Source organism: Pistacia vera, unplaced genomic scaffold (assembly GCF_008641045.1).
Source record: "Pistacia vera cultivar Batoury unplaced genomic scaffold, PisVer_v2 Contig666, whole genome shotgun sequence".
Taxonomy (NCBI): domain Eukaryota; kingdom Viridiplantae; phylum Streptophyta; class Magnoliopsida; order Sapindales; family Anacardiaceae; genus Pistacia; species Pistacia vera.
Genome location: NW_022196519.1, coordinates 634,775 through 778,953, shown reverse-complemented (window position 1 = coordinate 778,953; position 144,179 = coordinate 634,775). Strand labels below are relative to the sequence as shown.

Here is a 144,179-nt window from a genome sequence, read left to right as displayed (position 1 = left end):
AGAATACATTTGATTTCTTAAAATGAAACTACTTAAAAACGACATCAGTTCTGACAAATACTAGTGTAGTCCTTTACGTTTTCCCACTCTCATTGAGTTGTTCTACGTGCAGAGGACACATTGGAAAATTATTCCTATCAAGAAGAAAACAGAAGGGAACATGGTTTCATGCCTCCAGTTAAACCGACTAACTTTTCTGCTTTCAATAATTTTGGCAAAATCTAAGCATGCATGAGGAGACGAAGACTTGATGGATGAAGAAATAAAATAGTATAATAAGTTTACTTTTCAGCAGTCAATAATATTGGAAAAGTCTAAACATCCAAGATGAGGAGACAGAGACAAAAACACTTGACTTGAGTTGACCCACAAAGTACTGTGTTTACACTCTTACTCCAAATTTTCTATTCCAAAAAGTATGTTAATAGTCCATACAATGAAGATACCTCACCCAATAAGACCTCACCCAATAAAGCCTTGATGAATAGGAGGATTACCCATTCTTATAAATCAGAAGGCTTGAGCGTGTCTAATCAGTGTAGGACTCCATCACTCTCCCTCATGGTCAAGCTCATATGTTAGGTTATACATATTGATGGAGGCAGTTACTCGCTCTAACTTCTCACCCGCTAGTCAAACACGTAGCTCAATTAGACCTAATTTTGATATCATGATAGACTTTGAGGTGGATTTAACTCCTCACCTAATAAGGTCTTGTTGAATGAGTAGATTAACCTCTCTTATAAACCAGTAGGCTTGAGCATGCCTAGTCGGTGTGGGACTCCAACAAAGTGATATACTAATATCACTAAGGTCGACACATTGCATATTTAAACTAAAATTTTGAATATTTGAAGTAATAGAACAATTCTTTTATACATCCATTATACATACAACTGTGAAATGAAAGTGCAAATCATACATCCCTCATTGAGGGTTCGACGTGCATATGATGCATTGGAAAACTATTCTTAGCAAGAAGAAAACTTAACGTAAGGAACTTGGTTTCATGCCCTTCAATCAAACTGCCTTTAACTTTTCAGCATTTAACAATATTGGAGCATCCACGAGGAGATGAAGACTTGATGGAAACAGAATATAAAATCAATAATGGTAGAGATGCAAAGAAATTTATAAAAAAAAAAAAAAAAGTTTTTGTACAAAGTGACATGTAAAAAATGGTCAAAATTGATGGTAAAACTAATAGAGTAATGCTACAGTTATTAAAATGTGTGCACCGAATCTGTGCACCGATGACATGGTAAAATCTTGACCGTCGATTTATTATCAATTAATATTATTCAACGATCAAGATTTTATCACGTCATTTGATTTATAGATTTAATGCGCAAACTTCAGTGGCTCTATCATTTTCCAAACTAATATGAAAGTGCTTGGAAAAGACACGTATGCTTTTTCAAAGGCTTGCTTTAAACATAGCACATGTGTGCTTTCTTAAAGGCAACATAAAATTAGTGTGATGTGATTTTTGACCCTGACATCCTGTAGACGGACCCATTAATTGGAGAATGCTCCGTAAAACAAAAAGTTTAGGTGGACAAATATGTCCTCTAAAATTAAACATATTATTTTTCCTGAACCTTTATTAAGTTGTTACAAATTCATTAGGTAGAATCACTCTTTCGAATAGTCCGTGATTACCAATTGTTATATATCCATGGAATACAACTCACCTTTAAAATCGATATTGTAACATGATATTTCTTTTTCCCACTCAATGACTAAAGAAAATAAAACAATTACCGGAGAAAGCAAGTGCATTCATTATCATCATGTCACTAAAGCAAACATTTAACAAGACATGTTAACAAACTTATCACTTGGACATTTCAATAATCTTATCTTTGATTACATTTGGTTCTGTATTAGCCAGCTATAACGCCCCACTCGAGGTATGTAGCTAATGTTTCTTATTTTACTCTTATTTGAATTGGAAATATTGTTAATATGGTTTGGTAGGCCCATGGTTGAATGGATGTATTGGTTTGGTTGAGTGGTTGCCCTGAAATTGTTGAGACTTGATGGAATTTTGAAATCCAGTCTTCACCGCGGCGATGAGATGCTACACCACGGTGTAGATTCTGCCAAGTTTCGCCAGGGCGACAGAAAGTTCTTCGCCGCGGCGACGGGCCAGTTGAAAAGTTTTATAAATTTTCTAGAAAATTCTTCCTTTGGGGCATAATGACCAATCTACCCCTAATTAGCAGGAAAAGTGGGGAGTGAAATGCAAAGAAATTGCATAGAGAATAGTTTAAATGGGGGTGCTTTTGTAAAGAGGTAAAAGGGCAAAAGTGGAATTCTTAAGAAAGAGAAGGGTAAAATGGGAAAGAATGGAGAAAATATGTGATAATAAGGGTTTAACTTTAGAAATCCATCCATTCATCTTCTTCCGCTGCCTCTTTCATTCACTTTTTTCCTCTCAATTTCTCTTTCAAGCTTTCAAGGATTTTGAAGGGTTTTTGGTTAGATCTTGGTAGAGAATTGATCTAAGTCATCCTAAGGTAAGATTTCTCACTCTAGATGTGAATTTTACCTATAAAGGGTGATGAGGTCTTAATGTGTAATTGTTTTTAAAGTGTAGAGAAAAGTCTTCTACCAAAGGAAAAGAGAGGTGTTAGTGGACTCATATCATCACAAGGTAAGTAAATCCTAACCCAAGTTGAGATTTGAGAATTCTCTTGAGTAGAGATTTAGTAGAAAGTATGTATGCATGTTATAGGTATGTTATTGAGAATTGAGTAGAGATATATGCCTACTTGTTGAGAAATTAAATGGAGATGAGTATTCATGTTGAGTTGTTGGATACTTTTCTTTTATAAGAAGTGTTGGTGTGCGATGAGTTGAGATGAAGTTAGATGAGATTGAGTATATATTTTGGGAGTGTTCTTCTATGATAGGGATTATGCCTATGGAAGGGAGTTTATTCCCATTTTTGGATGGTTAAAAAGAGAAATAGAGTTGTAGTTAGAGAAGAGTTTTTATATGCACATGAGTTGTTTGATGAAATGCCTAAAAGAAGCATGAGAATGAATTATGAACCTTATTTATTGCAACATTGCATATTGGCATTTCCTAAGTGCATTAATGAGCATGAACCATCCGTATACATTAATTGTGCATTGAGAAATAACTTGAGAAGGAGTTGAGGAAGAGTAGAGAACGAGTAAAGAATTACTTTAAGAGTTAAGCTACATTATGATGTGTAGCTAGAGAAAGAGTAGAGATCTTGTGCACAAGCTACTCGAAAAGCTAAAGAAGAGAATAGAGTAAGTTATGTGATGGGGAACCCGTGAGTGATAAGTAGAGTCACAAGAGTGGGTGCTTTGTGATCCCCAGCAGTGCCTCCGATAAGATGAGGCCGTGACCGTCACGTAGAGTGGAACTTAAGACTCCAGCCGTACCCTCGGTAAGAAAAGGTCGTGACATTCAAGAGATAGAGAGGAAGAATGTACACTCACATGGCCAAGGGTTCCGAATCCATGCATGACCAAATCCGATTGGTAGAGAAATGAATAGAAGTCACGTAGAGTGGTAGCGCCCAGCCGTGCCTCCGGTTAGATGAGGTCGTGACATTTCAATGAGTAAGAATGAGAAACAAAGAAATAGAAAGAACAGCAAGAGAAAAAAGAGTGAAGTCACGAAGAGCGGGTTGAATTCCTGGCCATGCCTCTGGTAAGATGAGGCCATGACATACACCAAAGGGTGTCTAACAAAGAGTATCAAAAACAGAAACAGAAAGAGAACAGAAATGAGAAAAGAATAGTGTAAGGAAAGAATTAAGAGAAAGTGTTACGGGGATAGACAAGTAGAGGATTTACTTACCGAGCATTAGTTGTGCTCACCCTGTTGTTTTTCTATGCTTTTGTAGGTTCTAGGTGAGATCACAGTCGGATGGACGTCAGCGGACGAGGAAGAGTAGTTGCACTGTCCAACACACTTTTGAGAACTTTTGTAAATGATACTGACTCTATGTAAAGAATATGTATATTAAATGCAAGAAAAATTTTTGGGCCCAACTATTTTTGTTAATTTATTGTATTTTTATTGTATGTGTTTTTATGAATATAGTAGTATAAAACAGTTATTACACCAGCTTGCTTCCTATCACAAAGTGATTTTTATTAAAAACAAGGACTTCAACATTTCAGGCCTATTTGTTACACTTTTTAAAAAATATTATTCTGAAAAATTGTTTTAAGTTGAGTTGAGTTAAATCAAATCGAATTGAATTTGAATTTGAAAATGTGTTTTGTAAAATATCTGAAAATTATATTGGAGTTGGACAAAATGCTAAATAGTTGTTTGGTACAAGGAACAAGTTGTTTAGCTACTGGTTTTGTAGCGTGTTTGCTTCTCAGTTCTTCTGAGAAGTAATTGTTTTCTTTCTTCTCTTTTCCCCTTTTTCCCTTTTCCCTTTTTTATTTTATTTTAAATTTGGGTGTTTTGTAGAGTAATCACAATTTCAGGGGATTTATAAAAGTAAGCTACCCCAATAAAATTTTGAAATATATAACCCCAATTGTAATCGAAGGACCAAAATACCCTAAACACTTTCATCCTTAGTTCAGAGAAAGAAAAATTGTATAATACACCTTATAGCTTATAGTAAAAAAAAAAAAAATATATATATAAATATATATATCTATTATATATATATATATATATTATATATATATATATATATTTCATTTTAACCTTTTTCCTGTTTTGTTTAACTTAATAAAATAAATGTAATAAATCCTTCAAATCCCAGTATAAGTGATTATTTCTTAAGTATAAAAAGTTTTTTTTTTCAAAAAAGAATTGACTTTTATTGGGTTATAAATTGGAGAACTACTAATATAATGTCATTCAACTATAAACCTTTACATTTGAAAGAAAGAAGGAAACAAGGGTTCTTTCACAAGCCTTACATTCCATATATACTACACATTTTATTTAGATAATTGTAGACGGTAAAAATCTATGGTTACGAAACAGACTGATCCTGTGAGGTTGAGGCCACTAACGATCTGTTCAACCTGCACACACAAAGAGAACAAGTGTGAAGCTCACGAGAAACATCGGTGTGGTGTATGCCATAGGCACTTCGACGCTCAAGTCAGTAAGACTAAAGAAAGCTATTTAGTGAGGGCTATAGGGAGGAAGGGTTATCAGAGTCTGATCAGAGATTAGAGCTACGACGAAGGTGCTGTTTTTTAGGAACAAGAACTTTAGGAGCTAATAGGTGGTATTGAATAATGGATGCTTTATGAGAGGCAAGACTTCTCTTTATATAGTGCTCACATGATCTTCTAGTAGGACTTTGAGTCCATAATGGTGTTCCAATAAATAGAAAAGTCCTGATTTACTTGCCTTTGAAAGAGTGAGAGTCCTAATTCACATAAGATACAGGATCTTGGGTGAATTAGGATAAAGATCAAATAGGAAGTTGATGTCTTAGGGTTTAAGTAGGACTCTGTCCTTAGTAGATAACATGGGCCAGGGGGCCTAGCCCTAAGTGGGCTAATGAAGAGGCCCAATCTGGATGACCCAATTTGGCAGAAGCTGGGTTGGTATCATGGGTCTAGCCCGTGACATAGATCCTGGCGTCAGCCCAACCATAATTAGGTTGTGACCCTAAACCATAAAATAGGTGCTTTGTGGTTCAGCCTGACAAGGTTCAAAATGATTTTTTTCCCATACAATAATATTTTCGTGTCAGGTGTAGTGATTTGGTGAGACTATCTCATTCAAGGGATGATATGATGAGACCACCTCATATAAGATTGTTTTTCTCGTGACAAGGAGTCGTGTGGTAACCATCTTCTGCAATTTCATCTTCAAAACTTTCTCAAAGTCACAGCCTAAAAATTCTCTTGCGTTTGTTCTTCAAATGTAACTATTTCTTACTCACTTCCTTATTCTTCAAAAGAGTACAAAGAAATGCCTTAATTTAGTATCAAAATACAGTTTTGATCAAGCAGTTATATCATTGGCATGCTTCATTACTAGGCACTCCACTTAGAAATCATACAAACAAGTTCCTAACCAAAGATCATTACTTGCTCTTTGGACAACTTTAAAGCTCGTTAGCAAGCATATACTTTCTGCTCATCTTCAAAACTTTCTCAAAGTCACGAAACGATAGTGCTAACATGTGGCTCAGCTCCATTTTCAATCTAACTCCTTGGAAACTTTAAGGAATTACCAAGTATCTAAAACTTATGCAGAATGGGTTGTTTGTTCAATTTTTAGTGCTAATGAGTCACGAAAAACTTAATTAAAACATACATCAAAGCAAGTAAAGAACATGCTCATTTTTACATGGTTCGGCATCAAGCCTATATCCATGGGACCACGTCCAGAGGAAGCAAATTCACTATGAAATACTTATGAGTTCAAATACAAAGCAAGATAACCAAAGTTGTAAAATACTCCCTGTTTTCTACACAACAACTCTATCTCCTTTGGTTGAACTTCAAGTCTTCACAGCAAGCTTCACAAACATAGCAACATCATGTTGAAGAAGAGCTCCAGTCATGATTCAACAATGAAGATAGGACAACAAGTTACACACAAGCTCTCGTCATAATGGAAACAGCACCCAAAGATGTCACACACGGATAAGTGAAAAGGGTAATTCTAAGCCTACCAATGCATAATAAGAAATCTTAACCAAAAGAAGATCCTCCAAAAACATTTAGAGAAGGAAACAAACGTAATCAGGTTTCTTACAGAAACGCCAGAAATGAGAGAATATAAAGAGATCAATGCGTGAAGGCTTGGGGGACAAAAAAGTTAAATATTAACTTTTGTGTTTTTCTTTTTGCACAAGAAAGTTTGGGACCATAGACAAAAACAATATTCCTTTTCTTATACATCAAATAAACAGTGGACAAGTGTAAAAGAATAAAACAGAATATCAACAAGGAATAATATTATCAAAAAGGGAAAACAAGTGCGTGAAGTATGATTTGAGGAAAAATATCTGTCATATGCATTGTGAACACACACATACTAAAGTGCTCATACTTGTGAAGGTGTTCACCTTTAAAAGTGTGTGCACAATGGTAAAAGATCAAAAATAGCGCAAGATTCAAAGACAAGATCATAAGATGACAAAAACACTAGCAAACTCTTTGACAAGTGCAAAACGTGGTCTTATTCTCTGTTCCAAATTGTAACTAAAATACTGAGGGAACTTAACCAATGCCAACTTTGAATAACCCATGGTAAAAAAGAACTCCCATTTTAGTATCACGCTCCCCGTCAAGCTGCAAGTATATATAGTTGGAAATGTTGAAACCATGGTCCTGATATCTTCCACACTAAACCCCCTTTGATGGAAAAATTTGGTCACAGGCTGAGATGGTCCTCAATACTATGACCAAGACTCACTGGAGATCTGTGGAGAACAATGGCAACATTAACCCCCAATGAATGTGAGTTGTGAAGGGAAAATGAATCAAACCCAATTTTTCTTGGCTCAAGTTAAGGATAAACTAGTAATGTCATTAACTACTGGTTCCGTAGCTCTCTGCTTATCAGTTTTTCTTAGAAATAATTGTTTTCTATTTTGTTTTTATATTTATTATTATATATAATCATAATTATTATCTTAATTTTTAAAATGTGAAAAATTTAGTCATAAAATCACTTAATTTAATTTAATTTTCCTTAATACAAAAGATAATGATAAAAATAGCTAGAATACGCTAGACTATCAAGTCTAACATGCTTTAATTAAACTGTTAAACCATAAAGCTAAACGTTGGACTAACGAGTTTTGTATAATCTAGTATAGTCTAACTTTATATATCATTAAAGATATAGTTGGTAAATTGCTGGATTTTATGACTAAATTTGTCTTTTAAATAAATTAGTACATTTAAAAAAAAAAATGTGATTATTGAGTTTTATATATATATTAGTCTTGGGTATTTTCAAGAATTAACACATTTACAAAGGACATTATAAAAATAACCCACCTCAGAAAAAATAAAAAAATTGAAGTATCTAATCCCGATTTTAATGGATGGACAAAATGCACTTTCTTAATACTACTTTCACGTGCAAGTAAGAGTGTTTGGTAATATTCAATAGTCACTTATAAATATATTGTCGATTATATCAATCACACAAAATCATTTTTGTTTTAGAAATATATTCATCAAAATGTGTCATGTTGATTAGATTTGTTAAAAAAAATAATAATAATAAACTAAAATGAGTTTTTTTCTTTTTTTAAATATACATATAACTGTGAAATGAAAGTGCACATCATACATCCCTCATTGAGGGTTCTACGTGCATACGATGCATTGGAAAATTATTCCTAGCAAAAAAAAAAAAAAAACTTAACGTAAGGAACTTGGTTTCGTGCCCTTCAATCAAACTATCTTTAACTTTTCAACATTCAACAATATTGGAAAAGTCTTAAGCATCCACAAGGACCACTTACATATATCTTAGAAAAAGATAAAATCCTAACATCAAATAAAGACACAACATGTGTTCATAAAATCTGGTTGGGCAAATGTCATCACACAGATACTTAGTGTCATGACACCATAAAAACATATAATGATTGTGCATTAACAAAGTAATGTTACGACATCAAAAATCAGTGTCAATCACATTAAATTCATAATTTGACAACAATACTTATACGTTCAAAGAAAATGGTTTGTAAAAAAGCTTCACTGCCCTTTATACCAACATCATTAACCTTTCCAAAGCCACCCAAAACGCCATCAACCGATGCCCCCACGCCTTTTTCTCAGAACCCACAACACAAAACTTTCAATTACTGATTTTGACAAACTGATACAACAAGAAAGAAAAAATTTAAAATGAACAGTCAAATTAAATTGAAAGAAAAAATGAAAATGACTTACTTCCCAATATGAAACGCCTTCGCGGTATCACAGAGTCTTCTTGTGGGGCTCGCTTTCTTCGCCAATTTGTTCTCTCCACATTTCTTCTGCGTTCTTGAACTGTTTGCCATCTGAATCTAAACCACTTAACTCCACCACCACGCTCTTCTCTCTCCCTTTCACTCTCACTCTCTTGCCGAATATCAACAATAAGACTATGAATCGCCACCAAACTCACCCCTTCCAAACATAACAATCGCAACAAAACCCTCCACCTCCATCCTCTGAACCACCATCAACCCCTCGCCTTCCAACTTAACAACCGCAACAAGCCCCCTCACCTCCATTACCCGCAATTAAAACTCCCTACCTCCATCAAAGTCGCAATCAAAACTCTTCGCATCCACCATCTTCGCTAAAATCTTTAAATTATCAACCCACAATAAAAAAAAAAAAAAAAAAAATAGAAACCCACGAAATAAAATAACAAAAATCAAATCAACCTTGGTTTGTTCCATGGCTAGCAAACGGAGAAAGAACAAAAAACATGCCATGGTCGGCAAGCTCGTGGCATGGTGATACCACCTGGAGGCGACCTTTCTCGAGGGGAATGAGGATGTAGGTAGGGGGGCGGTGGGGGATTGATAGGGGTTCCGCAAGCATGCAAAATCATGCAAGTAATATAGTTTGAGTAAACGAATGTCGAACCCTAGAGAATTACTAGTTACCAAGTACCAAAATAAACTATCCTATTACTATATGATTAACCAAAATTTTACAAGATGAAATAATTAAAACTAACAATTCTAAAACTAAAAACTAACGAAAACAAATCACAAATCAAACAAAAAAGTTGGTTGCAAAACAATATGGGTAAACCTAGGGCATAGCTTTCACACCAATTTACTTCATGTATTGACAATTAATGCTAACAATGTTAAGTTTTTCCTATAGGCCAAATTCCCTAGAATTTCAATAACTTTCTCTCGAACAATTACTGGATTAACTTTTTATTACTAACCCAAGATATCTCTAAATTGGATTTTAAGTCTTAAGAGATCATTAAACACTATAAAGTTTACTAAAGCCTCACAGATCGCAGTAACCTATCTCTAACGTTCGTTAAATCTATGGTTTTATTACATTAGACTAACTAGATTTCATCTCTCGATCTCAACTAATTCATTAAATCAATCAAATCTCAGGCTTAAAAGAATTGAAGCATTAAGAACCATAATAAAACTTAGAAAAGATATGCTTAACAAATATTAACAAAATTCCATCAATACATATTCATAAATTGGGCCACATCTTAGCCCTAAAAACTTTATTTAGTTCATAATTGAATGAAAAGAAACAACCATTTTAAAAAGAATAAACATGAGATAAAGAAAAGAGTAAAAAAAACCTCCTCTAACTGATAATCCAAAACTCCAAGAATGGATACTTTGATCTTCCCAATAGAGGCTCCTCTTCTTTCTCCAGTTTCTCTCACCTTCCCCTCCCCTCCAAAACTAACTAAAGACGTTTATTTATAGTTCTAAGGTCTATGGGTCAGATAGGAAAAAGTTTAATACAACTAAAACAAGTGAAATTCGGACTAGGCTTTACACAGCCCATACGGGCCTGCTCTCCATCGCTATAGCGACAGAAATGGTCACTACAACAATCGTTCTTCTCATCCAAAGAGTCTGAAAGCTTCAGAATTTGACAAAGTCATCAACACAAAAATTTTATCTCTCTGAATAAGCTTTCCAACACCACAAGAATCATTCAATTCTGATTTCTACAGCTCAAGTTATAATCAAAATATTGAAGCATGTTCATCTTAAAGAATTTCCAGGTTTTAAGCCTCATCTTCAAAGCATCATAACTTCCTCAATTTAACTCCAATTCTTGCACCATTTGTTCCTACTCGTCACAAATTTCATCAACATCATCCTTCTTCATTCACATATCATTTATAACCTAAAAATACTCAATATACACCCGTGATCCCATAAAAGGTATTTATGAAATAATGAACTCAAATTTTGCAATTGAAACTAATTTTTGTACAAATAATCTAATTGAATCACTAACTAAACACATATTTTCAAGCTCTTATCAAGGATTGGGGTTGTGAAGGGTGGATGTGGTGGCTGAGTGGGGGAAGGAGAGAATGAGAACGACCGGGAAATGAGGGAGAGAACAGTAGAGGAAGGAGAGAAAAAATGTTTTGAAGTGGAGGGAGAGCGAAAGAGAGGTCGTGACGGAGAGAGAGAGAGAGATTGCCCTTCCCAACGGTCATTGTCAATGATTGGGGAACAATGAGAGAGAAGAAGAAGTGTTTTGGAGTGGAGGGCGAGAGAGAGAGAGAGAGATCGCCCTTCCTGGCGGTGGAAGAACAATGGGAGAGACGAAGAAATGTTTTGGAGTGGAGTGAGAGTGATGGGAGAGAAAAAAATGTAGGTTAAGAAAATGCCAGGATTGAAGAAGAAGGTATTTGGAGTGGAGAGAGCGATGGGGGAGAAGAAGAATAGGATTGATTTCAAGTTGAATCGGATTGGAAAATTAGAAAGCAGGTCCAAGGCTATTTTCATTTTCAGGCAAAAAATTTTATTTGAGTGGGATTTGATTTTCATATTGGATTCCCTCTGTAGCAAAAAAAACACTAATTCTACTTTTTAATCCAAATAGGATAGCAGAATAATGAATCAAAATAGTGTAACAAACAGGAACTTAGTATTCAAAGACTCAGTTGTATCTCATTTGATAAAATATTCATAACTTGTGCTGTTTAAATACAGTGATGCTCCAAGTTTTAATGTAAGATACCAAGTCTACATTCTCATTATCTCAAAACATGCATGTTTTGTGATATAAAATATCAAAATTGCAATGTTGAATGTAATATCTTTAACGAGAGGGTTATAATATAAAATGTCACAGTTGTAATTCAATAAAAGCTTAAATTCAAATATAGCAAAGTTTCATAACCAACAAACAATCACTTGTTGAGCAACCAGAGAACCATTTTGTCTGATAAATGTTCAAAATATAAAACTTACCTTCAAAAAAGAACAAGTACTAAGCCATTACATCTAAGATTTATATTGAAGTAGAAAAACAATTTGCAACAAAAAAAATTTGCATAAGGAAGAGAGGCTCATCTAAACAACAATGATTGAATTCACTTCCATGCATCCTTGGAATACTAACTTGCAAGAAAGAGAAATGCAGAAGAGAAAACTTCGATAAAGACAAGGATTATAGAGAAACAATTGATGAAAAGAACTTACCACACTGTGGACAACACTCGAAGATACCTCCAACAAACTTGTTAAAGTCAAGTCTGAAAATTGTAACATTGGGATGCTCCATTGAAATGAGCACTCCACTGAGAAGGCATACAATCCAGTTCCTCACCAACAACCATATTACTTGCTAACAGTTTGACTTGAAACCTTGTCAACAAGGATGTTCTTCCTGTTCATCTTCAAAACTTTCTGAAAGACACAGTGTGATCGTACTAACATGCAGTCCAGCCCGATTTTGACTCCTAATTGCTCTACAAGTGCAAAACGTGGTTTGATTCTCTGTTCCAAACTGTAACTAAAACAATGAGGAAACTTAACCAGCTCAGATTTTGAATAACCCATGGTAAAAAAGAACTCCCATTTCGGTATCAAGCTCTCCATCAAGCGGAGACCATATAAATTAAGAAATCTCAACACCATTAAGTCACTTCATCCACACTAACTCCCCTTTCATACAAAAATTTTGTCACAGGCTTGAGATGGCCCACAAGACTGCAATAAAGAATCACTGTAAATTTGTGGACAATGATGGCAACATTAACCCCAATCGTTTGAAGTACTGGACTGTCGGTCGGAGATTGTCTTCCATACTGTAACATACAATTCTTGGGAACCGGGTTAAGACCTTACCTATGCTATCACTTGATAAACCCAACTCATGAAGGAAATTAACAACTACCTGAACCTTCTGCCTACTGTGACTGAGGAATCGTGGGATGCGGAATATAACTTTTGCCCGTTGTTTCTTGTCCACACCGATATCTTCTAAGTATAACATGATGGGTATTATTTTAACAGATATACTATGTCCGCATAAATGAGGCCTTTGGACAAGAATTTTAGGAATCTCTAATTTAGCTACCCCAAGATCAAGAAGAAACTCTACTAGAAGTTTGATTTTCCTCTCTGAGCTGTAGTTGTCAAAACTAGGATATTTGCGTGCAGCTAACCTGATCTGCTCAAGATCCATGCCAAGCTCTAAGAGGTAGCTAAGTTGAGAGCATAAATCTGCTGTTGGACTTGGGGCGCTTACATGAGAGACTACTTCTGGCTTCTTGGAGTCAAGGTTGGAATGGAATCGACAAATTGGCAAAGTTGGCTTTTCTTCGATAGGTTTGGTAGGAAAGTTTTTCACTAAATCTACCATAAAGTTTCCATGCTCTTCAAGTAGTGATTGAAGATAAGGATTAATGGTGTCCCTAATTTGAAGAGTTGTGAGTTCTCTTCCTGCAATAAAACGTAAAACTGATTAGCATGGGAACAAAGACACTAAGATAAAAGTACCAAAAAAGAAAAACTACATGTTGCAACGGTACCTACAAGATACCAACATTTATGAGCAGAATGAAGTCTTGAGATAAGGTGGTTGATGAAATGATCTGATTTCTTGACAGTTCGTGCAGCAACTGCCTTGCTCAGACCTTGTTGCATCATGAACAAGGTTAACACAGACTTGGCTTCTTTTTTTTCAACCACTAATAGCGATGGGCGTTCTACTGATGAATTGAATGGTTCATTTGCATGAGAATCAGCCGTTCTTACATCAAAACACCATCATGTTAATACGACAAAGAGGAAAGAAACATGTTAATATTCGTAATTTACCTTTTGTAAGAAGGTTGAAATACTACTAGAAAAAATGATTCCTTGGCAAGAGAAAACTTCCTCAGGAGAAGCAAGTCGAGTCCTGTAAAAGAACAAAATAAAATCATCAATGCTCTATCCCTCATAGATACAGAACAAAAAATAAAGTCTATACAAGAAAAAAAGTATACGGGATTCCGATATTCTGTTTGACTAATCTTCTAAATGAAACTCAAAATTGTGATTAGAAGAAATCACAAATTCACCACACACTCACAACATATAACAAAGTAAATGTATTTTCTTCCTTACTTTCCACTTCAAATCTCCTAAAATTTAACAATACGCCTTCAAGCAATAGTATGAAAATAAAAATTAATGCTTTTTCGAAGCAAAAAATAATAATAATAATTAATTGAAAAAAAATAACCTATTGATGTAGAAAACTCCTCTAAAGAGAGATGAAAGGTCAGAAGAGCAGCTTCCAGAAAGGATCTTCATTGCCATCTTCAAGAACCCAAACTGAAACCTAAACAAAAACCTAGTTTCAGCTTCAAAATTAAAACTTGTAAACCAAAAACACATAAAGAACTGATTTTGATCAAAGTAATATCCATGAAAACAAAATAAAAAACAAACCCACATAGATGAAAGTGAGGTGTAAAAGAAAAATGAATCAAACCCAATTTTTCTTGGCTCAAACAAAACTCCAAGCTGTGCATACAAAATTATAAGTAAAACAACAAAAAATGAGAAGAAGATAAAAATGCAAATCTTACCTACACAGGAACAAGTTGATTAGCTACTAGGTTCTGTAGTTCCTCTGCTTCTCAGTTCCTCAAAGTAACGCTTTTTCTCCTTTTTTTTTTTTTTTTAATTTTAAATTTTGTGTGTATTGAAGAAATTTAGTGGTAAGATAATCCAGTTAACCGAACCAGATTGCGTAAACCAAAAACCGAATCGATTATTTAATTTTGGCAAAAAATTAAACCGAAACCAATTTACTGTATAAACCGAATTTAAACCAAACTCGGTTATCCAAATTAAATAATTGATTCGGTTAACCGGTTTTCAAACCGAATTTGTAATTCAACCCTAAATTCTACATTTTTTACATTAAAACCGGTTAACCAAATGCAGAAATTTATTTATTTATTTATTTATTTTTGGGTATTGTTGTTGTATTATTTGTGTGAAAAACACATTAAATAGTGGTATTTTCAAATGTTGAATGATATAAAATAAAAACATAAAGTATTTCATTATACATTAGTCATTTAATGAAAACATTGGCATAAAAAGTGAAAAGTTTTCAAATTAAAAAGGTCTTCTTCAACCATCTTAATTCATGCATGACTTCAAAATTCAAATCTCCAAAGTCCAAACTTCTTCAATTCAGGGCATCATGGTAAAGTAACAATCTGCATTAAGGCTGCATCCAAACTTCTTCAATTCAGCGCAATAATGTAACAATTTCCACAACACAACAAAATGTAACAATTTTTTCAACTCAAGAACTACATCAAAACTTTATTTTCATAACACAATCAAATGTAACAATTCTTTCAACTCAATTTAACTTGACATTAAGGCTAAGGTTCGAATCTTGAGAATTCCCTTTAATAAAATTATTAAAAAAAAAAAAAACATCTGTTAACCATTCAATTAATAACAAAAAAAAAAAAAAAAAAAACCTGTTAACCATTCAACTAATAACACCGAATTTCCCAGCAAGGAAACACAAAGCTAATAACTTGACATTAAGGCTATTTATGGAACATTTTATACTTGTAATATTTACAAGTCATATTTCACTACAAATTTGGCAATAATATGACAAAGATGACGTTAAAAAACCATTTTATCCATATTTCAGGTTTTTAATAATATTTGGAAAAATGAAAGCAAATATGTGAACAACTTAATGGATCAAATAATTTAGGAGAAGCAAATCTGATAACTTTATGCAAATTTGATCAGTCTACGAACCTTAAAAGTCCAATAATCTCCATGAAGGGTTTTAGCACTATTGCTTGTTCTAACGCGTGATGAGTTCAGTGAGGGACACATCATTCACAGATAAAGGCATGGTTTTGCTTGAAGATTGAATAGACTCTATACTCATTCTTGGCATACACTGCTGTGTTGCGCTATGAAAAAAGAATCCTGGTCGTTTCGGTAATGGTAGCGTGACAGAGAAACTGTTAAGCATGAGTACTACCGTTGTTATCATAGGTCTATCTGTTGGATCTTCTTGAATGCACAATAATCCGCTGGATCCTGGACTTATGTATCTTTGGATTTATGTCCTCGTCCAACAGGACATTACTAGTTTTGAGATCACGATGTATAATTTTAAGTCTAGAATCTTCATGAAGATACATAAGTCCTCGAGCAATCCCTCCTATTATTTTGCATTGCGTTGGCCAACCCAATTGTCCTTGTTTTTCAGGATCTGTATATGCATATATCCATCAAAATAATATACAAATTAAATTTTGAGGTGAGAAATTAAATTACTTATTTATGATGTTCAAAAAGAAGAATCAAACAAAAAATGATGTAGTCCAGGCTTTTGTTGGGCACAAATTCATAGACAAGTATTTTCTCCCTTTCTTCTGCACAAAATCCTAATAACCTCACTAAATTTCTGTGTTGAAGCTTGGCAACCAATGCAACTTCATTCCTAAATTCTTCTACACCATGACATGAGCTTCTTGATAGCCTCTTAATAGCTACTTCCTGTCCGTTATGAAGTGTACCCTGAAGATATATAGTAAGATCATAATCATTACGAATCGATATAGTTAGTTGAATCTCTTAGGATAAAACCTCCCTCATTCTAGTTTAAAGAAAAATAAAAAGGGATTTATCCATCCCTCCAAAGCCTCCAGGCCTGGACGAACATCGTTGGTTATTCTCATAATAAATGCAGCTCCCATTGTATGCAAGATATATAAAATTAAAATTGAATTGAAGCTTACATAGCTCAACAGGTACTCCCCATAATCTGATTGATAGAAACTACTGCTCTTTTTGCCACTTGATTTCAAGTACTAAAACTGAAACTGTACACACGTTAACGAATATGTCCTGTAGTGCGTACTCTGGAGACATATAACCACTAGAATCTAGTACTATTATTGATAAACTAATATCCAAACAGTTCATAAGAATAATAGGAAGGTTTGGTTGATATTACTTATGTACCAACAATTTGCTTGTATTTACGACTTTGATCCGCCCACAAATTCTTGCCATGCAAAATCTGCAAGCTGTGATACGAGGCCCACTGGGACTCCCTATTGGTTAGTCTGATATTCATGTTGCTTCTTTTATTCTATCTTGTTCAATTTTTTTACTATTCTAAATACTATTTCACTAGTTTTATTTAGTATAGTTTCTAGTTGTGGATTTTGTATCTATACAGATATAAATGTTTAATATGGTTGTTTGTTTTCTTCCATTTAGTTTGAAGATAAACCAAAACTTATGTTGCAACATACAATGAGTGATGTTGCTTATTCTATTTTAGATTTTGTATGAAACAAAAAGAGTCCTAAAGCTTTTAAGAAATTGAATGGAAGATCTGAATCGGCGGTGGACTGGCTCAAACTGGAATCATTACCCACCGAAACAAAAATAGTCCAAAACAAACATGAAAGCTTGAATTAGAAGATGCATTACCTTGCTGAATCGACTGTGGACTAAGACTATTGGTCATGGAGTAGCTGAGGATTGAATATCTAAATCGGTAGTGGACTAGGTCAGTTGTGGTCGTTGTCTCTGGTTATCTCTGTTCGTGGTTCAACTTTAGCAAAACTGGAGCTCCCGTTATTGCCGGGTGGTTGTGGTGGTCACTAGAGGTTGTCGTCGTTCGCTATCGCCAATGAGAGTGGTTAACGGTGATGAGAAGACAGATGATGGGTTTGGACTTTGGAGTTTGGTGGTGGGTGGCGTTGGCGATGGAGTCTAGAAGAGTGGAAGTGGAGGTGGAGATTTTGCAAAAAGTTTGATAAAATTTAAAAAAAAACATTTTCTTTATATACTTAGGGTTAGGGTAAAAACCGGTTTTAAAAATCAGTTTTGGTTAACCGGTTTGGGAAAACTCTTAAACCGAAAACCGAACCGGTTTTTCGGTTTTCCAATTTTCACAAACCGAAAATTGAACTGGTTTGTAAAAAAAGGGATTTCCGATCTGGTTTCAATTCGGATCGGTTTTCCGATAATTTCTCCCACCCCTATAAAGAATAGCCACATTTTCGAGGGATATTATAAAATAACCCACCTCAAAAAGGTTTTGCAGTATCTAACCCTAATTTTGGTGGATCAACAAAAATACCCTTTCTCAACGTTATCTTCATCGGCAAGAACGCTCGACAATGTTTGATGATATGTCGTCGACTATGTCGATCACAACAAAATTAAATATATTTTAAATATATATTTATCAAAATGTGTTGGTTAATTAGATACATAAAATACATTGAGAGGAGTTTTAAAAACAAATAAAATAAAATGTTTTTTTTTTAATTATTATTAAAGATACATCCTTTCCATGTCCTAGAGAAAAGAAAAAATGCATGACACACTTAATTATATAAATTTTGAGTATGACTTGTTTTTAAAAAAAAAAAAAAAAAAAAAAAAAAAAAAAAAAAAAAAAACCTGATGGTTACAATTGAGGGCACATCTATTTAGTTATAAAGAGTCGAATCTTATAATCTAAAATCTCAAATTCATTCGCCAACAATGTGAAGTATGACAATGTTGGTATGATTCCAAAGTTGTAAATTTTGGAATGGAAAAATTGTTTTGAGTGGATCAAACTCAAAGCAATACAAGATACGAATTATAACTTAAGACTTACTAATTAAAATCTCTAACCCATCAATGGCAATCTTCAATTCATATATAGCTCCAAAGTATATAAAACATAGACATTACTCAATCAAGTATGATGTTTTCAGCTTTGATGTTTTATGCAATCAATTAATATTAAACGTACCTTCGAAAGTATTAAATATCCATATTTTAGGTTTTTAATAATATTTGGAAAAATGAAAGCGAATATGTGAACAGCTTAATGGATCAAATAATTTAGGAGAAGCAAATCTGATAACTTTATGCAAATTTGATCAATCTACAAACCTTAAAAGTCCAATAAACTCCATGAAGGGTTTTAATACTATTGCTTGTTCTAACGCGGGATGAGTTCAGTGATGGACACATCATTCACAGATAAAGGCATGGTTTTGCTTGAAGATTGAATAGACTCTATGCTCATTCTTGGCATACACTGCTGTGTTGCGCTATGAAAAAAGAATCCTGGTCGTTTCGGTAACGGTAGCGTGACAGAGAAACTGTTAAGCATGAGTACTACCGTTGTTATCATAGGTCTATCCGCTGGATCTTCCTGAATGCACAATAATCCAATATGGATTAATCTTACCACCTCGTTTTGTGGAAAAGAATTGCCCTCCAGGCCTGTGACGAACATCGTGGTTAATTTCTATAATAAATGCAGCTCCATTGTATGCAAGATATATAAAATTAAAATTGAATTGAAGCTTACATAGCTCAACAGGTACTCCCATAATCTGATTGATAGAAACTACTGCTCTTTTGCCACTTAGATCTCAAGTACTAAAACTCCGAAACTGTACACATAGACTTAACCGAATATTGCCTTGTAGTGCGTACTTGGAGACATATAACCACTAGAATCTAGTCATATTAGTATTGTAAACTAATATCCAAACAGTTCATAAGAATAATAGGAAGGGTTTTGATACTTACTATGTACCAACAATTCTGCTTGTATTTACTTGACTTTGATCCGCCCCACAAATTCTTGCCATGCCAAAATCTGCTATCTTGGATTTATGTCCTGTCCAAGGACATTACTAGTTTTGAGATCACGATGTATAATTTTAAGTCTAGAATCTTCATGAAGATACATAAGTCCTCGAGCAATCTCCTATTATTTGCATTGCGTTGGCCAACCCAATTGTCCTTGTTTTTCAGGATCGTATAGCATATTCCATCAAATAATATACAAATTAAATTTGAGGTGAGACATTAAATTACTATATGATGTTCCAAATGAAGAACAAACAAAAAATGATGTAGTCCAGGCTTTTGTTGGGCACAAATTCATAGACAAGTATTTTTCCCCTTTCTTCTGCACAAAATCCTAATACCTCACTAAATTTCTGTGTTGAAGCTGGCAACCAATGCAACTTCATTCCTAAATTCTTCTACACCCTGACATGAGTTCTGAAGCCTCTTAATAGCTACTTCTGTCCGTTATGGTGTAACCTGAAGATATATAGTAAGATCATAATCATTACGAATCGATATAGTTAGTTGAATCTCTTAGGATAAAACCTCCCTCATTCTAGTTTAAAGAAAATAAAAAGGGATTTTTTTTTTATACCTATACCACTGCCAAATCCACCTTTACCAATCTTGTTTCCTCAGAGAAATTGTTTGGGGCAATCAATAGTATGCAAGTCAATTGTAAAGACTCCACAACTGAAATTTCATCTCGAGCTGGAGTACATTGTATTTATTTAGTTTTAGTTGGAATAAGATAAAACAAAATTGCTTTTCAGTTTTGTTGTTATATATTACCATTCTTCTTTACAATGTTGGACTTTTCTTCTTTAACTTAGGAGACAATAACATGAAAGGATAAAATTATTATGAACACTACAACAAATAAACATATAGCTACGACAATTAGCTACATAATGGAAAACTGTAGCAAATACATATTTACAGCTACAAAAGTCAATATATAGCTAATTGAAATATTTTAGTGATAAGATTTCTCCTCGAAGCAATATTCATCTTTTGCTTTAACTTATTAAAATTGCAGCAATAACTAGTCATTTAGCTATAATCATTAGCTACGGTAAAACATTATAGCTAATTAATGGATTTAGCTATAAACATTTCATTTACATGGATATATAGATCATTATTAGCTACGGTTTAACTCTATAGCATATTTGTGCATAGCTATAAAATATTGAAATTTGTAGCTAATTAATATATTTTAGCTATAAACTTTTTAGTACATGACATATAGTACATTATTAGCTACGAGTTTAACTATATAGCTATTTTTGTGCATAGCTATAAAATATTGAAATTTGTAGCTAATTAATGTTCTAGCTATACAAATTTTATTTTCATGGTAGTACAATATTTTAGTATCCTTATTAGCTACTAGTTTAAATATATAGTTAGTATGTGTGTATTAGCTATAAATGATTTTAATTTGGAGCTAAAAAGAATGTGAAAATTAATTGCTATAATCCTTTTAGTATGCAGCTATAGATATTCTAATTATCCTTTGAGTAATTATACTTTTTTTACACATGAATTAAATAGTTAGAGTCAAACATAGGTAATCACACCCTAAGGTCAATAGTAAATTGAAACCTTCAACCAATAGCTAACTTAAAAGATTCTTCCCAACTTATCAAACTTAGTTTCAATACAATTTAAATATCTCAAGCAAAATATTAGACTTTCTTATAATATACCCTTCTGTAAAAGAACCTTCTGGTCGACTTTTATTATGAATATAACGCTTCAATTTTGCTAAGAACCTGTACAAATGTTTCTTCAACTACTTAATAACTTATTATAACCACACATGATTAAAAAAAAAAAAAATAGATATATGAACTAATGAAAACAAATATTGCTATCCGTTTGGGCGTCTGATGCTTAGCCCACTCCATGTACTCACTCGCTACATGTTCCAAGTCACAATCATAAGTTGGAGATCAATTTGCAAGTTCAGTCTATGAACAAGAAATAAAAGAATCCTTAACGAGCTTAGCAATGGTAGGTTTAAGTGGCTCTTCTCCTTGTGATTTTAAATTGTTCTCAGGTATCAATTGCAATTGATTCATACCACTCATGATTTAATTACAATATAAGTTTGCTTATAAAAAATTGAACTTAGGGAATCACATGAGACTATGGATAGCTTGTGTAACCACCGCACTATGTAAATTTATTCAAATTATTTTTCAAATATGTAGATTTAATTTTTCATCACAATTTATGTAATTTATCTTTTAAATGTGAATAATTAATATATAATTATATACCTTACTAATATAAGATTAATTATAGATAATTTGTTTAATCTTACTTATGGTGGATCTTATATTATTTAATTAGCTTAAGCCCATGGACCTTATTATTATTCAATTAGGTCAAGTCCATTTTTGCTTTCAATTAAAATCATATTTATACTCAAATAGAGAAAGACTATATTTTTCCCAAACTATAAAAGTGGCGGTAGAGATGGGCGTTTACCCGCCTGCCCGAGTAGGTATAATTTTTTTAATATTAAAGTAATTGATTACATGTTTACTTTGGTTGAAAGATTATATTGACATAGAAATCGTCTATTAAAATCACCATTCATATTGCTTTGAATATTTGATCAAATTTTTTACTAAATGGTGTCTCTACTCAAAAATGACAAATCTCTTATGAATTATGATTGGTCGTATTTTTTGTTTAACTGTTACAATAATCTTTCTTTTCAAAAAAGAAAAAAAAATTATTGATATGACTTTATATAGATAATAAAAAATATAAAGATGACATTGACATAAAATGTATATAAAATCAGCAAATAATATATGAATAAAAGCATATCAATTTATATATATATATATATGATAATATATATATATATATATATATTATATATATATATTATTTGCCTCTAACCATTAATTCCTTTTAGGTTTTATTTAGAAATTTATTATATAAATTTTTTAAAAAAAAAAAAAGATATTAATAAATCTGAATTGTAACAAACTGGCCCGAAAATGTTGAAAATATTAGCTTTGCCTATAAAACCATTATACCCACAAATTGCGCACACCAATTCCAAAATCCAAATCCAAACAGCCAAATGCCCAACTTGAAACCTAAATTCCTGATTTCTGTCTGTGTCGCAGCCTGCTGAATTGCCCCTCTTTGCTACTCGACTCCGCACTCCTGGGGAAATTAACGATCTCCAGACTCCGGCCATATTTATCTCGTTTCCCAACGTGACTCTGTGATATACCCTCTTTCTCCTGTAATTGTATATTTCAGTAGAAGCCTGTAGCCGTGTGTTTGTGTTTGTTTCTGCGTGATGTGTCTGTAGTTTTACTTGTTATGAGATTTGTGTTTATGTATTGTGTCTGTAATTAATAGAACCCAATTTCTTATTAGATTAATTGTAGTTGGGAATTTTAACCATAAATCCCAAGCTCCAATTTCACACATTTTTAAAGCAAGTAGTTCTCTTAAAATGAGCTTTTAGTTGTTTATGGATGCAAAAAAACATATGTATAAAATTGTCCCAACCGTGAAAAGTCAAACAAGGTTTAGGTTGAGGTAGTGCGAGTGCGAGTCGTTGAGAAAAGGTTGATGCATATGATATCTGTGATGAAGCATTGGAAAAATATATTGCAACAAATATGTCAACTCTTTTAAGTCTCTTTCATTACTTTAATTTAATAAACACAGCCCATATCCAGAACATGAAAACTGTTTGCATCTTTTCTCTTCATAACACTGGAATCAATTGCATCTAAATTTTGTCGCAAAGTACAGGATCAATTGCCTTGTTATGGATGCATTTATATAATGTTTCTGTTTTGTTGCTTTCGTATAATAATATTCAGTAACTAATCTAATATAAATTCACATGGGTTAAAATAATATTATCACATGATTTAAGTGGAGCTTGTATTTGGATTTTGGTCCCACTCAAAAATCTTATCATGCATATTCAATTACTAATATAGTTCAGTTTGAAGTGTATATATTATGTTGAACTATGTTTAATTTAATTTTAAAGCAAAACAAGTTTCCGTGGCCATGATTTTTGCCTCTCTCTTTTAAAATTCATCAATGACGAGTTTGATTAGTTTGACTTGAATTTTATTATAAAAATGTTTTAATTCACGCCATGGAAGTCATTGATATAAACTAAAAAGAAACCTGTCAAAAATGAATAAGAGGCCTTGTTGTTTCTAATTTCCCGTATCTTTCCTGTTTTTTTTTTTTTTTTTCCTTATTTTAAAAAAGATTCAGTTTATATATACTTCTCGGTTGAAGTTGGATTGAAATCTCACAAAAGAAAGAAAGGAATGCAAGCTGAATCTAGTATAGAAGACATTATGGAATAGCTTTTTGTATTTCTTTAACTATTTTTGATTTTTATTATGCACACACATCCAAGCTAATTTAAATTTTTTGTAGTCACGTTTGATTGATTAAAAAAAAAAGTAGGAAACAAATCTTAGTAATGATGATGAAATATTTGAAGAGGTCCTTGGTCCGGAGAAAAATGGCTATTTGGTGCTTATGGTCCAAGAAAAAGTATTACTGAATGTTTGGAAATAGACCAACTAAGCATAACTTATGAAACAAGTACAAACAAACTAGGAAGGAAGCAAATGAAAGGGTGAGGAGGCAAAGAAGAAGCAAATGAGAAATTAGAAAAAGTGAAAGGCAAATGGAGGAGATGATGGGAAGAGAAGTTCAGTGATGTGCTTACAACTCAAGGTCAACAATCTTCAACAAAAACCAAATCCCTTGGATGAAATTGTAAGTTATTTGAAAACTGCTATATACTATGAAAACTATATTTCTTTTACATAATCATAAAGTGATATGCAATGATTACATTGATCTATATGATTAATCTTTTTTTTTTTTTTTCAAATTTGATATTGCAGGTTGGTGAAAATTCTTAAATGGTCACAAAGGTTGCTATGAATTGAAACATTCATATTTGTAAAAAAAGTTGATAACATGTTTAATACTAGGATGAAAATTTTGTGAGTAGACAATTATTGGTTGAAAATCACTTTATTAATGTTTTATTTTTTATATAGTATTTTTCTCGACGTTATTATCTATTTAATATAAAAAATATTATAAATTTGTAATATTATAAATTTGTAATATAACAATATTTGTTACAATTATTTAATCGAAGCAATAAATTATAAATTTTTGATATAAATTATTTGTTCCATAGCAAATATATTATATTTAGTACAAATCAAGTATTCATAACAAGTAATTCAATAGTTAGCTATTAACACACTATGTCCATAGCAATATCTTTCATATATAGATATGATTTTTATATGTCCATAGCAAAAATTTAAATTTAGCTACAATCTCTGTATATGTGACAATGATCTTTATTTAGTTACGAATTTAAGTTCACGTAGCCAAAATATTTTTTGTAGCAAGAATTTTCAAGTTTCAGTTATAAATTTATTTATGTACTAAAATGCAAACATAGCTATACTAAACTATTCATACTATAAGGCAAAGCTTTGGTACAAGCTTATTGTTTTGTGGCAAAAACATCCAGTTTTTAGTTACATATTAATCTCATTCATACAAAAAATAAACTGTTAGCTATGTAAGCAAAAGTTACATGGCTAACTTTTAGCTGCGCCACTTATAGTTACGATAAGCTATAAAACATTACATTTGAGCTAAACCATTTAGCTACGCAAATTCATATTTTAGCTATAATGAACATCATGGCTAGAAATGCATAATGTTGTGTAGAAGCAAGTATTGTAGGAACTGTAATTGTAATAATTTCTTTGAGGAGATCTTCCCATGTCCTGCATTTACATAAAAGAATTTGTTCAATTAACATTGCATGTATGCTATTTATTTGCACTTTTGTGAGATGGTAGTATAAATTATCTATTTCATTCCGAAAGTATTAAAAACACACTGCCATTAGTATATGTTAGGGTTCCATCCAATTTTAAATTCAAAAGTCTATTTACCCCTCTCTTCACTACCAACTTATAAAATATTTTTTTTATTCCTCGTTATTTTATAAATAAGTTAAAAATCATTAAATGTAGAATGATTTCCGATAATTTTTTGTTCATTTGAAAATTTTATTCAATTGCTTTGGAGAAAAAAAACTTATTACCAAATACTGTATCTGACTTTATCTTAATATTACCTTATGATCAATTATAAATTTCCAAACTTTGTTTATCTCATACATAAATTTCAAAACATTTGACTTCAAAAATATTGTTTATATAAACATTTATCTTACATATTTTATTAAATAAATGTATCTTAAAAAAAATTATTTTTATTTTTTTAATTTGAACTCTTTTTATATATATAAATGATTTTAGATTTATTACTAAAACTGTAACCTTGAAAAGTAAACATTGTAGTTCAGGTTGAATTTTGGTGGAGGGATATAAAAGTAAAATTGTAAGTTCAAGGTTGAATTTTGTGGAGTTGGATATTAGAGAGAAGGATTTAAATAAATTTTAAGTTGGTACTTTTGAATTTAAAATTAGTTAGAACCTTAATATATCACGAACAACATGTTTGTTTTTAGTACATTCTAAAGGAAACGGATAGGTTTAATAGTAAACAATTTCCAGAGGGTGTAAGCTAAATTATGACCCTTCTACGAACAAATTCAATATATATATATATATAAAAGTGGGTATAAGATGTTAAACTCGATCGTAAACATATGAATCCAATAGTATCTAAAAGCTTGCAAATCAAATGCTTACCTGTTGATGAGGTTGTTGGTGGTGGTGGAGAAGGACCTGGTTGAGACGCCTCATGATAAAACGGGTACGTTTCAAACCTGATATAGCAACTAGGAGTATAAAGTACACCTCCTTGTTTCCCATTGCAGCATTGAGGAATATCTGCAACACGATCTCTCAAACATATGCTGCACTCATATGAATGAATGTTAGGAGTGCATTGCACCAGCCCATACAGCTTTCTAGATTCTTCCAAATTCTCATATCCAGTAGCAAAACGGGTGCTAGAAGACACAGCCTTAATTGCCAAACTGTTCATCAAATTAGACAAAGTCATATTAAACTGTCTTGGATTCGTAGCATTTCCACTGTAGTACCTACATCTTTGAGGATCCTCTTCCATCTGACTGAAAATTTCCCTGTCTGAGTACCTTAACATACAATCATCATACCAAATAATTGCTTCTTTCGGATTCGGACAACCGGTTAAAATTTGTTCACTAGTGGCCTTTACACATTTTTGGCATGACTGAGGAGGGACATCTCCTCTACAAAGAAAGAGGCCATAGGCTTTATTGGCCTCCAGGCCGAGCTGGTATTGTAATATCCATTGCTGAGGGAAGCATTTGAGATTAGAGAAGAGAGAGTTTCATTGAGGTTTGTTGAAAAGGCACTATTTGGAGTGAAAAAAGAGTTGTGTTTCCGCACCAGCGGGTGCCTACGAAGTTTTCTGGGCTGTGATACTGGAGAAATAATAGCATACAATGGCTGAAAGAATGAATTTTAGCCAGAGAGAACTAGCCATGATGCTTATTAGTTCCGATTGTGCATGAACAACAACCCCATGAAGGTGTTATAAACAATTTAATCTAACTGCCGCAAGAGGAAGACAATATGACTTGACATCCATGTTGAGTAAAGTTTACTCACAAACTACCGTGTGTACAGTTCTATCCCAAATTTTCTATTCTGAGGTGGAAAGTATATCATCTATACAATAACGACATATAAATATCAGTGATGTAGAATAAGTGACACATGTGTAGTGTGCAATGACTTGACACACTCTCATTGATGGTTCTACGTGCATAGGACACATTGGAAAATTATTCTATCGAGAAGAAAACAGAAAATAACATGGTTTCATGCCCGCCAGTTAACCGACAACTTTTCAGCTCATAATATTGGCAAATATAAGCATGCTGAGGAGACGAAGACTGATGGATGAAGAAAAATAGTATAATAAGTTTACTTTTCAGCAGTCAATAACATTGGCAAAGTCTAATCATCCATGATCAGGAGACAAGACAAAAACACTTGACTTGAGTTGACCCACAAAGTACTGTGTTTACACCTTACTCCAAATTTTCTATTCCAAAAAGTATTGTAATAGTCCATACAATGAAGATACCTCACCCAATAAGACCTCACCCAATATGGCAGAAGGGTTACTCTCTCTTATAAACAAAAGGTTTAAGCGTGTCTAAGGGTGTAGGAATTCAAATTCCCTCCCAGTCAAGCCCATATGTTAGGTATACTTGTGATGGAGATGTTGTTGGCTCTAACTCCTCATCCGTTGGTCAAGCACTAACTCAATTAGACCTTGCTCCAATATCATGATAGAATTTGAGGGAGTTTAACTCCTCACCTAATAAAGTCTTGTTGAATGGAGGATTACCTCATCTTATAAACCAGTAGGCTTGAGAGTGTCTAGTTGATGCGGACTCCAACAGAGTGATATACTAATATCACCAAGGCGACCACATTGCATATTTAGACTAAAATTTTGAATATTGAAGTAATAGAACAATTCTTTTACACATCCAATATACATACAACTGTGAAATGAAAGTGCTAATCATACATCGCATTGAGGGTTCGGCGTGTATACGATGCATTGGAAAATTATCTAGCACGAAGAAAACTTAATGTAGGGAACTTGGTTTCATGCCCTCAATCAAACTACCTTAACTTTTCAGCATTCAACAATATTGGAAAAGTCTAAGCATCCACGAGGGAGACGAAGACTTGATGGGAACAGAATATAAAATCAATAATGTTAGAGATGTAAAGAAAGAGTAATGCTACAGTACCGAATGAGGTGACAAAATCTTGACCGTGATTATTTTTAATTAATATTAATCGACGGTCAAGATTTTATCATATTATTCGGTGTAAAATTTAATGTATAACCTTTGATGACTATATACTTTCCGATAAATAATTTACAAAAAGTTTTTATACAAGTGACGTGGCAAGAGATATCAAAGTTGATGGTAAAGCTAATGTGAAAGTGCTTGGAAAAGATATGCTTTTTCAAAGGCTGCTTTAAACATAGCACATGTATGCCCTTTTAAAGGCAACATAAAATTAGTGTGATGTGATTTTTTGCCCTGACATCCTGTTGACCAAGACCAAGACCAACATATACCTGGGCAAGGGACCGGTCCCTTGCGGGCCCAAGCTTGGGCCCGTTTGGGACTGGTCCCTTGGGACTGGTCCCAAATGGGACCAGTCTCTTTGGTCCCAGGCCCATGAGAAAAAATCAGGACCCGGACCAGGCCTTAGGCTGGTCGGGACTGGTCCCATGGGCCCAGGTCGTCCTAGGACCATCCCATGGGGTTTGAAAAATTTATTTTCCCCCTCGATTTTTTATATTTTGGGGGCGAAACAAAATTTTATAGGGGGTTTTTAGTATTTTTAGGAGTTGATTAGTAAGTTTCTAAAAATTAATTAATTTTAAAAATAATAAATTAACAGTTAATTTAATTTTTACCATAAATATAATATTACATTTCACACATTCACGCTTCACAAATAAACAATTAAATAATTTTTTTTATTAATTATTCATCTTCAATTTCATCGTCACAACTAGTTACATTATTCAAATCTGTATTCTAAAGAGTTCGAGTAGTTCGGGATCTTCAGGGTGTGTTGTAGTCTTCTTTCTGCATGAGTCCAATCCGTAAACACGTTATCACTTCATCATCTATCGGTTAAAGAACATTTCTGTCTTAACAATCCGACCACTCGTTGAAAATGTTGACTCGGATGCAATTGTAGAAACCGGCACAGATAAATGTCACGTGCATTTGGGATATAATGGGAATTGCTTTCTTGTTGGTTCCACCATTGAAGAATATCCATGTCAAGTTGCTCCTATCGTCATAAAGGTCAAGTCCATCTGTAGGTAGCGAGTCATCTCATTTGGTCTATGTATGTACGAGTGGAGCTAGAGCTGGGCTTCCGCCATGTCCCACATACGCCCACTGCTCGATCCTTGAGGGGGGCTACATCAAGGTCCTGATCGCCTCTCCTAGACGTTTCCACTTCCATTCCACTTATCTTCCAGTATATGTTCTATATAAAGAAAAAAGCCTATCCATTGTGTTTAAGTCAGTCAATAAGACGGATAATCATGTCCTAAATAATGGCCTAACTAGTAATTACACCATTAACTACGGATAATTAAACCTAGGATCTAGAAAAAGGCCTAATTCATATAAGAATGGAATATCTAACAATATCTCTTATATTTTTCTTCCATACTTGAAACAATTTCACTAAAAATGTATCATGTCTATATTGATCAAAAGTTTTAGCAATTTGAACTAAAATATCTAACACTAAATTAGTGTTGGATAATAAATACCACTTAATGTATTAGTAGCATCATAAAAATTTTAAGAAATGAATAAAACAGTTCACAAACCGCCCAATCATCATAGTGACAACTTCCTCTGGATAGTTCTTCGGTTGAGAAATCTGTAATTTATTTCGCATTGCAAAGTTTTTCCAACATCAAGTAGGTAGAGTTCCAACGGATAGACATGTTGTAATAACTTCAAAGGTCGAACCGGTGGGTCCTCTTGCTTACAATATGACGTACTCCTGCCATCTTTTTGCTACCGCCGATGATAAATCTGATAGCTCACGCACCTCTCAATCTTTAAATGTATAGTATCTAAACCTGCTTTAACTATCAAATTGAGATGTGACAAGCACATCTCTGGTGATAAAATTGCCTTACCAAGCGGATCCAATTTCTTTTCAAATAAAGTATTGTGCGGTGTTAGCAACTGCATTATCAAGCGTTAGCGCTACAACTATCAGTTAATAAATATTCTTGCAAAACTTCAAGAATCGTAAAATAAATAGGTTTCAGCACTATGTTTTATAAGGTTTTAAAACCTATCAATTTTTGTTCTAAACCCCAATTGATCTAGAAAGTACTGTAACAGTTAAAAAATCGGTTTTTGATCTACAAGCCCTATGTCTGATGTAAGTGCAATAGATATATCCTAAAATTTTGAAATTCATTTTTAAGTTATTATTTTATTTTAGTTATAAAGTTTTAGTATATCTCTTCTCGTAGTTACTAACAGGGGTATTGTGGACAAAATGCAGTTTTAACCATATTAACAAAAAAAGGATTTTCAGATAACAAATGGGAGAGTCCGTAGCAACTAATATCTTGCTATTTCCTCTCGTGCAACTGTGTATTGTATTGCCATGTTGAGAGAGTTGAGGATGTGGATTAAAATTAAGTTGATTGAATTGTCTATGATCGCTTGAAGATGCATTTATTTGGGGAGCTTCTTCTTACGTGTCGTCGCATCGTCAAAGTCCCCTTCTCAACCCCAATAATGGTTCCACATAATTACATATCCCACACGATTTTCCCCCTCCCCATTTGTCTTTGGCCGTTTGATTTGGTGAAGTATCGCAGACATCGGACACGAACTCTTTGACGGTCGGGGGGGTTGGGTATGTCGGCCCGTTGACTGCAGTCCACATGTGTTTGGCTACACCTCGTCCCGGCCGAATGTGGTTGTGGAATTACAGCTACATCCTCTGGAGGAAATGGTGAAATGGATTGAAGGCTCAATTCTTCGGTGGATGGAACGTAAAACTCATTTGAGGAGACATTATAAATTTATGATAAAATAATAATAATTAAAATGAAAGAAAAAATAATAATATGAAATTATGATGATATTGAAAATAGAAAAAAAAATTGATAATATAATAATATTAAATATAAATTGATGAGAATTGTTAGAGTTTGGAGTAGAGGTTGAGAGAATGAAAGAATGAGAGATTGATTGGTGTGGAAAAAATTAAACGTTTTAGGGTTATTTATAGTGTAGTTGTGGGGGGAAAATGAAAAAAAAAAAAAACTTATATTAATAAAGTAACCGTTGGTGTCAGTTACCATTGGTAGCCAATGGTTAATTTTTTTTTTTTTTTAATAAATTTTGTAAAATTTTATTTTAGTCCAATTTATACTTATTTTAGGGGTTTAACGTAATTTTACAAAGGACAAATTGATAAAAGTAAAAAAAGTTTGGGCCCAGGCCCGGGCCTTGGAGGAGGGCCCGGGCCTTGGAGAGGGCCCGGCCCTCCCCTTAGGCCTGGTCCTGTTTTGGGACTAGGCCTCTTGGGACCGGTCCTCCTAAGACCGGTTTTTGGAGCTGGGCTTTTGGGTCCGGTCCCAAATGCCCAGCTCTAAGACCAACCCATAATTGGAGAATGCTCCGTGAAAAGAAAGTTTAGGTGGACAAATATGTCCTCAAAATTAAACATATTATTTTTTGAACCTTTGTTAACTTGTTACAAATTCATTGGGTAGAATCACCCTTTCGAATGGTCTGTGCAGATACCAATTGTTATTATCCAGGAATACAACTCACCTTAAATAAATATTGTACATCATTTTCTTTTTCCCACTTAATGACTAAAGAAAATAAAACAATTACTGGAGAAAGCAAGCGCATTCATTATCATCATGTCACTAAAATAAACATTTAACAAGACATGTCAACAAACTTATCACTTGGGTATTTCAGTGATCTTATCTTTGATTACACTTGGTTCAGTATTAGCCAGCTTGCTTCCTGTCACAAAGTGATTTTTGTTAAAACAAGGACTTTAACATTTAGGCCTATTTGTTACTTTTTTTTTAAATGTTATTTTGAAAAAGTGTTTTGAGTTGAATTTGATTGAATCAAATCGAATTAAATTTGAAAATGTGTTTGATATGATATTGAAAATTATATTAAATTTGTTAAAATTAATAATATTAACAAATTGAAATGAGTTTTTTCTTTTTTTTTTAATAATACAACAACTGTGAAATTAAAGTGCACATCATACATCCCTCATTGAGGGGTCGACGTGCATCCGATACATTGGAAAATTATTCCTAGCAAGAGAAAAACTTAAGGTAAGGAGTTGGTTTCATGCCCTTCATCAAACTGCCTCTAACTTCTAGCATTCAACAATATTGGAAAAGTCTAAGCATCCACAAGGAGACGAAGACTTGATGGAGGCAGAATGTAAAATCAATAATGATAAAGGTACAAATAAATTACGAAGAATTTTTATACAGTGGCAAGATATGATCAAATTTGATGATAAAACTAATGAAATGCTTTGGAAAAGACAAGGCTTGCTTTAAACATAGCACATGTATGCTTTTTAAAGGCAACATAAAATTAGTGTGATGTGATTTTGACCCTGACATCCCGTAGACCAACCCATTAATGGAGAATGCTCTGTAAAGCAGAAAGTTTAGGTGGACAAATATGTCCTCTAAAATTAACATATTATTTTTTCCTGAACCTTTGTGAAGTTGTTAAAAATTTATGGGTAGAATCACTCTTTCGAATAGTACGTGATCAGATACCAATGTTATAAATCCGGGAATACAACTCACCTTTAAAATCGACATTGTAAAATCATATTTCTTTTTCCCACTTAATGACTAAAGAAAATAAAACAACTACAGGAGAAAGCAAGTACTATTATCATTGTTGATACAGAAATCTATACCAACCAGCAAGATTCGATCGACTTTATCAAAATGAAAACTAATATATGCGTGATTAAAAACAATCAGCAATGTATGTAAAAGAATGAATAACTAAAGACAATGAGAGTTTTAAAGGGTTCGGTGAGGTAACTCTGAAACCTACCTCTACTGTTTTTGTATTTACTGTGAAAGCTTCAATATAGTTCCTATGTGAAATTCATAGCCCCTTCTCATCATTTGAGGGAGTTTATATGCAAGATTGTACAAAGAAAAGAGTGAATTAAGGAGATTACAATTTATCAGAATCGCAATTCCAATATTTTCGCGATTGGGCGCTGTGATTGCGGGTGATCTAGTCATTCCCCTAATATTTGAGATCTGAAATAATTAGAGGTTGATTAAATGATTCCTTGGACTGTCCTTGACTAGTGTGTTGGGTCAAGCTTCGGCTCAACTAGCTTGTGCTGGGTCGATCAATCATTGTTGTTGAGCTCATTCTAGGTTGAGCTATATCCTCGTGTTGGTCCGAGCTTGGAGAAAACCACATACAACATCTGCTCTAGTGTTCGATGCTCATTCGGCTCGAAGACTATTGCTCAATTTGACGCCAAGCTCAGCTTTAGTAGTGATATTTGAGTGCATGTCCGAACGGGCTATGGTCGACCTTAGCTTGGCCGACGTACCTCACACTTGGATCTTTACTCCCCTGATACTTGTCAAAATTCAGAATATGAAGTCAAGTTATAAAGGTAATTTCAGTGGGTCATGTCGTACTAAATGCGACAGCCTTTATCAGTTACGTTTCGTAGCCCGTGGGCGACAACAACTATTCACCGCCGAAGTCGAGGCAACGTGCGGCGATGGTTATCATTACTACAATCTGACGGTTTGTCGCCCCTGTGGATGGTCGACACGTGACCACGTCCAGGGCCGAGATTGCTCGATAAATGAAGGGTGAGAATGTTTTTAGTCGACGGCAACGATTAAACCCCACCCTTCATCTCCCATGCAAACCACTATAAAAGGTGTCGAAAAACCTCAAAATAGTCACTCCGAAAGTTATTCTGACCTCTTGTGCTCTCCGTTGTTGCTCTTGCGTCATCACGGTGGTCTTTCTCATGAGTTCTCAGTACTTCCCCATTCCAGTGAGGCTTCCTCCTTTATTCTCCTTTGTTTTTCTGATTTTTTACGTCCAAGGTTGGCCACTGTAGTGGCCATATGGATGTTTTAAGCTTTTAGTAGGTTTTTGGGTGCATCTCTGGCGGTCTCAGGTAGTTGTAATTTTCGCTGTATCGTGCGAGTATCTGGGTGCCTGAAATAGAAGCAAGTGTGAAATAGTGTAATACCCAAGATGTCAAAGGTATATTCCTAACTAAAACAGTCCTTTAGGTGTTAATTTTAGTTAAAAAGCATAAAATTTAACTAAGGGCAAAATAGTCGATTCATTTGGAACGGTATGAATCAATTATCCATAGAAAGACATTAGGGGGAAATGGTCATTTTGCCTATGGATAAGCATTGAAAAGTCAAGGATGAGTAGGCTTCATTGCTTAATGGCATTAATTAAGTAATATTGTCTAGTGTGAAATGACCAAAATGCCCTATAAGAATAAGGACTTATGAGTTATACAATTAAAATAATGGGCCAATGCATAATTTTGGAAAATAAATGAAATATTTTCCTATAAATGAGATGAAATTCGTTCAAGCCAAGGAAGAGAGCATTTCTTCAACTTTTCTCCATTTCTCTCCAAATCTTCCATGAAACAAGCTTTCTTTCTCTAAGTTTTAAAGGGTTTTAATTTTTTTTCAAGGACAGTAAGATAGGAGCCTGGATCTTCAATTTGAAGTGTTTAAGGTATGATTAAAAACTTTAGTTTTGATGTGATTTGAAGATTTGAAGTAGATGTTGAGGTAAATGTTTATTAGTAGGATTACGGTGTAAAAGAAGACAAAGGCAAAGAATTTGTTGGGGAATTCTTTAAAAAGGTAAGAAGAACCTCCCATAAAGTTAGGGTTTATGCTAGGGTTTGTAGATTTTTATGAAACCTTAAATTAAGGCTTTAAGGCATAGAATTAGTTGATGGCAAGTGTAGTTGAACTCATTTATTCTACTTATTGCCTTGAATTCATTATATATGAAGTTATTGCTATTTATGTTTTATGAGTTGTTATGTTTGATTGAATAAAATGAAGTGTGGATGCTGATTGTGGCAAAACTTGTAGTATTAGAGGCCACATGGTGTTGAATGGTTGCTGTTAGAAGTGTTAAGGTGTTGTTTGCATTAGCTTACAGTGTTATAACAATAATGGATGATTATGGGAATGAGATTTTATACTTCCTTTAAGATGTTACAGACTATTAAGGGGAGGTTTATTTGATCCATAAGTTGACCTATTGGTTAATTGTCAATAGGAATTGATGTGGCATAGTTAATATGAAAATTCGGATGTAGTAAGCTTAGGGGTTTTGTTAAACCTGCTTCAGTATTTCGTCCATAACTTGAGTTATAAAAATCTAAATGAGATGATTCTTGAAGCATTAGAAAGCTAAGACACAGACTATGACTTTTATGTTTATGCCAAGAGCCAATTCATTTTAGAAATGGATGGAAAATGGCCTGAAGTATAAACTGGTTATTAAAGTTTAAGATTTAACATGATCAATGTTTATGATTATTAATTGATTATTAATGTATTATTGTAATTATGCCATGTACTAAGGTTTACCCATTAGTTAGATGATCTTTGAAAGATATACATGGTCATGATGTCAATGCATGATTAATGTTATGAAATGGCATGAAGATGCAATGTAATACATGTTTTAAGATGATGTATGTGAGCAAGAGGTAATGTAAATGGATTGATAATCCATAGATGAATTAAAAGTATTAAGCTCACCAAAATATGTATTTACATGCCATAAGATGTTAGAGATGCATATAGACATGATGGAAAATGCGTAAGCATATCCTCGTATAGCTGTTGAGGAAAGATGAATACATGCTTTAGATGTTAAATAACGCGTAAGCATGCCTCTCGATGATATAAGCTCTAGATGAATTTGAGGGTAGATGATATGAAGTGCTTAAGACACTAAGAAAAGTCAAATCGGCTACACGTTAAATGCTTCATATGCATTTAGTTGCACTACATGAGTTATGATGTTATTTACATCGTGAGATGATTTATACTCAAGTTAGATGATATTTAGCTATTATATCATGACATGTAATGTGCGTGTACTATCTTTACATACTTAATTGTATGTGTATGCATTGATGTTTTTATAGCCATGGGATAAAATGATGAAAGACATATGAAATAGAAAAGAAAAAAAAATAAAATAAAAGGGGAAATATCCCTAGATGTAAAAGATAAGTGATGTGTTAACAAATATGTTTAAATAAAAGTCAAATAGCACATTTAAAATGAAACGGATCATTCCTTACTGAGTGATTAGCGCTCACCCTTTTATTTTTTATTACTTTGCAGGTAGACCAAAAGCGAAGGATGCTAGAGACAGCAGGGCTACACGTGAGGGGAGATGATTTATTGTCATCTCGATGTTTTTATCTTGATATAAATAATGTAAATGATAAATATTTGTGAAACACCTTTTGGAATCTTCCACCCTATAAATATGTTTCGATTGTGAATTGTACTGATAAATTCTTAAAGTTTTGAAATTATATGTTTGGATCCTGCATGACATTTTATATGCATGTTTCGGATATTATTATTATTATCCTTACACAGGTTTGTTTTCTAAATATAACTCGTTCCCCAAACATGTGTCCTTGAGATTCTCATTGAGGGATATTCAGAGGATACCTGATTGGAGGGGGGTTTTACAAATAGTCGTCGATTTTTTGAGCTCTATCACATGTTTGCTTCTTTTTTCAGGAACCTAGAGTCGAGCTTCAACCATGTCGTCGTCTAGCAGTCATACAATAGATCGAATGTTTGATTCAATGGTAGGCTCGGCAGCCTTTGGGGATATGTCCCCCGAGGTCTCTAAAGAATTCGTCGCTAGAAGCTTGGACCCCGATGCTGCGGGCTTGTCCGATCATGCTTCGATTCAACTAGCCCAATCTCTATTGTCTCTAGTCCATAGGCTACAAAGAGAACCACAATCCTCGACTACCCTCGGGGACCACGAATGCATAAGGGCAGTCTACGCACCGTAACTTAACTTGATGGTTCCGGTGGAATATTCTCGAAAATACCCCCCACTAGATGGGTAGCTACCTCCGAGACTCTCCTTAGGTGCGAGGTATCCATTCCTCCGCATTACTTCATCAAAAACGTACTGAGGCGATTCGACATTGTTCCTCTTCAACTAACGACCAACTCTTACGTGATCATTATCGCGATGTACATCGCGTACATGATCGCATCACTGAATTAGGCGAGCCATCCGTCAAAGAGCTCGTCCACTTGCACAGGCTCAAAAATGGGCAAGACCAGACGTACTACCTCTCTAAAGCGAGGAGAGTACGTTTTAACGGACTGATCAATGTTTTGAAAAAAGTTTCACATGGGATTCCCAGTTCTTTTGCTACGAAGCCTGGTAGATTGGTGTCTTTGCTGCGGAAGCGAGTAAGGCTTGGGCTTCCTGTGTATGTGTGAGGATTATTGTCGAGCTGTACATTCTAACTGATTATCCTGTTTTTTTTTTTTTCCTTCCATCTGTGAGCTTATAGATGCTGCAGTGTTTTAGCGATTTTTTGAACAATCAACACAACGTCAATGAGCTTCTTACACTTCCCCACTTGAAAGCGTACAGCTTCTATCGGGACGAGGCCAATTTCTTAGCTCTTTTGGAGAAAGGTAAGTTGTTGCTTGCTCATGCTTACTTTCCCATGCAAAGTAGATTGCTAATTTTGTTGCCTTTTTTCCTTGTAGATACGTGGGCCGAAAAGCCGAAGAAGAAAAAAGCAGTTAATCCTTAATTCCTATTTGGATTGGATTATAATCCTTATTTGAATTGGATTGTAATCCTTGATATAAGGGAATATAATATCTTAAAGATATTCTCCTAAATATTCTCCTAATTAAATAAATATTCCTAATATTTAATTCCTATATAAATACATATTCTAATAAAATAAACATTACTATTTATTTAATCCATATATATTTATATATATTTATCATATTTAATATATGGGTTTTAATATCTATTAAATTAAATTAAATATATATTCTCCATATTAATTAAAATTAATATGATTCCAATTTTACTAAAAATTATCCCAATAAATTGGATAATGGCGTCAGCCCCTTAGCAAAATTACCAAATTGCCCTTTTTGCCTATAATGACAAAAATGCCCCTGGACTCCCAAATTACCGAATACCCTTTTCGGCCCAAGGACAAGATTGTCTTCTATTTTCGTTTCTCACTTAACTACCTTCTATGTTGTGACCCAAAGGCTCTTCACTTTGCCGGTAGTGTCTCACTAACTAATTAAGCATCAAGCAATTAGTGTTTTCGTACACCAATCAAGATTGGCCTTTAGCAAGGCATCATGATTCCCCGGTAAGCAAATAATTAACGATTTAGGCTTACCTTGTCTTTGGTATAATTACTATGCAATTCGATCTGTTTCATCATCTTTTATCTTATCAAGGTTTGAGGTACAGAATTAATGTCTACCTCAAAAGCCGCCTTGACATGTTCTATATTTGGTTCTTGAATCTGACTACTATTGAATTCAAGCACCAACTCGATTCCACCAGGGCCACAGATTTGAGGTCGTAGTTCTTTAACCAAATATTTTACTGAGACAAGATCTCTTGTAACCAGAAGTGATGAATCCTTTGTTGATCCACCATAACCATAATGTACTTATTGATGCAACCAATCATCATCGTTCTGATAATTCTAAAAAGAGACGACATTAGCCTAGTGTCAAATCACATCGACATTTACACATAGTGCTCTAATGAGGCCCACACAGCTGCCACAAAGGCTCCTTCGGGGATGAAGCAGCCGGCTGAAACTGTCGACTCGAAGCGTGCTAGTGGCGAGCTTGGGGGAGGCCCAAGCGCGAAGAAGCCCGCGACTGCCACTAAGGTAGTTGGCAAGAAAAGCATTACAAAGCCCCGAAAGGGGCGAGCAAAGAAGGCATCCGAACCATGCAAGCTGAGCAACAAATTGGTTCGAGCAAAGAGGTCGCCACGCAAGCTAGTGCCTTCAAAAGAAAACGGCCAAAGGCTTGGCCAAGAAGAAAACCACTCCTACCGGCAAGGTAGGTGCTCCCGGGGCGAGCAAACTTGGCTCATCCCAACTAAAGAATAAGGAAACAGATGAAGCAGTCCCAGCCATGGTCGATGGGCTGATCAACCAACTTCCTGACCATATTGGCTTTGGGGCCGCAATGGCTAGTGATTGTGTTACCCAACATGAAAGATCAGCATGCATGCATGAAGAGTGGTGGAAATGGAGAAGAAAGCATAAAAAAAATTGGATTCAAAAAAACCGGTTTTCAAACAAAGCTTGGAAAAGAGATTATACCTACTCCTTTGCTTTGGATTGATGAAGATCAGCCTCAAAGTAATGAGACCTCCACACTTTAACACCACCGTGAGAGGTTTAGAGAGTGGTCGTGGCTTTTAGAGAGAGTTTTTGGTTTTGCTTTGAGTGAACAATGTGTGTTATGAACAAAAATGCAACCTTTTGCATTTATATATACTTGGGCAATTTTGCAATTATTTATTTTTCACTTCCAAGCCCAATAAAATCTTATTTTATAAAGGGACCCCACGAATTTAATATGCTACCCTTTGAATAATCAATATTATTCAAGGGCCCATGTAAACTAAACTAGTTTACATTAACAACCCAAAAATTTACCCCTTTTTACCCTTTAACTATTAAAAGGTTATTTTTGTTCATCTCATTAATCTTAACACTTTAAGATATAATAATTAAATATAATTAATTATTGCTTGACCATTTTAACCCTTAAAATGTCACAAATTATTTTCTATGTAACTATTACTATAGAAATCCCGTTATTACCCTCGGAAGGTGCTAGCCCTCTTCGGATAATCATTTCTCTCTCTCATCCTTCTCTAACTTCTCAAGGCTATTGGTGTGACCATGTAGGTCCACCGTGGATTAGCCGTGAGCCGGTTCTGGATGAATCCGGAAACCTGTCCGGAGGCCCAACGACTATGGTAAACATCTAGCAATGTGCCATAGTCCCTAAACCACGATGAAGAAATACTTCATCGAACCCATTTCAGATCATACGTACCATGCAGGTAAAGTCCCTCCATTGAGATATCCTAATCGAGTATGGATTCATGGAACGTCAAAATCCTAAACTCGATCTTCTACCGAATTGTCGATCAATATGTCCGGAACTTGTCATCACAAACTTACTTTTGTATGACTAATAATAGACTCTGGCCAGAGATTCAGTTTTCCGACATTTATCGATGTTCGTCTAGGAACTCGAATCCGGATGGAGTCAGCGGTACTCCCGATCCTATATTTTCGAGTCAATGGATCCCCTCTTGACCATCGTTCGTTTCCGCATATGAACAACGCATGACCAAATAGGCTTTATTGTACGAAACATGATTAGTCTCGTACTTATACACCGTATGAACCATACGCATCCATATCGGATCCGACTACAATGTCTCAGGTCAAAGGACTACATCGTGCACTGATATAACCAAACGATAAATCATTGACTACATGCTTTTCCAAGTGATTTGTCGTTATTCGGTCACGTTCGAAAAACAGTTCACCAACCGTTAATCCATACCAATGCCCCAGTGACATGACTATCATCGTCATCCGTACTTATATCAACTCATGATATCTTTCGGAAGCATCCGGTATGCCTACTGTACAATATAGTTGCCCAAATTTATATTGCTTCCGTAGGGAACCCTTTTCGATAATTCATTTACCTATTAAATGAATCATCTGGACAATTCATATACATACTTTATTTTAAATGCATGACTGAATAAAGGAAGCAATTTACATATATGAATTGAAGAACTCTTTCTTCTATTATTTATGATATATATAGATACAAGACAAAATGCTCTGAAACCGACAACACGAATGGTTTCTAGGGCATACACTAATATACACTAACACAACGAACATTCGCAACCGTCAGGGACTTGTCTCCTCCCAGATGTTGGCTTTAACCTACAACTATGCGGTGAAGGAACTGATAGTTCGTGCACACCCTTTTGTTTAGGGGTTATTCTTATTTCTTGCTGATTCCTCGTCTCCTCTTTTCAGTTTGCCATGGCGAGCAGACTTCTATACGAGGAATGCAATGACACCTTAGAGGCAAACCAACGGAAATGGCAGGCTGTGAAGACGATAAAGGAAGATGTTATGGCTAGGGCTGAGCTTGCTGAGAAGGAGAAATAAGCCAGGCTTGTTGAGCTCGAGCAGCTTAGGGGGGAAGTCGTGACCTTCCAGGTCAAGGAAAGGGAATTCCTTGACAAGCTCAAAGCAAGCGAGGTTGCCCAAGCCAAGGCGAAGGCTAAGGCAGCGGAGACTTTGGCATAGTAGCAGGGTGCCAACAACAAGCTGAGCTCTAAGCTATCTTCGGCTCAAAAGCTGCTGTGAGCTGGGCGGCCAAATCCCAAAAGTCTTTGCTCGACCTTGGTCGGGAGGTGGAAGGTCGCCAAGAGGCCAAAGCTAAGGCTAGGCAACTCAGGCTTCAAGTTGACGAACTGAACGAGGCTATCACTGCTCGGGCTTGGGAAACATCAATCTTCCTTGTCCAAAAATTATGCGAAGCCCATCCTTCAATCGACTTCTCTTTCCTTCCCCGAGCTTATCAGAAGGAAGTTGAAAGGATGAGGATCGAAGCCTGAGGGTATGTTGACTCAGACGAGTCCGAGAAAAAAGGCAAGGTCCAAAGAGAGGCCGAAAGAGGCAAGGAAGAGGCCGAGCCGTAGCCCCAGGTCGAGGATCTGACTCCCCTAAACACGATGCCACTAGCCAAGGTTCTTGATCTTGGAATGGAAGTCATCGCTCCTTCTGTTGACAAGCCACCTCTTCCTCAGGGTGTCTACCTCCCTGGACAAGTCAAGGATGAAACTTCGGCTCCTCCACCAGCCTGAAGAATTCCTTGTTTTGTTTTGGTTTTTTTTTTTTTTTTTTTTTTTTTTTTTTTGTTTTAATTGCGTGTTTGTAATCGAGCTTAAATTAATGAAAGTAAATTTTTCACCATTTCTTTTTCGAGCAATGACTGTTATATGTCTACGAAGTCATTTAATTCGTCCTAGTTGAACTTTGGGATTCGACTTTGCTCCAAGTTGTGAATAGCTCGCTTCTTTAGAAGCTTTTCGGATTTTTGCAAGAAAATCTTTATGCGACGTTTAGTGTTGATTTCGGATTTGACGTCCTTTTCAAGTTTTCGTCGTTGGCTTAAGGCTGATTTTCCCCGATGTGCTTTTTCTTGGATTTTTCCTAGTTTAACCTCGTCGATTTGGGATTTTTAATCCGATTTTTGCAAGGAAATCTAATGCGACAATAAACTTCAATCTTAGACTTATTGTCCCTTTCGAGTTCTTTGGTCGTCGACTTAGGCCGATTTCCTTTGACGTGTTGATTCCTTGAAATTAATTTCAAGTGTAAGTATGTCGACTTAGGGATATTTCACCCTCAATGAGTTGGATTTTAGCATGGCTTACTCGAGATAAGTTGCCCTTCCTGGACTCTTGACTCCGAGTTTTTAGAATATCATCGCTTAGGTCGCGATTTAATAAAACGCTAACGGTCTTAAGATGTCAACAACGAATCGAAGTAAATAATGAATAGTACCTTGTTTATTAATCAAGTGTTTTGGCTATGAATGGCCTTACAGTGAATACTGAACATAAGAACGAGTGAAACCCGAGCTGTTTATTGGTAATACCTTCGCAAGTGCTCGGCATTCCATGCTTGCATTATTGCTTCGTCATTGAGGCGTTCCAAGTGAAAGGACCCTGGTGCGAGTTTTTCAGATATCCTAAAGAGACCCTCCCATTTAGGCCCAAGTGCCCCCAAGCTCAGATTTTGAGTACCCTGGATGACCGTTTTTGAGGACCAAATCACCCATTTCAAAGTCTGTTTATGACCTTAGTATTGAAGTATCGCTTGGCTCGCTATTGATACAAGGCAAGCCTTAGCCGGGATTTAGCCCGATGTTCCTGAAGCAAGTCTAACTTTAGGCGAATTGATTCTTCGTCAAAGACTTCTCTTTGAAACGAATTAATTCCTACTTCAACCGGGATCATTGCCTCACATCCATAAGATAGAGAAAATGGAGTTTAGCCCATCAAGCTCCTGGCAGTCGTCCTGTAGGACCATAAAGCCTCCGGCAACTTGTCAGCCCAATTCCCTTTAAGGTCATCGAGCTTCTTCTTTATTTTGTGCTTGATTACTTTGTTCACAGCCTCTACTTGTCCGTTGGCTTGAGGCCGATAGACAACAACAAAACTCTTCTTGATGTCGAGTTGCTCACAGAAGGTCTTGAAATCTTCGCTATCGAATTGCTTCCTACTGTCGGTTATTATTGTGTGGGGAATCCCAAACCGACAAATTATGTTCTTATAGACAAAATCCTTCAACCTGCTCGACATTATTGTTGCCAGCGATTCAGCTTCCACCCACTTGGTACAATAATCCACGACAACTATTGCGAACTTAACGCCCCCTTTTCTCAAGGCAATGGGCTGATAAGGTCGACGCCCCAAATCGTGAATGGTCACGGGCTTGTCAGAGTGGTCAATTCTTGTGGTGAAGCTCATGGAATATTTTCAAATCTCTAGTATCTCTCAAATCTGTGGACATAGTCTGCTGCATCATCATAAACTGTTGGCTAGTAGTATCTCAGGCAGTGCACCTTGTAAGCTAGAGATCTGCCGCCTGCATGGTTTTCACAAATTCTCTCGTGTATTTCCCTCAGAACATACTTTGTATCCTCATGGTCAATACATCGCAGCAACGATACATTGAATCCTCGCTTATACAGTCTATCATTGATGAGCGTGTACCAAGTTGCCTTCACGCGGAGTGCTCTAGCTTCGGCTCTGTCTTCTGGCAGTGTGTCGTTCTTCAAGTAGGCGGTGATTACATTCATCCAACTGTACCTTTGACTTATGGTCAACATTGGGCCTTATAGAGCAGGGATGCTTGGTTTCGAGAGGAATTTTAATGGGATCGAATAGGCCTTCTCATTGTTTATTGTTAAGGCCAAGCGAGCTAATGCATTCGCCTACGAGTTTTTCTCCCTTGGGATATGGTGAATGGAAAAGGATCTAAACTGTCCAACTCAATCTCTACTTGTTGAAGGTAGGATGTCATCCTATCTTCTTTTTCCTGGTATTCTCCGATAACTTGATGGACCATGAGCTGTGAGTCACTATAGATTTTGATGGACTCTGCCTCTATTTCCCTAGCGAGACGGATACCTACAAGCAATGCCACATACTCAGCTTCGTTATTGGAGGCATTGAACTTAAACTTTACTACAGCTCTGATTGGGTCTTCCTCTGGGCTCTCGAGCAATAGGCTCGCTCCTGCTCCCTTTTCATTCGAGGAGTCATCTACGTACAAAGTCCATTGCTCGATCTCTGGCAGGCTTAGCTTGGCCTCTGGTTGATAGGAGAACTCAAATATAAAATCTGCAACGGCCTAGCCTTTGATTGATGTCCTCGATATATACCTAACATCATGCTGACTGATCTCCATCGTCCACTGGATCAGTCTACCCAATGCATCGGGCTTCTACATTATCTTCTTCAAAAGGAAGTTTGTCAGCACATGGATGGAGTGTGCATGAAAATTGGGTCATAGCTTTCTAGCAGCAACAACAAGGGCATAGGCGAGCTTCTCTATTTCCAAATACCTTCTCTCCGTATCGAGTAGTCTCTTACTCACATAGTACAATGGTCATTGTATTCCTTCCTCTTCTCGTACCAATGTCGCACTGACAGCGGACTTTGACACCGACAAGTACAGTAGTAGCAACTCACCTTGGATGGGTTTTGACAATAGGGGAGGCGTTCTAAGGTGTTTCTTTAGCTCCTGGATGGCTCTTTCACACTCTTCTATCCACTTGAAACCTTTCATCCCCTTCAAGGTCTCAAAGAATGGTAAACATCTATCCGTGGCTCAGGAAAGAAACCTGCTGAGCGCAACTACACGTTCAATCAGGCTCTGTACCTGTTTTATGCCGGTTGGGCTTTTCATGTTGAGCAGGGCTTGGATCTTTTCCGGGTTAGCTTCTATACCCCGTTGGTTCACGAGAAAGCCTAAGAATTTTCCAAAATGCACCCTGAAAGCACATTTCAATGGATTGAGCTTCATTTGATACTTCTCGAGGATATCGAACATTTCCCCTAAGTGCTCAATATGACTTTCGACGACCTTTGATTTGATGAGCATGTCGTTGATGTACACTTTCATGGAATGGCAGATTTGGTTCCAAATGCTGGGAGGTCACCCCGGTGTTCTTGAGGCCAAACGGCATAACCCTGTAATAATAAATTCCAAAATTAGTTATAAATGAAGTATGCTCTTCATCGGGCTGGTACATCGGGATCTGATTATATCCTAAGTACGCGTCCATCAAGGTAAGTAGTGTGTCTCCTACTGTCGCATCTACTAGTTGGTCGATCCATGGTAGAGGAAAGCTGTCTTTTGGACAGACTTTGTTCAAATTCGTAAAGTCAACGCAAGTCCGCTACTTGCCATTCGGCTTCTTGACTAGGACTGATTTGGCGAGCAAGTCCAAGTACTTGACTTCCTTTATGAAGTTGATTTCTAGAAGTTTGTCAACTTCATCCTTAAGCGCTTGAGAGCGCTCTGCGTCCATGACCCTTCTTTTCAATCTTATGGGCTGAGCCTATGGGTCGAGGTTCAACCTGTGGCACATCACCTCGGGGATTATCCCAACCATATCTGTGTGCACCCATGTGAATACATTGAGATTCTTCTTTAGGAACCCGATTAGGCTGTCGGTCATCTCTTTAGTCAAGCTATTTTCGATCTTCAGCATACGAGTTGGATCCTTCTCGCTAACACTTATCTCTAGTACCTTTTCGATCCATCGTAGGCTCCTCTTTGTGGATGCGAAGATCTATAGTGTCCTTTAACGGTCTGAGGTTCAGCTTAGATTCTGCGATGATCATTGTTTTTGGATGCGGCCATTTCTGTGCGGTGTTTATAGCCCGATTGTAGTACTCTTGAGATTCCTTGGTACAGCTCCTGATTGTCGCAACTCCTCTAGAAGTTGGAAATCTCATCGCTTGGTAGTGCACCGATGTGACTGTGCTTAAATCATTTAGGATTGTCCTTCCAAGGATGATGTTATATGTGGTCAGGCGGTCCACCACCAAGAAATCAAACATCATAGTTCTAACCTTTGGCTCTGCCCCTAGAGTTACGGGAAGGTCGATAGTACCCTTGGGAACCAGGCTTTCCCCGTTGAACCCATAGAGTGGTGAAGGGCATGCTTGCAAGTTCCTTTCTGTGAATCCCATTCCTCGGAAGGCTTCTAAGAAAATGATGTTTGTCGCGCTCCCATTGTCGACCATAACTCTTAACACCCTTGCATTGCCAATCCTGGCTGCGATTACAATGGCGTCATGATTATGACGAGTGGATGTTTCACACTCGTCAACTGTGAACCCCACTACCTCACTTTCCTATTTGAGTTGCTTGGGCAGCTTCTGTTCGCAACTCATTATTCGAGGAACCAAGTCTGTTCTGGCCTCCCAAGCATATTGCTCGTGAGCTCGTCTCGAGCTTTCTGCTATATTTGGTCTTCCGTAGATCATATTTACGAAGACCTCATTGGGATTTGGTGGAGCCTATTGAGCCTGAGTTTGTGCTTGACTCGGAACCTGGTTACTTTGCTCGACAAGATTCTCTCAAGCTAGTCCTGCCTTGACAAATTCTTTCAAATGACCTCTTCTTATCAAGTCCTTGATGGCACATTCAAAGCTCGGCAGTCATTCGTGTTGTGTCCAATATCCTTGTGGTATCAGTAATATTTCTGTCGATCTCTTCTGCCTGGTGCCTCCCTCATCCTCTCTGGAGCAGGCAACCTTTTTGCCTCTCGAGATACTTTATAGATGCGAACGATGTCTTTGAGTGAGGGGGGTGTACTCTGCATACCGCAGGAAAAGCTGCCTATCTCCACGGTTATCTACTCTCTATTTCTTTTGAAATCTGTTGCGACCCCTGTCGCTGTGGTCTGGCTAGTGCCGCTAATGAGCTCTCTACTCGCTGGTACTTCACGAACATCTAGTAGAATTTGGCTAGGCTCACATGATCTTTACTCTAGAGCTCTTTCCATAGCTCTGTATTAGGTCTGATCCTTGTGATCAGTAGAGTCCGAATGGATTCTTTGGGGGCATCAACGACCTTTGCCTGCTCGTTCTTAAACCTCGTTAAATATGAGGTCATTGATTCATCCCGCTCTTGGCAAATGTTGCTCAAGTAGTTGAGTGATATTGCGAACTATCTCCTCGCTTGGAATTGTTGTAGTTACAGTGCAGAAAATTATTGCCAAGAGTTGATGGAGTTCACCTTAAGCGGCTTGTACCACCTCTTAGCATCCCCGACCAATGTGATTGTGAAGCACCAGCATTTCGCTAAATCACTGACCTGGTGCAGCTATTGAGGTGACCTCCAGGGTCCCCTCTCCCATCAAACTTGCTCTTTGGCGCCCTGAACCCTTATGGGAGCAAGGCTTGGCGAACTTCCTCCATAAAGGGGGAACTTACTATTTCCTCCGCCAGATTGTTCTGGCGAGCTTTTAGATCGTCGAGCATCTTTTGCATGCAATCTAAGTCTTCACTTTGGTTGCCTTGGTTGGCTCTGTTAAGTTGTACCTTGAGCGAATGAGTTCGTAATTCTGTTGCTTATGAAGCTCCTCCAGTGCATGCATTAATGCGCGAGGTCGAGTCATGATCGCTGGGTTGGTAGGTGTTATCATGCATGTTAGTGCATTGCTCACGACGTGGGTCATAACCGGAACGTCGGTCATTGCCAGATTGTCGCACATAGCTCGCTTCGCAGGCCTGCAAAGATCAATCTAGTCTTAAGCATGGGTTAAAACCGGAACGCTAACGTTGGGGATATTATCGAGGTTCTCGATTGTGTCCATTGCCTTCGCTTTCCCTCAGCGGCTACTTCCCTGGTCGCCTCCTGGGGTTAGTTTACCCGCGGGATTCACACTCGTGCATAGAGTTTTGTCTGCGAGGTTAGAGATGTTCGCCCCTTGGCGGCGATGAAGGAGACTGTCCACCTACAAAATTCATACCTGTTGGGGTGGCGTTGGCGAAGCGCGGCTGGTCAAGGTTTTAGGCAATTGGTTGTTGGTTCCTAAGCTCAGCCATGTTCTGTTGCACCACCTGTGCAACCATTGTCCTGATCATCTCCATCAACTGGCCATTCTCGGGGTTTGACGTCCCTACCCCCTGGTTGTTTGCGGCATGCTGAGCTAGCGGCACAGGTGGTTGGTGTCCAATGTTCTCCTACTGCACCTCTTGATGGGTGGTTTCTATGTTCTCATGATTTCTAGTGGTAGTTCTTGATCTGGTGAACACCATCTTGATCCTGGGACAAGTAAATTGCAGTGAATGTTTGCCAGAGTCTTCGAAATATTGGCAGAGGCCCTCTTTCTAGCGCCAAAATGTTGATACAGAAATCTGCACCAACAAGCAAGATCTAATCGACCTTGCCGAGATCGGAACTGTTGTGTGCGTTATTAAGAACAATTAGCAATGTATGTAAAAAGAATGCAATAAAGTAAAGACAATGAGAGCTTTAAAGGTGTTCGGCAAGGTTAAGTTTGAAGCCTACATTCACTATTTTTGTAGTTGCTGTGAGAGTTTACAATATAGTTCCTATGTGAAATTCGTAACCCCTTCCTCATCATTTGAGGGGGTTTATATACAAGATTTGTACAAAACAAGATCAGAACTGATGTGTGTATGATTAAGAACAATCAGCAATGTACGTAAAAAGAATGCAATAAAGTAAAGACAATGAGAGTTTTAAAGGTGTTCGGCGAGGTTAACTTTGAAGCCTACGTCCACTGTTTTTGTATTTGCTATGAGAGCTTACAATATATTTTGTATGTGAAATTCGTAACCCCTTCCTCATCGTTTGAAGGGGTTTATATACAAGATTTGTACAAAGAAAAGAGCGAAATTAAGGGGATTACAATTTATCTGAATCGCAATTCCAATATCCTTGCGATTGGGTGCTGTGATTGCACAGTGATCGTGGTTGATCATTCTCGTAATATCTGGGATATGAAATAATCTGGAGGTTGATTAAATGATTCCTTGAACTGTCCTCGACAAGCTTGTGCTGGGTCGAGCTTTGGGTCGACAAGCGTATGTTGGGTTGATCAATCATTATTGCCGAGCTCATTCTGGGTCGAGCTATATCCTCGTATTGGCCCGAGCTTAGAGGAAAAACCACACACAACAATCATCATGTCACTAAACATTTAACAAGACATGTCAACAAACTTATCACTTAGACATTTCAATGACCTTATCTTTGATTACACGTGGTTCTGTATTAGCCAGCTTGCTTCCTATCACAAAGTGATTTTTATTAAAACCAGGACTTCAACATTAGGGCCTGTTTGTTACACTTACTAAAAAATGTTATTATGAAGAAGTGTTTTGAGTTGAGTTAAATCAAATCGAATTGAATTTGAATTTGAAAATTTGTTTGGTAAGACATGTTATGTTGTCTGTATTACGTTGATACGATCCCTCTCCATCCTCTTCATTTTCTTCCCCGTTTTCCATATCACATTCTTAATTATGATAAGATTCTAATTGTGTTGAATTTCTACCAAATTTGTTCTTCCCGGATACATGTTAAAATCACCTAATTTATCAACTACTTTTCTCCACATAAAACACACTGCTTTCAAGCAATGAAACCCACCTGCAAGTGTGAGTGACCCCACTATTGATAAAATTGTCCCTCCTGTAATGTTACCAGGTTCAGCTCAGCCCTTGGATTTGGAATCCAGGGGCTGAGATCTTCCAAGAAAAAGAACAAAAGTTGATGTAGCCCTCCTAACAGAGCATTTTTTTTCCTAAAGTTGTCATTAACACATTCACATCATTCATGCGTTGCAACACAATTCTTAACTTGTCTAAAGCACTAATTGCCTTTTAAAGATGAAAAAGTTCTTACACTTTGAAACCCCAATCCCACATTTGCTTTGATTCGGCACACGGAAATGAAGCCCACGGCCACATTCCAAAAAAAGAAAAAAAAAGTCATGGAAAGCCAGCTCTCCAAGCCAAGATAAAACCACTCCAAGTATGTCCCATGATTGAAGTTGAGCCATTGCAAAAATATGTCCATGAGCAATTCAAGCCAAACATAAATAAGGTTCCAATAAATTGAACACCAATGACTTGAAGTGATCCGATGTAGCTTTCCCTGAGGTTTATGTGTTTGCCGATTGGGATGGTAACCTCGGGTGGTTATGTTCTTCATAGGTAACAATAAGCATGGATGGATCTTCCAAGCACCTCTCCACATGCTTCCTTGCAGGACAGCCTCTCATGCTGCTACATTTATAGTATCCCCTGCACAAATTAAACAAAAGGCTTCAAATTTTAACTATGTTTCTTGATAATTAAACTTGAAAATGACATTTCTTTAAACAAGGTTTACCAAATACACTTGAATTGCACCTACATTCTCACAGATAACCAAACTACTGTGAAAAACAAACTTCCCTGTTTGACCCCAACAGTTTTGTTTGAATATCCATAGCAAGGCAATAATCAATTAAGTAAAAATAAACTTTAACAGTGGTAAGCAGTATATGTTTTAAAAAATGAAAATGAAAAAGAAACCTTAGCAGTAGAGCAATAACTAGAGTCTAGGGGTTACAAAATTTTAACTTAGAAGTTATTAGGCAAAAGCCATTTAGTGTGTGTCATTGAGTTATATTCTGAATGCCAAGAATTACTCCATTGCAGTAAATTGAAAGCTTCATCCTCTCTTGTATAATATACCCATCTAAAACAAAGTGCAACCGGGACTTCACTGTATGATATATTCATATAAAATAATGAAATAATTGATAGCTAGGAAACAAATGATAGTTTAGAGAACTTCATTTTAATGCTACAATACTTCCCAGCTAAAACTCTTGATTCGTAGCATCTAAGAAAACCTAAGCTCCAAAAACACGACATTTACAAATACAATAAACAAATTTATTAGCAATTATCAAGTGTATATATTCTTCTGATATGGATTATGCATATCATAACACATACAAAATTCAAACTGAAGTAATTTAACATTATCTTCCATCTAAAAATTTCACAAGCTTGAACTTATTACTAATATAGATAATATTTCACTTCAAGTAAACTACCTGAAGAGGAACACAAAAAACATTAGCAACCTTGTGCGTATCAGAGGCCACATGATTTTCAGAAGCTAAATTTTCACAAGCAGCATCTAAGAAATGAGACACAAGCTCAAGAAGATCAACCTGGATCACATAGAAAAGATTCGCATATAAAAGGATAAATGAGTCAATTTTGAAATTCAATTTATTGAGCAGCTGTACAACAGAAGTTTACTCCTATCTAAACACCATGCAGTCAACATGCATCATCACAGGATGAACAAAAGCCTCAAAATCTGATAAAGATATAATCTTCAGCCAAGATAACCTCGCATAAACTAAGTCATAGGGCAATGTTTAACACAGGAAGCAAGCAGTAATATCGTCATCTAACAAAATCCAAACATTAATTCAAGGGCAGGTGGTATGAAATGTTAACAGAGGTGCAATTGCAAACACAAACCATGAACAGGAGTCAAATCAAACATGAAGTTCACCACTTGAGGTTTTACCTAAGTGCCCTATAATCACCACAAACCATAGGTTGACTTCCCAAAACAGTAATAAGTGAACACATGTACAAGCCAAAACTTGTTTTGTGACTTTTGTCATCATTGGTTCAGAATACAATGAAATATTGGATGAGAAATCTACATAAATTGAGTTAAATATGGGGATAAAAAAGCATTTAAGATCAATTCTGCGTTTAAATAAACCAATAAAATATAATGGACTAAACATGCTCTGTCTAGTTCACAGTGAAGATTTGAACTTACCATAATGTTAGTGCTTAGGCATATCATTAACATTGAGTCCATCCACGAACCACGAACCACCAACCAACAAAACAAAGTAATTATTCTTCAAGTGAACTAATTCTAAAAGGGGTACTCAAGAAACAGTTTTCAAACGTTCATTCTACAAACAACTTTTTACTCAGAATAGATTGTAATGGACTAGCCATTACATTATGCATTTGTATAATTATACTGCATGAGGACATTGTTGCACGATCACATATCACTAAAATTCAGCCAGATAATATCTAAGACTACACTGCTTAAACTAGTAAATATGGGAAAAAAATAATAATAATAACTTTACCTCGTTAAAATATCTTACTAAAAGATTCTTGGTGATTCTCCCAATCCCAGAAACACAATCTGAACAATTTCAAAAAAAATGCAGAAACACTTATTCATCAATTCAAAAGCAAACAGCATGAACAGCTACACATAACATAGTTAATCACCCTTTCGAATAGTACATACTCTGATACCAATTGTTATAAATCCACATAATACAACTCACTTTAAAATTGATATTGTAACATGATATTTCGTTTTCCCACTTAATGACTAAAGAAAATAAAACCATTACTGGAGAAAGTAAGTGCCTTCATTATCATCATGTCACTAAAGCAAACATTTAACAAGACATGTCAACAAACTTATCACTTGGACATTTCAATGGGTCTTATCTTTGATTAAACTTGATTTTGTATTAGCATTTAGCCAGCTTGCTTCCCATCACGATTTTTTATTAAAACAAGGACTTCAACATTTAGTATTAAAAGACTCAGTTGTATCTCAGCTGATATACTATTCATAATCTGTGCTGTTTAAATGCAGTGATGCTCCAAGTTTTAATATAAGATATGAAGTCTACATACTCATTATCTCAAAACCTGCATGTTTTGTGGTATAAAATACCAAACTTGCAATGTTGAATGTAATATTTTTAACGATAGAGTTATAATATAAAACATCACAGTTGTAATTCAGTAAAAGCTTAAATTCAAATATAGCAAAGATTCATAACCAACAAACAATCACTTGTTGAGCAACCAGAACCATTTTGCCAGATCAATGTTCAGAATATTAACCTTACCTTCGAAAAACAGAACAAGTACTAGAGCCATTACATCTAAGATTTACATTGAAGTAGCAAAACAATTTGCAACAAAAAAATTTTCATGATAAGGAAGAGAGGCTTATCTGAACAGCAATGATTGAATTCACTTCCATGCATCCTTGGAATACTAACTTGCAAGAAAGAGTAATGCAGAAGAGAAAACTTCTGTACAGACAAGGATTATAGAGAAACAATTGATGAAAAGGACTGACCACATTGCAAACGACACTCGAAGCCTCCAACAAACTTGTTAAAGTCAAGCCTGAAAATTGTACCATTGGGAAGCTTCATCGAAATGAGCACTCCACTGAGAAACCACACAATCCAGTTCCTGACAAAAGATTATATTACTTGCTCTCTGTATGACTTGAAACCTTGTCAACAAGGATGTTCTTCCTGTTCATCTTCAAGACTTTCTCAAAGTCACAGTGTGATCATACTAACACACGAGCCAGCCCCATTTTCACTCCTAACTCCTTGACAAGTGCAAAACGTGATCTCATTCTGTAACTAAAACAGTTGGTCGTAGATTCTCATCCACGCTGGAACTAACAATCTTTGGCCATCGATTCAAGATTTTACCTGTACTCTTGGATGATAGGCCCGACTCATAGAGGAATTCAACGATTGCCTGAACCTTCTGCCAGCTGTAAGTGAGGGGTCCTGGGAAGCGGTATATAACTTTTGCCCACTGGTCCTTGTCTACACCCATATCTTCTAAGTATAACATGATGGGTATTATTTTACCAGATATACTAAGTCCGCATAAATCAGGCGCTTGGACAAGAATTTTGGGAATGTCTGATTTAGCTACCCCAAGATCAAGAAGAAACTCAACTAGTGGTTTGATTTTCCTCTCCAAGATGTAGTTGGCAAAACTAGGATATCTGCGTGTAGCAAACTTGATCTGCTCAAGATCCATGCCAAGCTCTATGAGGTAGAGGAATTGAGGGCATAAATCACAAACTGCACCAACCTCAATCATTCGAGAGACAGCTTTTGGCTACTTCTTGGTGGGAAAAATAAGAATTAGAAACAAAAACACTTAGAAAACAATAGCCAAAAAAAACCAGGACATATTGCAATCGAACCTACAAGATACTGAGATTTATGAACAAAATGAAGCCTTGAGAGAAGGTGATCGATGAGAAGATCTGATTTAATGATGGTTTTTGCAGCAACTACCTTGCTCAGACCTTGTTTCTTCAAGAACAAGGATAACACAGATTTGGCTTCTTCTTTTTCAGCAGCTAACAGGGTTGGAGGCACTACCATGTATTTGAAGGATCGATTTCCAGAAGAAAAAGCTGCTTTTATATCACAACATGGTATTAATACTAAAAAGAGTACAAGAACATGTAAATACAAATAAGTTTAGCTTCTATATGAATGTTATACTACTAGAAGAACGGAACTTACCAAGCTTCGCTTGGCAAAAGAAGAGTTTCTCAGGAAAAGTAATTCGACTCCTACAGAAGAATAAAAGGAAGTCAATGCTCGAGTTAAGAAAATAAACAGGAGAAATATTGGCGTTAAAAAAAGGGGTGATTTTACCATATAATAGCAGAGAATAGGAAATTTCCTTTTTGACCAAATAACTTAAGCAAGAGCTTAAATGAAGCTTCTTTGTGGTTTAATTTAGCAATAACAATGCTAAATTGTATTGAGTTCCCTTTCCCCTTTCTCCTTCCCTATATAAATAAGTGCAACTGAGTTGGAATACAATTTAACATAGTAGCACCCATGTTATCATTCACCCCAAAAACATATAAACAAAAGAACAGTAGGAACAAAGATTTCTGCTTTTTTTTTACAATAATTTTTCAAAACTGAAAAAAAAAAAAAAAAAAAAACCTCTAAGTTGTGGAGCAAAGAGTTCCTCTAAAGAGAGATGGAAAACCGGACAAGCGGCTTGCACAAAGGGCTTTCATTTCCATCTTCAAGAAGGTAAACAGAACTTTTATCAATACAAGACCAGTGTACAAATACAAGACAACTTATATTGACTTCTTGATTACATATCAAAGTTAATGGTTACATTCATAACTAATCAACCACATTCAATAACATCCACCAATATTCCCACCACTCAAACATAACTAACAACAAGAATAGATTCACCATGCGACACAAATCATCACACTGTAACCTGAATTAATCGATTTTAGAATGTGCAAAATCATCAAATTTGTACAAGAACAAATAAATTTTTATACAAACATCATTTTAGTAACATACATTGCATTGCTCATAAACGTTACCATTATCAATTCTCACATTCCTAAATAGTACTATCACTCTTCAACCACATTAAAAAGTCAACCTTTACATTCTTAATTCAGAAAAAACACAAACCAATATAAATTTTTCCTTCCCAGTTAACATTCAAGAGGAAAAACATAAAGAACTCATTTTGATCAAAGGAATGCCCATGAAATTTAAAGAAAAACAAACCCAGATACAAAATAGCAGTAGTGAAAATTTTTAACGGAAAGGAACTGAAAATATTTAGCTCAACTCAACTTCAAGCCAATTTGCATACAGATTTATATTCTAAATATTAAAAAAAAAATTGAAGATAAAAATAAAGAATGCAGATCTTACCAGCATGGAGCAATGTGGAGTCTAATCTTCAGTTGCGAAGCCCTTCACTTCACTCTTTCTCAGTTACTGTCACTTCGCGAGGATTGAGGAACTTTGGCAAACGTTCGGGGGTAATGTTATATTTTATTTCTCATTATACTGAAATGATGGAAGTTCCGGAGGACAAACCTGTCTTTTTATTTTTTTGAGATGATTTTGGTCTTTCACTATACTATCACTAAAACATCCAAAATACCCCGTTACTATCACCTCTTTTGAAGATTTGTTTAGATATTGGTGACGTCTCTTAACACAGAGGGAATGAACTATGAATGTGGTTAATGTGAAAAGATTAGCTCATTAGATTTATAAAGTATTCAATAGATCTCAAAAAATAGTCTCAATATGCCATTACAAAAAAAAAAAAAAAAAAAAAAAAGTAAGAGTACTAAATTTTGGTTAATTTATAAGTGGAATATATGTTGGTCACTCCACTTATGTCTAATCGCATCACTTGCCGCAATTGTTTGTTACTACCAAGCATTAGTGAAAAACTTCTCTTTTCCTAGAAAAACTCTACATGATTAAATTAAGAGATAAGAATCAATCTAAAGCTAATGATGTTATTGGACATACAATTCCACGATCGTCAAACTACAAGAAACAATAACCACTCATCCCTTTTATAGTTTATTGTGAAACTCTAATTTTACCTATCAAACATCAATTTAACTTAATTGCATAAAGCCATAGGGCGTAGGTAGTAACTAATAAGGGTTCAGATTGAAAATTCTATAAAGAATTGGCGGTTCTTAGAATTTTCTCATTTTCGATCAACACTAATCGTATTATATTAATTACCGGACTTTTAAATCTCGTGGAGACTCAAACCCGACTAAAAACTCTCTACACCATCCATCAACGAGACCCTCAATTCGTTATTCATTCAAATCGCATTGTTATTTCTGTATCTGCATTAACAATTTTGTTTATTTATAGCTCAACTTCAAATAACTTTATTGTAAAGTATCAAAGCAGGAGGTCCTGTGTTGAATTATCCACATTTGTTTCTGGGTTTGGTTTAATTTTTATGTTAATCACAATCCAAATGTTGTTATTGAACACTTAATTATTAGCTAAAGATTTAGTGATTAGTAACTAATATAATATCAACGCAAGAGATCCTTCTAAAATTTTGGATAATTATTAGCTATGTTTGTTTGTGCTTTTGTCTTTGAATTTTCGGTTTTTTTTATTGTAGTGAATTAATAAAAAAAAATGAATTTTATGCATTACACTTGAATAGGCAAAAATATTGGAAAAATCTAAGCATCCATGACCTCAATACTTCGACAAAGACTCGCTGGAAATCTGGGAAGAAAGATGGCAACATTAACCCCGACTGTTTGAAGTACTCGGGCAGTCAGCTGGAGATTTGTCTTCTACACTGCAACTTACATTTATTGGGAAGTGAGTTAAGACCTTACCTATGCTATCACCTGATGTGCAAAATCATTACTGGAGAAAGCAAACATTAAACAGGACATGTCAACAAAATTATATTACACTTGATTCTGTATTAGCCAGCTTGCTTCCAATCACAAAGTGTTTTTTCTTGATATAATATTCCTAACCTGTGCTCTTTAAATGCAGTGATGCTTCAAGTTTTAATGTAAGTCTACATTCTCGGTATCTCAAAACATGCATGTTTGTGATATAAAATATCAAACTTGCAGTGTTGAATGTAATATTTTTAACGACGGACTTATAATATAAAACGTCACACTTATAATTCAGTAAAAACATCTGCTTGAGAGTTTTATAATAGCGGTTATGAGGGTAAATCATCGTAACGGTTTTGAGGGTAAACCACCATAGCGGTTTTAAGGGGTTTTTAATAGCAGTTTTTAAAACACTCAACCTGTGTTTGGGATTATATTTTTCAACGGTTCTGATAGTGTTTCTAAATGATAAATTTACATATATGTCCATAAAGTTACAAGACTCTCTTTTGTTGAATTAACTTTGATAAATACAGATAATGCCTACATTATTTGTTTTTATTTTCTTTCTCTCCAATCAAACAAGAGGCTCATTTTCTATAAACCTTTGTAATAAAAGTATAAAACCTGGAACTTTTGAATATGCTGAGCACTGTGGTTGTAACATGTGGGATTTTTGGGTTGGCATGAATCTTTTGACACGGTTGAGTGTATTGGCAGTGAAGGGCCTCCCAAGTTAAGCACATTTGAGCTACATATGCAGTTTCAAGATCTTGGTAACGGTTACTAGCTGGCTGTTGCAGGTGCTCAGTTTCTTCTTCAGGTTCTTCAATCTTTTCCATAGAAAGGCAGCGAAACGGAGATGCAAGCTTTTTTTATGCGGGTTTTGGAGATGGAGTTGAAGGAATTTGGGGCCCTACAGCAAAATAAAACCTCTTATTGTAAATAGACCAGATAGGAGGCAGGAATAAAAAATAAGTCACAAATTTGGTCACAATAAAAGAAAGAGCAGAACAAGAAAAAGTGACACCAGGCGTCACAAAGCTGAAGAAAATTGGCGGAGTTCAGGAAACCCAGGGTACATAATGTCTTAGCTAGGTTTTCTCTTGGGACGAAAAATAAGAATGAGGCAAAATATAAGCCTGAATAATTCTATAGACTACTTTCCTATCCGCCAAGTTGTGTTCTTATCTTGGGAAATAACAAGCATCAGAAAGGCAATGAGTAGTAATGCAGTGATTATTAGTGAAAAGGGGTTGTTTTTGGGATAAAATGTTTGAACTAGCAAAAACACCCCAATTTGGGGTGTTTTATAAACCCCTCAAAAATACAATTTATTGGTTTTGAGGGGTTTTTAAACCAGTCAAAACCAACCTATTTTAAATCTGGCAAGCAATGGTTTTTAAACACTTCAAAACCAGTCTAATTAAAAACCCTCCAAAACTAGTAAAAAAATAAACTCCCAAGCAGAGAACCATTTTGTCAGATAAATGTTCAGAATATTAACCTTGCCTTCAAAAATAGAACAAGTACTAGAGCCATTACATCTAAGATTTATATTGAAGTAGAAAAACAATTTGCAACAAAAAGTTGGAATAAGGAAGAGAGGCTCATCTAAACAACAATGACCGAATTCACTTCCATGCGTCATTGGAATACTGACTTGCAAGAAAGAGTAGGGCAGAAGAGAAAACTTCTGTAAAGACAAGGATTATAGAGAAACAATTGATGAAAAGGACTGACCATGCTGTGGACGACACTCGAAGATACCTCCAACAAACTTGTTAAAGTCAAGCCTGAAAATTGTACCACTGGGATTCTCCATCAAAATGAGCACTTCACTGAGAAGCCATACAATCCAGTTCCTGACCAAAGATCATATTACTTGCTCTCTGTATGACTTGAAACCTTGTCAACAGGTATGTTCTTCCTGTTCATCTTCAAAACTTTCTCAAAGTCACAGTGTAGTCGTACTAACATGAGGTTCAGCCTGATTTTCAGTCCTAACTCCTGGACAAGTGCAAAACGTGGTCTGATTCTCTGTTCCAAATTGTAACCAAAATAATGAGAAAACTTAACCAGCTCAGATTTTGAATAACCCATGGTCAAAAAGAACTCCCATTTCGGTATCAAGCTCTCTGTCAAGCTGAGACCACACAAATTAGGAAATCTCGACACCATGTAACTCACTTCTTCCACTCTGAATCCCCTTTCATAGAAAAATTTGGTCACAAGCTTGAGATGGCCCTCAATACTACAACAAAGAATCGCTGGAAATCTGTGGACAACGATGGCAACATTAACCCCCAACCGTTTGAGGTACTCAGCTGTCGGCCGGAGATTGTCTTCCACACTGTAACATACAATTCTTGGGAACCGAGTTAAGACCTTACCTATGCTATCACCTGATAAGCCCAACTCAAGAAGGAAATTAACAACTGCCTGAACCTTCTGCATGCTGTGACTGAGGAGTCCTGGGCTGCGGAATATAACTTTTGCCCACTGTTTCTTGTCCACACCCATATCTTCTAAGTATAACATCATGGGTATTATTTTACCAGATATACAATGTCCACATAAATGAGGCCTTTGGACAAGAATTTTAGGAATCTCTGATTTAGCTACCCCAAGATCAAGAAGAAACTCTACTAGAGGTTTGATTTTCCTCTCCAAGCTGTAGTTGGCAAAACTAGGACATCTGCGTGTAGCTAACTTGATCTGCTCAAGATCCATGCCAAGCTCTAAGAGGTAGCTGTGTTGAGGGCATGGATCTGCTGCTGGACTTGGGGCACTAACATAAGACACTGCTTCTGGCTTCTTGGAGTCAAGGCTGGAATGGGATCGACAAACAAGCAAAGCTGGCTTTCCTTCGATAGGTGCAGTACGAAAGTTCTTCACTAAATCTACTATAAAGTTTCCATGCTCTTCAAGGAGTGATTGAAGATAAGGATTAAGGGTGTCCCTAATCTCAAGAGTTATGAGCTCTCTTCCTGCAATAACAAGTAAAACTGATTAGCATGAGAATAAAGACATTGAGCTAAAAGTACCAAAAAAGAAAAACTACATGTTGCAACTAGACCTACAAGATACCGAGATTTATGAGCAGAATGAAGCCTTGAGATGAGGTGGTTGATGAAATGATCTGATTTATTGATCGTTCGTGCGGCAGCTGCCTTGCTCAGATATTGTTGCATCAAGAACAAGCTTAACAGAGACTTGGCTTCTTTTTTCTCAGCTGATAAAAGCTTTGGAGGATCTACTCTTGAGTTGAACAATTCATGTACACAAGAATCAGCTGTTCTTACATCAAAACACCATCATGTTAAAACCACAAAGAGGAAAGAAACTTGTTAATATCCGTAATTAATTAGCTTTTGTAAGAAGGATGAAATACTACTAGAAAACCCGATTCCTCTGCAAGAGAAGACTTCCTCGGGAGAAGTGAATCGAGTCCTGCAGAAGAACAAAATGAAATCATCAATGCTCTATCCCTCATAGATGCAGAACAAAAGATAAAGTCTATACAAGAAAAATAGTATACGAGCTAATTACAATTTTGATCTGATTAATACGAGAAATCAATATTCTGTTTGACTAATCTTCTAAAATGAAACTCAAAATTGTAATTAGTAGAAATCACAAATTCACCACACACTCACAACATATAACAGAGTAAATGCTTTTTCTCCTTAACTTTCCACTTCAAATCTCCTAAAATTTAACAATACGCCTTCATAGCAATAGTATGAAAATAAAAATTAATGCTTTTTGAAAGCAAAAAAATAATAATAATTGATTAAAAAAATACCTAGTGACGTAGAAAGCTCCTCTAAAGAGAGATGAAAGGTCAGAAGAGCAGCTTCCAGAAAGGGTCTTCATTGCCATCTTCGAGAACCCAAACTGAAACCTAAAATTAAAACCTTGTTGCAGCTTCAAAATTAAAACTTTTAATCAAAGAACACAAAAAGAACTCATTTTGATCACAGTAATCTCCATTAAAACTAAATAAGAAAACAAACCCACATAGATGAATGTGAGTTGTGATGGAAAAATGAAACAAACCCAATTTTTCTTGGCTCGAGTTAAGGATAAATTAGCAATGTCATTAGCTGCTGGTTGCCTGGTTCCGTAGCTCTCTGCTTACCAGTTCCTCTGAGATGTACTGTTTGGTTTTTTTTTTTTTTTTTGGGTTGTATTATTATATATAATCATACTTATTAATTTAACCTAATTTTCCTTAATAAAAATGACAAGGACGAAAATAGAGTAGGCAAGTTTTTAGCACACTGTAATTAGACTTTTAAACCATACCATTAAATACCAGACCAGAGAGGTTTTTATAATCAGATATAATCCAACGTTATATAACATGAACATTTAATTTGTTTGTTTAATTGAGTACATAATTAATAAGTTCATATTTGTTTGTAGAAATATATTCATCAAATTGTGTGATGTTGATTAGATTTGTTAAAAAAAAAAAAAAAATGCTGAGTTTTTTAATAAAATAAAATGTGATAATTTTTTTGGTAAATATATCTTCTTCCTCGGATGTCTATAGGTTGAAACGATCATTATATGGGCTGAAACAAGCTCCCCGGGCCTGGTTTGATAAATTCCGCTCCATTTTGCTCCAATTTTCATTTCAGCAGAGTGCATATGATTCTTCTTTATTTTTCTGCAAGACATCTCTTGGCATTGTCCTTCTTCTGGTTTATGTTGATGATATTGTTATTACTGGCACAGACTCTAGCTTGATCACCCGACTGCAGCAACATCTTCAAGCCTCATTTCATATGAAGGACCTTGGTTCTCTTACATACTTCTTAGGCTTGGAAGTTCATACTGATTCCTCTGGCATTTTTTTGAATCAGCATAAATATACTCAGGATCTGATTGCATTGGCTAGTCTTCAAGATACTTCTACTGTGGATACTCCTATGGAAGTAAACACGAAGTATCGTCGGGAAGAGGGTGATCTCCTTTCCGACCCTACTATGTATCGACAGTTAGTGGGGAGCTTAAACTACTTAACCATTACACGTCCTGATATTTCCTTTGCCGTACAGCAGGTTAGTCAGTTCATGCAGGCTCCACGTCATCTACACTTAGCTGCTGTACGTCGTATCATTCGATATCTTCGAGGTTCTCCTAGTCGTGGCCTATTCTTCCCTACTGGGACTCCTCTTCAGCTTGTGGCTTACAGCAATGCAGATTGGGCAGGATGTCCTGATACGCGCCGATCTGTTACAGGTTGGTGCATGTTTCTTGGTGACTCTTTGATATCTTGGAAGAGTAAGAAACAAGATCGCGTGTCCAAATCTTCTACCGAATCTGAATACCGTGCAATGTCTGCTGCTTGTTGTGAGATTCTTTGGCTTCGTGGCCTCCTTGCTGAGATTGGTTGTGTTCAATCCGATCCTACTCCTCTACATGCTGACAACACTAGTGCCATTCAGATCGCTGCCAATCCCGTCTTTCATGAGCGTACCAAACACATTGAGGTGGACTGTCATTCCATTTGGGAAGTATTGGACACTCGTATCATTTCTCTTCCGCATATTTCTACTGACCTCCAGATTGCAGATGTGTTTACGAAGGCTATGACACGACAACGGCATCAGTTTCTTGTAGGCAAATTGATGCTCCTTGACCGACCAGCATCACTTTGAGGGGGGATGTCACCATGATACGCTTTCCTTAATTAGTTTTCACCAGTTGTACATATATACACTTCCTTATTTAGTCAGAATATGTATAGTTTTGGTATAAACAGATTTAATGGCTGTAATTTAGGCAGATTTTCTGCTGTAATTCAAGCTTGATTTTAGCCTTGTATATTGCACATTTGTGCCTATATAATGAGAAGAAATCGTCACTAAGAGGACATTGAATCCAAATGACACTGATCGCGTAGTTGTACCATTACCATGCTTCATTCTACTGGGCACTCCGCTTAGAAGTCATAGAATCCAGTTCCTAACCGAAGATCATTACTTGCTCTTTGGACAACTGGAAAGCTCGTCAGCAAGCATATTCTTTCTGCTCGTCTCCAAAACTTTCTCAAAGTCACAGAACGATACTGCTAACATGCGGTTCAGCCCGATTTTCACTCCTAACTCCTTCACAAGTACAAAACGTGGTCTGATTCTTTGCTCCAAACTGTAACTAAAATACTGAGGGAACTTAACCAGCGCCAACTTTGAATAACCCGTGGTAAAAAAGAACTCCTGTTTCGGTATCAAGCTCTCCGTCAAGCTGTAAGAATTTACAGATGGAAATGTTGACACCATGGACTTCACTTCTTCCACGGTGAATCCCTTTTCATAGAAAAAATTGTTCACAGGCTTCAGATTGTCTTCCACACTGCAAGTTACAATTTTTGGGAGCCGAGTTAAGGCTTTACCTATGCTATCACCTGATAAGCCAACCTCATTAAGGAAATTAACAATTGCCTGAAGCTTCTGCCTGCTATGAGTGAGGAGTCCTGGGCTGCGTAATATAACTTTTGCCCACTGCTTCTTGTCCACACCCATGTCTTCTAAGTATAACATGATGGGTATAATTTTACCAGATATACTAGGTCCGAATAAATGAGGCCTTTGGACAAAAATTTTAGGAATCTCTGATTTAGCTACCCCAAGATCAAGAAGAAACTCAACTAGTGGTTTGATTCTCCTCTCCAACCTGTAGTAGGCAAAACTAGGACATCTGCTTGTAACTAACTTGATCTGCTCAAGATCCATGCCAAGCTTTAAGAGGTAGAGGAATTGGGGTCGTAAATCTCCAACCGCGCCAACCTCAATCATTCGAGAGACAGCCTTTTGCTTCTTAGAGTAAAGAAAAGAACCAGATTGAGAAACTAACGTGGCTGGCTTTTGTTCTCTAGGTCCATTAGAGACAACCATTGGCTTCTTGAAGTTGAGGGGAGCAGAAAAGGATTGAGAAACTGACGAACCTGTCTTTCCTTTAACAGGTGCATTGGAGACGCCTTTTGGCTTCTTGAAGTCGGGGGTGGAATGGTGTTGAGAGACTGACGCAGCTGGCTTGTCTTTGACAGGTATAATAGGAAAGTTCTCTACTAAATTTACGACACTGTTTCCATGCTCTACAAGAAGAGATTCAATATAAGGAATAAGGGTATTCCTGATCTCAAGAGTTGTGAGCTCTTTTCCTGTATGGCAAGCAAATTTTGATTTGTGGGAAAAATAAGAATTAGGAACAAAAACACTTAGAAAACAATAGCCGAAAATAACCGGTACTTATTGCAATCGAACCTACAAGATACCGAGATTTATGAACAGAATGAAGCCTTGAGACAAGGTGGTCGATGAAAAGATCTGATTTAGTGATGGTTTTTGCAGCAACTACCTTGCTCAGACCTTGTTTCTTCAAGAAAGAGGATAACACAGATTTGGCTTCTTCTTTTTCAGCTGCTAACAGGGTTGGAGGCACTACTATGGAGTTGAATGATTCATTTCCAGAAGAAAAAGCTGCTTTTATATCACAACATGGTTTTAATACTTTAAAGAGTACAAAGAACGTGTAAATACGGATAAGTTTAGCTTCTATATAAATGTTATACTACAAGAAGAACTGCATGCTTACCGAGCTTTGCTTGGCACAAGAGTTTCTCAGGAAAAGTAAGTCGAGTCCTACAGAAGAATAAAAGGATGTCAATGCTCGATCTAAGAAAAATAAAGCAGAAGAAATATCGGTATTTAAAAAAAAAAAAAGGTGATAGCACAGAATAAGCAATTTCCTTTTTGACTAAATAACTTAAGCAAGATCTTAAATGAAGCTTCTTTGTGGTTTAACTTAGCATTACCAATCCTTTTCCCTTTTCCCTTCCCTAGATAGATAAATAAAACTGAGTTGGAATATAATTTAACATAGTAGCACCCATGTTATCATTCACCCCAAAAACATATAACCAAAAAAACAAGAGGAACAAAGATTTTTGCTTTTCTGTAACAATCATTTTAAAAACTGAAGACAGAAACGGAAATTAAAGGAAAAAATACCTGTACCTCGTGATAAAAAGAGTTCCTCTAAAGAGAGATGAAAAACCAGACAAGCGGCTTGCACAAAGGGCTTTCATTTCCATCTTCAAGAAGGTAAACAGAAACTTTTATCAGTACAAGACCAGTGTACAAATACAAGGCAACTTATATTGAATCCTTTATTACATATCCAAGTTAATGATTACATTCATAACTAATCAACCACATTAAATAACATCCACCAATATTCCCACCACTCAAACATATCTAACAACAAGAATAGATTCACCACGCGACACAAATCATCACTCTGTAACCTGAATGTGCAAAATCATCAAATTTGTACAAGAACAAATAAATTTTTACACAAATATCATTTCAGTAACATACATGGCATTGCTCATAAACGTTACAATTATCAATTCTCACTTTCCTAAATAGTAGTATCACTCTTCAACCACATTAAAAAGTCAAGCTTTACATGCTTAATTCAGCAGTAAACTTTTGAAAAAAACACAAACCAATATAAATTTCTAGGATTGATACTGAAATGATCGAAGTTCCGGAGGACTTTACTGTACCTTACTTTTTTTGGGATGTTTTTGGTCTTTTGCTATGACTATCAATAAAACATTCAAAACACCCTGTTACTATCACCTCCTTTCAAGGTTTGTTTAGATCGGTAATGTTATACACGTAATCTCGTCTCACAATTCTAATATGATAACTCGTGATTGTCCATCGCAATTTATCATATAAGACTCATAACGAGCTGACCAATTATGAGTTGTTACGTCTAGGTTATGAGATGAAGCTTATGAGAAAAGGTTGTGGGTGTAACATTTTTCTTGTTTAGATATTGGTGACGTCTCTAACATAAAGGAATTGAATTATAGAGTGTGCTTAATGTAAAAGTACTAAATTTTGGTTAATTTATAATTGGAGTATATGTTCGTCACTACATTTATGTCTAATTGCATCAGTTGCCGCAACTGTTTCTTACCACCAAACATTAGTGAAAAACTTCTCTTATCCTAAAAAACTCTACATGATTAAATTAAGAGATAAGAATCAATCTAACGCTAACGGTGTCATTGGACTAACTCTTCGACGATCGTCAAACTACAAGTAACAATAACCACTCATCCCCTTATAGTTTATTGTGAAACTCTAATTTTACCCATCAAACATCAATTTAACTTAATTGCATAACGCCATAGGGGCGTAGATACTAACTAGGGGTGGAAAAAAAAAAATCGAAAACCGGACCAAAACCGGTCCGAAAAAATTGGTTTTTTTCTGTTTCGATTTGCCATATTTTGTAAACCAAATATTCGGTTCAGTTTCAGTTTTTAAAAAAAACCAAAACGGTTAACTGAAACCGAATTTGTAAACCGGTTTAATGAAGAAAAAAAAAATATTATGTTTTTCAATTTTTAAAAAATTTCACAATACTCAGTACTTCAGTAAGTCTAAAGGTAAAAGCTAAAAGATATTTTGCACATTTTCCACAAAACGTATTTTGCACCGCCGACCAATTCCACACTTCAACTCACTGCCAGTTGCTGCTGTCGTCGCCCGTCTTTCCAGTCAGTCAATCACCGTCGCCCATCTCAGTTCATTGATTGGAGGTGCGTGTTTTGTGTTTCTGTTTGGTTCTCGAGAATCTTTTGAAATTTGTGTAGTGGTTCAGTTTGTGAAGCTTCGTGGCATGGTGAAGGTGAGGAGGATTTATATATGATTATGTGGATATGTTTGTTTGAAGAAACTATTGAAAAGATGTGTTAGTTTCACCTAGATTTGTTATGTTATTGAGCTGGTGAAGTCGCTTGGTTAAGCTGTTGTGATTGACATGTGAATCAGTGTTCCTTTTTGAAAGATTTGGTGATATTGTTGAGTAAAATGAATTTTAGGCTCAATTGAAAATTTTCATCTCAGTCCACTATGTCCTGCGACACTGCCAACTGTCGCCGCCATCTTTCCACTTTCCAGTCACTTGACAACACATTTGAATAAACCGTATGACTTTAATTCAAATTAGGACCAAGTTGGAGGGATGGATGTAATTAGGCTAAAATGGTCCAGGCCCATGTCTTAAAAAAAAGGGGCCAACTGGCGGGTTTGATTGAATTGGACCGATTTGATCCAGCCCATTTGAGTAAACCAGTTTAAAACCGATTAATCGAACCGAATTTTTGGTCCAGTTAGCAACCGGTTTACAAAGAAAACCGGACTGGTTTAGATTCAATTTTTTAAGAAAACCAGTTCGATTCAATTTTAGGGTAAACCGGTTCAGTTAACCAGTTTTTTTCATCCCTAATACTAACTAGTAAGGGTTCAAATTGAAAATTTTATAAAGAATTGGGGGTTCTTAGAATTTTCCCATTTTTGATCACACAAATCGCATTATATTAATTACCGGAATTTTAAATCTCTCGAAGACTCAGACCCAACAAAAAGCTCTCTGCTTCATCCTTTGAAGAGACCCTCAATTCGTTCTTCATTCAAATCGCACTGTTATTTCTGTATCTGCATTAACAATTTTGTCTATTTATAGCTCAACTTCAGATAACTTTATCGTAAAGTATACAAGCAGGAGGTCCTGTGTTGAATTATCCACATTTGTTTTTAGGTATGGTTTAATTTTTGTGTTAATAAACAATACTACATTTACAACCTAATCTCACACATTTTCTCTCACAATCCAAATGTTGTTATTGAACACTTAATTATTAGCTAAAGATTTAGTGATTAGTAACTAATATAATATCAACGCAAGAGATTCTTCTAAAATTTTGGATAATTATTAGCTATGTTTGTTTGTGCTTTTGTCTTTGAATTTTCGGTTTTTTTTATCTTGTAAAATATAAAATCATATTTCGTTTTGCGGTTTTTTCTCTTGTAGTGAATTAAGGAAAAAAAAAATGAATTTTATGCATTACACTTGAATAGGCAAAAATATTGGAAGAATCTAAACTTTTTTGGCATTAGATTAATTGTCTATCAACAAGTGTACCACTGGAATGTTCAGCATCAAATATCTTAACTAGATAGTTTCTCATATGTCAGTTTGGTGATATGGTGAGACTGTCTTATGTAAGTTCCTATGGTAGCGAGGAGTCATGTGGTGGTAACCATTTTCAGTATTTTCACCTTCAAAACTTTCTCAAAGTCACAGTCTGACAGAGGTAGCATTTGGGTGAGCAGCATTTTCACTCCTGACTCCTCTACAAGCACATATCTTGGCCTTATTCTCTGCTCCAAACTGTAACTAAAATATTGAGGGAACTTAACCAGCTCAGATTTTTCATATCCCATGGTCAAATAGAACTCCCATTTTGGTATCAAGTTATCTGTCAAACTACAAGAATATAGACCTGCATATCTCAAAATCATGGTCCGAATTTCTTCCATGCTATACCCCTTTGCCAAGAAGAATTCAGTCACAGGCTTCAGAATGCCTTCAATATTACAACCAAGAGTCTGTGCTGATTTTCAAAGAAGCACAGAGACATCCACACCTAATGAACAGAAGTACTCAACTGTTGGTCGTAGATTCTTCTCCACACTGTAACTAACGACAATTAGCCATCGAGTCAAGATTTTACCTATACTCTCAGATGATAGGCCCGACTCGTAGAGGAAATCAACAATTGCCTGAACCTTCTGCCAGCTATGAGTGAGGAGTCCTGGGAAGCGGTATATAACTTCCGCCCACTGCTCCTTATCCACACCCAAATCTTCTAAGAACATCATGGTCGGTATTAGATTTTCGGATAGACTAACTGAGCACAATGAAAGCCTTTGGATGAGGATTTTAGGAATGTCTGATTTAGGTACCCCAAGATCAAGAAGAAACTCAACTACCGGTTTGATTTTTTCCCTCCAAGCTGCAGTAGTCAAAATCAGGATACCTGCGTGTAATTACCTTAATCTGCTCAAGATCCATGCCAAGCTCTAAGAAGTAGAGGAATTGAGGGCGTAAATCTCCAACTGCGCCAACCTCAATCATTCGAGAGACAGGTTTTGGCATTTTAGAGTCAAAAGCAGAACCAGATTGAGAAACTGACATTCTTCACCAAGTCCATTAGAGACCACCTTTGGCTTCTTTTGAGTCAAGGGGAGCAGAAAAGGATTGAGAAACTGACGCAGCTGCCTTTTCTCTGCAGTTGCATTAGAGACCCCTTTTGGCTTCTCCGAGTTGGGGGTGGAATGGTGTTGACAGACTGACACAGCTCGCTTGTCTTTGACAGGTGTATTAGGAAAGTTCTCCACTAAATTTACGACACTGTTTCCATGCTCTACAAGAAGAGATTCAATATAAGGAATAAGGGTGTCCCTGATCTCAAGAGTTGTGAGCTCTCTTCCTGCAATAACAAGTAAAACTGATTAGCATGGGAACAAAGACACCGAGATCCAAGATAAAATAGCCAAAAATAACCAGTACATATTGCAATCGAACCTACAAGATACCGAGATTTATAAACAGAATGAAGCCTTGAGACAAGATGATCGATGAGAAGATCTGATTTAGTGATGGTTTTTGCAGCAACTACCTTGCTCAGACCTTGTTTCTTCAAGAACAAGGATAACACAGATTTGGCTTCTTTTTCAGCTGCTAACAGAGTTGGAGGCATTACTACGGAGTTGAATGATCCATTTCCAGAAGAAAAAGCTGCTTTTATATCACAACATGGTGTTAATACTAAAAAGACTACAAGAACATGTAAATACGGATAAGTTTAGCTTCTATATGAATGTTATACTACTGGAAGAACAGCATGCTTACCAAGCTTTGCTTGGAAAAAGAAGAGTTTCTCAGGAAAAGTAAGTCGAGTCCTACAGAAGAATAAAAGGACGTCAATGCTCGAGCACAAATATTCCCACCACTCAAACATATCTAACAACAGGAATAATTCACCACGCGACACAAATCATCATACTGTAATCTGAATGTGCAAAATCATCAAATTTGTACAAGAACAAATAAATTTTTACACAAATATCATTTCAGTAACATACATTGCATTGCTCATAAACGTTAACATTCTCAATTCTCACTTTCCTGAATAGTATTATCACGGTTCAACCCCATTAAAATGTCAATCTTTACATTCTTAATTCAGCAATAAACGTTTGAAAAAACACAAACCTTCAAGAGGAAAAACATAAAGAACTCATTTTGATCAAAGGAATGTCCATGAATTTTACAGAAAAGACAAACCCAGATACAAAATAGCAGTAGTGAATAATGTTAACGAAAAGGAACTGAAAATATTTAGCTCAACTCAACTTCAAGCCAATTTGCATACACATCTATATTTTAAATATTAAAAAAAAAAAAATTGGAGATGAAAATAAAGAACGCAGATCTTACCCGCATGGAGCAATTGTGGAGCCTAATCTACAGCTGCGAAGCCCTTCACTTCACTCTTTCTCAGTTTCTCTCACTTAGTGAGGATTGAGGAGTTTTGTCTAATGTTTGGAGGTAATAATATATTCTATTTCTAGGGTTGACACTGGATTTAGCGAAGTCTTATCTTATTTTGTTTTGGGATGATTTTGAGATTTTACTATGACTATCGATGAAACGTCTAAAACACCCCTTATAGTTATAAAACTATCTATGACCTCCTTTTAACATTTGTTTAGATATTGGTGTCATTGGACATACTCTTTGATGATGGTCAAACTACAAGCAACAATAACCACTTATCCCCTCAAATTTTTTTGTGAAACCGTAATTTTACCCTACAAACTACAAACATCAATTTAACATAATGGCATATGCAAATAGGGAGTAAGGTTTAAGATTGAAAATTTTATGAACAAATGGGGGTTATAATGAATTTTCCCACGTTGGATCAAGGGTAATCCCATTATATTAATTACCGATTATGTTAATTACCAGAATTTTGGATCTCAGACCCAAGAAAATGCTCTCTGCTTCATCCTTCAAGAGAAAACACAGCACAATTCGATCTTCATTAAAAACGCAGCATAAAGGTAAAGCTTTTCTTGTGCTTTACATTTTATTCGTTAATTTGTTGTTTTTTTTTTTTTTTTTCATATCAATGCAAGAGATTCTTCTAAAATTCCAGATAATTAGGGGTGTATTTGACACATTATTTCTACCCATATTCCCAATCTATTCTCCAAATATTGTTTGGCATATTATTTGAGAAATATTAGTGTATTTTTTTAATTACCTGTAGAGCTCTTAAGTTTATTAATTTCATAAATGCCCCCAGAAAAAAAGGTTTAAAAATTAACAAAAACACTTCCTAAACCCATACTTGCTAGATTCCAGCAACCACCGTCGGTGGTAGCCAGAATCTGTCACAACGACCTACACCATGACCGGAACTGGCCAGTAATTCACCGATCTAACCTTTTCTGACCAGATCCACAGTGAATCTGGCCGAAAAAAGCCAGATCTGGTCGTCAGTGACAGCCTGGTCGTTAGTGACCGACAACGACTGTCAAAGATGGACTTTTGCGGCCGTCGACGACCAGATCTGGCTTTTTTTAGCCAGATTTGTGGTGAATCTGGCCAAAAAAGGTCATATCGACGCCCTATCCTCCAGATCCGACTGGTCTGTGTCGTAACGCAATTTTCTGGTCAGATTCCGACGATAGTGGCTAGAATCTAGCACTGCGGGTGATGGGAATATTTTTTGTTATTTTATAAAAAAAATTATATATTGGGGTGTTTAGTTAAATTAGCAAACTTAAGGGGTTTTTTTTTAATTTTACCTCGTAATACTTTTCTATTCAACTACCTAATATTATTCCCAAAATCCTATCCGAAATAATAAAACAAATGACCCTAGGCTCTATTTGTCATTAAAATTTTAGCTTTTTATCTCGTAAAATGTAAAATCATCTTTCCTTTCACGGTTTTTTCTCTCTTGTAGTGAACTAAGAAAAAAAAAGAATTCTATGCATTACACTTGAAAAAAGGCAAAAATATTGGAAAAATCTAAGCAAGAAGGAAAGAAGGGTTCTTTTACGACCCTTACATTTCATATTTTAATTATAATTAGATAATACTTTCATGTCAATGTAGTGATTTGGTGAGACTATCTTATTTAACGGATGATACGATGTGCCAGTCATATAAATTTGTTTTTCTCGTGACTAGAAGTCATGTCATATGTGGTAACCATCTTCAAAATTTTCCCAAAGTCCTAGCCTGAAAATTCGCTTGCCTTTGTGCTTCAAATGTTTCTTATTCTTCAAAACAGTGCAAAGAAATGCCCTAGTAATTAGTAAAGTAATAAAATACAGTTCTGATCACGTAGTTGTACCATTACCATGCTTCATTCTACTGGGCACTCCGCTTAGAAGTCATAGAATCCAGTTCCTAACCGAAGATCATTACTTGCTCTTTGGACAACTGGAAAGCTCGTCAGCAAGCATATTCTTTCTGCTCGTCTCCAAAACTTTCTCAAAGTCACAGAACGATACTGCTAACATGCGGTTCAGCCCGATTTTCACTCCTAACTCCTTCACAAGTACAAAACGTGGTCTGATTCTTTGCTCCAAACTGTAACTAAAATACTGAGGGAACTTAACTAGCGCCAACTTTGAATAACCCGTGGTCAAAAAGAACTCCCATTTCGGTATCAAGCTCTCCGTCAAGCTGTAAGAATATATAGATGGAAATGTTGACACCATGGACTTCACTTCTTCCACACTGAATCCCTTTTCATAGAAAAATTTGTTCACAGGCTTCAGATTGTCTTCCACACTGCAAGTTACAATTTTTGGGAACCGAGTTAAGGCCTTACCTATGCTATCACCTGATAAGCCAACCTCATTAAGGAAATTAACAACTGCCTGAAGCTTCTGCCTGCTATGAGTGAGAAGTCCTGGGCTGCGTAATATAACTTTTGCCCACTGCTTCTTGTCCACACCCATGTCTTCTAAGTATAACATGACGGGTATAATTTTACCAGATATACTAAGTCCAAATAAATGAGGCCTTTGGACAAGAATTTTAGGAATCTCTAATTTAGCTACCCCAAGATCAAGAAGGAACTCAACAAGTGGTTTGATTCTCCCCTCCAAGCTGTAGTAGGCAAAACTAGGACATCTGCTTGTAGCTAACTTGATCTGCTCAAGATCCATGCCAAGCTCTAAGAGGTAGAGGAAATGAGGTTGTAAATCTCCAACCGTGCCAACCTCAATCATTCGAGAGACAGCCTTTTGCTTCTTAGAGTCCAGAGAAGAACCAGATTGAGAAACTGACACGGCTGGCTTTTCTTCTCTAGGTCCATTAGAGACAACCGTTGGCTTCTTGAAGTCAAGGGGAGCAGAAAAGGATTGAGAAACTGTCTTTTCTTTAACAGGAGCATTAGAGACCCCTTTTGGCTTCTTGGAGTCAAGGGTGGAAGGGTGTTGAAGAGTGACGGGACACAGCTCGCTTGTCTTTGACAGGTATAATGGAAAGTTCTCCACAAAATTTACAACACTGTTTCCATGCTCTACAAGAAGAGATTCAATATAAGGAATAAGGGTATTCCTGATCTCAAGAGTTGTGAGCTCTTTTCCGTATGGCAAGCAAATTTTGATTGGTGGGAAAAAAAAAAAGAATTAGAAACAAAAAACACTGAAAACAATAGCAAAATAACCAGTACTTATTGCAATCGAACCTACAAGTACCGAGATTATGAACGAATGAAGCCTTGAGACAAGGTGGTCGATGAAAAGATGATTTAGTGATGGTTTTTGCAGCAGCTACCTTGCTCAGACCGTGTTTCTTCAAGAAAAGGATAACACAGAATTGGCTTCTTCTTTTTCAGCAGCTAACAGGGTTGGAGGCAATACTGTGGTGCGAATGATTCATTTCCAGAAGAAAAAAGCTGCTTTTATATCACAACATGGTGTTAATACTAAAAGGAGTACAAAGACATGTAAATACGGATAAGTTTAGCTTCTATATGAATGGTATACTACAAGAACAACGGCAAGCTTACCAAGCTTGCTTGGCACAAGAGATTCTCAGGAAAAGTAAGTCGAGTCCTGCAGAAGAATAAAAGGTGTCAATGCTCGAGCTAAGAAAAATAAAAACAGAGAGAATATCAGTATTTAAAAAAAAAAAAAAAAAAAAAAAAAAAAAAAAAAAGTGATAGCACAGAATAAGCAATTTCCTTTTTGACCAAATAACTTAAGCAAGATCTTAAAATGAAGCTTCTTTGTGGTTTAACTTAGCATTACCAATCCTTTTCCCTTTCCCTTTCCCCTTCTCTAGATAAATAAATAAAACTGAGTTGGAATATAATTTAACATAGTAGCACCCATGTTATCATTCACCCCAAAAACATATGAACAAAAGAACAACAGGAACAAAGATTTCTGCTTTTCTGTAACAGTAATTTTAAAAACTGAAGACAGAAATGGAAATTAAAGGAAAAAAAAACCAGTACCTCGTGATGCAAAGAGTTCCTCTAAAGAGAGATGAAAAATTGGACAAGCGGTTTGCACAAAGGGCTTTCATTTCCATCTTCAAGAAGGTAAACGGAAACTTTTATCAGTACAAGACCAGTGTACAAATACAAGTCAACTTATATATTCCATATCCACGTTAACGATTACATTCGTAAATAATCAACCACATTGAATAACATCCACCAATATTCCCACCACTCAAACATATCTAACAACAAGAATAGATTACCATGCGAAACAAATCACCACACTGTAACCTGAATTAATCAACCTTAGAATGTGCAGAATCATCAAATTTGTACAAGAACAGATAATTTTTTACAAAAATATCATTTCAGTAACATACATTGCATTGTTCATAAATGTTACCATTATCAATTCTGACATTGCTAAATAGTATCACTCTTCAACCCCCTTAAAAAATCAACCTTTACACAAACCAATTTAATGTTTTCCTTCCCAGTTCACATTTAAGAGGAAAAACATAAAGAACTACTTTTGATCAAAGGAATGTCCATGAAATTTAAAGAAAAAACAAACCAGATACAAAATAGCAGTAGTCAATACAGTTGACGAGAAGGAACTGAAAATATTTAGCTCAACTCAACTTCAAGCCAATTTGCTTACAGATTTACATTTTAAGTATTAAAAAAAATTGAAGATGCAAATAAAGAATGCAGATCTTACCAGCATGGAGCAATATGGAGTCTAATAATCAGCTGCGAAGCCCTTCACTTCACTCTTTCTTAGTTTCTCTTACTGTGTGAGGATTGAGGAACTCTATCAAATGTTTGGTGGTAATTTTGGGCTTATATTATATTTTATTTCTAGGGTTTATAATATATTTTATTTCTAGGGTTGATACTGTAATGCTCGAAGTTATGGAGGACTTTGTTGTATCTTATTTTATTTTGGGTTGATTTAGGTATTTTACTATGACTATCAATGAAACATCTAAAACACCCCATATAGTTAGTAAACTATCTATGACGTCCTTTTAAGATTTTTTTTAGTTATTGGTGACGGTTTTAAGTTATGTAAGGGAAATGAACTATTGAGTGTGCTTAATGTAAAGATACTGAATCAAAAATTATAATTTGGAACCTATAATTTTTATTTATTGTCATTGAATTTTTGTTAATTTATAAAAATCATACTCCCTCCGTTTTTTTTTAAATGACGTTTTGGGGGTATAATTTTTTTTCTAAATAAGTGTCGCTTGTTTTGTCTCAGTTGTCTGATATCTCTATTCTCTCATTTTTGCGATGGCCCACATCTCTTCTCTTTCTCTTTCTTTGCTCTGCGTGTCTGCCTCAATATTCTCTCTCCACTTTTTTGTATGCCCACGCCTCCTCTCTCTTTTTGTTTACATTAAAAAAATCAATGCATAAAAAATTGTGCAATTAGCTAAAACGTCACTTATTTGGAAACGGAGGGGGTAATTGATTGTGATATTGCTAACGTCAATAGGATTAGAATATGTTAATGAACACTCTTGAATGATTATAAAAATCATCTTGTGTCTAATCACATCACTCCGCAACGATTCTTACCACCAAATGTGAGTGAAGAATTTCTCTTATCCTAATGAAAACTATGTCATTAAGTTGAGTAACAATAACAATCTCGTTAGACGTACTCTTCGATGATGGTTAAACTATTAGCAACAATAATCATTCAACCTTATAATTGTTTATGCTTTTATCTTTGAATTTTTGGTTTTTTTATTTCGTAAAATGACTTTGAATTACATGACCTCGATGCCATGATGAAGACTCGCCGTAAATCTGGGGAGAATTTGTTGGCCGGGGATTGTCTTCCACACTGCAATTTACAACTCTTGGGAAGTGAGTTAAGGCCTTACCTATGATATGCAAAATCATTATTGGAGAAAGCAAACATGAAACAAGACATGACAACAAAGGGTGCGTTTATTTTGTTATTTTAGATAGGATTTTGGGAATAATAGGATGAGTATTACGAGGTAAAATTTAAAAATTAATAAAAAAACTTCATAGGTTTGCTAATTTAACTAAACACCCCCAGTATATAAAAATTTTGTAAATTGATAAAAACACCCCCTCCAACTCACAATGCCAGATTTTGGCCACCACCGTCTAAATCTGGTTGAAAAATGGTGTTACGATGCAGGCCGGTCGGATTTGGCTGGTCATGAGTCGATGTGACCTTTTTTGGTCAGATCCACCACGGATTTGACAGGAAAATGCTAGATAGACGTATGGGCAGCACTGCAGGCCGCATCGGTATTGGCACCTTAAAGTTTGTGACAAGAGTTGTGAGAATTATTTCCGGTGCAAATTTCAGAAATAGTGGAATGGTTCTTACTTCAACTATGATGACAGTGGTATCAGCTCATGCTGATCAATTGGCTGGACGATGGTATGTGGACAATGATATTTGCAATTGATGTTAACTTTTGTTCATTGATATTCTCAAATATCAAGTACTCCGAAACCTTATAAAAATTTAATTTATATAAATGTTAATTTGATTTGTACTTTTAATGGTTTATTTTCAAGTAGGCTTTTGGAAGGATAAGGTGCTTATTAATTGTTTAAGCATAGAATTCAAGTGGGGGTTGGTAAAGAGTTGTCCTTTGTGATAAATGGCCTCTTAATTAAGCTTTCAATGAAGCCTTTTATCTTCCCAGTATAATAATTGACATTGAGAGGTTCTATTTCTTCTTAATGCACGCCAAATTGCTGCGCACCCAGAGAACCATTTTGCCAGATAAATGTTCAGAATGGTAACCTTGCCTTCAAAAAAAGAACGAGTACTATAGCCATTACATCTATCATTTACAATGGAGTAGAAAAACAATTTGCAACAAAAACATTTGAATGATAAGGAAGAGAGGCTCATCTAAACAACAATGATTGAATTCACTTCAATGCATCCTGGGAATACTAACTTGTGAGAGGGAGTAATGCAGAAGAGAAAACTTCTGCAAAGACAAGGATTATAGAGAAACATTTGATGAAAAGCACGGACCACGCTGTGGACGACACTCGAAAATACCTCCAACAAACTTGTTAAAGTCAAGTCTGAAAATTGTAACATTGGGATGCTCCATTGAAATGAGCACTCAACTGAGAAGACATACAATCCAGTTCCGGACCTCTGATCATACTACTTGCTCTCTGTTTGACTTGAAACCTTGTCAACAAGGATGTTCTTCCTGCTCATCTTCAAAACTTTCTCAAAGTCACAGTGTGATCATACTAACATGCCATCCACCCCGATTTTCACTCCCAACTCCTTAACAAGTGCAAAACGTGGTCTGATTCTCTGTTCCAAACTATAGCTAAAATACTGAGGGAACTCAACCAGCGCCAACTTTGAATAACCCATGGTAAAAAAGAACTCCCATTTCGGTATCAAGTTGTAAGAATATACAGATGGAAATGTTGACACCATGGACCTCACTTCTTCCACACTCAATCCCCTTTCATAGCAAAAATAGTTCAAAGGCTTGAGATAGTCTTCCACACTGCAAGTTACAATTCTTGGGAACCGAGTTAAGACCTTACCTATGCTATCACCTGATAAGCCCAACTCACGAAGGAAATTAACTACTGCTTGAACCTTCTGCCTACTATGACAGAGGAGTCCAGAGCAGCGACATATAACTTTTGCCTACTTTTTTTTTGTCCACACCCAAACCTTCAAATTATATTATGCTGGGTATTATTTTTTTAGATAGACTATGTCCACATAAAGGAGGCATTTTTCTGAGAATGGTAGGAATGTCTGATTTAGGTACCCCAAGATCAAGAAGAAACTCAACTAGTGGTTTGATTTAGCCCTCCAAGCTGCAGTAGGCAAAATTAGGATATCTGCGTGTAGCTACCTTGATCTGCTCAAGATCCATGCCAAGCTCTAAGAGGCAGCAAAGTTGACGGCATAGATCTACTGCCGGACTTGGGGCGCTTACACGAGAGAATGCTTCTGGCTTCTTGGAGTCAAGGCCGGAATGGGATCTACAAACTGGCAAAGATGGCTTTTCTTCGATAGCTGCAGTAGGAAAGTTGTTCACTAAATCTACCATAAAATTTCCATGCTCTTCAAGGAGTGATTGAAGATAAGGATTAAGGGTGTCCCTAATCTCAAGAGTTATGAGCTCTCCAAGTAAAACTGATTAGCATGGGAACAAAGACACCGAGATAAAAGTTCCAAAAAGAAAAACTACAAGAAGAGATTCAATATAAGGATAGACCACTGACCTGCAATTCACCAAGTAACACAAGACAATTCTATCCAATACCAATTCACAATCAATAGTCACGGACAAGAAAAGGAAATAACTCTCTATATTGATATCAAAATAGAACAATACATCCAAAGATCATGTTCTATCATCAACCCAATGAAGAAGTAACAATTGAGAATAATGCTAAGTAATATAAAGCAATGTTTTAAAACCCAACCCAGGGTGAAACCCGGCAAAGTTTCTGGATCTCGGGTTGTCCAGTTGACAAAAATTTTTAAAATTCAACAAATACACCCCTAAAAATTACCTACAAGTCCCTACATGTTTGAACTTTATCAAACACACCCCAAATGAAAATCGACCGGCGACTGATTGGTAGCGACAACACCCCAGATGTAACCCCAATCGTCCCCTGAGCCCATTTCCATTAAAATCTATCCAAGATCTGGCCGAAATAGTTTCCATTTCGGCCAGACCTCACCGACGCGGGCATGGGTATTCCAGACCAGATCTCATCCACACCGGTGCCAACAAACCTCCCCACCACCTAGGAATTACTCCCCTCTTCGTCTCGACCAAACCCACCTCACCCCACCCCTGTTAGCCTCGCCAATCGCCAGAAAAACCCCATTATTGCCGCTGCCAGGTTTGTTCGATTTCCGGTCGATTTACTCACCGGAAATCAACGTCATCACCACCATTGCATTCACCGGAACTTAGTCTTCAAAAGCCCCAACCTTCCAGCTGTCGATTGTTTGCTGATCATCCTCCCAAATCTTAGAGTTTCAGGTGAATCGGAAAAGTTAAACCCGACATGTTGAAGCTGTTGGGTCCCAGTTCAACCGGTTCAACCGGCTGGACCAGCCCAGGTTTTAAAATAATGCAATAAAGAAACAAATAAAGATAAGACTGAAGTTCGAGGGTCAGTCATCTCCCCTTCCAAACCTTAACCTTCTTTTCTGAATATCCTCAATTCCTTCTCTCCCTCCCTTTTATTCCCTGACACCTTTTTGCCCCTAACCGAATTCTTCTTCCATCCAATCTCATTAGGCCACCTGTCCTCCCACAACAAGTCCTAACCTCCTGCATAACAAATACTCCTCTACTTCTCACCTCTACCCTTTCTACGGTAGAGCAACCTCCCTAGCTGCTCATCAGTGTCCCTGATCTCAAGAGTAGTGAGCTCTCTTACTATATGGCAAGCAAATTTTGATTAGTGGGAAAAATGAGAATTAGAAACAAAAACACTTCAAAAACAATAGCCAAAAATAACCAGTACATATTGCAATTGAACCTACAAGATACCGAGATTTATGAGCAGAATGAAGCCTTGAGACAAGGTGGTCGATGAAAAAATCTGATTTAGTGATGGTTTTTGCAGCAGCTACCTTGCTCGGACCCTGTTTCTTCTAGAACAAAGACAACATAGATTTGACTTCTTCTTTTTCAGCAGCTAACAGGGTTGGAGGCACTACTAAGGAGTTGAATGATTCATTTCCAGAAGAAAAAGCTGCGCTTTTATATCAAACACGGTGTTAATACTAAAAAGAGTACAAGAACATGTAAATTTTTGTGAAACTCTAATTTTACCCTACAAAGTAAAAACATCAATTTAACGTAATGGCACAAGGGAATAGGGAATAAGGTTAAGATTGAAAATTTTATAAACAGATGGGGGTTCTATGGATTTTCCTATTTTCGATCAACGCTAATCGCATTATATTAATTATCTGGATTTCTCTTTGCTTCATCCTTCAATAGATTCTCAATTCGATCTCATTAAAAACACTATGAAGGTAAAGCCTTTCTTATTCTTTACATCTTATTCGTTAATTTGTTTCATTTTTTTTCATATCAATGCAAGAGATTTTTCTAAAATTCTAGATAATTAGGCTATGTTTGTTTATGCTTTTGTCGTTGAAATTTTAGTTTCTTTATCTCGTAAAATGTAAAATCATCTTTCGTTTTACGGTCTTCTCTTGTAGTGAAGTAAGAAAAAAAAAATGAACTCCATGCATTACACTTGAAAAAAGGCAAAAACATTGGAAAAATCTAAGCAAGAAGGAAACAACTTACACTTCATATACTACTACATATTTTAATTAGATAATACTTTCATGTCAATGTCGTGATTTGGTGAGGCTATATCATTTAACGGATGATAAGATGAGAGAGTCACATATAAATTTGTTTTTCTCATGACTAGGAGTCACAGCCTGAAAATTCGCTCGCCGTTGTGCTTCAGATGTTTCTTATTCTTCAAAACAGTGCAAAGAAATGCCCCAGTAATTAGTGAAGTAATAAAATACAGTTTTGATCACGTAGTTGTACCAAGTACCATTATAATGCTTCATTCTACTGGGCACTCCATTTAGAAGTCGTAGAATCCAGTTCCTAACCGAAGATCATTACTTGCTCTTAAGACAACTGGAAAGCTCGTCAGCAAGCATATTCTTTCTGCTCATCTCCAGAACTTTCTCAAAGTCACAGAACGGTACTGCTAACATGCGGTTCAGCCCGATTTTCACTCCTAACTCCTTCACAAGTGCAAAACGTGGTCTGATTCTTTGCTCCAAACTGTAACTAAAATACTGAGGGAACTTAACCAGCGCCAACTTTGAATAACCCATGGTAAAAAAGAACTCCCATTTCGGTATCAAGCTCTCCGTCAAGCTGTAAGAATATACAGATGGAAATGTTGACACCATGGACTTCACTTCCTCCACACTGAATCCCTTTTCAAAGAAAAATTTGTTCACAGGCTTCAGATTGCCTTCCACACTGCAAGATACCATTTTTGGGAACCGAGTTAAGGCCTTACCTATGCTATCACCTGATAAGCCAACCTCATTAAGGAAATTAACAACTGCCTCAAGCTTCTGCCTGCTATGACTGAGGAGTCCTGGGCTGCGTAATATAACTTTTGCCCACTGTTTCTTGTCCACACCCATATCTTCTAGGTATAACATGATGGGCATTATTTTACCAGGTATACTATGTCCACACAAATGAGGCCTTTGGACAAGAATTTTAGGAATCTCTGATTTAGCTACCCCAAGATCAAGAAGGAACTCAACAAGTGGTTTGATTCTCCCCTCCAAGCTGTAGTTGGCAAAACTAGGACATCTGCTTGTAGCTAACTTGATCTGCTCAAGATCCATGCCAAGCTCTAAGAGGTAGAGGAAATGAGGTTGTAAATCTCCAACCGTGCCAACCTCAATCATTTGAGAGACAGCCTTTTGCTTCTTAGAGTCAAGAGAAGAACCAGATTGAGAAACCGACATGGCTGGCTTTTTTTCTCTAGGTCCATTAGAGACAACCGTTGGCTTCTTGAAGTCAAGGGGAGCAGAAAAGGATTGAGAAACTGACGCAGATGTCTTTTCTTTAACAGGTGCACTAGAGACCCCTTTTGGCTTCTTGGAGTCAGGGGTGGAACGGTGTTGAGAGACTGACGAAGCTCGCTTGTCTTTGACAGGTATAATAGGAAAGTTCTCCACTAAATTTACGACACTGTTTCCAGGCTCTACAAGAAAAGATTCAATATAAGGAATAAGGGTATTCCTGATCTCAAGAGTTGTGAGCTCTTTTCCTATATGGCAAGCAAATTTTGATTAGTGAGAAAAATAAGAATTGGAAACAAAAACACTTCAAAACAATAGCCAAAAATAACCAGTACTGATTGCAATCGAACCTAAAAGATACCGAGATCTATGAACAGAATGAAGCCTTGAGACAAGGTGGTCGATGAAAAGATCTGATTTATTGATAGTTTTTGCAGTAGCTACCTTGCTCAGACCTTGTTTCTTCAAGAACAAGGATAACACAGATTTGGCTTCTTCTTTTTCAGCAGCTAACAGGGTTGGAGACACTACTGTGGTGTTGAATGATTCATTTCCAGAAGAAAATGCTGCTTTTATATCACAACATGGTGTTAATAAAGGAGTACAAGAACGTGTAAATACGGATAAGTTTAGCTTCTATATGAATGTTATACTACAAGAAGAACGGCAAGCTTACCAAGCTTTGCTTGGCATAAGAGTTTCTCAGGAAATGTAAGTCGAGTCCTGCAGAAGAATAAAAGGACGTCAATGCTCGAGCTAAGAAAAATAAAATAGAAGAAATAGCGGTATTAAAAAAAAAAAAAAAATGTGATAGCACAGAATAAGCAATTTCCTTTTTGACCAAATAACTTAAGCAAGATCTTAAATGAAGCTTCTTTGTGGTTTAACTTAGCATTACCAATCTTTTTCCTTTCCCTTTCCCTTTCCCCTTCTCTAGATAAATAAAAAAAACTGAGTTGGAATATAATTTAACATAGTAGCACCCATGTTATCATTCACCCCAAAAACATATAAACAAAAGAACAACAGGAACAAAGATTTCTGCTTTTCTGTAACAATAATTTTAAAAACTGAAGACAGAAACGGAAATTAAAGGGAAAAAAACCAGTACCTCGTGATGCAAAGAGTTCCTCTAAAGAGAGATGAAAAATTGGACAAGCGGTTTGCACAAAGGGCTTTCATTTCCATCTTCAAGAAGGTAAACGGAAACTTTTATCAGTACAAGACCAGTGTACAAATACAAGTCAACTTATATATTCCATATCCACGTTAACGATTACATTCGTAAATAATCAACCACATTAAATAACATCCACCAATATTCCCACCACTCAAACATATCTAACAACAAGAATAGATTACCATGCGAAACAAATCACCACACTGTAACCTGAATTAATCAACCTTAGAATGTGCAGAATCATCAAATTTGTACAAGAACAGATAATTTTTTACAAAAATATCATTTCAGTAACATACATTGCATTGTTCATAAATGTTAACATTATCAATTCTGACATTGCTAAATAGTATCACTCTTCAACCCCCTTAAAAAATCAACCTTTACACAAACCAATTTAATGTTTTCCTTCCCAGTTCACATTTAAGAGGAAAAACATAAAGAACTACTTTTGATCAAAGGAATGTCCATGAAATTTAAAGAAAAAACAAACCAGATACAAAATAGCAGTAGTCAATACAGTTGACGAGAAGGAACTGAAAATATTTAGCTCAACTCAACTTCAAGCCAATTTGCTTACAGATTTACATTTTAAGTATTAAAAAAAATTGAAGATGCAAATAAAGAATGCAGATCTTACCAGCATGGAGCAATATGGAGTCTAATAATCAGCTGCGAAGCCCTTCACTTCACTCTTTCTTAGTTTCTCTTACTGTGTGAGGATTGAGGAACTCTATCAAATGTTTGGTGGTAATTTTGGGCTTATATTATATTTTATTTCTAGGGTTTATAATATATTTTATTTCTAGGGTTGATACTGTAATGCTCGAAGTTATGGAGGACTTTGTTGTATCTTATTTTATTTTGGGTTGATTTAGGTATTTTACTATGACTATCAATGAAACATCTAAAACACCCCATATAGTTAGTAAACTATCTATGACGTCCTTTTAAGATTTTTTTTAGTTATTGGTGACGGTTTTAAGTTATGTAAGGGAAATGAACTATTGAGTGTGCTTAATGTAAAGATACTGAATCAAAAATTATAATTTGGAACCTATAATTTTTATTTATTGTCATTGAATTTTTGTTAATTTATAAAAATCATACTCCCTCCGTTTTTTTTTAAATGACGTTTTGGGGGTATAATTTTTTTTCTAAATAAGTGTCGCTTGTTTTGTCTCAGTTGTCTGATATCTCTATTCTCTCATTTTTGCGATGGCCCACATCTCTTCTCTTTCTCTTTCTTTGCTCTACGAGTCTGCCTCAATATTCTCTCTCCACTTTTTTGTATGCCCACGCCTCCTCTCTCTTTTTGTTTACATTAAAAAAATCAATGCATAAAAAATTGTGCAATTAGCTAAAACGTCACTTATTTGGAAACGGAGGGGGTAATTGATTGTGATATTGCTAACGTCAATAGGATTAGAATATGTTAATGAACACTGTTGAATGATTATAAAAATCATCTTGTGTCTAATCACATCACTCCGCAACGTTTCTTACCATCAAATATGAGTGAAGAATTTCTCTTATCCTAATGAAAACTACATGATTAAGTTGAGTAACAGATGAAAATCAATTTAACGCTAACAGTGTCATTAGACGTGTTCTTCGATGATGGTCAAACTATTAGCAACAATAATCATTCATTCCCTTATAATTGTTTATGCTTTTATCTATGAATTTTTGGTTTTTTTATCTTGTAAAATGATTTTGAATTCCATGACCTTGATACCACAACGAAGACTCTTTGGAAATCTGGGGAGAATGATGGCAACATTAACCCCCAACCGTTTGAAGTACTCGACTGTCGGCCGGAGATTGTCTTCCACACTGCAATTTACAATTCTTGGGAAGTAAGTTAAGACCTTACCTATGCTATCATCTGATATGCAAAATCATTACTGGAGAAAACAAACATTAAACAAGACATGTCAACAAAATTATCATTGGAAATTTCAATGGTTTTATCTTTGATTACACTTGATTATGTGTTAGCCCGCTAACTTCCTATCACAAAGTGATTTTCATTAAAACAAAGACTTCAACATTTAATATTCAAAGACTCAGTTGTATCTCATTTGATATAATATTCATAACCTGTGCTGTTTAAATGCAGTGAAGATGTCAAATCTACATTCTCATTATCTCAAAACATACATGTTTTCTGATATAAAATATTGTTTAGTTTTAACGACAGACTTATAATATAAAACGACATAGTTGTATTTCAGTAAAAGCTTAAATTCAAATATAGCAAAGTTTCATATCAAACAACCTATTCATCCTCAGTTTATGTTGTGATGATATATATGAACCAAAATTTGATAGGGATGGTGATGTGATGATTGATAATAATGGCTTCCCAGATCAGACATATGTCTCTAGTGTGAGTGCGTAAAGTGGAGGCCAATGGGCAGCATTGCAGGCGGCATCAGTATTTGCACCTGAAGTTTGTGAGTGAGGATTATTTCTGGTGCAAATTTCAAAATGCAAAAGCTATATATGAGAAAATAGTGGAATGGTTCTTACTTCAACAATGATGACAGTGGTATCAGCTCAAGTTTATCTATTCATGCTGATCGATTTGCTGGGCAATGATATTTGCAATTGATATAACTTTTATTCTTTGATATTCTCAAATATCAACTACTCCCAAACCTTATAAAAATCATTTCACTTTAATATAAAAAAGTAATTGATCTGATCACAGTTTTAAAACCCGGACCGGACTGGGACCTGGTAGCCTCTCTGGTCCGGTTCAGGTTCCAGGAGGGTTTCTGATTTTTTTCAAAGTTGTAGGGACCAGAATAAATTTTCTAGGGGTATTTTGTAATATTTCAAAATTTTAGAGACTAATTGTAATTTTTGGGGTATTTTTTAAATAAATTAAAATTTTAGAGACCACTTGTCAACAAGGATGTTCTTCCTATTCATCTTCAAAACTTTCTCAAAGTCACAGTGTGATCGTACTAACATGCCATCCACCCCGATTTTCACTCCTAACTCCTTGACGAGTGCAAAATGTGGTCTGATTCTCTGTTCCAAACTGTAACTAAAATACTGAGGGAACTTTAACAATGTCAACTTTGAATAACCCATGGTCAAAAAGAACTCCCATTTCGGTATCAAGATGTAAGAATATACAGATGGAAATGTTGACACCATGGACCTCACTTCTTCCACACTGAATCCCCATTCATAGAAAAAATAGTTCAAAGGCTTGAGATAGTCTTCCACACTGCAAGTTACAATTCTTGGGAACCGAGTGAAGACCTTACCTATGCTATCACCTGATAAGCTCAACTCATGAAGGCAATTAACTACTGCCTGAACCTTTTCTGCCTACTATGACAGAGGAGTCCAGGGCAGCGACATATGACTTTTGCCCACACACAAATCTTCAAAGTATATTATGCTGGGTTTTATTTTTTTAGATGGACTATGTCCACATAAAGAAGGCATTTTTCTGATAATAGTAGGAGTGTCTGATTTAGGTACCCCAAGATCAAGAAGAAACTCAACTAGTGGTTTGATTTTGCCCTCCAAGCTGCAGTAGGCAAAATTAGGATATCTGTGTGTGGCTACTTGATCTGCTCAAGATCCATGCCAAGCTCTAAGAGGTAGCACAGTTGACGGCATAGATCTGCTATTGGACTTGGGGCGCTTACATGAGAGAATGCTTCTGGCTTCTTGGATCAAGGCTGGAATGGGATCTACAAACTAGCACAGCTGGCTTTTCTTCGATAGGTGTGGTAGGAAAGTTGTTCACTAAATCTACCATAAAATTTCCATGCCCTTCAAGAAGTGATTGAAGATAAGGATTAAGGGTGTCCCTAATCTCAAAAGTCGTGAGCTCTCTTCCTGCAATAACAAATAAAACTGATTAACATGGGAAAAAAGACACCGAAATAAAAGTTCCAAAAAGAAAAACTACATGTTGCAACCGGACCTACAAGATACCGAGATTTATGAGCAGAGTGAAGCCTTGAGATAAGGTGGTCGATGAAATGATCTGATTTATTGATGGTTCTTGCGGCAGCTGCCTTGCTCAGACCTTGCTGCATCAAGAACAAGCTTAAAACAGACTTGGCTTCTTTTTTCTCAGCTACTAACAGCGTTGGAGGATGCACTCTTGAGTTGAATGATTCATTTGCACGAGAATCAGCTGTTCTTATATCAAAACACCATCAAGTTAATACCACAAAGAGGAAAGAAACATGTTAATATCTGTAATTTAGCTTTTGTAAGAAGGTCGAGATACTACTAGAAAAACTTATTCCTCGGCAAGAGAAGAATTCCTCAGGAGAAGTAAGTCAAGTCCTGTAGAAGAACAAAATGAAATCATCAATGCTCTATCCCTCATAGATACAGAACAAAAAATGAAGTCTATACAAGTAAAAAAGTACACGAGATTTCGATATTCTGTTTGACTAATCTTCTAAAATGAAACTCAAAATTGTGATTAGAAGAAATCACAAATTCACCACACACTCACAACATGTAACAGAGTAAATGTTTTTCCTCTTTAACATGCAACCTAATACACTGTAACTTTCCACTTCGAGTCTCCTAAAACTTAACAATACGCCTTCATAGCAATAGTATGAAAATAAAAATTAATGCTTTTTGGAAGCGAAAAAAAAAATTAATTAATTAATTAAAAAAAATACCTAGTGATGTAGAAAGCTCCTCTGCAGAGAGATGACGGGTCAGAAGAGCGGCTTCCAGAAAGGGTCTTCATTGCCATCTTCAAGAACCCAAACTGAAACCTAAAATAAAAACCTAGCTTGACGGAGAACTTGATACCGAAATGGAAATTCTATTTAACAATGGGTTATTCAAAATCTGAGCTGGTTAAGTTCCGTCAGTATTTTAGTTACAGTTTGGAACAGAGAATCAGACCACGTTTTGCACTTGTAAAGGAGGTCGGAGTGAAAATTCCGCTGAGCAGCATGTTAGCACTATCGTTCCCTCACTTTGAGAAAGTTTTGAAGATGAACAGGAAGATCATCCTTGTTGACAAGGTTTCAACTTTCAACTTTCAAGTCATACAGAGTACAGACTACAGAGAGCAAGTAATATGATCTTTGGTCAGGAACCAATGTTTAGAAAACTAGACCGGGCCTTGACCCGGTCAAAATCCTGGTTCATGGATTGACCGGTCAGCAACAAAAAATCATGAATAATTTAATTAGTCCTTTAACTTTTGTATATTGCAAAAATATCCCTAATCATTTTTAGTCCCTAAAAATTTAATATATTTCAAAAAATACCCAAAAAAATTTCTGCTCCCTAGCGGTTTGAAATACTTCAAAAACACCCCTACAAAATTATAGTAACCCCTACAGGTTTAAAATATAACAAAAACCCACCTAGAACCTAAACCAAACTGGAGAGGCTGTCGGTTCTTGGTCAGACTAGCCGGTCCTGTCTGGTTTTCAGAACATTGGCAAGAATTGATAGTAACTATTTTCTATTTTTTTTTATATTATTATATATAATCATACTTATTTGTTGTATATATTTTTTTTTAAATTTTAAATAAGTAAGTAGATTTTGAACAACTATGATTAATAAGTTGATTATATGTATAATTTTTAACTTTTTATTTAGGTGTTTGAAAGAACAATCACATTTTCATTAGAGTTTTTAAAAATAACCCACCACGAAAAAAAAAAATTTGAAGTATTTAACCCCAATTTTAATGGATAGACCAAAATACCCTTTCCAAACAATATTTCTACTGGTAAGTAAGAGTGCTCGATAATATTTAATAGTTCATTTCCACCAGATTTGCTGTCAGGTCAATTGGACCGACAGTCAGACATTGTTCCCCAGTCCAACAGCGGTTTAAGACGGTCTAAATAAAAAATTCGATTTTATTGTATTAATGAATCGGTGTGTTAAACGAAACCTGGTCGGACCAGTCTAACCAGCCGGTCCGGTCTGATTTTTAGAATATTGATTATATCAATCATGACAAAATCATTTTTGTTTTTAAAAATATATTCATCAAAATGTGTCATATTGATTAGATTTCTTTTCTTTTTTTTTTAAATTGACATGAGTTTTTTTGTAAAATAAAATGTGATTTATTATTATTATTATTTTTGGGTAAATGTACCTACTTTCCATATTATACAGAAAGGAACATTGCTTGATACACCTTCTAATTCCTATCTAAGTATGATTTTCTCTCAAATCCCCTCTTACATTTGAAATGGGAATAAGGTTTTTTCAATAATTGTTTTTTTCCATAAAAGTTAATGACAAAATTATACCATTTCGCTTAAGTATAACTTCAAAATGTTTTCATTTCTTCAAATTCTTTGATTTCATAAATCAAATTTTAAAAGAAATTATTGTGTTATAAATTGGACAACTATTAATATGATAATATTATTTAACAATAAACCTTGACATTTGAAAGAAAGAAGGAAACAAGGTTCTTTCGCAAACCTTTGTAATTTCATACATTCTAAGAGTCTTTTGACATTAGATCGACTGTCCATTTACAGTTGTATCACTAGAATGTTCCACATCAAATATCCCAACTTGATAGTTTCTCCTACGTCGGTTTAGTAATGTGGTGAGACCACCGAATTTAAGAGATGATATGGTAAGATTGTCTTATGTAAGTTTTTCTCATGCCGAGGAGTCATGTGGTGATAACCATTTTCAGTATTTTAATCTTCAAAACTTTCTCAAAGTCACAGCCTGACAGAGATAGCATCTTGGGGAGCACCATTTTGACTCCTGACTCCTTTACAAGCACATATCTTGGCCTTATTCTCTGCTCCAAACTGTAACCAAAATATGTAGGGAACTTAACCAGCTCATATCTTTCATAACGCATGGTCAAAAAGAACTCCCATTTTGGTATCAAGTTCTCTGTAAAGCTAACAGTATATAAAGCTGGATATCTCGAAATCATGGTCCGAACATCTTCCACGCGATACCCCTTTGCCAAGAAGAATTCAGTCACAGGCTTCAGATTGCCTTCGATACTACGACCGAGAGTCCGTGGTGATTTTCGAAGAAGCATGGGGACGTCAACCCCTAATGAACGGAAGTACTCAACTGTTGGTCGTAGATTCTCCTCCACATTGTAACCAACGATCCTTGGCCATTGAATCAAGATTTTAACTATACTCATGGATGATAGGCCTAACTTGTGGAGGAAATCAACGATTTCCTGAACCTTCTGCCTGCTATGAGTGAGGAGTCCTGAGGAGCTGTATATAACTTTCGCCCACTGGTTCTTGTCCACACCCATATCTTCTAAGTATGACATGAGGGGTATTATTTTACCAGATATACTACGTCTGCATAAATGAGGCGTTTGGACAAGAATTTTAGGAATGTCTGATTTAAGTACCCCAAGATCTAGAAGAAATTCTACCATAGGTTTGATTTTACTCTCCAAGCTGTAGTTGGCAAAACCAGGATATCTTCGTGTAGCTAACTTGATCTGCTCGAGATCCATGCCAAGCTCTAAGAGGTAGAGGAATTGAGGGTGTAAATCTCCAACTGCGCCAACCTCAATCATTCGAGAGACAGCTTTTGGTTCCTTAGAGTCCAGAGCGGAACCAGATTGAGAAACTGACGTGGCTAGCTTTTCTTCACTAGGTTCATTAGAGACCACCTTTGGCTTCGTGGAGTCAAGGGAAGCAGAAAAGGATTGAGAAACTGAAGCAGCTGCCTTTTCTTTAACAGGTGCATTAGAGACCCCTTTTGGCTTCTTGGAGTCAGAGTTGGAATGGTGTTGAGAGACTGACGCAGCTGGCTTGTATTTGACAGGTGTATTAGGAAAATCCTCCACTAAATTTACGACACTGTTTCCATTCTCTACAAGAAGGGATTCAATATAAGGAATAAGGGTGTCCCTGATCTCAAGAGTTGTGAGCTCTCTTCCTGTATGGCAAGCAAATTTTGATTAGTGGCAAAAATGAGAATTAGAAACAAAAACATGTAGAAAACAATAGCCAAAAATATCCAATACATATTGCAATCGAACCTACAAGATACCGAGATTTATGAACAGAATGAAGCCTTGAGACAAGGTGGTCGATGAAAAGATCTGATTTAGTGATGGTTTTTGCAGCAGCTACCTTGCTTAGACCTTGTTTCTTCAAGAACAAGGATAACACAGATTTGGCTTCTTCTTTTTCAGCAGCTAACAGGGTTGGAGGCACTACTATGGTGTTGAATGATTCATTTCCAGAAGAAAAAGCTGCTTTTATACCGCAACATGGTGTTAATACTAAAAAGAGTACAAGAACATGTAAATATGGACAAGTTTAGCTTCTATATGAATGTAATACTACCAGAAGAACAGCATGCTTACCATGTTTTGCTTGGCAAAAGAAGAGTTTCTCAGGAAAAGTAAGTCGAGTCCTACAGAAGAATAAAAGGATGTCAATGCTCGAGCTAAGAAAAATAAAACAGAAGAAATATCAGTATTATAGAAAAAAAGGTGATTTGACCATATAGCACAGAATAAGCAATTTCCTTTTTGACCAAATAACTTAAGCAAGAGCTTAAATGAAACTTCTTTGTGGTTTAACTTAGCATTACCAATGCTAAAATTGAAATGAGTTCTCTTTTCCCTTTCTCCATCTATAGATAAATAAATGCAACTGAGTAACAATAATTTTCAAAACTGAAGACAGAAACTGAAATTAAAGAAAAAAAAACCTCTACCTCGTGACGCAAAGAGTTCCTCTAAAGAGAGATGAAAAAAGGGACAAGCGGCTTGCACAAAGGGCTTTCATTTCCATCTTCAAGAATGTAAACAGAACTTTTATCAATACAAGCCAGTGTACAAATACAAGAGAACCTATATTGACTCCTTCATTACATATCAAAGTTAATGATTACATTCAAAACTAATCAACCACATTCAATAACATCCACCAATATTCCCACCACTCAAACATATCTAACAACAAGAATAAATTCACCATGCGACACAAATCATCACACTGTGACCTGAATTAATCGATTTTAGAATGTGCAAAATCATCAAATTTGTACAAGAACAAATAAATTTTTACACAGATATCATTTCAGTAACATGCATTGCATTTTTCATAAATGTAACCATTATCAATTCTCACATTGTTAAATAAGATCACTCTTCAACCCCCATAAAAAATCAACCTTTACACAAACCAATATAAACTTTTCCTTCCCAGTTAACATTCAAGAGGAAAAAAATAAAGAACTCATTTTGATCAAAGAATGTCCATGAAATGTAAAGGAAAAACAAACCCAGATAAAAAATAGCAGTAGTCAATAAAGTTAACGAAAAGGAACTGAAAATATTTAGCTGAACTCAACTTCAAGCCAATTTGCATACAGATTTATATTTTAAATATTAAAAAAAAAAATTGAAGATGCAAATAAAGAATGACGAGCTTACCAGCATGGAGCAACATGGAGTCTAATCTTCAGCTGCGAAGCCCTTCACTTCACTCTTTCTCAGTTCCTCTCACTTTGTGAAGATTGAGAAACTTTATCAAATGTTTGGTGGTAACTCACTAATTATATTTTATTTCTAGAGTTTATAATATATTTTATTTCTAGGGCTGACACTGGAATTAGAGGTGGACATTTGGGACTGAGTTCAAAAACCCAGTCCTTGAGGCCTGGTCCCGGCCTGGTCCCTCCACTGGGCTCTCCTCCAAGGGCCTTAATCTGTACTCAAATTTTTTTTGTATTTTTTCAGTTTAATCCCCTATATAATTACTATACCCCTTATAAATTTTAAATAAACATAAATTATAAGATTAAAATAAATTTTTTAAAATTTATAAAAAAAAAAATTAACTTTTCTACTAACCGTTGGCTTATAATTTTTATTATAACCTTTTTTTTTTCATTCCCCTCACCACTATAAATAACACTAAAATCTTTCATTTTTTCCACACCAATCAATCTTTGTATTCCAAATCTCCAATTAAATTCTCATTCAATTTATATTTATATTTATAATTTATTCATATAATTTATTTATATTATTCAATATTTTCTATTTTTCAATATCATCTCTTATTCATATTATTATTTAATTTCTTTTCATTTTAATTATTTATTATTTTATCATAAATTTATAATGGATTCCCCAAATGAGTTTTACGTTCCATCTACCGAAGAAATGGAAGGGTTCAATCCATTTTCACCATTTCCTCTAGAGGCAGCAGTTGCAATTCCACAACCACATTCAGTCGGGACAAGGTGTAGCCAAATACATACGAGCTGCGAGTCAATGGGCACTGGCATAGCCCAACCCCCCCAACCGTCAAAGAGGGTCATGTCTGATGTGTAATGATTTCTTTCTACTAGTATTCTTTATAACATAAACAATAAAACATACATACTTAGTATATGAAAATAGTTGGGCCCAAATTTTTCTTTACTTATAAAACATAATTCTTTACATATATCAAAATAACCAGTACAAAACTTAGCAACGGTGGACAGTAATGTCAATCCTCTCCACTTGTCGACGTCCCTCCGACCGCTGCTCACCTATGTCCTGCAAAAACATGGAAAAACAACGGGGTGAGCATAAAAATGCTCAGTAAGTAAATCCCTTAACTCTTCTCCTTCTTTGGTTCTTTCCTTACTTAATTTCTTCTCTTTTCTTTCACTGTTTCTTCCTCTGTTTCTTACTCTCACTGTTCTTTTCTTTCTTTCTATTTCTCTCTGTTCTTTCTTTCTTATTCTTTCTATTCTTCCTAACCATGATGAAATTCATGGCAATATGCATGAATAAAATGCATATGCAATAATGCATAAAATGCTTTTTCTTTCTTATTTCCATTTTCTTGTTCTATTTCTTTTCTTTTCTTCTCTTGTTTCTCTTTTCTTTTCTTTTCTTCTCTTGGCTTGTTCAAGCCTTCTCATTCTTTCTTATTCTTATTCTTTCTCATTCTTTCTTTTCTCATTCTTATTCTTTCTTATTCTTATTCTTTCTTATTCTCTCTTATTCTTTCTTTTCTTATTCTTTGCTGATCGGTCTCGGTTGATGTATGGATTTGGAACCTTGGCCGTGTGAGTGAGTACAGTCCTCATCTACATGCACTCTTGTGGACCGTACAAATTCTTCTTTCTTCTTAGGCCACTCAATTAAGGTGGCGTGCATGTAGGAAATTCTTCTTGGTACAACCCTCATCCACATACACTCTTACGGGCCGTACAATTCTTCTTCTTCTTATGCCACTCAATTAAGGTGGCGTGTATGTGGGAATTTCTTCTTAGCACTCACGGTTCCCCATCACAACAACCTATTCTTTTCTCTTCTTTACCACTCCTTAATTCTTTAATGCTTATTCTTCCTTTCTCTTTATTCTTAGAGTGTTTTATTCTTTCTTGCTTTATTCTTTATTCTTTATGTCTTTATTCTCTATTCTTTCTTAAATTTCTACACATACACAATTATATGCATATGGATGGCTCATGCTTGAAATTCTTACTTGGATGCACTCATGAAATGCAAATATGCAATGTTGCATCAAATTAAGGTTTCTACTCAAACTTATACTTCTCTTAGGCATTTCATCAAACATTACTTGTGCATAAACAAACCCTAATTTAATTATCATTCAATTTGTTTCTCAACCATCCAAAAATGAGGGAAAATCTCTCTTGTAGCATCACCATACCTACACGGCAAACACACTTCCAAAAATTCCTCCAATTCTTCTAATTTCAACCCATCATCAAACTATCACATGCACTTCTCGTATTCAAATATATCCAACAACAAGCATAATTCATCATCAATCTCATCTCAATTTCTCAATAACCATAACATATGCATACTTAAAAGAAATATCTACTCACTTGAATTCTTAAACTTTAACTTGAGTTGGATTTTGAGTGGAATCTACTTACCTTATGCTTGAGTTTTCTCTACTAAGCTCTCTACTCTTGTTAGATTCAAAACTTCTTCTAACCCTAAGCATAAACTTCATAAGAACTCAACTTTTACACAAATAAATCATAGATAAAGAGCATAAATTCTTACCTTTTGAAGTCTTGAATCAAAACCCTATTAAAAATCACTTAAAAGCCCTCAAAATCCTTAGAGGATTGAATGAAAATTTGAGAGAAAATGGGGGAGTAGTGTGGCGGTGGAATGAAGGAAATAAGGGTTACAAACCCTTATCATCTTATTTTATTAACTCACTTTCCCATTTTGCCCTTACACTTTTGTGAAAATTCCATCCTTGTCCCTTAGTCAATTACCATAATGCCCTCATTTTTATTGTATTCTTTATCAAATTCTACCTCTTTTCACTCTCCACTTTTTCAACCAATTTTGAGTGAAAAGACCATTTTACCCTTAATGCAAGTTTAAGGCATTTTCTTCCTATTATCTTAAAATAACTTTAATAAAAATTAACTAAGGGCTATAAAACATAATTTAAATCATGTACCTCCATGTTAGGCGTTACATGATATATGATGACACTTCACCAAATTAAAACGACCAAAGACAAATGGGGAGGGGGAAGAATCGTATAGGATATGTAATTTATGTGGAGCCATTATTGGCGCTGAGAATGGGACTTCGACGATGCGACGACACGTGGAGAAGAAGCACCCCCAAATAATGCAGTTGTCAGATACATCTTCGAGCGAATCAGGTAGACAAATTCAAACTCAACTTAATTTTAATCCACAATCCTCAACTCTCACAACATGACAATACAATGCACATGTTACACGAGAGGAAATAGCAAAATTCATAGTTGCTATGGACTCTCCCATTTGTTTATCTGAAAATCCTTATTTTATTCACATGATTAAAACTGTATTTTGTCCAGCATATACCCCTGTTAATAAAAGTACAAGTAGAAGAGATACACTAAAACTTTATAACAAAATAAATAATAAACTTAAAAATGAATTTCAAAATTTTAGGAATATATCTATTGCACTTACATAAGACATATGAGCTTGTAGATCAAAAATCGATTTTTTAACTGTCACAGTACATTTCTTAGATCATAATTGAGGTTTACAACAAAAATTCATGGGTTTTAAACATTATATGAAAAACATAGTGTTGAAACTATTTATTTTACAATTCTTGAAGTTTTACAAGAATATTTATTAACTAATAGAGTTGTAGCGCTAACGCTTGATAATACAGCTGCTAACACCGCGACAATCTCTTTATTTGAAAAAAGATTGGATCTGCGTGGTGAAGGCAATTTTTTTCACCAGAGATGGGTTTGCCACATCATCAATTTGATAGTTAAAGTAGGTTTAAATGCTTTACATTTGAAGATGGAGAGGGTGCGCATGGCTATCAGATTTATCGTCGGCGGTAGCAATAAAAGATGGCAGGAGTACGTCAAATATTATAAGCAAAACAACCCAACGGTTTGACCTTTGAAGTTATGTACGGACATGCCTATCCATTGGAACTCCACCTACTTGATGTTGAAAAAAGCTTTGCCAACCGCGAAACAAATTACAGATTTCATCAACCGGAAGCACTATCCAGAGGAAGTTGTCAGTTATGATGATTGGGCGGTTTGTGAACTTTTTTATTCATTTCTTCAATTTTTTTTATGACACTACTAATACATTAAGTGGTATTTATTATCCGACTACTAATTTAGTGTTAGATATTTTACTTCAAATTGCTAAAAATTTTGCTAAATATAGATATAATAACGTTTTAAGGGAAATTGTTTTAAAGATGGAAGAAAAATATGAGAAATATTGGTTAGATATTCCATTCTTATATGGATTAGACCTTGTTCTAGATCCTATGTTTAAATTACACGTAGTTAACTGTATAATTACTGAGTTAGACCAGCATTTAGGACATGATTATTCGTCCTATCTGACTAACTTTAAACAAAAATGGATAGCCTTTTTTCTTTATATGAGAACAGGTACAATGGAAGTGGAAGTAAAAGTGGAACATTCAGGAGAGAGGATCAGGACCTTAATGCAGCCATCCGTCAAGAATTGAGCAAGTGGACGTATGTGGAACGTGGCAGAAGTAGCAGCTCCAACTCGTACATACATGGACCAAATGAGCTGAATCGCTCCCTACAAGTGGACTTGTCCTTTATGATGATGAAGGAGCAACATGATATGGATATTCTTCAATGGTGGAACTAACATGAAAGTCGATTCCCCATTGTAGCCCAAATGGCACGTGACATTTTATCTGTGCCGGTTTCTACAATTGTATCCGAGTCAAAATTTTCAACGAGTGGTCGGATTATTGAAGACAGAAGATGTGCTTTAACCGATGAGATGATTGAAGTGATAACGTGTTTACGGGATTGGGCTCATATAGAAAGAAGACTACAACAACACCTTAAAGATCCCGAACTACTTGAACTTTTTAGAAATACAGATTTGAATTATGTAAATATTTTTGACGATGAAAATGAATAATTTAATAAAAAAAATTATTTAATTGTTTATTTGTGAAGCGTGAATGTGAACTTATGTTAAAAATTAAAATTAAAATTAACTATTAATTTATTTATTATTTTACTATTTTTTAAAATCAATTAAATTTTTAGAAACTTATTAATCTACCTTTGAAAAATACTAAAAACCTCTTATAAAATTTTATTTCGCCCCTAAAATATAAAAAAAAAATATTAGGGGGAAAAAGAAATTATCCAGACCCACAGGACTAATCCTGGGCCCATAGGACCAGTCCTAAGGATCGGTCTGGGTCCTAATATTGCTCATGGGCCTGGGACTGGTCCTATTTGGGACCAGTCCCAAAAGACCAGCTCTAACTGGAATGATTGAAGTTAAGGAGGACTCTGTTAAATCTTTTTTTTTTTTTTTTTGATTGATTTTGGTATTTACCCATGATTATGATGAAACATCTAAACCGGTCCTTGTATACAACATCCGAGTTTTGTAGATATTATTACACTTACAACTCAGTCTTATAAATTGGTATAACTCTTATCTGTTTGTCGATTGTTTAATTGTAGTCTTGTAGATAATATTACGAACTATCATGTCGAATCTTGAAAAAAAGTGTAGTCTTCATTCAAGTTTTATTTATTGTCATTGAATTTTGGTTAATTTATAAAATTATAAATAGAGAATATGTTTGTAATTTTCTATGTCTATATTGTTAGATTAAAAAGTTCAAAGATTACATAGTGGGATTTGTAGTGCGGTGTGACTAGACGATAAATGGAAGGGATTTTATTTTTTATTAATTGAATTTTTATTTTCTCATAAAATTTAATAGAAATATTTCTTTAATAATAATTTTCCTAGTGCCACCTGTCAAATTAAAACTGCAAGGACTAACCTGCCTATTCTGCTACTCACACACCTAACAGCTCTAGGTACAGCCAAAATCAATTTGGAAAGACAATTCATCCCTATATAAACATGTCGCCATCGTTTCATTCTATTCTATTCTGTTATTCCTCGAAAATCTGTCGCAGACCCCAACATTTACTACTTCCTCACCTCCAAGACCCAACAAACGACAATCTCATCACTTCCACCAAAAGAATTCTATAGCTCTCGAGCTCTGGGTAGCAGACTAGCTAGGCCATCCAGTACTTTTGGAGGCTACCCAGTGCTTGGTGGCTATAGAATTCTTTATGTTGCCTTCTGAACCACCCGGCTTACTTTCTGCAGTTTATATTCATGCCCTCCAGTTCTCTTGCAGAATTGCTGAAGTGCCTCTTTTCTAATGCTATTCATTGTGCTTTCAGGCTGGCTTGATTCCGGGCGCGCATGCTAATGATTTGGCTGGCAACTTGGCGCGTGGACACATATTCCCTTGACTGTTATCTCGATGTTCTCTGGATTTTTCTTCCCTGGAATTGGTTTATGTTACCGAACTGCTATTTAATTATGTGTTACATTAAGGATACTTCTAATGTTGATGTTTGGGCTGTGAAATGTATTTTAATTACTCTTGAATACTTTTGTAAGCTTGCTATTATTTGGGTATTCTGTTGTGTTTATTGTTGAACTTCTGCCTTTTGAGGCTGCTTTTGTCTACATGTTTGCATGATTAGATTTGTTTTTCCATATATCGTTAATACTATAAACTGCTAATTGCTGATACCAAGGGGTTTAGAGTTATTTCTGATACCCTGGAGTTTAAGTACATGAGGGAAATCTTGGAAGGTTTACAGCTTCAATCCAATATGACTGTTGGATCTCAGAAAATGGTAACTTTTAGAGTTACTTGACTCTCTGAGGTTTCATTTAATAACAAAAATCCCTATGAGATTTTAGAAGCAATACAGATCTTTTTAGAGGTCAAGTGTTCGAAAATCTGGCGGGTTTGATTTGGTTCTTGAGTGGGTTCATCTCCAGTTAACATAATTGTTGTTGGGTTTCCCCATTGGTAGTCCAACATGTTTGCAGTGGAAAGTCCGGCGAGAAAACTACGTCGTATAGTTGTAACGATGGTCCTCTTGATCTGTAACAGTAAGAAGAGTTAAAAAAAAAAAAGTTACATGATTTGAAACCAAGCTCTTTGAAGAGTTTAATATCCAGAGAATTTGGAAGAGTTACATGACTTTCTCTGGCTCTTAACAGATTATAACTCACGACTTTGACATTGCATGGTCCAAAGCATCAACAAGAAAATCTGCATTTCCACAACACAACAGTGAGATTAAATGTTATGATGAAACAAATTTGCAATAATAGATTAAATGACAACCGGGAAAATCTATTTGATGAAAGGAAGCTACAGAAGGTGACCTGAATCATCTTTGGCGAAACACATTGGTGGCTTGATTCTGAAAACATTTCCATGTAGTCCACCTTTCTCAACTAGAACACCGAGCTCTGCAATTGCAATGAGAGTTTAAGAATTAAAAATGCATGAGAATAAAGAGTTTTTCTCTGAAGAGGAGTAAGTATTTTGTACCTCCTTGGCAAGTGTCTTTTCGTTCCTGTAAGTTACTAATTCTACCCTCACCTTAAGCCCCTCCCTCTCACATCTCCAATGGTTGAAACAAGATTTGATCAATGTGAGAAGAACTGCATAATAAAAATCACCACTCTGAAGCATAAGACAAAGCTGTGCAATTAAGAAACAAGAGGATTGTGGGTGTTGACAAGAAGTAAAATTTGTTTGTCATCATCATTATTATTGTTTTGTGTTAGTCAATCCAACTGCCATTCTCTGTATCATCTCCATAACCCATTATAGGCAGCATCATTTATTTGCTCCTCAAATCTGCCCTCACAACCAGCTCAACTCATTTAATTGCAAAACCAAGAGCGGTTTAGAAGCATGTCTAGATGGAGATGGCAAGACCCCACAGGCCTGGCCCGGCCCAACCCCCATGGCGGTCGGGGCCCGTTACAGCTATGAGGGGTAAAACCCAAGCCCGACCCAATGGGCTTTTTGTAATCCTAGTCTCAACCCATTTTTATAATTTTAATTTTAGAAACATCTTTTAAATACTAATCTTAATAATTATTGTGAAATAAAATAAATTTCAATTCTTTTTTATATTTTTAATTTTAGAAACAGTTTTAAATATTAATTTATTTTTAAATACTTACCAAATATATAAATAATAATTCACCCTCATTTCTTTTTATATAATTTCCATTTAGAATGTATATATATGTAAGATAATTATGTAATTAGATATATATTATAAGAATAATTTAGTAAAATTGTCAGGCCGGGTAGAGATTGAAGATTGTCTCATGCCTGGTTCGTACCCAAGGGTGGGCCCTAAAATTAGTCTCAAGCCCAAGCCCGCTAACACCGGGTAAAGCCTGACCTTTTTTGGTCGGGTCGAGTACCCGAAAATACCAAGCTCATTGCCATCTCTATGTCTAGACATGAAAGTCCTAAAATGCGTCTATTTGATTGAATATATATATATATATAATATTATAGAGAGAGAGAGGAAGGAGAGGGGAGAGAGAGAGAGAGAGAGAGAGGCGGACCCAACCCTTGGGTAGGCCCTATCCTCATTTAAAAAAAAAAAAAAAAAAAAAAAAGACCCAAAGTATCAGCACTTAATTAAAGAGGATGTGGAAAAGCAGAGAAAGTAGTGTCTTGATATAGTGATGGTTTGATTGACTTGAATCCCGTACCTTTTACAGATTTGTCAACAAATGTTAAACATAATGTTCAGGATAACCAACAGGATTTAAATGATGCAAATGCTTCTATGCAGGTTGAGATAGATTATCAGACTATTGATCAGCTTCCAGAACCAAAAATTTCACTCAGGAGGTTTACTAGAGACCAAAGTTTTTTCACATGGTATTCTACAAATGAGTATATATTATTGACTAACGGGGGAGAACCTCAATTTTATGTAAAAGCAACGGAAGACGAAAACAAGACAAATTAGGTTAATGCTATGCAAGATGAGATATTGCATTTGACTTACTTCGACTTGAGCTGTAATTACTCCGAAGGACATCAGATTTCTCAATTTCTTGGTTCTATAAGTAGTTAAGATATCTTAATCTCTCTTTTTCTGGATTCGGGGGAATGATTCCTCACCAACTCGGAAATCTCTCTAATCTGGAACATCTTGATCTCGGCTGGAATGAATATTCTCGGGACGCTGAAAATATTCAGTGGCTATCTGGTCTTTCTAGGTTGGAACATCTTGATTTTAATGGCGTGAATCTCAGCACATGCTCTAATTGGTTGCAGGTGATAAACTCCCTTCTTTAACACTGTTGAATTTGCAAAGTTGTCAACTTATTATACGCGAATTATACGGCAGATTTTATAAAATTTGGATACGTGCGTTTTATACGCGAATTATACGGCTGTCCGTATAATTCGCGTATAATACGCGTTTTTACTAACTAGGGTGGACAACTCCAACACAACCGACTTAGAGAATTTAAAAACGTAAAACTCTCTTACTTTAGTTGGTAACTCTATTTCGGGTCCTATTCCATTGTCACTAGGAGAACTTGTGTCTTTGCAATATCTTTATCTTTCCAACAACAAACTGAACGGGAACTCTTTCTGAAAATCATTTTGCCAATCTTACAAGATTGCTGCGTTTGGATGCGTCTGAAAATTCATTAACGTGGAATGTCAGTTACAACTGGGTTCCTTCTTTTAAACTTGAAGTTCTAGGATTGAGTGCGTGCCATTTAGGGCCTCGATTTTCGATGTGGCTTCATTCACAAAAGCTGTTGGTTTATATAGATATATCCAACCCAGGAATTGTAGACACTCTTCCCAACTATATATGGGATGATTCCAAATTTAAATGAAAATACTCAACTTGAAGTTGTTGACTTGAATTCAAATAAATTATCAGGTCCATTGCCACCTATGCCGTCCAATATTCATAGACTGGATCTTTTCAACAACACTTTGTCAGGTTCAATTTTCCAGTTCTTATGTTATGAGATGAATGAGTCAAAAGAGTTTGATGCAAATTCTCATCCTTAAAGACAACTTTTTACATGGAGAATTGCCTGATTGTTGGACGAAATGGAAGCACTTAGTTCTCCTAAATTTAGGTAACAATAGATTTACCGGAAACGTTCCAAGCTCTATTGGAACTTTAAGTTATCTTCAGTCCTTAAACCTTCTCGCAAAAACAACTTTTCTGGAATAATTCCTGTTTCACTTAAAAATTGTACAGAGATAGTGGCACTTGATATTGGTGAAAATAAGTTCGTTGGAAACATCCCTAAATGGGTTGGAAAGAGATTTTCAGGAATGAGGATTCTCAACCTTATATCAAACGAGTTTTATGGTCTTCTACCAGAGGAACTCTGCCAGCTCTCTTCTTTACAAATTTTAGATTTGCCCATAACTATTTGTCTGGAATCATACCAAGATGTATCAAAAACTTCAGCGCCATGACGATAATGGGAAATAATGAAGAAATGGATATGGATTATGGATCTGATGGGGTTTTTTCTTCGTTTTATGTGGAAGATGCATCACTTGTGAAGAAAAGTCAAATGGCCGAATATAACACAATTCTGAAGTTTGTGAGAGTTATAGACCTTTCAAGAAATAATTTGAAAACTTGCAGCATTGTAATCATTGAATCTATCGCATAACAGTTTTACTCGTAGAATTCCTGAGCACATTGGTGCTATGAATTCACTAGAGTCCATTGTTTTCTCTGCAAATCAATTATCCAATGAAATCCCACAAAGCATTTCAGATTTCACCTTTTTGAGTTACTTGAACTTATCCAACAATAATTTAACTGGGGAAATTCCTTTAAGGACTCGAGTTCAAAGCTTTAACGCATCTTGTTTTACTGGCAATGAACTTTGGTCTTTCACTTCCAAATAACTGTACTGTGACTAGAGTCGACGGTGAGCCGTGTCGGCCCGGTACGAAAAAAGCACAGCATAGCATAGTATGAAAATATGCAAGTCGTGGGCCTTAAAAAAAAGCCCGTGGGCTGGCACGGCACAGTACAAAAAAAATAAAATTATAAAATAATAAAATTAATAGCTATTTTTTAAAATAGATGTTATTCCCCTGCACTAAGGGGTAACGGCTATTTTAAACTTAAAATCGTATTGCTGAAGCCATTATGTGTATAAAAGATTGAGTGGCAGCAAGTTCAAGTTTCAAAATCGTGTTATTGAAGATATATTTGAAAATTTTAAGAATTTAAAAATTAATGAAAATAAAGATGTATACTAATTATTAATCCTAATTTCTAGGTTTATATTTATAATTTATAATTATAACTTATTAGTAATAAAACGTGTTGAAATTCAATTAATATTTCAATATCTCATTATTTTATTATATTTCATAGTGATTATATATTTTTAATTAATATAAATATAAAATGTCACTAAATATAACATATAAAATATTTTTATAATAATTATTAATAATAAATCAAAATTACCATAATTTATAAATATTAAAAAAAATATTTTCACAAAGCACGTGGGCCGGCCCATGGCACGACACGATATACAACGGGCTGTGCTGTGGGCTTTCAAATTTCGTGGGCCGGCACAACACGACAGGGCACGAAACTATATGAGCCTTGGCATGACACGGCCCACGACACGATAGGCTTTGAATTTTTAGGCACGACACGACCCACCGCCACCTTTAACGATGATTGTTTCAACATTGAATGATCAAAACAATGTAGAGAAAGATGGTAATGAAGATGAAGTGGACTGAATCTACGCAAGCTTGGCACTTAGATTTGTCTTCGGATTCTCGTGTGTAATAGGACCTCTACTCGTCAACCTTGTATTATCAATTCTTGAATCGCCTATAGAACAAAATTTGAAGTGTTGTAAGAAAATATTACTAGACCCCTTTTTATATCGGCCTCAATTTCATGTCGACTCCTTCATCAACTTCCTTAAATACAATGTTTGGTAAGTTGTGACCTTTAACTCAGATTTCAAATTCATGAAGATAAATATAAACATTGTTTCAAAACATATTAGCCATCGTTCACGATGGCAATAGTATAGTTTATGTAATCTTATGCTCTATTGATCTGCAGATGAAATCAGCAGAGAACCTTCAAATCCTGTTTCTTTAGTGGAGGGAGATGAGTAGCCAATTGAGCCCATCTCTGATATTGGTATCCACAAAATCAATGATCCCATGTTTAATAATGGAAAATGACCATTGTAAATACCTATTTTGTTCGGTGAATTTATGATCTGGTTCATTATTTAATCAATTTTGAGTACGTTTTGAGAATTAAATATGGAAAAAGAATTAACTTCACAAGGTCCATGATGATCAAATTCGTAAAAGCAGTAATAAAACTAAAGAAAGAGTGAACAACTAAATCACCAAATTTTGATGGAAAGTTGGAAGTTTTTCTTAAGTCATTTTATACAACTATCATTCATGAAAAAGGATTCCGGACTAAATCCTTTTCTCATCCTAATGCATGTGAAAAACTCTAAAAATAACAATAAGGTAAGAATTTGATCAACTCCTGCAGAATAACTCCAGGTACACGGTGAGGGTCAATGTCATTGCACGGCGAATCTCCATCTTCATGTGAAGTTGTGGGCGTTGCACAGTGAATCTCCATCTTCCAGTGAAAAAGCCATATAGATATTAGAAAATCACCACGTCCATGGGCTAGCCAACATATTTGTATCGCACAACTTGCCACCATAAAGATGGCAAAGTTTGAACAAACATAAAAGAGATATAAGAGACATGAGTTGCTGAAAAGAAGCTGGGAAGACAACGATATATAAATTATCATTCCTACAGCAGACAACATTCTGCAGACGTATATTTCTTCTACTGGTTAAAGTTGAGCATAAAAATGGCACGTCCATAGCTGCAACCACAACCATTTCCCATACATTCTCTGCCTAGATGTTGTATGGCTTAATATCAGGCTTGAGAATCATCCCTTGCCATTACTATCAGTTGAACCCTCTTCTGAAAGCAATTTTCTTCATTTTCTTATTCAGAGTTTTATCAAAGTCGCAGCTTGATAGTGATAACACCTGCTTCAGACAGACTGTCACTCCACACTCCTTTACGCGTGCATACCGAGGTTTGATCCTCTCTTCTAAACTGTAACCGAAATACGTAGGGAACTTTACCAGCTCAGACTTGTCGTAGTCCATGGTCAAAAAGAACTCCCATTTGGGTATCAAGTTCTCTTTCAAGCTGAAAATATACAGAGATGTATATCTAGAAATCATGATCCCAATTTCCTCCATCCTGAATCCCCTCTCGATGAAAAATTCTGTCACAGGCTTAAGGTTGGCCTCCATACTAAGACCAACACTCTGTGGAGATCGCTGGAGAAGAACGGAAACGTCAACTCCTAATGATCGGAAATACTCAGCTGTTGGTCGTAGCTTGTCTTCAACACTGTAACTTATAATGTTTGGGCACCGAGTTAAGATCTTACCTATGCTCTCGGCCAAGATGCCCATCTCATAGAGGAAATCTACAGTTGACTTAATCTTTTGCTTGCTACAACTGAGAACTGTGGGACAACGGCGTATAATTTTAGCCCATTGTTTCTTGTCCACACCCAAGTCTTCTAAGAATATCATGGTGGGTATTAGGTTTTCAGAGAGACTAAGTCCACACAGTTTAGGACTTTTAGTAAGAATTACAGGAATATCTGATTTAGCTACCCCAAGATCAAGAAGAAACTCAACAAAGGGCTTGATTTTTCCCTCCAAGCTGTAGTAGGAAAAAGCAGTAAATCTGCGTGTAATTAACTTAATCCGCTCAAGGTCCATGCCAAGCTCTATGAGGTAGAGAACTTGAGGGCGGAGATCTCCCTTAGGCCCTGCCTCACTCACTCGAGAGACAGCTTTTAGCCTCTTGGAGTCAACAGTGGGATGGGATGGAGAAACTTGCGCTGCTGGCCTTTCCTTAACGGGTGCATTAGGAAAGTTCTCAACTAATTCTACCAGAATGTTCCCATGCTCTTCGTGCAGAGTTTCAAGGTATGGTATAAGGGCATCCCTAATCTCGAGAGTTGCGAACTCTCTTCCTGCACTTTCAATTGAAATTTGATAAGCTGGGGAACATGACAAGAGAAAGAGACACGGACAAAACAGTTATCACAAAAAAAGTAAAATGTCGCAATCAAACCTGCTAGATACCGAGATTTATGAACTAAATGGAGCCTTGAGACAAGATGGTCGATAAAAAGGTCTGATTTATTGATGGTTCTTGCAGCAACGGCCTTGCTCAGACCTTGTTTCTTCATGAATAAGGTTAAGACAGCCTTGGCTTCTTCCTTTTCAGCCGCTAATGAGGTTGGAGATACTACTCTTAAGCTGAAAGATCCATCTACCCCAGACTCAGCTGTCATCATATAAAGTATAAACACAGTGTGAGTGGTACAAAACAAAGGAATATATATAAATGCACTCAATTTTAGGTTTATAGGAGGTAGGAACAGCACTAGAAAGACTATTAGCATACCAAACTTTGCTCGGCAAAAGAAGAGCTTCTGAGGAAAAGTAGCTCGACTCCTGCAGAAAGATGAAAGGAAGTCAATGCACTGCTTAACAAAAATTGAGAAGAATAAAAAAAAACTGCAGCAAAATGGAGGATTGGGGATTAGAAGATTCTTAGTTCAACAAAACTTATCAAATGCAATTTCCTTGCACTTCAGAGACTTCACAAATTCTCTACACTATCACAAGACAGAAAGTATTACTTGAAATTCCAAGACACTCTTAACTTTACTTCAAACCTTTTGAATTAGAAATCTATTAACCTGAACTAAACTATGAATGACATCCCAAAACACTAAAATCACAAAATTAAAATCAAGCATGCATCATTTCCCCAAATACCTAAAACCTTTAATTTCAATTCCTACCAACTCCAAATATAAACAAATGTTACAATATTAATAAATAAAAATAAAAAGCTACCTTGCAATTGAGAAATTCCCTCCAAAAATAGAAGAGAACTCTAAAGATTGAATTGCACGAAGGGCCTTCATCTTCAACTTCAAGAACACGAACGCGAACACAAACCTGCATAAAAGTGAGAAATTTCATGTTAAATTTAAATTCTTTAGATAAATGGTCTGAACCACTATGAAAATCAAAAAACAAAAGCAACCCAGAAACCATATTCTCCTAAGATACACATAGATAACTTAAACTGAAAAAACCAATAATATTTGGCTTAATAAGATCAAAAGACTAGACATTTCATGTTAAAATTAAAATCTTTAAGTAAATGGACTGAAACTCCATCAAAATCAAAAAACAAAAGCAAACCAGAAACCAAATTCTTCTAAGGTACAAAATAAAGAACGTAAAACTGAAAGAACTGAATAACATCTGGCTCAACAAGCTCCAAAGACTAGACATTTCATGTTAAAATTAAAATCTTCACCTAAATGGACCGTACCTCCATCAAAATCAAAAAACCAAAGCAACCCAGAAAACCAAATTCTTCTTAGCCACACATAGAGAACTTAAAACTGGAAGAACTGATAACACTTGGCTCAACAAGTAGCAAGAACTGAAAGAAAAAATCAGAATGCGGATCTCACCAGCAATGGAGAACGGGGTTTGATTCTGCAGCAGTAGCGGCCACTGTTCACTTGAGTTCACCGAGAATGAAGAAAATAATTTTTTAATGGAGGGTTTTGTATCCACTTTTGTATGAGTTTTTTTATTTATTTATATAAATAATTTAGAAATTCCTGACCTCGTCTAATGAAACCGGATTCGAAACTGAAATCCCGTCAACCTTGGTCACTTGGTTATTTGTTGTGTGTGATTTTTTCACCAAGCTCAGAGAATCACAAGGATATAATTTGATCTAGAACTAGCTCTACTTCACTGATTGTTTGATCCAGCATAAGCTTGTTGAGATATAGCTCGACCCAACACAAATTAGTCGTGAACAATCCGAATAATCATTCGACCTTTTTTCAGATAACTTCATATCCTAGATATCTCTAGAATTATTAGATTAGCAGCAGTCCTTGCGCAATCACAGCACACAATCACGAGAATATCGGATTTGTATTTCAATTTAATTGTAATCCTTTTAATTTCACTCTCTCATTTGTACAAAATTTGTATATAAACCCCCTCAAACGATGAGGAAGGGGTTGGACAATATTCCTAGAATTACTATTGTAAGCTCTCACAACAAATATAAAGAGCAGTGGACATAGGCTCAAGAGTTAATCTCGTCAAACCACTTTAAAATCCTTTTTGTCATTTACTTTACTACATTCATTATTCCTTCATTGCTGATTTTCATTAAATCACACGCACATCCATTCCGGTTCCGGCAGGGTCAATCAAAATTCTCTTGTTGGTGCAGATCTTTGTATCAACATTTGAGAGCTAGAAGGAGGGCCCTCCGCTAACATCTCAGAAATTCCGACAAACAGCCATAACGATTTAACCACTTCAGGCCCACGATGGTGCATACAAGATAAAAAACCACCATTGGAAACCAAGACGATATGGAAACCACGACGATATGGAAACCACCCATCAGGAGGTGCAACAGGATGCCGCTGGGCGTCGACCACCATTGCCGCCATCTCAGCATGCCACGAATAACCAGGGGGCAGGAACGTCAAACCTTGAAAATGGCCAGTTGGTGGAGATGATCAAAACTATGTTGCATAAGCAGTGCAACAGAACGTGGTTGAGATGAGAAATCAGCAACCAACTGCCTAGAACCTTGACCAGTCGCCTTTCACTAATCCTACCCTGATGGGTCGGACTTCAACCGGGGACCAGTCTAGCTCATCGGCGCCAAGTGGCAACTGACATCCTCGACGTCAACGGGTGCACTCCGCCCATGAGCGTGAGTCTCACAGACAAACTAACCCCGGGAGGCCGCCGGGGAAACAACCAATGGTGAAAGCGAAGGTAATGGTTGCCCACGAGACGCTCGACCTACCTGGCAGAATCCTCAACGTCAGCATGCCGGTCTTAACCCACGCCCAAGATAAGCCCGATCCTCGCAAGCTTGCGAGACGAGTAATGTGTACCAATCTTGCAATGACCGACGTTTCGGTTATAACCGACATCATGAGCAACGCACTGACGAGTATGATAACACTTATCAACCAAGCCATCGTGACTCAACCTTGCGCATCAATACGCGTAATGGAAGGGGTTCACAAGAGATAGATTTGCGAACTCACTTGCTCAAGGTAAGGTTGAACAAAGCCAGCCAGGGCAATCATAATAAAGACTTAGATCGTGTGCAGAGAATGCTCGACGATCTAAGGGCCCGCTAGAATGGTGCAGCAAAAGAAATAGTGAGTTCCCCCTTCATAGAGGAGGTTCTCTAGGCCCCACTTTCATAGGGATTCAGGGCGCTAGAGAATAAGTTCGACGGGAAAGGAGACCATAGAGACCACCTCGACAATTTCAATGACCTGATAGAGCTGAACTAGGTCTGTGACCTATCGAAGTGTCGCTGCTTCGCGGTCACATTGGTAGGGGATACCAAGAGGTGGTACAAAAGACTCAAGGCGAACTCCATCAGTCATTGGCAACAATTCTCCTCGCTGTACTTGCAGCAATTCCAGGCGAGGAGACAGTTTGCGATGTCGCTCAGCTACTTAAGCAATATTTGTCAGGAGAGAGACGAAACCTTGACCTCGTATTTAACAAGGTTCCAAAACGAGCAAGCAAAGGTCGCAGATGCACCCGAAGAGTCAATCCGAACTTTGCTAATTGTAGGCATCAGGCCGAACACGGAGCTGTGGAAAGAGCTCCAAAGTGAAGACCATGTGAGCCTGGCCAAGTTTTACCAAATGGTTGCAAAACATCAGCAAGTAGAAAGCTCGCTGGCAGCATTGACCAGAAGCTCGACGCATGGATCCCTAGACAGGCGACGAGATCACCCATCAGATAAGCACGGAGGCTAAGACTACAATGATAGGGACCGCAATAGGTCCCAAAAAAGACAAAGAACAGATAACTGTGGGGACAGGTAGCCTTTCTCGCGGTATGCAGAATATACCCCCCTCACGCAAGACGTGGCCCACATCTACAAAGTCTCCCGTGAGGCAAAGAGATTGTCCGCTCTAGAAAGGATGAGGGGGGCTCTAGGTAGAAGAGACCGAAAATATTGTCGATACCACCGGGACATCAGACACAACACCAATGAGTGTCAAGCTTTAAAAGATGCTATCGAAGACCTGATACGAGGGGCTACCTAAAGAAATTTGTCAATGAGGCACATCCTCACGAAAGCACAGGCGAGCAAAACAACCAGGTCCAACAAGCCCTAGTAAACCTCAACAATGAGTCTTGGTAGGCATGATCAATAGGGGGCCTGACATAGAGGGGAGCTCAAGGCGCCCTAACAAGCAGTACGCTCGAAAGGCCAGAACAGATTTTGTCCTCAGATAATGAGCTATGAACAAAAGCCGCCAAAACGGCCTAGACAAGAGAGCGAGGTGGTAGGAATCACGATCGAAGAGTGTGAAGAATCCCCTCGCCATATTCATGACGTAATCGTAATCGCGGCCAGAATCAACAATGCTAGAATACTAAGGGTGATGGTCGGTAATGGGAGTGCAATGAACATAATTTTCTTGGGAGCTTTTCGAGGAATGAGGTTCACGGAGAGAGACCTGAGGGCGTGCCCTTCGCCACTCTACGGATTTATCAAGGACAGCCTGGTTCGCAAGGGGACAGTCAACCTTTCCGTGACTCTTAGGGGCAAAACTCAAGATCAAGACAATAATGACCAAATTCCTAGTGGTAGACTTCCCAACCGCATACAATGTCATCCTTGAAAGATCGATCTTGAATGATCTGAGCGTAGTCACTTTAGTGTGTTGCCAGGCAATAAGGTTCTCAACACCTGGATGGGTCGCGACGATCAGAAGCTGCAGAAAGGAATCTCAAGAATGTTACAACCAGGCCATAAATGCTACACAAAAATGGCCGCTCCTAAGGACAATGGTTATCACAGAATTCGAGTCAAACCCCGGGCCTCTCGAAGATACCATAAATCCTCGCATCCATAGAGAAGAACTCGCAACAAGGCTGATGGAAGAGCTATGATAAATATGTGTTAGTGAGGAAGATCTAACTCGCATACTGAAAATTGGCAGCAATTTGAGCAAAGAAATGGTCGATAATCTAGCGGAGTTTCTGAAGAAAAACCTCTACATGTTCACATGGGTACATGTGGATATGGTAGGGATCAGCCTCGAGGTAATGTGTCACAGACTGAACATCAACCTAAAAGCTTGGCCAATAAGACAAAAAAGAAGATCTATGGATGCAGAGTGCTCTAAAGCGCTCAAGGATGAAGTTGACAAACTCTTGAACATCAACTTCATTAGGGAAATGAAGTACCCAAATTGGCTCGCCAACCCAGTCTTGGTTAAGAAGTCGAATGGCAAGTGGCGAACTTACGTCAACTTCATAGATCTGAATAAAGCCTATCCAAACGACAACTTTCCGCTACCACGGATTGACCAACTAGTAGATGTGATAGCTGAAAACACACTACTTAGCTTCATGGATGCGTACTCGAGATTTAACCAAATCCTAATGTATCAGCTTGATGAAGAACATACATTTATAGTCTGACCGTGGGATTTATTGTTACAGGGTTATACCGTTTGGCCTAAAGAATGTCGGGTGACCTACTAGCGCTTGGTGAACAAGATGTTTGCCAACCAAATCAGCAAGACTATGGAGGTATACATCCACGACATGCTCATCAAGTCAAAGGTCATCAAAAGCCACATTGAGCATCTGGGTGAAATGTTTGACGTCTTCAGAAAATATAGAATGGAGTTCCATCCCTTAAAATGTGCTTTCGGAGTAAGCTTGAGAAAATTCTTGGGTTTCCTTGTAAATCAACAGGGTGTCGAAGCCAACCCAGAGAAGAGAAGATTCAAGCTCTACTAGATATGAAAAGCCTGACCAACATAAGGCAGGTACAGAGTTGACAGGGCATGTGGCTGTACTCAGCAGGCTTGTTTCTTGGGCCATAGATATATGCTTACCATTCTTTGAAACCTTGAAGGGGAAGAAAAGTTTCAAGTGGACAGAGGAGTGCGAGAGAGCCTTCCAGGAGATAAAGAGACATTTAGGACAACCACCTTTGTTGTCAAAGCCCATCCAGGGTGAGCCACAGCTATTGTATTTGTTGGTATCAAAGTTCGCTATCAGCACAGCATTGGTACGCGAAGAGGGAGGAGTACAGTGGCTGGTATACTATGTCAGCAAGAGGTTACTCGATGTGGAGACGAGATACACTGAAATGGAGAAGCTCACCTACGCCCTTGTCATCGCCGCCAAGAAGCAGCGACCTTATTTCCAGATGTATTCCATTCACGTGTTAACCAACTTTTTGTTGAAGAAAATAATGCAAAAGCTCGAGACATCGGGTAGATTGATCCAATAGACAATGGAAATGAGTCAACACGATATCAAGTGCATCCCGAGAATGGCAATCAAAGGTCAAGCGTTGGCGAATTTCATATCAGAATTCTCCTATCAGCCGGGAGGAGAACTAAGCCCGCTAGAGGCAAATACCTCGAAAGAAGTCGAGCAGCAGAAGCCAAAGCTCAATGACCTATGGCAATGGACTTTGTATGTGGATGGCTCCTCGAACGAAAAGGAGGCAGGAGCAAGGCTCTTGCTCGAAAGTCCTGAGGGAAACCCGATCAGAGCCGCAGTAAGATTCGGGTTTGCCGCCTCCAACAACAAAGCTGAGTACAAGGCGTTGCTCACAGGGATCCGGCACCAAAGAAACGGGGGTAGAGTCCATTAAATTTACAATGATTCCTAGCTCGTAGTCCACCAGATTATCAGAGAGTGCTAGGCAAAGGAAGATAAGATGGCGTCCTACCTCCAGTTGGTGAAATCAAAGCTCAAGCAGTTTAGATCCTTCGCAGTTCTTTGGATCCCAAGGGAGAAGAACTCGATAGATGATGCTTTAGCCCACCTAGCCTCTGCAATGAACCAAGAGAAAGTTGATTCCGTACCAGTTAAGTTCCACCCAAGACCAAACACCTCCGCTCCACAAGAGTCAGTCTTAGCAACAAGTCAGAGATACAGTTAGATGGACGCAATCATTGCCTACCTAAGGGATGGTACACTGTGAGAAGGAAGAACTGAAGCTAGAACACTACGTGCAAAGTCAGCTCGATACACATTCATCAATGATAAGTTATATAAGCGCGGATTCAATGTACCGCTACTATGATGTATCAACCATGAGGACACAGATTATGTCATAAGGGAGATTGATAAGAGCTTGAATGTTTATATTTTGTTAGTGATTTGATTGGTTTATTTATGGAAAAATGTGTTTAAAGTGTGGAATTTGGATTATTTCTTTCATAAATACCATTTATGGGATCACGGGTGCAAATTAAGTGTTTTCAGACTCAAACAGGTTGTTGAAGGGAAAAGAATGATATCGATAGGATTCACAAAACGTAGGAAAAAACGGCACAAGAATCAGGGTCGAAATGAGGGAGTTGTGGCACGTCGAAGATGTTACGGAAAATCTGGAAATTCTTCATCATGAGTATGCCTCGATGTTTCTATCATAACTTGAGCTGTAGAAGTCAGAATTTGACGATTCTGGTGGCGTTGGAAATCTTATTCAGAGAGGTACAATGTTCGTGTTTATGATTTCATCTAATTCTGAAGATTATGGATGCTTTGGATAGAAAGAACGATCACTGTGGCGACCATTCTTACCGCCGCGGCGATGGGTCATGGGTTTGCGTTAATTCATTACCCTAATCCGAATCCGAATGGGCTAAGTTTTCTAATCTTTTTCCTAAGCACGACCAAGAACCCCAAGGATATAGAAGAGAGTTTTTAAGAAATTAAAGAGGACTTTTGAAGAGGGAAGAAGACAGCTATCAAGTTGGAGATCGGGATCCTGAGAGCTCTCGTTCACCGATTAGAGAAGTTTTTATCTTTTTCTTTCTTGAATTGATGTCATTGAACATAATGATGGATTTTGTTATTTTCATTATGAACTAATTCTCTTTTCTAGGGCTACAGATGTAGCCCAATTTATGAACATGTGTTGACAGTATTATATTGATTTTATATTGAGCATGATTTCTAAGTTTTATTATCGTGTGTAATGCTTTCAAGTCTCAAGGGCCCGAGAGTTGAATGATATCATGGGTTGGGTTGAGATCGAGAGATGAAACCTAATTTGTCTTAGGTAATAAAACCATAGATTGAGCGAACGCTAGAGATAGGTTACCGCAATCTATGAGGCTCCGATAGATTCCATAGAACTTAACGATCTTTTAGCACCTAAATCCAACGTAGAGATATCTTGGGTTGTTGCTTAAAGGTTAATTTGTTAATTGCTCGAGAGAGAGAGTTAGTGGAATATTAGGGTTTTTGGCCTTTAGAATACGCTTAATTAGGTTAACAACAAATGTCAATGCATAGGAGTAAATTGGCGCGAAATCTATGCCCTAGGTTTTGTCATATTGATCTTTACATCAAAGCTTTTACAAATTCTGCATTTATTTAGTTTTTAGTTTGTTACGTTATCATTAAAGCTTCTCTTAAAATTCTATTTTATCAAATAGCAATAGGATATAATAGTTTGGTACTTGGTAGGTAGTTCCCTTGGGATTCGACACTTGTTTACTCTTGCTTTATTACTTGCACGATTTCGTACACTTGCAAATAGCCTGTCAGAGATCCATGAGGGGATTTGCGGGAACCATGCAGGAGGCATATCTATAGCATACAAAGTACTTTGTCAAGGTTATTACTAGCCAAAGGTTTTTGACGATGCAACGGACTATGTGCACATATGCGACAGATGCCAGATATTTGCAGATACTCCACGAGCTCCACCTCAAGAATTAACTACACTGACAAGCCCCTGGCCATTTGCAATCTAAGGTATCGACATAATCGACCCTTTGCCTCAAGGAAAAGGGGGCGTTAAGTTTGTAGTGGTTGTCGTTGACTACTTCACCAAATGGGCAGAAGCCGAGCCTTTAGCTACTATCACGTCGAACAAGCTGAAGAATTTCATCTACAAAAACATCATTTGTCAATTCGGAATCCCCCACATTATAATAACCGACAATAGGAAACAGTTCGATGGTGAAGACTTTAGATCTTTCTACGAACAGCTAGGCATCAAGAAAAGTTTTGCCACTATTTATCAGCCTTAAGCCAACGGTCAAGTAGAGGCTCTAAACAAGGTCATCAAACACACCATTAAAAAGAAGTTCAATGCCCTGAAAGGAAGATGGACCAAAGAATTGCTCGAAGCTTTGTGGTCCTATAGAACGACAACTAGAAGCTCGACAGGAGAAACCCCATTCTCTCTATTATACAGGTACGAAGCAATGGCCCCGATTGAAGTGAGGATCAGTTTGTTCTGAAGGGAAGTTTTTTACGAAGAAATAAATGAAGACCTTCTCCGCCTGAGGCTAGACCTAATCAAAGAGCATCAGGCTAAGTCTCAGTTAAGGCTTACCTCATATCAACAGCGAGTCAGACGATATTTTAACATCAAAGTCAAAAACAAAGACTTTAAAGTGGGCGATCTAGTTCTCAGAAAGGTCGTCCAGGGTATCCAAAACCTGAACTTGGGGGCACTTGGGCCTAAATGGGAAGGTCCTTTTAGGATCTTTAAAAAGCTCGCACCAAGAACTTTTCACCTAGAACGCCTCAATAGCGAAGCACTACTACGAACTTGGAACACTGAGCATTTGTGAAGGTATTACCAATGAGCAGTTGGGTTCCACCTATGTCTTTCTTTTATCATTCATTGTAAGGTCGTTCGCAGCCAAAATGCTTTATCAATAAAAGAGGTATTATTCAAAATCTTTCTTTGTTTATCATTGTTATTTTTACTCATTTAACACTTATTATTCATCGTGACCTATGCAATACCATTTAAAAAAGAACTCAGAGTCAAGAGTCCAGAAAAAGGCCACTTATCTCAATAAGCCACACCAAAATCCAACTCTACAAGGGTGAAATATCCCGAATTGACGAAGTTAAACTCGAAAAAATTCAAGAAAAACATGTCAAAGGAAATCGGCCTTAAACCGGTGACCAAAACTTGAAATGGACAATGGATTTGAAATCGGAGTTGTCACATAAGATTTCCTTGCATATATTCAAAAAAGCCCCTCAAGAATCGAGCTACGCATAACTTGGAGCAGATTCGGATTTTTTATGACAAGTCCGATGAGGGTGATTGAAATGGCTTTATAGGAAATTAAAAAAAAAAAATTTGCTTGATGGGGATATCCCAGAATATCTTCTATTCATTATAAAGTTCGATTACAACTTAAAAAAAAAAAAAAAAAAAAAAAAGAGATATAATAATCTTTCAGGCAAGTGGGGGAGTAGGGACATCATCTTTGGCCAGACCAAGGTGCTCGCCGCCGACTATAAGAGACGGTTCCTCGACGGAAGTATTGGTAGCAGCCTCTTCAAGGTTGGGAGCCTCTCCCGGAGAAAGACCGACAACTTTGGGGGGAAGTATAGCCAGGGGAGTCGGATCCTCGACTTCTTGCTTGAGGCCAATCTCCTCCTCACCTTTCGAGTATACGTAGGCCATTCCCTAAGCTTCGGTCCTTATCTTATTGACCTCTCTCTGATAAGCTCGTGGGAGAAATGAGAAGTCGATCGAGGGGTGGCTTCCAACAACTTCTGCAAGAGGAAGACCTACATCTACCAAGCTCGAGTGGAGATGGCCTTATTTAGCTCATCAATTTGAAGTTTGAGTTGCTCGGCCTTAGTTTCAGCCATCTGTCGACCTTCTGCCTCCTAGGCAAGGTCGAGCGAGGTTTATTTAAACTTGGCCTCCCAATCCAAAACAACTTTTTGGGCCAAGGAAAGCTCAAAATTCAGCTTATTATTGGCACCCCGCTGTCTCTGCCTCGGTTGCTTCTGCTTCAGCCTTAGCTCGCGCAACCTTGTTGACCTTGATTCTGTCAAGAAACTCTCTTTCCTTGACCCCAAAGGCTGTCATCTCCTCCCTAAGCCGCTCGATTAGCCTGCTTGGCATCCTTCTCCTCCTTCGTAACCTTGGCCCTAGCCAAAACGTCCTCCTTCACTGTCTCCTCTAGTTGCCACCCTTTATGAGTGCCTTCCAACGTGGGATAGCACTCTAGAGAAGCCTACTTGCCATGGTAGCCTAAAAAAGCTAGGATGGAAAGTCAACAAGTAGTGATAACATGCAAGTAAAAGAAAAAATGGGCGGGCTACTGGTACCTTCGTCGCATAGCTGCACACCCAGGCCAGCATCTTGGTGGGAGATGAGTCTCTAACACCTGAATGTTCACGGGGTGATGTCATTCCTAGACGTCGCAACCCCAATGCTAATATGGTCGGGGAGTTGGTCGATCAAAGCACCGATCGCAGCCCGAGCTGCCTCGTCCATCTTCTTGCCTCCCGACCGAGATAATGGACTTACCCCCCGCAATAGTAGTCTTCGCCACTGGAGCGATTTCTTCTTGGCCCACACTACAAGAAAACTAACTTTCTGCGTCTAGCAAAATTAGATGCAAAAAGTCACATTTAGACGCTAAACATTTTTAGCGTCTAAATTCGGTGTCGCCCCCTTAGTTGCAGTAGGCTGGTCGCAGATTCAAGCGCGTCTATTGTGGTTAGATGCAAAAAGTTTTTTTTTTTGCACTATCAAAATAGTCGGCAAATGTTGTTCAAAATATCCCCCAACTTAGACGCTAAAAGTTGAAGGGTAATTTGGTAAAATTGTATAGCGACTAATCATTAGTGCAAAATGTCGGTTTCAGTGTCTAATATTTGTCGCGAATCCCACGCAAATTAGTCGCCAAAGGTGTAAGGGCAATTTCGTCAAAGGCTTTCGCAACTATTTTATAGTGGCCGAATAATCTTTTGATGACTAAAATTTAGGAGTTAATTATAGTCATTTTAGACGTTGAATATGGAATCCAATAGGTTTCCGCGACTATTTTATTAGTGGCTGAATATATCTTTTGGTGACTAAAATTTAGTAGTTAATTATAGTCATTTTAGACGCTGAATGTGGAATCCAAAAGGTTTTCGCGACTATTTTATTAGTGGCCGAATGTATCTTTTGGTGACTAAAATTTAGTATTAATTATAGTCATTTTAGACGCTGATATGAATCCAAGGTTTTCGCGCTTTTATTAGTGGCTGAATATATCTTTGGTGACTAAAATTTAGTAGTTAATTATATCATTTTAGACACTGAATGTGGAATCCAATAAGTTTTTGTGACTAATTATTAGTGACCGAATGTATCTTTTAGTGACAAAAATTTAGTGATTAATTGTTATCATTTTAGACCGCTGAATGTGAAATCCCAAATGTTATCGCGACTATTTTTTAGACGCTGATATGGAATCAATTATACTTAATTCTTTTTGCTACTAAAACATTAGTTGCAGAATGTGTTTTTTTAGAGATTTCATATTGACCTCTAACGGAATGCAATATGCTAAATGACTTTTTGCTACTGAAAACTTAGTTGCAGAATGTGTTTTTTTTTAGAGCATTTCGTATTGACCTACATTATACATTCAACATGAACAAAATAATGGACACAATATAAAAATCTGATCACTAAATCAAAAATCTATTTTCATACATATATATATATAGTCCATACATGGATTTTTATGCATGATGAGCAATAAAAATCCAAAATGCACTATCACATGTGCATAACCCAAAAAAACATAGCACCCACATTTTCCTTTCTCTACCTATCTATCTTTGCATAACTAACAAAAAAAATGCCCACCATGTACACCATCTAACACATATATGCAAACAATCCTAAAAAGATGGTTCTATCCCCATGTCAAAATATCTTTTGTCCATACAACACAAATAACCATCAATACCGTTGCATGTCAAGTGTCACCAATTCCGGTATTTGAAATAGCTTTACCTGATGAGACGAGTCTTCATCAGTTCGAGAAGGCAGGTGCTGTCGGTTGAGCTTTATCAGATTTCTCTAGTTAGCTGCTTCATCATCTCTAACAGGATGAATTGTTGGTGTTCAAGGCTTTCTATTTTCTCTTTTTGCTTATCAAATAAGATAGCTGGTCTTCCAACTGTTTATCTTATTTCTTGTTGTTGCACAATGCACCTTAACTCAGCTTCTGCTGCAGTGGATTGATGCTCAATATGTGAAAATGCAAAATTCTTGTTAAATCCGGAAGCTTTACCCAAACTTCCTCACATATCTCAGCTTCTGTTTTTTCACTTTCCCCTGCTTGTGTTCCTCTTGCGCTCTATCATTTTTTCCTACCATCAATTGAATGCATAATCAATAAGTCACCAACAAACTAAATGCACATAAAAGAATACTACAACAGCAACAAAAAATATGTCTGATGGAGTAGAGAAGCAAGTATCTCAAACATTCAATCAATACTAAAAGGAATTTTCTGACATAAGTTTTTCTTATACACATATAAGCAACATATTTACATTCACATATCCATGCATAAGCATGCTAAGTAATTGGAAAGATAAGGGCTGTTGCATTTTCTCTAACACATAATTCTGCAGAGGCATATTTTTAAATCTGTGTTTTAATTTTGCAAGAGCAAAACAAAGCCTATATGATTTGTACATATGCATTTCCCATTTTCAAAGTGTTTTAAATCTGTACTACTCAATTGTATAAATTTGTACATAATTATAATCTATACATATGCACATAAAGATGCCAAGAAATGATTTTTATAACCACATAGGATAGGAGTTTCAATTTGTATAGAATATTGAAGAAACAAAAATATATAGTTTCCTACTTCCTTCCTACACTTAAACACTTCAGTTTGAGAAAGATATATAAAACAGAAGCCATCTTGATTGAATCACATCTATTGTATTGAGCTTCCTCATGAGTTAATAGCCAAGACAGAAGTTGAACTTGATGAAACTTTTGCCTTCCTCTAGCTCTAAAATTGGAACTTATAGCAAGAAGCATCATTGATTGACCAATAAAGTATGTTCAAAGTGAAATACCCTGATGGTTCTAGATTTCAGGCTTTATGTTCCTCTTTCATATGATCTAGATGATGTTCTCTATTTGAGGCAGAAGGGATGTTAAGTATCTTCATCATCTTTCAAGTCTAAATATACAAAATTCCACCCAATGATTATTAGATAAAACCGTCTACTCTGAACCTTATTTAATTTATTTTGCTCTATTTTCTACATCATTAAATCCAGACTGTTAGTTCAATCCAAACAGATTAAAACCATTAAACAGGTTTTCCTACTAGCCAACCCCAGCAGTTATAAAGTTTGTAACACCAGAAAACTAAATGCCAAATAAACAAATACATAAGCAACAACATATTACAGGTATCAAAAGATGACAGAGAAATGCAATGAGACTCAAATAAAAACAAATCCAGCATGGCAATATGGAACAGTTACAAAAAATGATCAACTTACATATAGCTCTCTTGCTGTTCATTAATCCACCCTTCTCCCGCGCTCCAACGAGTGTCATGAAATAATTGTATAGGACCGACAGATTCCCCAACTTGTTGCGCCTTAACAATTCATATCGTCATTGACCATAAATTGAAATAAATTTAGTCAACAGGACAACAATGTTGTATATTTGTATAGGTGAATCATATTAAATACCTTTTCCTTTTTGTGCTGGATAAAGTTCTTGGAACCACCGCGGTGGTTACACCTCATCTTCACCGGTTCTCAGTGTAAGTTTTTGACCGTGCCTAACACTACAAAATCAGAAATTAAAATACAATACATATATAACAACATTAAAAGCCATGTTAACCTTACCTGATACTTTTCACTCGAAAAAAGGTCACAAAGATATATCCAATCATCAGGATCTTTAATTCTTCTGGTCTATTCTGTAATGCTTCCTCCTTATAGCTATGCTTTGAATTTCTTGTGTCGGGCACTCCGAAGCTTTTGAATCTCTTACACAATCTGTGCTTCGCATTTCAGTACATGGGGCTCCGTGACATCAATGTTAAACTTGGTCTAAATTCATCAATAATGTACATGCATTAAACTTATATGGGTATTAATATTTTTTTTCGTTAGGAAGTATGACAATATGGATAATGATATTAAACACATTACCGTGATCCGAGCAATCATTTGTTTTTCGACATCGTACGGAACTTTCTTCCAAGTGAGCACTCTTACGGGGCAATGTTCCTCGCAACTATCCTACCTCTGTACTCAACTTTGATGCATTTACTCCAGTAGGTACTCCATCTTCTTTCTGAAAGTCTACTGCAACTTTGACTGCGCTGTTTTGTAGGATTCTTTCACATCCAACTCCTCTACTCTTCCCTCTCACTTTCTTCGCCACTATATTCTCTACAAAATCAAAATAATGCATCAACAGTTAATACTAGTTATCACAAGAACGGTTTACATGTTGGTAAATAAATGTATTCTTAAATTTTAAACAAACATTGTACTTGATATCTAAAATCCAAGTATATATTTCAGTATGCTTATATGACCATATCATAACTTTACCAATGATTGTAGCAATTTCAGGTGTCAGTACAGGACTATATTCTCTTGAACAACTTTACACGTCTAGCTAGGGTCCTTCTTCTACCAGGAGCCATCTTCGATCTGCAAACATCAACATAAGAGAAAATGTACCAGGTAGATATAAGTCAATTTCAATTAATCTCACACACATTAGATCATTAACTATATTTACACATTCAGAAAATAGTAAAAGATAATAATCATACAAGCATACCATCAAAGTTGTTATCAGAATCACTCATTAAATCATATTCATTATCAGTACAATAATCAATCAATGTATCATCTCTTCTTCACATCAGCATTGGCACATCTCCCACTACTTCAGCCTCAACATGTGTAATTGTTGCATCAACCAAGTCAGGATCAATATCATTTCTAATGAAATGTCCCCTGTCAAACTCATCTTCCTGAACAGGAACAATATCCTCCTCTTCTTCATTTGTGTTATCCATCTCTGGTACATCCCATAGGTTTCTATGTTGAGCTTTTCGAACCACTTTCCAATTATCCCGAGTTTTATCATCAACATAGAATACTTGTTGAGCTTGAATGGCAAGTTAAAAGGATCTTTTCATACCACAATTTCCCAACATTAATCAAGTGAGATGATATCTTTTTTGATCCTCTTTTTTTTTTTTTGCATCAGGGTCAAACCAGTTACACTTGAATAACATACCCGAAACCTATTAACATAATTTAGCTCTAACACACCACTTAATTCACCATAAAAACAATTGGATCACCATCATGCTCCCCTGGCACATCACTCCACAATTTTGTGTAACTCGACAATGTGATTGATCTTTTTATGGAAACGCACTCCATTGACAATACAATTGTTATAACATTTAACACGAAAATCAGGACCACAAGATAAGATACAGTTCCTTAGTTGTATCATTGCACCTGTCAACATGCAAGGTGTTCATCTACACAAAAACATCAATTCCAAACATTAGCATAACCTAAACATATTAAACCTTGTTTTGTATGTTCTATAAACGATTAAGGCTACTTACACGATCTGCAAACCATTTAGGAAATAACTGTCTTTTGTGTTTGAATATGTTATCACAATTTAGGGCCTCCAACTCTTTAAGTGTTCTCTGTTTGTTACTAAAGAAAGAGAGAATTATGGTTATAATGCTCAACTTATATACAGTTTAAAACATTTGTTTGTCAACAGGTTTCAACTAAACTTAAAAAGGGACTCACTCTAGAAAAGGTTGCAGTTTCTTCACAATTGTTCAAGACGTGCCAATGAGCCTTTGCAATTCATCTGGTGAAGTTCGATTAACTTCCTGAACCCCATGGACGAGCCTTTTGACAGAAAACTGTTAATCTCCTTCTGGCTGTCCATTCAAACTGTCATCATTTCTCTCTACTCGATTAAATCTAGTTTCAATTCCGCACAGATACATTGAACAAATGTTGTGCTTCATTCACCAAATAACCCCTCCGCATAGAGCCTTCTGGTCTACTTTGTTTCTAACATATTTTTTCAATTTTCCCAAAAACCTTTCAATTGGATACATCCACCGTATCCAACTGGACCACCCAATTTAGCTTCCAATGGAAGGTGTATAGCCAAATGAACCATAATATCAAAAAATACAGGAGGGAAAACCATTTCAAGCTTACAAAGAATTGGACTATATCTTGTTCCAATCTATTTAGATCATTTACAGAACAACGTCCTAGCACATATTTGTTGGAAGAAGTAGGACAACTCAACAGTGCAGTACAAACGTCTTGACGCAAAAATGGACGTATTCCAACGGGCAGCAGTTGTTGTAGCAGGACTGACTCATGACTCTTTAACCCATGAACCTTGCCGTCTTTCACATTGACACATCGTGAGTATTACTTGCATAACCATCTGGAAACTTCACTGATTTCAGGAACTGGCAAAATTGTCTTTTCTCATCTAATGTAAGAGTATAACATGCTTGTGTTTCAAATATCTATCACCATGAGGTTGCAAATGTAACTCTGCGCGTATGTTCATATCCAAATCCAGTCTAGCTTTATCAGTATCTTTTGATTTCCCTTCCATGTTCAATAATGTACCAATGATGTTGTCACATATGTTTTTTTCAATGTGCATGACATCAAGGTTATGTCTGATTTTAAGTTTACACCAGTTTCCAACTCAAAGAAATACTTTTCTTTGCCCAATTTGAGGCACCAGGACTCTGTTTCCTTTTTCTACCTCTATCAACTATAATATATTTTTCCCGAAACGCATATCGTTCACATGAGATTGTTGTTCATGAATTTCATCCCCTGAATATAGTTTCGACGGAGATCTAATTTCTCTTTTCCCATCGAATTGCTTGCTTCGCCTCCACCGATGATCTGGAGACAAGAATCGCCATGTCCATGTAGCATATTTTCTTCGCAACAATTGGGATGAAGTATTCTCATTACATTAGGACACCTTATAGCTTTGGTTCTCCATCCAGACAAATTGCCTAAGGCGGGAAAATCATTAATTGACCACATGACAGCGGCATGTAAACAAAATGTTCTCCCCGACTGTATCATAAGTCTCTACACCCATCAACCCTAACCTTTTTAATTCTTCAATCAATGGACGCAAATACACATCAATATCTCTTCCAAGTGCGTTAGGCCCTAGAATGAGCATGACATCATACAGTAAGGGTCTTTCATACACTTCCATGGAGGCAAATTGTAAGGGACAAGTACCACTGGCCACATCTATAAGATAGACTTATGTTCCCAAGGATTAAAACCATCAGTTGCAATACCCATTCGGACATTTCGGGCATCTTGCAAATGAGGGTATATCTTGTCAAATTCTTTCCAAGATTCAGAATCAGCAGGATGCCTCAACATATCTTCTGTATTTAATCGTTTTTCCTTATGCCACACCATATCTTCAGCTGTGTGCCTTGACATGAAGAGTCGTTGGAGTCTAGGTTTCAGTGGGAAGTAACGCAAAACCTTATGTGCAATTTTTTGCCCTTTCCATCATTAATCTTATATCTAGGTTCATCACATACAGGACATTTATTAGCATCGCATGCTCCTTCCAAAATAATGCACAATCAAACCTACATGCATTGATTGATTCATAGCCAAGCCTAATTGTTGCATAATTTTTCTAGCTTCGTATAGGATTCAGGGAGATTGGATCCTTTAGGCAACACACTTTTTATCAACTTATTATCAAGTCACTGATTTATCAGTCATGTGAGTAATGGCTTTATATGCAACAATTTAACTATGAACTCTAGGATTGACATGTTGGTGCACCTGGATACAATTCTTGTTGGCATATGCAAACATGCATCAAAATTCTCATAGTCTACAGTCCTAAGATTATGGTTGTACTACCACCTACATTTATGAATCCCCATCCATATGCATGTTTACTGGACCACGAGCATCATTAAGCATTTCCATGATGTCATCATCATCTTCATATTCATTGTCCACTTCGTCGCCAGACCGACATCAAATTGGTTCCAACATTCAAGTGTTCCCCGTGAAAAGTCCTACATCATAACTCTTGAAAACCCATGTCTATACAAATGTAGCTAAATGGTGTATATATCATGTGATCTTGTATTCAAACAAGATCTACATGGTAGTGGGTCTACCCTCACTATCCAAATGTTGTTTTGCAATGTCTATGAAAGAGTCAATTCCTTGAATATATTCATCGCACAACCTATTAGACACCAAATCCATCTTCTATCCATTGTGACCTTCTACGTTCGCAAACAAAACATAATTTAGTATCATAAATATGTTCTATCCACAAGACAATACTCAACCCAATTAAACCACATTCATCCATACAAGAATATAGTACTAGTGATAATGTAAATGGGTATAAACGATCAATAAATTATTAAATATCAATTTACGTAACTTATACCTTTTTGTTATGGTTGTAGTAGCAGTGGTGCCCGCAGTCTCTTAGCCTTGGTCTTCAAGTCAACTTTAAGATCCTCAATACCTTTTACAACAAAATAATTAGGTTAAATTTTATAATTTATCAAGAATATGTCATTTTCCTTATATGAAAAGAAATACCACACTCAAAATTAAATGAATCAGCAAGCAATGGCTAAAATTAAATTCAAAGGTTGCCTCAAACAAGCAACAAAGTAATGAAATGTCCAATTAGTTGATCAAAGTGATGTATCTGTCATTGATAAGACTTAAATTGGCATGAGATGCGATCATGAACTGCATGTTGTTTTGGCTTAGAAAACACAGCTATGAATAAGAAGGCAACAAACAGGGCAATAAATGAATGAAAATGCTTTTGATTGATCCCCATGTTCCTCTACCTAGTTTTAAAGTCCTTTAAATGCTTAGTTCCTGAATTTATCACCCATATCCAAATGATTGACAAACTACTGAAGTTGTTTGCAGCAAGCACCTTTGCCCAATCAGCATAATGTAGCATTCAAACTAACAATACTTTAACTCACACCTTCCCAAATACCACCTCAAGAAGCACTATTGGTAAAGCATACATGAAATTTAAAATATTAAAGAAACAAAAGAAATCTGGAAATCACATTTCTTGCCCTGAAATCTTAATAGATATAACCCCTTATAAATGCAATAAATAAATGCAGGTTGTGAAGTGCAGAATTGCAGTTTGTGCAGGGTGTTAAGCTATTATTGATTGTAGTTCTTGTAGAAATGCAGTTTTTTTTTTTTTTTTTTTTTTTTGTTAATTGAATGTAGTTTTTTTTTCTACAGAAATGCAATTTGGCAGTGTGTGAAGCTGTTAATTGACTGCAATTTTTTGAGAAAATGCAGTTTGTGCAGTGTGTGAAGCTAATTTGTGCAGTGTGTGGAGCAGTTGATTGACTGCAGTTTTTGTGAAACATTTTGATGCAATTTTCTGTGAAGAAATGCAGTTTGTGCAGTGTGTGGAGCATCAATTGACTGCAGTTTTTGTGAAAAATGCATTTTGTGAATTGTGTGAAGCTGATTTGTGCAGTGTGTGGAGCATTGATTGACTGCATTTTTTTGTGAAACATGTTGTTGCAATTTTCTGTGAAGAAATGCAGTTTGTGCAGTGTGTGGAGCAGTCAATTGACTGCAGTTTTTGTGAAGAAATGCAGTTTGTGAATTGTGTGAAGCTGATTTGTGCAGTGTGTGGAGCAGTTTATTGACTGCAGTTTTTGTAAAACATGTTGTTGCAGTTTTCTGTGAAGAATGCAGTTTGTGCATGTGTGGAGCAGTCAATTGACTGCAGTTTTTGTGAAAAAATGCAGTTTTGTGAATTGTGTGAAGCTGATTTGTGCAGTGTGTGGAGCATTGATTGACTGCAGTTTTTGTGAAACATGTTGTGCAGTTTTTTGTGAAAATGCAGTAAAATTATCAGCATCAACAAAAACCATAAACTAATTTTACTGCTATTAAACAAAATAAGAATGGCAATTGATCATATCATAAGTCCAAGCACGCGGCATTAAAAAAATAAAAAGTCACAATCTTTAACTTTGATACGATATTTGCATCAAACCTACCAAGTGTTTCTACATCTCATTTTAAGATATTAGACCAATCTAAACATATTCAGGTCCTTAACAAATTAGGCTGATTAACATGCACCACAAACATGAATTAAAAAAAAGAAAAAAACTATTATTATATACTTTCTTTTTAGGTAGGATTTGACTCCATTTTACTTGCCCCCACAAGATATTGGCATCGCCAACTTCAAACTTGTGCGTCCTATTTGCAAAGGATCTAGTCCACCAATTGATAGGATTTATTTATCTATGATTCATCGAATTTAATGGAAATCTCTATACATCATAAAGTAGATTAACAGAATTATACTCTAATGCATCACCAATCACAATATATGAAAAAGTTTTCAAATCTTCATAAATAAACATTGCAAGCACATAAGAAATTGATATTTGCCTTGCGCAGATTAAAATGAAAACATAGGACTAGCTTACAGTTGAACATGTCTATCTAATAGGGGGAGATGACCGAGAGTGCTCACAGTTAGGAATTACGCAAGGAAGAAACTTGTACTGATTAGTGTCATCAGTGGTCTGCATCCACCCAGGATCACAAACACATTCATAAAAGAAAGTGCTATTCATAGAAGGTTGCAATCTCCCCTCCACATTCCACTTCTTTGCACACACCTATCTGCACCCAAAATCAAACAAACACACAAGAATGACATCAGTCTTCAAAATCAAGATTGACCAGTTGCTAAAAAGTAGTAATTTAATCCTTCAACTTCTTATCAAAAATACATATTGTAGTACAATTAAACACACCAATACTTCAACTTCTATCATCACACCACAAGACTTCAATCTTCTTATCAAACACACAACAACTCTAAGTGAACAAAGAAAGGACCGTATAATAACGAAAATCAATGCAATGTCAATAAACGAAAATACGTCAGCTTCTAAAAATTTGAAATCAGATTCATATTACCATGTGAGAGAACTAAAGAATCAAAAATTGTACTACAGAAGGTTAGGGACGCCTCGTATTGGATGAATGAAGGAAGCCAAGAAGATCAATTGAAAGATGCAGATGCGTGGAGAAGAGATGAGTCAGGTTCTGCAGTTCAGAAATTCGGCCAACAGAGATTAAGATGAAAAAGCGTTAGATCGAAGAGATGAAGATGCGTGGGGAGTTCGAGAAGTCAGGTTTTGTAGTTGGGAAATTCAGGCAACAGCGACGGCAAACATGCATTCAAAGAGATATGAAATTTGGGTGTGCCTTTGGGAAATTTGGGAAAAAGCTAGGGCAAACATGCGTGGAGAGAGATGAAATTGACAAAAATGCTTGCTTTATATAGGTAGGGTTTCTGTAATAACTTAAAAAACCTAAGGGTTCTAATTGTTATTTAATTTGAAATATAATTCTATTATGCAAATAAGTCAATTTGTAACTAAAAATTTAGTCAATAAAGATTAATGTTAGTTGCCTATAATTTAGGTCTGCGGGAACAATAATTTGGAGGGAATATGCATTTTTTTAAGTTAAATTAGCACTAAACAAATTTAGTTGCTGTATATACTTTGGGCTCTTGTAATTACTATCCAATATGGGATATTTGGTAATTTCATTTTTTTAACAACTAATCTAATAGTTACTAATAAATTCCATTTATTTGCAACTAATTTAGCTACTAAAGGGTAGTTGCAAAAAAGTGTTTTTGTAACCAAATGTAGATGCAAATTAATATTTTAGATGCAAATTATCAATTTTGGAGGGAAAAATCATCCGAAAAAAATTGCAACTAAATTTATTAGTCACTAAAGCAACGGTTCTGTGACTAACAAAATAGTCGCAAAAAATAACTTTAGATGCCAAATGTTGGAACATGTGGGCCCTAAAATGTTAATCCTCTTTGCTCGACTAATGTCAATTTTAGTTGGTAAATGTAGCCTTTTTGCAACTAATTCTGGTTAGTTGCTAAAAAATTGGTTGCAAAATGTCATTTTTCTTGTAGTGCCAATCCTTAGCCACTGACTTATTTGGGCTGCCAGCCTGCATAGCGACCTCCTTGCCCGAGCCAACCTACGGCTCGGCCACCTTCTATTTCCCCGAGCCTCTTAGGGGCTCAGTCGATTTCTTCTTACCCGAGTTGCGTATTGATCGGGTGCCTTCTATTTCCCTAAGCCTTTAGTTAGCTCAAGTGTCTTCTTTGATAGCCCCTTTTAGGGCTCAGGGGCACCTTTCTTACCAACTGCCTTCAAGACAGTCACAGGCTTCTTCGCACTTGGGCTTTCCTCAAGTTCACCCCTGCTACACTTCACATCGGCAATATCAGTGGGTTACTTTGTCGCCAAAGCAACCGGCGTCTTCTTAGCAGTTGCGAAAGTTGTCGCCTTCTTCTTAAAGCCCTTTGGTTTCTTGACCCACATTTCTGTAAAACAAAAAAAGAAGCAAATAGTAGTAACCTATAGACGCGGGAGAAATAAGCGTGAGCAAGCAATAACTTAACCTTTTTTGAGAATGGTAAGAAACTTTGCGTTGTCTTGACAGAATTCGTACGCACTCAAATGAGGAAACGTGATGATCTCGCTGATGTTACGCTGTCTGTCGGGAAGGTCACTAAAGTGTTGAAGCCTCTTCAAGCTCGTAGTGGGGAAATAGTTTTGTTCAACGTTAACTACAAAGCAAAGCAACTCAGTTAGTTTAAAAATAAAGCTTGAAAGCAATCTTCGCACGCACTGATAGTTTGAAGTCTTACTCACTTCTGAAGCAAAAACACCAGTCTCCCGAGCCTCATAAAAAAAAATTGGGAGTCCCAATACGGGACCTTCTTTGGGACATCGACTAGCCCATTGAAACGTACCTTCCTCGCCTTGGAAAGGTAGTATGTCTGGTCTTGCCCTTTCTTTAATCTATATAGATGGACGAGTTCCTCAACGGATGGCTCACCCAAGTCGGCGATCATGTATGCTATATACATACCTATGATTATGACGTATGAATTCGCGTACAGCTGAAGAAGAATGATGTCAAACCGTCTCAGAACACTATCAATAAAATATTGAGGGGGAATAGATACCCCACATCTCAAGAGAGTCTTAGAGGTTGCTACCCACCTGGGTGGAGGATTCTTCCGAGAAGAATTCCTGGGAACCATCAAATTGAGTTGCGACGCATAAGTCTCTCTTATGCGCCTCAAGTCCTCAACATTAATCGAGGATTGCGGTTCCTTCTGCAGCCTATGAGCTGGAGACCGCTTGGATTGAGCCAACTACATTGAGGCACGATCGGACAAGCTCGCCGTGTTTGGGTCTGAGCTCCGCATGACAATTTCCTCAGAAACCTCGAGGATTATACCCCCGAGGACTGTCGAACCTGCGGGTGAATCAAACATGCGATCAGTCGTGTGGTTGCTAGACGAAGACATAATTAAAGCTTGCATCTGGGTGCCTGAAACAGAAGCAAACATGTGTCAGAGCTCGAAAAACTCGACGACCTATCCACACTTTGCTTTCAGTTTAGGCACCCGAGATAGCTCGTGCCAAACAAAAAATTCACGTGACCTACCCAGGGTTCCGACGGCCATCGCGTTAAATCCTCCTGAAACCCAAGGCTGTTGGAGACACGCTTAAAAACCCTAGTAAAGCCCTAAAAGACTCTATGTGGCCACGATAATGGCCACCCTTAGCTGCGAAAATCAAGAAAGCAACTAAAGAGAGGGAAATAAGCCTTACCAAAATAAGAGAATGGGAAGAACTCGCTGGAAAGAACACCGTGAAGACGATGAAGCAACAACAGAATAAGCAAAAGACATCAAAGAATTTTTGCAAGTTGAGTAAGTTTCTGAAGACTTCATTCGGTTTTATAGTGGCTTGCATAGGAGATGAAAGGGCGGGGTTCAATCGTAGCCGTCGATCTATAGTGAACCTCAACCCTCCATTTATTGAGTAATCCTAGCCCTTGGACGTGGCCATGTGTCAACATCTGTGAGAAGCGACGAACCGTTAGACTGCTGTGATCATAACCATCATTGCAGGTTGCCTCAACTCCGTGCGTGGACAGTTGTAGTCACCCACACGCGACGAAACATGACTGCCAAAGGCTGTTGCATTTAATGCGACATGACTGCATGTAATTTACATAATTGTCCTAACCATTTATATTCCAAGTTTGACAGGTGTCACAGAGGAAAGAAGATCCAAGTGTGAAATATGTCGACCGATCATGGGTTCGACCCTCAAAGCTTGACCGAGCCTATGTCTGATGGGCTACTGACGACACCAAGCTTGATATTAAATTGAGCAATAGTCTTCGAAGCTCGAAATGAGCATTGAACACTAGGGGCAGATGTTGTGTGTGATTTTTTCACCAAGCTCGAAGCATCGCAAGGATATAGTTTGATCCAAAACCAACTCGACTCCACTGATTATCTGACCCAACATAAGCTCGTCGAGATATAGCTCGACCCAGCACAAGCTAGTTGCGAATAATTCAAATGATCGTTCGACCAATTCCCAGATAACTTCAAATCTTAGATATCTTGGGAATGATCAGATTGGCAGCAATCCTTGTGCAATCACAGCGCCCAATCGTGAGAATATCGGAGTTGCATTTCAATTCAATTGTGATCCTTTTAATTTCGCTCTTTCCTTTATACAAAATTTGTATATAAGCCCCCTCAAACGATGAGGAAGGGGTTGGAAAATATTCTTAGAATTACTATTGTAAGCTCTCACAGCAAATACAAAGAACAATGGACGTAGACTCAAGAGTTCATCTCGCCAAACCACTTTAAAATCCTTTTTGCCATTTACTTTACTACATTCATTATTCCTTCATTGCTGATTTTCATTAAATCACGCACACATCTATTCCGGTTCCGGCAAGGTCAATCGGAATTCTCTAGTTGGTGTGGATTTCTGTATCAACATTATTGAATCCACACTTTAGTATCTTAACTAATTCCAAGTTACGTCATATAAATAATATTACAGTTCTTAGCTTGCACCAGATCAAACTAGACCTGATGGTAAAAAAGTAAAAGAATCCAACAAAAATCTTTGAGTTTGAGTTCCCCAAACACTAATAGGGGTGGCCACTAAAAGGATTTACTCGATTGTTAATTTAGTTAAGTTACACACAAACTGACCAAAACACTCCTGATTAACAAAAAAAAAAAAAAAATAGACCTTATTGTCAAACAAATAACAAGTTAAATCATATACCAATACCAATGGGCCAAAATTGAATTTGTAGGGCCCATTACAATAAAACTTAACTTAAACAAGATGTGGGCTTTAATGGGCCTAAATTGAATTTGTTGGGCCCATTACAATACCATTAGCCTTCCACCCCACCACCACTATTACAATGTGTTATAAGAAAAAATAATAACTTAAATGAGTTTTATATATATATATAATATAGTATATATTATATTAAATGTGATCTTATCATTTTTTTTTTTTTTTGATAAATATACCTCCTTTCCATAGTATAGTGAAAGGAACATTCCTTCAAACACCTTTATAGTTTATACTAACAATAATATTATCCTTACAAAGATTTACATATAAATTGGGGTCGCAAAAAATAAATGGAAAAATGAAACAAAAAGTTAAACTCATTATATTCACTCTTCCATTCATTTTTTGCCACATCACTTTGTATGGAGATCTTTATAAGATTTTTTTTGTAAGTGTAACATTACTCTTATACTAAATGACAGACAGTATTTATTTATTTATTTTTTTTCTAAATAAAAATTAAAAGTTATTAAATCCTACTAATTCCTATCTAAGTATGATTTTATTTCAAAAGTCCTCTTACATTTGAAATCTGAATAGGGTTTTTCCAATAATTTTTTTTAGAAAAATTAATAACAAAATTATACCATTTTGCATAGGTGTAACCTCAAAATGTTTTCATTTCTTTAAATTCTTTAATTTCATAAATCACATTTGGCGGCATATCATAAAAAGATTGTTTTAAAAGAACTTATCTATGTATCTATATAATTCTAAAGCCCACCCTCTTTATCGATCACCATTTGGACTCTATGTAGGATTCCAGCTGAATCTTTTAAATTTCATGTAGGATTCCAACAGGATCTCTATCTTAGGAGCTCTATAATTATTGCAAATGTCTATAATTAATGTGCTAGGATGTGACTGGTTGATGGTTAGTGGATGTATTTAAAAGTTAAATGAACCATTCAACTTCAAATTAAAAGTTAAAATATCTATATCACATTCTCATTAATACTAACCCTTCACCTCCCAAATTTTAATCATAAAGAATTTTATTCAATTAATGACATATTAATAAATTAATTGTTTTATTTTATTCTGCATTCAGAAGGTTTAATCCCTCCACATTCGGCTCTTAGATACAAACGCGTTACATTTGCATTCAATGTTCTATATTAATTTCTAACATCCACATTCACATTAAATGCTGAAATTGTTATTTGGTTTGTAGAAACTATTCACATTCACATTCAATGTTTTGTAAAAGTCTTTCACATTAACATTCATATTAAATGTTGAAATTGTTATTTGTTTGTTTATTATTTAATCTGATAAATACTGATAATTCACATGCATTCATTGTTTTGTAGAAACCTTTGTCATTCATATTCGAAGTAATTGTTTTGATGGTTATATTGCTTTTGTATATGTGAATGTGAAGTGGCGCATTTTTTTTTTTTTTTTTTTTTTGGTGAAAGGGTATACATGCATGGATAGGCATGAATACTAATGGATTGATAACGTGTATTATTGATTTTTGAGAATGTGAAAAATGCATTGTATTAGTTACAGTATTAATTACTTTGAATCCTCTATATAGATGTCCATTATGTAATAGTTTTTTATACAATTTATCTAAAGAAAGACAGGTGTGTAATTCCTATTTCTTATTTGTCATTGTTTTCTTTTGGTTTTTCCAGTTTATTATTAAACTTTTGATGTTGATAATGTATTCATTTCTCTACGCATTTTTAATTGGTTGGAATTTAATCGTTGTTGTATTGTTATAGTCCTGTTTGATTTCTCTACACATCATTTCAATCTTCATTTTCATCAGTTTCAAGAAAATCAAATGATGATGACCTACGAGGATTGGTATCATTCAATAATTTCAAGATGAACAAGCGAGGATTTTTGCCATAAAAACAAATTCAATTTTAGTGATGAGAAAAGAAAACAAATATTGATATATAGTTTTAATTGTAATTGTTCTATCTCTTTTTATTGATATTTTTTTATGTTACATACATAAATCATGAAAATAGGTTGTTGCTGAATATAACTAATTTTATTTGTTTAACAAATATCAACTGATGTTTGATGCCAAACCATGTAGTTTTAGTAAACCATTCATTTTATCATCACACGCATTTCGGTTTCCACTAAACAGTTAGTAGTAAATTGACCATAACTTACTTAATAAGAATCCAATTGATGATAGGTTTGAACCCTTAGAAACTAGACAGACAGTGCTTTAATTTGATATATTATACGCTTAATTTGGATAACTATAGCTCCACTGCCGAACCATTGCTTTTATCATCACATAAATTTTGGTTTCTACTGAATAGTCAGTAGTAAATTGACCATAACTTGCTCAATAAAAATCTAATTGATGAGAGGTTTAAACCCTTAGAAACTAGATAGATAGGGATTTAATTTGATATATTATATGCTTAATTTGGATAACTGTAGACCTACTACTAAACCATTATTTTTATCATCGCACACATTTCAATTTCGACTGAATAATCAATAGTAAATTGATCATAACTTGCACAATAAAACTCCTATTGATGAGAGGTTTGAACCCTTAGAAACTAGATAGACAAAGATTTAATTTGATATACTATACACTTAATTTGGAAACTGTAGCCCCATTTCTGAACCATTTCTTGTATCATTACACACATTTTAGTTTCTACTGAATAGTAAGTAGTAAATTGATCATAACTTGCTCAATAAAACTCCAATTGATGAGAGGTTTGAATCTCTAGAAACTAGACAGACAGAGATTTAATTTGATATATTGTACACTTAATTTGGATAATTGTAGCCTTACTTCCAAACCATTTCTTTTATCATCACACATATTTTGGTTTCCCTTGTTTCTCGTTTCCACTGAACAATCAATAGTAAATTAGTCATAACTTACTCCATAAAAATCCAATTGATGAGCAGTTTGAATATTTGTAAACTAGAAAGATAGAGCTTTAATTTGATATATTATATGGTGAATTTGGATAACTATAGACTTGCTGCCGAACCATTCATTTTATTATTATACACATAAAACCAATTCAATTTTAGTGATGACAAAGGAAAATAGATATTGATATGTAGTTTTAATTGTATTTGTTCTATCTCTTTTTGTTGATATTTTTTAATGTTACATACATATATCATGAAAAAAGGTTGTTGCTGAATATAACCAATTTTATTTGTATTACAAATATCATCTGATGTTTATTGTCGAACCATGTAGCTTTTAGTAAACCATTTGTAATATGTCATGCCATTATTATTATCCTTAAATGAAAACAAATATTGATATATAGTTTTAATTGTAATTGTTCTATCTCTTTTTGTTGATATTTTTTTATGTTACATGCATATATCATGAAAAGAGGTTGTTGCTGAATATAACTAATTTCATTCATTTAACAAATATCAACTGATATTTGATGCCGAACCATGTAACTTTAGTAAACCATTCATTTGATCATCACACACATTTCGATTTTCACAGAACAATCAATAGTAAATTGACCATAACTTGCTTAATAAAAATCAAATTCATGAGACATTAAAATATTTGGAAACTAGACAGACAAAGCTTTAATTTGATATATTATACACTTAATTTGGATAACTGTAGCCAAATCATTCCTTTTATCATCACACACATTTTGGTTTTTACTGAACAATTAGTAATAAATTGACCATAACTTGCTTAATATAAATTCAATTGATGAGCGGTTTGAACATTTAGAAACTAGACAAACAAGGATTTAATTTAACATATTATATGCTTAATTTGGACAATTGTAGCCTCACTGTCAAACTATTCCTTTTATCATCACACACATTTCGGTTTCCAATGAATAATCAGTAGTAAATTGACCATAACTTGCTCAATAAAAATCCAATTGATAAGAGGTTTGAACCTTTAGAAACTAGATAGACAGAGATTTAATTTAACATATTATATGCTTAATTTGGATAACTATATCCTCACTTCTGAACTATTCATTTTATTATCACACACATTTCGGTTTCCACTGAATAATAAATAGTAAATTAACCACAACTTGCTCAATAAAACTCCGAGAGATCTGAATCTTTAGAAACTAGACAGACAGGACTTTAATTTGATATATTATACGCTTAATTTGGATAACTGTAGCCCCACTACTGAACCATTCTTTTTATCATCATACACATTTCGGTTTCCCCTGTTTCTCATTTACACTGAACAATCAATAGTAAATTGCATAACTTACTCCATAAAAATCCAATTGATGAGCATTTTGAATCTTTGGAAACTAGAAAAATAGAACTTTAATTTGATATATTATATGGTGAATTAGGATAACTATAGACCTACTACCAAACCATTTATTTTATTATCACATACATAAAACCAATTCAATTTTAGTGATAACAAAAGAAAACAAATATTAATATGTAATTTTAATTGTACATGTTTTATCTCTTTTTGTTGATTTTTAGATTGATTTTGTTGTTTGATTTGTGGGTTTTGTGGGTTTTACAATTATCGTCTTTCTTTAGGATGCTATCATTAAATTATTTTTTTTTTTAATTTTAATGTTTATTTAAGTTTTTATTTGTGTTCTTTGTTTCTTTAAATTTTTGTTCATCACTTAATCTGGTTCCAATGCGGCACTGCCGCCGTTACCTAGTTAAGTGTTAATCTCACTTCTTAATATGATTTCTGTGCGGCTCTGCCACCGTTGTCTTATTAAGTTGTAAGATTATTTAAATTAATGTTTATTTAAGTTTATTTTAAGTTTATTTAAGTTTTATTTAATCTCTGCATATCTCCTCTTTGTGTGCAACGATCATGTGTCCCTTCTGGATATTTAATCTCTGCATATATATATACGCTTAATTTGGATAACTGTAGCCCCACTGCCGAACCATTCCTTTCATCATCACATACATTTTGACTTTCATTGAACAGTCAGTAGTAAATTGACCATAACTTCCTCAATAAAAATCCAATTGATAAGAGATTTGAATCCTTATAAACTAGACAGATGGTAATTTAATTTGGTATATTGTATGCTTAATTTTGATAACTATAGTCCCACTTCCGAACCATTCCTTTTATCATCAAACATATTTCAGTTTTCACTGAATAATTAATAGTGAATTGACCATAACTTGCTCAATAAACCTCCAATTGATGAGATGTTTAAATATTTAAAAACTAGATAGATATTAATTTAATTTGGTATATTATACATTTAATTTGGATAATTGTAGCCCCACTTCCGAACCATTCCTTTTATCATTACACATATTTCGGTTTCCACTAAATAGTAAGTAGTAAATTAACTATAACTTGCTCAATAAAACTCCAATTGATGAGAGGTTTGAATCTTTAGAAATCGCACAGATAAGGCTTTAATTTGGTATATTATACAATTAATTTGGATAACTATAGCCCCACTATCAAACCATTCCTTTTATCATCACACACATTTTGGTTTCCCTGTTTCTCGATTTCCATTGAACAATCAGCAGTAAATTGACCATAACTTACTCAATAAAAATTCAATTGATGAGCGGTTTGAATCTTTGGAAATTAGAAAGATAGAGCTTTAATTTGATATATTATACGATGAATTTGAATAACTATAGACCTATGGCTAAACCATTCATTTTATCATCACACACATAAAACCAAGTCAATTTTAGTGATGACAAAGGAAAACAAATATTGATATGTGGTTTTAATTGTATTTGTTCTATCTCTTTTTGTTGATATTTTTTTATGTTGCATACATATATCAAAAATAGGTTGTTGCTGGTATAACAAATTTTATTTGTATCACAAATATCATCTGATGTTTGTTGTCAAACCATGTAGCTTTAATAAACCATTTATAATATGCTAAACCATTATTATTATCCTTAAAGGAAAACAAATATTGACATGTAGTTTTAATTGCAATTGTTCTATCTCTTTTTGTTGATATCTTTTTATGTTACATACATATATCATGAAAAGAGGTTGTTGTTGAATATAACTAATTTCATTTATTTAACACACGTATTTCGATTTCCACTGAACAATCAATAGTAAATTGACCATAACTTGTTCAATAAAAATCTAATTGATGAGAGGATTAAATCTTGAGAAACTAGACAGACATTGATTTAATTTGATATATTATATGCTTAATTTGGATAACTGTAGCCCCACTGTCGAACCATTCCTTTTATCATCACACACATTTCGACTTCTACTGAATAGTCAATAGTTAATTGACCATAACTTGCTCAATAAAATTCCAATTGATGAGAGGTTTAAATATTTAGAAAGTAGACAAATAGGGCTTTAATTTTATATATTATACTCTTAATTTGGATAACTATAGCCTCGCTTCCAAACCATTCATTTTATCATCACACACATTTTAGTTTCCACTAAACAGTTAGTAGTGAATTAACCATAACTTGCTCAACAAACCTCCAATTGATGAGATGTTTAAATATTTAGAAAATAGACATACATTAATTTAATTTGGTATATTATACGTTTAATTTGGATAACTGTAGCCCCACTTCCGAACCATTCCTTTTATCATCACACATATTTCGGTTTCCACTGAACAGTCAGTAGTAAATTAACCATACCTTGCTCAATAAAACTTCAATTGATGAGAGGTTTGGATATTTAGAAACTAGATAGGCAAGGATTTAATTTGGTATATTATACACTTAATTTGGATAACTATAGCCCCACTGTCAAACCATTCATTTTATCATCATACACATTTCTGTTTCTACTGAATAGTTAGTAATAAATTGATCATAACTTACTCAATAAAACTCCAATTGATGAGAGGTTTGAATCTTTAGAAACTAGACAGACAGAGATTTAATTTGGTATATTATACGCTTAATTTGGACAACTGTAGCCCTACTACCGAACTATTCCTTTTATCATCACACACATTTTGGTTTTCCTATTTCTCAGTTTCCACTGAACAATTAGTAATAAATTGGTCATAACTTACTCAATAAAAATTCAATTGATGAGTGGTTTAAATCTTTGAAAACTAGAAAGATAGAGCTTTAATTTGATATATTATACGATGAATTTGAATAACTATAGACCTGCGGCCAAACCATTCATTTTATCATCACACACATAAAACCAATTCAATTTTAGTTATGACAAAGGAAAATAAATATTGATACGTAGTTTTAATTGTATTTGTTCTATCTCTTTTTGCTGATACTTTTTCATGTTACATACATATATCGAAAACAGGTTGTTACTGAATATAACAAATTTTATTTATATCACAAATATCATTTGATGTTTGTTGCCGAACCATGTAGCTTTAGTAAACCATTTATAATGTGCCGAACCATTATTATTATCCTTAAAGGAAAACAAATATTGATATGTAGTTTTAACTGTAATTGTTCTATCTTTTTTTGTTGATATTTTTTTTTGTTACATATATATATCATGGAAAGAGGTTCTTTCTGAATATAACTAATTTTATTTATTTAACAAATATCAACTGATGTTTGATGCTGAATCATGTAGCTTTAGTAAATCATTCATTTTATTATCAAAAACATTTCGACTTCCACTGAATAGTCAGTAGTAAATTTACCATAACTGGCTCAATAAAACTCCAATTGATGAGAAGTTTGAATCTTTAAAAACTAGACAGATATGACTTTAATTTGATATATTATACGCTCAATCTAGATTATTCTAGCCCCACTATCAAATAATTCTTTTTATCATCACACACATTTAGGTTTCCACTGAACAGTTAATAGTAAATTGACCATAACCTTCTCAATAAAAATTCAATTGATGAGAGGTTTGAATATTTAGAAACTAGACAGATAGTGCTTTAATTTGATGTATCATATGCTTAATTTTGATAGCTTTAGCCCCACTTCCAAACCATTCGTTTTATCACCATACATATTTTGAACAGTCAGTGGTATATTGACCATAATATGCTCAATAAAAATCCAACTAATGAGAGGTTTGAATCTTTAGAAACTAGACAAACATAGCTTTAATTTGATCTTTTATATACTTAATTTGGATAACTGTAGCCCTACTATCGAGCCATTCATTTTATTATGACACACATTTATGTTTCCCCTATTTCTCAATTTCTACTGAATAATCAGTAGTAAATTGGTTATAACTTGCTCAATAAAATTCAAATTGATGAGCAGTTTGAATATTTGGAAACTAGAATGATAGAACTTTATTTTGATATGTTATACAATGCATTAGGATAACTATAGACTTGCTGTCAAACCATTCATTTTATCATTACATACATAAAACAAATTCAATTTTAGTGATGACAAAAGAAAACAAATATTGATATGTAGTTTTAATTGTATTTGTTCTATCTCCTTTTGTTAATTTTTGGATTGATTTTGTAGTTTGATTTGTGGGTTTTACAATTATCGTCTTTCTTTACGATGCTATCATCAAATGTTTTTTTTGCTATAGGTGATGGTCAATTCTAATTGCAGCAATAGATTTGTATCATAGGACATTTATCTTCATGGCTTCTTCAATGCTTCAATTAAGTTGCCTTCAGATTATACTGTTAGGGTTGTTGTTGCTTTTTATGTGAGTTCTCTTCTCAACATTCTTAATTTTTTTTAATTTCTAAATAATAATAATGAAAATAATTCATTTTCTCTTCTCAACAATCAAAGTCAGTTTTTTTCATTTGGCTATGCAAGTCTCTTGCTTAAAAGTTCACATTTTTCAACAATGTTTCTCTTTCTCTAATTGATTTATAGATTTATCAATAATACCCAGTGGGTTATCTTGCAAATTTTTTTGCTTTCCTTGACAAAGTTTTAAACTTTGGTTGCGAATTTCAAATGGTAACATATTTGAGAAGAACCATGATGATATAGACTTTAAGTTCAATTTGTGGATATTTTATTTATTGATTTTTTTAATTATCAATTCAATATAAAATGAACTTCAATATAGAAAATATATATTTAAAACACACAAAAACCAATAATAATGTAAAAAACAATATAATAAACATACCTCCGCAATACTACTTGAAAATAAATATAAATTACAAAAATTGCGGAAGGTTAGTATAAATTTTAAGTTTAAATAGTTGATCTTGATAATATTCAGATGATCTTAAATATCATATACAATTCGCTACAAAATACTAACATCGAATATCAAAGACATGTCCGCAAAAATAATATCAATTGTATAAGGTAATGATCATGAAAATATAATTAAATCATATAATATTTAGGTGATCTTCTCAAGTTGGATAAATAATTTAATAACATCTACCTATAATTGATATTAGTAATTATACAGGTACAATTATTAATTTTATCTTAACACAACTTTGTATATATATAAAATTTATATTTGCTTTAAAATTTGTATAATTTAACAATTATTATATCTTAATCTAGTTAATTTATTTTGTTAGACTACATTTGTTTACAATTTATTTCAAAAATATTAAATAAACATACCCACGTAATGCATAGACCCATATCTAGTTGTTAGCATAAGACGGTTTAACTTGTAAATAAAAAAATTGATATATGAACCATTAATTGCTACATTAATAATACTGTTTGGTGTACCAAATGATAGAAACAACTCCAATTAATAGGCAATGGAAGTAAAATACCAAGTTAATGCAGTTCATACAGGTGTTTCTCTTTTAATACTAACCATTTTCTATTTTCTATTTTAATACTAACCATTTTCTATTTTAACAAGATTTTTCACATTTTTATTGATAGACGTAAAAAAAGAATATTATTTTTATATTATTACTTATTCAAGTGTAGTCTCTTCTTAAACAAATTATTAATTATATCATGTAATTATTTGTTTTAATTAATAAAATTATATTATATAACAATAAAAATAGTCACAGTAATACATAACAGAGAAAAAAAAACGATGATTATTATATTTTATCATAATCTTTTATAAATTTAAAAAATGAGTTGTCAACTCAATTTATATGAAAATAATATTGAAGAGATTTGTAAGAATAATATTAATTAATACAAATAATTACACAAGTGGTTGGGAAATGTCGTTGAATTATTTTGAAATAGGAAACAACCAACTCATTCATTTATTGATGGTCTATTTATACCACGACTTGTTTGGTATTTTATTTGTTAATTTTGAAGAGTATCTTTTGTATAAATAAAAAGTATCTTCATTAATTTTTAAATATAAAGAACATAATTTTTATTCAAATCCAATAAACTCTTTAAATTTAATGAAGATGCTTTTTATTTTTAAGAAAAAACTTAACAAGAGATAAAATTAATAAATAAAATGCATAAGAACTTATAGTTTATTAATTAAAATTAAGATAAAGAGCGAAATTTGACTCTCTAAATGTGGAGAGTCAAACCCACTCTTTAATTTATATTTTAAAAATAAAGAGTCTATTTGACTCTTATTTTTATGAATAAACTGTTTATAAAAAAAATTTTAGTCATATAAAGAATAATTTGGAGATGTTTTAAGTCTTTGTGTCTGCCCAACTCTTCCAAGTTCCAAAACAAATGAACCATATTTTAAAAAATTCAATAAGCTTGCTGTTTTTTTTTTTT

The 144,179-nt window shown here is 35.7% G+C and overlaps 4 protein-coding genes, 3 long non-coding RNA genes and 1 pseudogene across 19 annotated transcripts; all 8 read right to left on the bottom strand.

Annotated features, from left to right (window-relative positions):
• Positions 1 to 25,212: 25,212 nt before the first annotated feature.
• Positions 25,213 to 26,860, bottom strand: LOC116112752 (cysteine-rich receptor-like protein kinase 25). The gene is made up of 2 exons (XM_031398870.1): positions 26,383 to 26,860; positions 25,213 to 25,446 (listed from the first exon to the last, which is right to left on the bottom strand). The coding sequence occupies exons 1-2, from the start codon at positions 26,798 to 26,800 to the stop codon at positions 25,364 to 25,366; spliced, it is 501 nt and encodes a 166-aa protein (XP_031254730.1). The 5' UTR covers positions 26,801 to 26,860; the 3' UTR covers positions 25,213 to 25,363.
• A 23,337-nt stretch (positions 26,861 to 50,197) lies between these two features.
• Positions 50,198 to 54,968, bottom strand: LOC116112748. Of its 4 annotated transcripts, none has more exons than XR_004125305.1 (5): positions 54,908 to 54,968; positions 53,701 to 54,795; positions 52,351 to 52,737; positions 51,599 to 51,718; positions 50,198 to 50,795 (listed from the first exon to the last, which is right to left on the bottom strand). It is a non-coding gene; the product is annotated as an uncharacterized LOC116112748 (long non-coding RNA). The 4 variants fall into 4 exon arrangements; XR_004125304.1 differs by having other exon boundaries at positions 52,679 to 52,737; XR_004125302.1 differs by having other exon boundaries at positions 52,679 to 54,795.
• Positions 54,969 to 58,023: 3,055 nt separating this feature from the next.
• On the bottom strand, positions 58,024 to 84,534 carry LOC116112743 (transcription termination factor MTERF5, chloroplastic-like). 7 transcript variants are annotated; one of them, XM_031398855.1, is made up of 7 exons: positions 84,422 to 84,534; positions 83,713 to 83,789; positions 83,278 to 83,324; positions 82,952 to 83,167; positions 82,387 to 82,849; positions 59,317 to 60,271; positions 58,024 to 58,489 (listed from the first exon to the last, which is right to left on the bottom strand). In XM_031398855.1, exons 1-6 carry the CDS (start codon positions 84,425 to 84,427, stop codon positions 59,455 to 59,457), a joined length of 1,626 nt encoding a protein of 541 aa, XP_031254715.1. In that variant the 5' UTR covers positions 84,428 to 84,534; the 3' UTR covers positions 58,024 to 58,489; positions 59,317 to 59,454. The 7 variants fall into 7 exon arrangements, with proteins under 7 accessions (XP_031254715.1, XP_031254716.1, XP_031254720.1 ...); XM_031398856.1 differs by having other exon boundaries at positions 82,387 to 82,783; XM_031398860.1 differs by lacking the exons at positions 82,387 to 82,849; positions 82,952 to 83,167; positions 83,278 to 83,324; positions 83,713 to 83,789; positions 84,422 to 84,534 and adding exons at positions 60,653 to 60,868; positions 60,968 to 61,026; positions 61,382 to 61,480; positions 61,636 to 61,774 and having other exon boundaries at positions 59,317 to 60,563.
• LOC116112740 lies at positions 68,547 to 74,427 on the bottom strand (annotated as a pseudogene).
• LOC116112746 lies at positions 74,573 to 75,829 on the bottom strand. The gene is made up of 3 exons (XR_004125301.1): positions 75,717 to 75,829; positions 75,008 to 75,084; positions 74,573 to 74,603 (listed from the first exon to the last, which is right to left on the bottom strand). It is a non-coding gene; the product is annotated as an uncharacterized LOC116112746 (long non-coding RNA).
• Positions 84,535 to 86,626: 2,092 nt separating the features above from the next.
• LOC116112745 lies at positions 86,627 to 88,841 on the bottom strand. 3 transcript variants are annotated; one of them, XR_004125298.1, is made up of 3 exons: positions 88,458 to 88,841; positions 87,737 to 88,107; positions 86,627 to 87,648 (listed from the first exon to the last, which is right to left on the bottom strand). It is a non-coding gene; the product is annotated as an uncharacterized LOC116112745 (long non-coding RNA). The 3 variants fall into 3 exon arrangements; XR_004125299.1 differs by having other exon boundaries at positions 87,741 to 88,107; XR_004125300.1 differs by having other exon boundaries at positions 87,748 to 88,107.
• Positions 88,842 to 90,207: 1,366 nt separating this feature from the next.
• Positions 90,208 to 93,300, bottom strand: LOC116112744 (transcription termination factor MTERF5, chloroplastic-like). Of its 2 annotated transcripts, none has more exons than XM_031398863.1 (5): positions 93,212 to 93,300; positions 92,491 to 92,567; positions 92,135 to 92,184; positions 91,805 to 92,023; positions 90,208 to 91,701 (listed from the first exon to the last, which is right to left on the bottom strand). In XM_031398863.1, exons 1-5 carry the CDS (start codon positions 93,215 to 93,217, stop codon positions 90,446 to 90,448), a joined length of 1,608 nt encoding a protein of 535 aa, XP_031254723.1. In that variant the 5' UTR covers positions 93,218 to 93,300; the 3' UTR covers positions 90,208 to 90,445. The 2 variants fall into 2 exon arrangements, with proteins under 2 accessions (XP_031254723.1, XP_031254725.1); XM_031398865.1 differs by having other exon boundaries at positions 91,805 to 92,020.
• Positions 93,301 to 105,595: 12,295 nt separating this feature from the next.
• On the bottom strand, positions 105,596 to 108,875 carry LOC116112755 (transcription termination factor MTERF5, chloroplastic-like). Its single transcript, XM_031398872.1, has 5 exons — positions 108,795 to 108,875; positions 108,163 to 108,267; positions 107,705 to 107,754; positions 107,369 to 107,584; positions 105,596 to 107,267 (listed from the first exon to the last, which is right to left on the bottom strand). Exons 2-5 carry the CDS (start codon positions 108,231 to 108,233, stop codon positions 106,174 to 106,176), a joined length of 1,431 nt encoding a protein of 476 aa, XP_031254732.1. The 5' UTR covers positions 108,234 to 108,267; positions 108,795 to 108,875; the 3' UTR covers positions 105,596 to 106,173.
• Between the last annotated feature and the right edge of the window lie 35,304 nt (positions 108,876 to 144,179).

Coding starts and splice junctions, on each gene's coding strand:
- LOC116112752 (XM_031398870.1), bottom strand. CDS start 26,800: ATGTTAAGGTACTCAGACAGGGAAATTTTCAGTCAGATGGAAGAGGAT. Junction 25,447..26,382: donor ACCAACAACCTCATCAACAG/GTAAGCATTTGA, acceptor ATGTAAATGCAG/GACATGGGAAGATCTCCTCA.
- LOC116112743 (XM_031398855.1), bottom strand. Junction 82,850..82,951: donor TAGATCTCGGTATCTTTTAG/GTTCGATTGCAA, acceptor CTTGCCATATAG/GAAAAGAGCTCACAACTCTT. Junction 60,272..82,386: donor ATCAAGTTAGCTACAAGCAG/ATGTCCTAGTTT, acceptor AGCTACACGCAG/ATGTCCTAGTTTTGCCAACT.
- LOC116112744 (XM_031398863.1), bottom strand. Junction 92,185..92,490: donor GGAACTCTTTGCGTCACGAG/GTAGAGGTTTTT, acceptor ATTCTTCTGTAG/GACTCGACTTACTTTTCCTG. Junction 92,024..92,134: donor CTTTTGCCAAGCAAAACATG/GTAAGCATGCTG, acceptor GCGGTATAAAAG/CAGCTTTTTCTTCTGGAAAT.
- LOC116112755 (XM_031398872.1), bottom strand. CDS start 108,233: ATGAAGGCCCTTCGTGCAATTCAATCTTTAGAGTTCTCTTCTATTTTT. Junction 107,755..108,162: donor GGGAATTTCTCAATTGCAAG/GTAGCTTTTTAT, acceptor ATCTTTCTGCAG/GAGTCGAGCTACTTTTCCTC. Junction 107,268..107,368: donor TAAATCTCGGTATCTAGCAG/GTTTGATTGCGA, acceptor TTGAAAGTGCAG/GAAGAGAGTTCGCAACTCTC.